The sequence below is a fragment of the Hypanus sabinus genome, chromosome 3 (genome assembly GCF_030144855.1).
Source record: "Hypanus sabinus isolate sHypSab1 chromosome 3, sHypSab1.hap1, whole genome shotgun sequence".
NCBI classification, from domain to species: Eukaryota; Metazoa; Chordata; class Chondrichthyes; order Myliobatiformes; family Dasyatidae; genus Hypanus; species Hypanus sabinus.
Window position 1 is genome coordinate 166,000,280 of NC_082708.1, and position 144,179 is coordinate 166,144,458.

Below are 144,179 nucleotides of genomic sequence, written 5' to 3' on the forward strand. Positions count from 1 at the left end.
TGACCAGGAACTCTTCGGACAGTCTCCCATCGTGGATGACCCTGCATGGGAAGCCATCATAAAGCTGCTTGATGATATTCACCATCTCTTCTGGTATATCATAGTGTCGTAAGATGCGCCACATTGACTTTCTGTCCAGGCTGTCAAATGCCTTCTCAAAATCAGTAAGACACACATATAGTGGAGTTTGCCATTCTATTGTCTGCTCCACAATGACTCTAAGTGTAGCTATCTGGTCAATGCATGATCCCCCTTTCCTGAACCCTGAACCTTTAAGTCTCTGGTCAATGGCGTCTTTCATCCACTCCAAGATTACCCTGGTGAGAACTTTGCTAGGAATGGACAACAAGGTGATCCCCCTCCACTTGCCACACAGTGAAAGATCTCCTGATTTTGGCAGCTTCACAAGGAGGCCCTTCTTCCAATCTGATGGGATCTCTCCTGTTCTCCATATCAAATTCAGCAGTATATGCAAATGGTCCACTATAACCTCTCCATCCTCTTTCAATGCTTCTTCCCTCTCAAAAGTTTAGTTGTCGTGTAGAGTGCCTTGAGGTCCCCTTTACTGGCCGCTGTTTCTGCTTGCTCTGGTATTTCATTGAAGTATAACCTCTTGTCCTTTCTGAGCTATTTCTTCACCTCCTTGGCCATCACGTTGTACCTGTTGGCAGCGATTTGTTTCTGTTGCCGGGTTCTGGCCTGATTCAACTCCTGTTTGAGCTTTTTCCTCTCCTCCACCTTCTGCCATGTCTCGTCCCTGATCCAAGGTTTACTGTTGACTGGTGGTCTTCCCAGGCTCCTGCAGTGGCCTGCTTGAAGGTAATCCAGGCGTGTTCCGCTGTTCTCTCACCGTGTTCCTCTATTTGAAGAGCCCCAAAGCAGTTTTGCAAGGCGATGTGGAATTCTTTCTTGTTCTCTTCCGTCTGTAGTTTTCTAACATCAAACTTTATTCGTGTGTTCTGTTGCTTCTTCTTGGCTGACAGCTTCATCTTCAGCTTTGCAACAACCAAATGGTGCTCAGATCCAATATCTGCTCCTCTTTTGGCTCTCACATCTTGCAATGAACTTCTCCAGCACTGGCGGACAATGACATGATCAATCTGGTTCTCTGTTTGATGGTCAGGCGAGACCCAGGTTATCTTGTGGCAGTGTTGGTGGGGAAAGAGGGTACCTCCAATGGTCAGTTCGTTGAAGGCACAGAAGTCAGTAAGAAGTTCTCCAATTTCATTCATATTCCCCAAACCATTCTGGCCCATCTCTCTCTCTCCCCTGCCAGTGTTATCGCTGCCTACTTTGGCATTCAGATCTCCCATGACAATCAACATATCTTGCTTAGGTACCTTTCCAACTATTGCTTGAAGCTGGGTGTAGAAGAGATATTTTTCTTCTTCCTCTGTGCTGTTAGTTGGGGCATAGCACAGGATAATGGATACCTTCTGGAATCTGGACTCAAACCCGGCTGTGATGATATGGTGAGACACTGGTTCCCAATCTATCAAACTTCTGGCTGCTTCTTTGGACAACATCAGGGCCACACCAGCCTCATGTGGGTCTTCCTCCTTTTTCTTTGTCAGAATAGAGCAGAGTTTCTCCCGTCTGCAGTTTGGTCTCACCAAAAGTATTCCACCTTGCTTCACACATACCCAGGAGTGTGAGGTGGTATCGGTTCATTTCCTTCACTGCCTGTGTGCACCTACCTGTCTCCCAAAGCGATCTCACATTCCATGTTCTGATTAGGATAGACTTCTTCTGTGAGAGCAGCTTTGGAACCTCCATTATGGTTTTCCTCGGATGAAGGAGGGTTGTCAGCCCTGCAGCTTCCTGACGGGTTTGGTTGCAGTGCGTCATCAGCCTCCTGAATGGGGCCCTGCTTTTCCTGAGATCTGGGTTAGTGGTTGACAATCTGTTGACAGTTTCTGTAACAATTGTTTGTTTTATGTGAACGGGTTGTTAGCCCATTGCACAACCCCCAACCTGGAGGACCAGGGGTTTTCTGTTGGGGTCACCTTCCCCTAGGCCAGGAGTCGGCAACCTTTACCACTGAAAGAGCCATTTGGACCCGTTTCCCACAGAAAAGAAAACACTGGGAGCCACAAAACCTGTTTGACATTTAAAATGAAATAACACTGCATACAACGGGTTTTTTTTTTGCCTTTATGCTATGTATAAACAAATTATAATGTGTTGCATTTATAAAATCGATGAACTCCTGCAGAGAAAACGAAATTACATTTCTGCATGCAACAAAAACATTTTGATCTCCGAAAAAAAGACGTTAGGTTGAAGGTTACTTTTAAGTAAAATAATCAATGTCTATTTGAGTCCGTCTTGTATTTATGAAAAACGCCGAACTTAAATTGTCCGCCAGCAGCAAACCAAAAATAACGTCAGCCAGCTGTCAACCTGAAAAATAAAAGGACTATTTCACTGAACCATGAAAAAATTTGAATATACGTAAAATAATAGGCAATTAAAATATTTATCATACTTGGTTAATGGGATTTCTGCTCCTGGACCTCAGCGCACAGCGTCTGCACATCAGGGCTGTATGACGTCACCTTCATCTTTACACAGGATCGCAAGCTGTCATCTGTGAGGCGTGCGCGATGTTTGTTTTTAATAAAGTTCATGTTGGAGAACACCTGCTCACATACATATGTGGATCCAAAGATCGACAGGACTCCAAGTGCATACTTTTTAATGTTTATATAAATGTCGGGGATAGCATTCTATGTTTCGAACACAAGTTTGTCCGGTTTGAGGAGGTTTTCAATATCACTCCATTTGTGATTCTGAGCAAGAACGGCCTTCTGACGGGCAACATCTTCAAGGTCTGTTGTCAAGCGTCTAAACTTGGACACCCATATGTCTTTGTCGGCTATGTCAGCCAGTTTCATCTCAAGATCAGGTTGACTCACACCTGCCAATGCAGTCGTATTCAGTAGGGATGGATCGATGCTTAGGGGAGTGACCAGGAAGGATAATGTGTTTTTTTCCTCTCTGAACTCACAGAAGTGTTTCCCAAACAATGTTTGCATTGTGATGATTGCAGAATGTAAATACTCCGAATTTATCATGTCGTGAGCTTGTTTGAACTCTCTCAAATTGGGGAAGTGAGACAATGTGCCTTTCTGTAAATCTCTGGCAAGCACTGTCAACTTGCGCTGGAATGCCAAAACATCCTCCAACGTGTGCAGGGCTGTGCGTCCTTTCCCCTGAAGAGCTGTGTTCAGCGTGTTCAGGTGTGCTGTCATGTCTACCATGAAGTGTAGCTTTTCCAGCCACTCTGGCTGTTCCAGCTCAGAAAAGGTGAGCCCTTTGCTGCCCAGGAAAGTTTTCACTTCTTCCAGAGAGCACCTCCCCTCTTGACAGCCACCAGACTTTGTTGTGCAGCAGGAGATCTGAATATGCGCTTTCCAGCTCGGGTCCAGTAACAAACGGAATTGACGGTGATTTAAACTTTCTGCCATTATTTTATTGACAATCTGAATGACAACATCCATTACTTCTGTGCATTCTGGAGGAAATGTTTGAGCGCACAGTGCCTCTTGGTGCAAGATGCAGTAAAAAGTCAACAGCTTTCTGTCCAGTGACTTCTGCAGTAAAGCCACAAATCCATTGTGCGCTCCTGTCATACTTGGTGCCCCATCAGTAGCTACTGACACCAGCTGGGTGGTCTTTATTACTTTGGCCCTTAAACAATTCAAGACAGCCTCACAGATGTCCTCCCCCCGGGTTTGGCCTTTTAGAGGTATCAACTCAATCATTTCTTCCTGTGGCCTGGCAGAATTTACATACCGGCAGAACAGCGCTATTTGTTCAATATCACCTTTGTCTTTAGACTCGTCACAGGCAATCGAGTAGGCCACAGCTGAATTGATGTCTTTAATTTGCTGTCTTGTGATGTCTTCTGCCATTTTTATGGTTCTGTCTTTGACAGTCTTTGCAGAGAGGGGTATATCCCTGATTTTCTGCACAATTTCACTCTTGTTTTTAAAGTCCGTGAATAGATGTTCTGAAATCTTAATGAAAGATTCTTTTATATATTCACCATCTGTAAACTGCTTCCCGTGCCTGACTATTTCCTGAGCGGCAACAAAACTAGCATATGTAGTTGATTTTCCAGACTTCATCCACTTCTTGAAATGATTTTTGCTCAGATCAACCTTCCGCATCAGTTCCGAAACGGCTTTTTTTCTCTCATCTCCATCTGGATATTTTTGAGCAAAGGCTGCGTGTTTATTCTGGAAATGTCTTGCGACTTTTGATTTTTTGTTGTTTGCCAGTTTCTCATTGCATATTAAGCATACCCGTAAACCAGTCTCGTCAGCAGTGAAAGCAAATGAATCTGCCCACGTATCATTAAATGTTCTGTTTTCTTCAGTCACTTTTCTTTTTTTTTTAGAATTCTCTATAGTTAGCCTACCTTGGATTGAAAAATTAAAGAAATCGCGCACTGGCGGGTGTCAGGCATTGGCAGTGGTGACGTATATCAATAGCGACAAAAAACACATTTTATTTAGATTGTACAAGATCACCATAATCTTCAAATTTAGAATTACATTTCAAAAACTAACAAACTAACATAAAATACATTTTAATTAAATACTCATCATTTATTTTCCAAAGCCACAGGGAGCCGCAGCACAGAGATGAACGAGTCGCATGCGGCTCCGGAGCTGCGGGTTGCCGATCCCTGCCCTAGGCGATGGCATTTCCATGCTAATGAGCTCCACCTGCCCGGGTTTGAAATCAGAGGTTACCCTCTCCTAGATAGGCTGCCATCCAAGGCTAACGAGTCCTATCTACCCGGGTTTGGAATCGGAGTTCCTTCTCCTAGGCTATGTTAGTTCACGGCACCTTCTTCCATATTATCCGGTGCACCCCTCACATGAGGGATCCCCCATCCACCACCCAGGGGACACGCCTCAACACCGTATAGCCCCAGCATGAGTTCACTTTATCTAGGCATTCCAATACTCAGTAGATGCGGGAAGTTCAAGGCCACAATCTAAATAAGTGTTGATAAAATGTCCAGTCTCCCGTCAGAATGGTTTATGATGCCTTCTGAGAACTTCAACTGGGTTGCATACCTTTGTTCATTTTTGCTGTGTGCAAGCAAGAACCAGAAAGTGATGAGCACAGAAAACAGTTGGCATAAGTAGCATAAATGCATTTATAAAAATGTAAATAAATTATGAAATGGAAAAAATAGAAGGTTGTGCTTTGAAGTGTGCCAGGAGGCTTGTGAGGGCCATGACGTTTTGGACTGAATGGCAGCTTCCTTGTTGTAACTCAATGTAATTCTACACGGTAAGACATTTACTTGCCTGTTATTTTACACTAGATTTCATGTGGTGTGTTATTCCAGAGAAACAGGATTCATGTCAAATCAGTTTTATAAAAGCCTTAACCTTATTTTAATTCTATTCAGTAAATAATGAATGTTAGGTGCAAGTTGAATCCAAACTAATAGTAATAGATTCCAATGTGCAGGTTGACTCACTCACTGAACTAGAACATAAGAGATAAAACTAGAACTGGGTCTTTCAACTCCTCATACCTACTTTGCCAGTCAATGGCTGATTTTTTTCCTGCCCTAATCCCTCATTGTCCAAAAATCAAATCTTGGATTTAAATATATCCATAAAATGAGTACCCACAGACCCCTTAAGTAAGAATTCACTACCTTCTATGTTATATAGCTTCTTCTCATATGAGTCTTCAATGGCCTATCCTATATTTTAAGACAGTGACCTCTGGTTGTAGACCCTCCCATGGAAAATGCCACGTTTGCATCTTCTCTGTCAAGCCATGTGCAAATTCTAAATGTTCCAAAGCAGTCACTTCTTATTCTTCTATAAAGAGTATAAATATCTTCTGCTCATAAAACAAATCCTCCATGGCAGGAAATCATTAAAGCAAACTTTCATGGCACTCTCTCTGTTACTAATATATACTGTATTTCTCTGTATATGGCGACCAAAGTTGCACACAGTATTCCAGATTTTATTCCAATTTGTGCTTTATAATTGTAACAAGATGCCTTACAGTCTGATGCTCAAGTCTTCTTGCAATAAGCAGCAACATCCTAATTGCTTATTGTATACACACATTATCTTTCCCTGATGCACATACAAGAAAACCAGGACTTCAGAACATCAATACAGTTCGTCACCATTTTAGAAAAATATTTTGCCTTTCTAGAGATGCAAGAAATTCTGCAGATGCTACAAAAGTCACACAAAATGCTGGAAGAACTCAAGTCAGGCAGCATCTATGGAGGGAAATAAACAGTGGAATTCTTGTGCTGAGATCCTTCATCAGGACTATTTTGTCAACCAAGGTAAACGACCATGCATTTTTACATATTATATTCCATCTTCTATTTCTTTGACTTTTCACTTCTGTCCATCTCCCAGTGAAGCCTCTCTTCATCCTTCTTACAGCCCGCATTCTAATTTAACTTTGTATCTTCAAGCAAGCTTGGTTATATTACATTTGGTCCCTTCATCCAAATTGTCAACATAAATTGCATCTGATGAGCTACCAGCAGTAATACCTGCATAACCCCACCAGTCACAACTTCCCAACCAAAACTGTACCATTTATCTGTAACTATCCATTATCTAATCTTCAATTCACACCATTACATTATCTCAATACCATATGATTGAATTTTGTTTAATGGTGTATTATGTGGGATCTTTTCAAGGCCTTCTGAAATCCTCCATGCACTTTACCCATTATAAGAAAGAGAAGCAGGAGTAAGCCATCTGACCTGTCGAGCCTGTTAATAAGCTCATGGCTGACCTGGCCATGGAGACAACTCCACCTACCTTTCTTTTCCCCATAATGCTTAATTCCCCTGATAGCAAAAATCTAACTGCAACTTATATATATAAAGAATGAGGTCGCCTTTTCTGCTTCCCTGATAGGGAATTCCACAGATTCATTAGTCTTTGGAAAAAGCACTTTCTCCTCAATTTCATTCTAAATCTATTCCCCTGAATCTTGAGGCTAAGTCACCTAGTTCTAATCTCACTTTTCAGTGGAAACAACTTTCCTGTCTCTATATTATCTATCCCTTTTACAACTTTTGTACGTTTCTATAAGATCCCATCTCATTCTTTTGAGTTCTAATGAGTACAGTCCCAGGTTATCTCTCTGCATATGCTAACCCTCTCATTTCCAGAATCAAGTTGGTGAACCTCTTCTGCACCCTCTCCAAAGCCGGTATCTCTTTCCTCTGTAGGTGCCATGGTAGTGCAGCAGTTAGCGTGACACTATTACAGCTCGGAGTGTTGGAGTTTGGAGTTCAGTTCCAGCACTATCTGAAAGGAGTATCTGTATCCCCATGGAATGTGTGGGTCTCCCCAGGTGCTCATGTTTCCTCTCACAGTCCAAAGACATATCGGGTAAGTTAGCTGGTCATTGTAAATTGTCCCGTGGTTAGGTTAGGGTTAAATCAGGTTCTCAGTGGGCACCAGGGCAGCACAGCTTGAAGAACCAGACACAGTATCACTAAATAAATAAATATGGAGACCAGAACTGTATGCAGAACCCCAGGTGCAGCCTCACCAGTGCCCTATGCAGTTTCAACATAACGTCCCTGCCCTTAAACTAAATCTTTCTAGCAAAGGCCAACGTTCCATTTGCCTTCTTGTTAACCTATTGCATTTGCTACAAACCATTAGTGGCCTATGCACTAGCATTCCCAAAACCCTCTGCACAACAGCATGCTGCAATTTTTTACCAATTAAATAATGATCTAATCTTCTGTTTTCTCTTCCAAAGTGGATGATCTCTCACTTACTAACATTGTATGATATCTACCAGACCCTTGTCCATTCACCTAACCTATCCATACATCTGTCATCCTCATCCTCTGCACAATTTGCTTTTCTACTCAATTGACTATCATCAGTGAGCTTAGATGCGATTCACCCTTTTAGCTCTTCTGTTATTTACAGCCTTAACCTCCAATAAGTTTCTCATTTTATAAATCTACATTCATTCTGTGAATATTTTCTAAATGCCCTTTATCACTTACTTAATTATATATTCTAGTAACTTTCTGTTCTCTCATCTGTCTTAATATTTAAGTCTTAAACTTCCAAATTATCAGAACTGTTTCTAGAAAAGCAGAATTTTGGGAAATGGTCATTCCTACCTCCAAAGCTTATAATTTCTCCAATACCTTTTTACTTACGTTAACTTCTTTTATCTCCATGTTCACTCTGACTATCACTCTCCACTATTTTTGTTGCCGGTTTCTATGTCTTCTTTCACAAAGGTAGATAATAATTGTGATTAATTTTCACCAATATAATTCTGCTGCCTCAGACTGTAAGAGATGCTCAGTCACCCTAGCTAACTTGCTCCTTTATAGTTATCTATATAGCTTTTGAGGGAGAAAGGGTGGCTATATGTCACTCCTTCCCTCCACTAGCCTGCAGGTCACCCCTGAGCAAGGCATGGCACCTGATGGATTGCCATGGGAGCTAATGGATTGTTGTATGAGCAACTGGTGCATATCACTATTACTGGTTATGCGACCACTGATGCCAGGCAGACAATCTATAAAGAGTATTGATAGTGGCTGGGGTCACCCGTCTTGTAAAGGCACTACCCAGAAGAAGGCAACGGCAACCCACTTCTATAGAAAAATTTGCCAAGAACAATCATGGTCATGGAAAGAACATGATTACCCATGTCGTATGACACAGCACATAACGAGTGAACACTATAGCTTTTTAGCCTGTATTTGAGTGATTTCTATTGGAATACTCTTGTATTCTACTTCCTTATCCTTATGTTTTGTAATCATATCCAACTGCACAGATGTTTTCCATTCTTATGCTACCAATTATATAGTATCAAAAGTCTCTTCCTTTGAAGTTATATTAATTTCCCATCATTAACTACCCTTGTCACACAAAGCTGGGACACCTATTTTGTTGGAATTTATGCCTTAAAGAAATATACAATTGTTGTGACTAAATGTTAGTCATTTGATTGTTTCCTGATATGTATTTTAATGCAGTTTCCCAATTATCATCACTACCACTAACTTCATAACATCACACTTTACTTTGTTTAAACCTAAATTCTAATTTCAGATTAAACTGCAGGTAAATCACTTTCGGTTTTAATATAAAATGCTACCGTATTTTATAACTCTTCCATAAAAGCCCTTTAATCACAACATAATCAATGAACTCTCTCTCACTGTACAATGCTAGATCTAAAATAGACAACTCACCTTTTGTCAGTTCTTTAATAATATATTCCACCATTTTTGTTGTACTGGTGCCAGTTTAACTGGATTAAAGCTCACTGGTTTCTCTCTCCCTCTCTTTTTAAATATTGGATTTACATTCGCTATCCTCCGACATGTGGGAGGATGCTGATCTGAAAATAAAATAATTTTATTTTTACATTTTACTGCTATTTTCATTTGTCAGTCTATACATAAATTAGAATCCTGCATAATTATTGTGTTATACTTGTTACATGTGCATCTAATTTCCTGATTTATACAATGCTCTTGGAGTACAGTGCTCAAGTCTTGTCACCTCACTACAGGAAGGATGTGGAAACCATAGAAAGGGTGCAGAGGAGATTTACAAGGATGTTGCCTGGATTGAGGAGCATGCCTTATGAGAATAGGTTGAGTGAACTTGGCCTCTTCTCCTCAGAGCAACGGAGCATGAGAGGTGACTGATAGAGGTGTATAAGATGATGAGGGCATTGATCATGTGGATAGCCTGCGGCTTTTTCCCAGGGCGGAAATGGCTAACACGAGAGGACATAGTTTTATGGTGCTTGGAAGTAGGTACAGAGGAGATGTCAGGGGTAAGTTTTTTATGCAGAGAGTGGTGATTGTATGGAATGGGCTGCAGGCGGTAGGTGTTAAAGGTGGAAACGATAGGGTCTTTTAAGAGACTCCTGATGGCTACATGGAGATTAGAAAAATAGAGGGCTCTGGGTAAAACCTTGGTAGTTCTCAGGTAGGGACGTGTTCGGCACAGCTTTGTGGGCTAAAGGGCCTGTATTGTGCTGTAAGTTTTCTATGTTTTATGTTCTATGTTCTAAGGATTTCCCACTTTACATTCTCCTTGAAAGAATTAAGCACCTTCCAAGTCTTAATCTCTTAGTAACTAAATCTTAGGAAGGACTATTAGGTTGCACCTTGTGCCAGTAATTGATCCAGCTTATTATGAGCATTACAAAGCTGTGCAGTGCAGTGATGTGGATCAACACACACAAAATCCTGGAGGAATTCAGCAGGTCAGGCAGCATCTACAGAAATGAATAAACATTCGACGTTTCAGGTTGAGACTGGAAAGGAAGGGAGAAGACTCTAGAATAAAAACGTGGGAGGAGGGGAAGGACAATATCTAGAAGGTGAAGCCAAGTGGCTGGGAAAGGTAAAGGGCAGGAGAGGAAGGAATGTGGTAGGAGAGGAGAGTAGACCATAGGAGAAAGGGAAGATGGAGGGGACGCAGGGGCCAGTGGGAGGCAGGTGAGAAGAGGTAAGAGGCCAGAGTAGGTAAAGGCAAAAGAGGGGAAAGGGAGGGAAATTATTTTTACTAGAAGGAGAAATCAATATTCACGCCATCAGGTTGGTGGCTACCCAGACAGAATATAAGGTGGTGCTTCTCCACCCTGAGGGTGGCCCCATTGTGCCACAAGAGGATGGATGGACCATGGATCAACATGTCAGATCAGGACTGGGAATCGGAATTAAAATGTTTGGCCTCCGGGAAGCTCTGCTTTTGGCTGATGGAGCAGATATGCTCAACAAAACAGTTCCCCAAATTACAAAGGATCTCACCAATGTAGAGCAGACCACATTGGGAGCACCAGGCACAAAAGACAACCCCAGCAGGGGTGAAGTATTGCCTCACCTGGAAGGACTGTTTTGGACTCTGAATGTAGGTGAGGTGTAGGTGGGCAGGTGTAGGACTTTGTCTGCTTACAGGGATAAGTGCTGGAAGGGAGATTACTGGGGAGGGATGAATGCACAAGGGAATCACAGAGGGAACATTCCCTGTGGAAAGCGGAGAGTGGGGAGGAGTTAAGGATATGTTTGGTGATAGGATCCCTTTGGAAATGGCAGAAGTTGTGGAGAATGATGTGTTGGATGTGGAGGCTCATGGTAAGTAATGAAAAGAGGAACGCTATCACTGTTAAAGTAATTCGAAGATGGGGTGAAAACTGATGTTTGCAAAATGGAGGAGATGCAGATGAGGGCGGCATCAATGGTGGAGGAAGGGAGATGAAGGAAGGGAGAAAAGGGATTAGCATTTTTACAGCAGACAGGGTGGAAACACTCAGTATAGCTGTGGAAATTAGTAGGTTTGTAAAAGATGTCAGTCAACAGTTTTTTCTCCAGAGATGGAGACAGAAGGATCGAGAAAGGGGGAGGCAGGTGTCATAAATGGGCCTAATGAATTTAAGTGCAGGGTGGAAGTTGCAAGCAAAGTTGATGAAATTGATGAGCTCAGCGTGGGTGTACGAAACAGCATAAATACGGTAGCTAATGTAGCAGAGGAAGACTTGGGGAGTATATACCGGGGACGGCTTGTTCTACATTGCCAATGAAAAGGCAGGCATTGCTGAGGCCCATGTGAGTGCCTACGGCTACCCCTTGAGTATGAAGAAAGTGGGAGGAGCCGTAAGAAAAATTGTTGAGGGTAAGAACCATTTCTGCCAGACAGAGGAGGGTGGTGGTGGAGGGGAACTGCTTGGCTCCTTTATTGAGAAAGAAGCGGAAAACTTTAAGATGTTCTTGATGGGGGTAGAAGTGTATAGGAACACAACATCCATGGTGAAAATGAGGCGGTCAAGGCCAGGAAATTGATGGCTAGTAAGGAGATTAAGAGCTTGAGAAGTGTTGTGGATGTAGGTAGGAAGGGACTGTCCAAGGGGGATAGAGTGGAGTTGAGGTATGCAGACAGGAGTTCTGTGGGACAGGAGCATGCAGAGACAATGGGCCTACCCAGACAGTCAGGTTTATGGATTTTGGGTTGGAGGTGGAAGCAAACACTGCAGAGCAAGGGAACTATGGGCTTAGAGGCAGTAGATAGCAGTGACACAGATGGTAGGACTCTGCTACCTCATACTTTCAACAGCCTGGGTTCAATCCTGACCTTTCATGCTGTCTATGTGGAGTTTGCTCATTGTCCTTGTAGCCACATGTGTTTCCTTTGGGTGCACCAGTTTTTGCACACAAAGGTATGAAGGTCGGTAGGTTAATTGGCCAGTGTTAGTTGCCACTACAGTAGAATTTGCAGCTGATAGGAATGTGGGGAGGATAAAATAAGATGAAAGTTGGAGTAGTGTCTATGAGAGCCTGATGATCAGCTGAAGAGATCATTCCAGTGCTGTTTCTCACAATGACTCCATAAATGTTGTACAAAGAGCTTCAATTTTACCGTTGTTATCCATTTTCCAAACTTTGATTTGAGTTGGAGGTTTACTTTATAATTTTAAATGCTCTGATCTTTCCTAACAACCGCTGCTTCCTGGAAGGAGTTTTTACATTGTCCCCATGACCAGGTGTGTTTCCTCCTGCTGTCCAAAGATGTACAGCTTGGTAGGTTAATTGGGAACTGTAAAATGTCCTGTGATTGGTCTAGGATTAAATCAGGAGATTGCTGTGCGGCGCAGCTTGAAGGGCCAGAAGGTCCTATTCCGCACTGTATCCCATTAAATAAATAAATAAACACGTCTGGTCATCATTAACCATTTCACTACCCTGCATCACTTACCACCTTATACCTTCTGTTCAGTTTTTTAAATGTTTCCTCACCAGAAACCCACCAGCTGCCTCCCACTGTCCATAATTAGGTTAAAGCATTACATTGCCATGCAGTTGTGTAAAATAAAAGTCAGCTAACTAGTTCACAACTTGTCCAATTGAAGTCAGTGACAATAATATTTAGTAGTTATATTCAGAGTTTGTACGTTCTCTTCATGACCACGTGGATTTCCTCCAGGTGTACTGGTATCCTCCTGCATTCCAAACATATACAGTACAGCTTAGTAGGTTAATTGGTCACATGGTGTAATTGGACAGTGAAGGCTCATTGGACCAGAAGAGCCTGTTACCATGGTGTATCTCTAATAAAAAAACTGCTATCCCTTGCACAAAGTAAAGGTCTCTCCTACCATAGAAATCAGTGGTCCACAAGCCAGCTTTCAGAGGAGTTCACCCAATGAGAGACTTTCTCCTTCTCTAACTCAGTTTTCCAAAGCTTAGGATAGCTGTGTGTTCATGGATAATGGAGACCTTCACACCCACTCACCGCTCTGTTTACAGATTTATCATTGTTTTATGCCTTCATGGATGCTAATGCTGGTTATGTTAGTGTGAAATTCCAGTCATGCTAAATTTCCCTTTAATTGAAGATTAAAGTCAACCCCATCTAATTTGTAACTATCTTAAACATGCAGGTCATCAGATATATGGAGTCATTGATACTAGAAAAAATTGTAGTGAACAATCAGGAACAAAGTATTATATTATTTATAATTTATTTGTTATATTGTTAGTGATGGGGCAAAGTAGCATGATTGTTCTAAAAGCATACTGGACACTCATATTCATTAAACATAGAACTGAGTGGAATCTGAATCAGGTTTAATATCATAGAGTCATAGAGAAGTACAGCACAGAAACTGGCACTTCAGCCCATCTGGTCCATGCTGAACCATTTAGACTGTGTACTCCCATCAACATGCACTGGGACCATAGCCCTCCATATCACTACCATCCATGTACCTATCCAAACTTCCTTTAAACATTGAATTCGAGTTTGCATGGATCAATTGTGCTGGTGGTTCATTCCATACTCTCACAACCCTCTGAACAAAGAAGTCTCCCCTCATGTTCCCCTTAAATTTCTCACCTTTCATTCTTAACCCATAATGCCTGGTTGTAGTCCCACCCAACCTCAGTGAAAAAAACTGCTCACATTAATCCCATCTACACCCCTCAGAATTTTATATAGCTCCATCAAATCTCCTCTGAATCTTCTACGTTCTAAAGAATACAGTCCTAACCTATTCAATCTTTCCTTCAGACCCGGCAACATCCTTCAAAAATTTCTCTGTACTCTTTCAACTCTGTTTACATCTTTCCTGTAGGTAGGTGACCAAACCTGCACACAATACTCCAAATTAGACCTCACCAACATCTTATACAACTTGAACACATTCCATCTCCTGTACTCAATACATTGATTTATGAAGGCTAATGTGCAAAAAGCTTTCTTTATGACCCTATCTACCTATGATGCCACTTTCAATGAATTCTCAATCCTTTGTTCTACCACACTCTTCAGTGCCCTACATTCACTGTGTAAGACCTACCCTGGTTGGTCCTACCAAAGAGCAAAACCTTGCACTTCTCTGCATTAAATGCAATCTGCCATTTTTCAGCCCATTTTTCCAGCTGATACAGATCCCTCTGCAAGCCATGATAGCCATTCTCACTGTCCGCTACACCCCAATCTTGGGGGTCATCTACAAATTTGCTGATCCAGTCAACCACATTATCATCGAGGTCATTGATATAGATGACAAACAACAAAGAACCCAGAACCGATCCCTGCAGAACACTACTAGTCACAGGCCTCCAGTCAGAGAGGTGACCATCTACTACTACTCTCTGACTTCTCTCACAAAGCCAATGTCTCATCCAATTTACTACCTCATCCTGAATGCTGAGCGACCTTCTTGACCAACCTCCCGTGCAGGACCTTGTCAAATGCCTTACTAAAGTCCATGTGGACAACATCCACTGTCTTGTCTTCATTCGCTTTCCAGATAATCAGTCCATGTCTACCCAAAAACTTATACATCCAATCCCTTAGAATACCACCCAATAACTTTCCTGCAAATGACGTCACACTCACCCGCCTATAATTTCCTGCTTTCAGTTTGGAGTATTTTTTAAGCAACAGAATAACACTAGCTATTCTCCAATCGTCTGTGTTAAATAACTCTGCGAGGACCCAGGCAATTTTTCTATTTCCCTCCCATAGGACCATAGGATCCAAGGGAACACTTCATTAGGCCCTGGGATTTATCAGCTCTGATTTCCCTCAGGCTAGCAAACACCTCTTCCATTGTAATCTCTATAAGGTCCACAAAGTGGATGCTGCTTTGCCTCACTTCTATAGACTCTGTCCATCTCTCGAGTAAATACAGATGCAAAGAGTAAATTTAAGATCTCTCCCATCTCTTTTGGCTCCACACATGGATTACCATTCTAGTCTTCCAGAGGACCCAATATGTCCTTTGCAATCCTTCACGAGTATATGTTGAGAAATTTATTAACACTGTGGCAGCAGTACAATGCAATACATGACAATATAGAGAAAAAAATTTGTGAATTACAGCAAGTATATACAGTGCCTATAAAATATATTCACAACCCCCCCTTGGAAGTTTTCATGTTTTATTGTTTTACAACATTGAATCACTGTGGATTTAATTTGACTTTTTTTGACACTGATCAACAGAAATATACTCTTTAGTATCAATGTGAAAACAGATCTCCACAAAGTGATCTAAATCAATTAGAAATATAAAACACAAAATAATCAATTATGTAAGTACTCAGCCCCTCCTCTCCTTTAATATGGCACACTGAATCATCACTGGTGCAGCCAATTGGTTTTGGAAGTCATATAATTAGTTAAATGGAGATCCCCTGTGTGTATTCATGGTGTTTCAATTGATTGTAGTAAAAATAGCCTATATGCAGAAGATCCAAATGCTGGTGAGTCAGTATCCTGGCAACAACTACACCATGAAGACAAAAGAACACTCCAAGAAAAGGTGATTGAAAAGCACAAGTCAGGAAATGGATACAAGAAAATTTCCAAGTCACTGCATATTTCTTGGAATACAGTTAAGTCAATTAGCAAGAAATGGAAGGAACATGGCACAGCTGTAAATCTGCATAGAGCAGGCTATCCTCAAAAACTGTACAAGAAGGGGTCTAGTGAGGAGGCCACCAAGAGAGCTATGACAGCTCTGGAGGAGTTACAAGGTTCAGTGACTGAGATAAGAGAGACTGCATATACAACAGCTGTTGCCTGGGTGCTTCACAAGTCGTAGCTTTATGGGAGAGTGGCAAAGAGAAAGCCACTATTGAAAAATAACTCACATGAAATCTCGGCTAGAGTTTGTCAGAAGGCATGTGGGAGATTCTGAAGTCAGCTGGAATACGGTTCTATGGTCTGATGAAACCAAAACTGAGCTTTTTGGCCATCAGACTAAATGATATGTTTGCCGTAAGCCAAACACTGCTTGTTGTTCAGTCGCTAAGGTGAGTTTGACTCTTGGTGACAGTATGGACTCCTGCACACCAAGCCTTCTTGTTGCGAACTGCCCCAGTAAGATCCCCCAAGATCATACGCATTGTCTGAGTAATATTATCTATCCAATGTAGCCTCTGTCGTCCTCTCCTTTTACCTTCTGTTTTACTTAACATGAAATGCTTCTCCAGGGAATCCTGGCTTTTCATGATGTGGCCAAAATATTTGAGCTCTTGTCTCATAACCAAGCCTCCTAGTGAGCAGTCTGGCTGTACTTCTTCAAGTATCGACTTGTTGAATCATCTTCTTGTCCAAAGAACTCTTTCCTCCAGCATCCAAGTTCAAAGGCGTTGATTCTTTTGTATTCAGCCTTACTAATAGTCCAGCTCTCACAGCCATACATCACAACTGGAAATACCATCGACTTGACTGTACAGATCTTGGTAGACAACATTATGTCTTTGCTCTTCAGTGTTTTATCTAAATTTACCATTGCTGCCTTCCCCAGAAGTAAGCACTGTTTAATTTTGTGGCTGCAGTTACCATCAACAGAAATCTTTGAACCAAGGAAGACAAAATCCATCATTGCTTCCACTTCCTTTCCATTAATTACCATGGAGTTAATAGGGCTGGTCGACATAATCTTGGTTTTCTTAATATTGAGCAACAGCCAGCTTTTGCATTTTCTTCTTTCACTTTGATTAGAAGCTTCATCAGATCCTCCTCACTTTCAGCCATCACAGTAGTGTCATCTGCATATCTGAGGCTGTTAATATTTCATCCGGCAATTTTGATTCCAACCTTTGAGTCCTCCAGACCAGCATTCCTCATGATGTATTCAGCATATAGATTAAATAAGCAGTGTTACAGTATACAGCCTTGTTGTACTCCTTTCCCAATCTTGAAGCAGTTTGTTGTTCTTTTTTGATCTTCATACAAGTTTCTCATAAGGCAGATTAGATGTCCAGGTATCCCCATTTCTTTAGGGATTTCTCCATTATCCAGCATAGGTTAGCAATTTGGTCATGGGTGCCTCTGTCTTTTCTAAAACCAGCTTGTACATCTGGCAATTCTCGTTCCATGTATTGCCGAAGTCTTGCTTGCATGATTTTTAGCATTACCTTGCTAGCTTGTGAAATTAGTGAAATTGTTTAGTAACTTGAACATTCCTTTACATTTCCTTCTTGGGAAATTGATCTTTTCCAGTCTAAAGGCCATTGTTAGGTTTTCCAGATCTGCTGGCAAATTACATGCAACACTTTTACAGCATCACCTTTCAAGTTTTAAACGATTCAACTGGAATCCTATCACATCCTGCAGCCTTATTATTGAAAATGTTTTCTACTGCCCATTTAACTTCACTTTCCAGAATGTCCGGCTTTAGATCGATGAGGGAGTCATTGCAGGTGTCTTTGCTGTTGGGATCTTTTCTGTACAATTCTTCAGTGTATTCCTACTGTCTCTTTTTGATGTCTTCTGTTTCTGTAAGGTCCTTCCCTTCTTTGTCTTTTACTATACTCATTTTTGCATGAAATGTTCCTTTGATTTCTCTAATCTTCTTGAATAGATCTCTTGATTTTCCAATTCTGTTGGCTTCTTCAGCTTCTTTGCATTGCTCCTTTAAATCAGTTTCCTTATCTTTCCTTGCTATCTTCTTGATCTTTGCATTCAGTTGGAGGTATTTGTTCCAATCTCCATTGGCCTTCACTTCCCTTCCTGCTCAGTCACTTGCCAAGCCTCCGCAGAAAGCCATTTTGCTTTCCTGGTCTTCTTTTTGTTTGCAATATTTTTTGTTGCCACCTCTTGTACAATGCTCCTTACTTCTACCCATAGTTCTTCTGGCTTTCTCTCTGCCAGGTTTAAACTATTGAATCTGTTTTTCACCTCCATGGCATATTCTTGAGGGATGCTATCACCATGAAACTTTGCTGGTACGTTGGCTTTCCTGAGCTCTTCAGTTTCATTCCGAATATTGCAACAAGCAGCTCATGGTATGAGCTACAGTCTGCTCCTGGTCTTGTTTTAGTTGAATCTACAGAGCTCTTCCATCTCTGATTGCAAATGATATAGTCAAACTGATTTTGGTGTTGACCATCTGGTGATGTCCATGTATAGAGCCACCTCTTATGCTGTTGGAAGAGGGTATTTGCTATAACCAGAGAGTTAATTAGGCAAAATTCTACCAGTCAATGTCCTGCTTCATTCTGTACTCCAAGCCCAATGTTGCCCATTACTCCAGGTGTTCTGTGATTTCCAACTATGGCATTCCAGTCTCCAATGATACATGTCATATTCTTTTTTGGTATCATATCCAGGAGGTGCTGCAGTTCTTCATAAAACTGGAACTGATCTTCAAACACTGCACGTCACCAAAATCTAACCATCCGTCCCATGGAGCATGGTGGTGGCTGCATCACTGCAGCAGACTCTGGAAGGTAGAGGTAAAATGAATGCAGTAAAATATAGGGATATCCTGGAGGAAAACCTGATGCAGTCTGCAAGAGAACTATGACTTGGGAGAAGATTTGTTTTCCAGCAAGACAGTGACCCAAGCATAAAGCCAAAGCTATACAGGGATGGCTTAAAAACAAAGAAAGTTGGTGTCCTGGAGTGGCCAAGTCAGAGTCCAGACCTCAAATCCAATTGAGAATTTCTGGCTGGACTTGAAAAGGACTCTTCACTCATGAACCCCATGCAATCTGACAGAGCTTGAACAGTTTTGTGAAGAAGAATGGGGAAAAATTGCAGTATACAGATGTGCAAAGCTGACAGGGACCCAGCCACATGGACTGAAGGTTGTAATTGCTGCCAAAGGTGCATTAACTAACTTGAAGGGGTTCAGTAATTATGTAATCAATTATTTTGTGTTTTATATTTGTAATTAATTTAGATCACTTTGTAGAGACCTGTTTTCACTTTGACACGAAAGAGTCTTTTTCTGTTCATCAGTGTCAAAAAAGCCAAATTAAATTCATTCTGATTCAATGTTGTAAAGCAATAAAACTATAGGCACCTGAAAAAAATATTTTTAATAATTTATATTATGTTAGATAAGCAGTGCAAAATTTAGAATATAAAGTAATGAGTAATGTTCATGGTTGCAATGTCCATTCAGAAATCAGATAGCAGAGGGGACAAAGCTGTTTCTGAATCATTGTATGTGTGCCTTCAGGCTTCTGTACCTCTTTCCTGATGGTAGCAATGAGAAGAGGGCACGTCCTGGGTGGTATGAGTCCTTAATGATAGATGCTAGAATCATTCAAATAGAAGAGTTAGAATAATGGAGAGGCAATGCATAGAGTAGAATGCAGAGTTTTAGAGGTATATCGAAGGAATTGTTTTCAATTTAATGGTTCATGGGTCACTGATTAAGCTGACATTTATTGCCCTTCCTAATTTCCCTAAGCTAAACTGTTTTCTAAGCCTCTACAGAGAGAAGTTTAACAGTCATTGGTCGATCTGGAATCACATATAGGCAAGATCAGGTTGGAATGGCAGATTTCCCTGAAGAACATCAGTGCAATAAATAGGTCTATATAACAATGCAATACTTTGGTAGTAACCATTATTGAAAGTTTTTTTTTATATATTTCAATTTTTGATTGACTGAATTCAAGTTACCCAGCTGCTACGGTGAGATCCAAATTCTTGATTCTGATCAATAGTTTCAGCTTGCAAAGCAATTAATTTAAGTACCAGAGGAGAGCATCCCAATTTCTAACCTATCCACCCATGAAGTACTTAAGCATAGCAGACAATGAAAACAGTAAGTTGTTCAGTTCCTCCTGCCAACACTGATATACAATAAGATAATGCCTGATGCTTCCACCACCTCCACCCCACAGTGCCATCCCCTATCTCCCTTTCTAGTGCCTAGAAAAATATTTCTCCCTTTCCAGAAAAAAATCTTTACAGCTTTCTTGGCTAAAGAATTCCCTCAGGGTGAAGAATGTGTTCTCAGCCCAGTTCTGAATGGCATTTATGTTGAGACTGCAACTACAATTTCTAAACATCCCACTCAAGGGAAACAACAACTCAACATCTATACTGTAACACCCCTTAATTACTGGGCATGATAAATCATAAAACTGACATGTCAGAACAATCCTCAATTTGGAATAGCTAAGTCCACTGAAATCCTGCTTCGATCTGAACTCTGAAGAAAGCGCATTATTTTGCTTCCAGATGTGGATCATCATTGATACTGGAATAAATTTGTATGGCCGAGCAAGTTAAATGTATAATATTGCTAATGAAGGGGAAAGCTAGTAACAGCGAGATCCTTTGGAAACACGACTTAGAATGCCGACAAATACAAACTTTAATTTTGCTTGAAGTTTGAGACTTCATCAAACCTATGAGCCCTAATCAGTTCATAAACCAACATGTTGTCTCCCCATTGCCACATCAAGCTTAAAATGTCGCATTTTGGGCAGTGAAGTGTTCTCAGATCAGATGTTCAAGTTTATTGTCATTCAACTGTGTACATTTATACCGTCAAATGAAACCACCATTGATTATAAACAATTTGTAAATGTTATTGAGGAATAGATACAGGGTAATGGAAAGATTGCACTGAAGTGGAGTTAGCCGATTAAAAGTTATTTTCTTCCTGTGAGTGTACTTACTGATGTCATGAAAGTAAACTACTGAAAGCAAAACCAAATGTCAGTATGGGGTGACCTTTAGCTCCTGAATCTCGTGTATATGGAGATTTAAAATAAAGCAGAAATTCCAACAGCACGGTTGTGTATATCTTCCAGTCAATGGACCGAAGGACCTGTAAAGCAAAGAACAGTAAAGGAGTCTTCTGTAGAATAAATGTAGCATGCAGTCTAGAAGGGTCATCAATGATCATAACATCTTAGAAACCTTGTTTCCTGTTGCTTAGAAATGTTTTTTGGGGAGGAGATTTGATTTGGCAGATTAAGAGAAAAAAACGTCATCTCAGGCAATTTAGCTGCAACGTATGAGTTCAATCATTAAGAAAACAATTCACATATCTAGACAGAATAATTCTGACTAGGGTTATATTGGCAAGTGCGTAAATAGGATCGTTTCTGAAATTTGGCACTAATGAGGTACCATTGCTTTTCTTGATTTATTGACAAGCAAGTATTGCCTTCCTGGTTGAAATAATTGAGCACTGATATAATTAGATTGAGAAAACCCCTGATCTGAAGAGATCTTTGCAGCGAAAAAGATAATAATTAATTATGAGTGCCAACATTGCTGATACTTACAGTGCAGTGGGGACTGAAGTGGGCTGGGGGAAGGGGGTGTGTATGGAAAGTGACTTTAAAGTGTTCCATATATGGGTTCAGAGGCACTTTGAACAGCTGTTAGAAAACCATCCAACAGCCAGATTAAACATTAGCTGATTACCGACAAGTAATTAACAATGTCAACGAAACACAGAAACTGAATTAATAATAATTATATCATCAACATGAAGATTGCCTTGTAGAGAATCCTGGGGAAGAGGAGAGGTTAATTACTCGCTCACAGAACATCACTGAATTGACCATGGTTGTGCCTCAGGATGGTGTTAACTGCCAGCTGTATAATTAATTAACATCATAATTGCAATGCAGGCAGCATGAAAATATTGAAATATTACACCATCTCTATTCTATTACCTATCATAACCTTCTATAATTTAGAACACTGGTTTGCAGGCCACGTTCATCTTTTGTTGGGTAATATATATCAAATCTATATTGTAATTTGCCTATTTTTTTGCTCATTGTATAGTTCACCATGAAAATTGTAGAGTTGATTGAAGTAGGTTGCAGGAAAGATTCTGCTCTGATATGCACTGAGTGCATGGGAGTAATTATAGGATTGCTCACAGAACAGGTTAGTAATTGCTAAACAGTGGTGTTTAAAGGCACACTTTTCACAAAAATTGGGATTAAATTAGGATTATGTTTGTCCAAGTTCTTCCTCCACTTCATTGAGAAGACAAAATGTTTGACTTAACCAAGTGAAAAGAGTATCTGAATCAAATCACACAGTGACATGTGCAGCCTGTAACAACTACAGCACAATCTGTCCATTTAGCTAACCTAAGGATGAGTGGAATTGCATCATCAGTGAAGTGGAAATTTTAGTCTCAAGTTTACTTCAGGGTATAATGACTTGGTTTACAAATTGCCCATATGTCTTGACAGGAGATAGAAGGGATTTTATCTAGTTTTGATCATCACAAAGACAGAAGGAACTGTCTTGGTACCATATGTCCAAAGTAAAAATTAGAAGATAGTGGGCACACTTAGCAGGTCAGGCAGCATCTATGGAAAGAGAAGCTGAGTTAGTGCTCAAGATGAAGGCCTTAAGGCCCTAATCAGAACTGAGATTTAAAAATATGATATCAGAAGGATCACAGACCTGAGACATTAATTCTGTTACTGTTTTCCCTGTGTGTGGGGGTGGGGGAGTTGCAGGGTCTGAAGGGGTTAGTGTGTGGTCGGGATGATTTCATATGGATCTTTGAATTGACCATTGGACTGAGTTACCATAAGACTACAAGAGTACAAAACATGGAGGCAGGATTAGGCCGCTCGGCCAACTGAATCTTCTCCACCATTTTATCTTGGCTGATTTATTTTTCCCTCTCAACCACATTCTCCTTCCTTCTCTTCATAACCTTGACATTCTTACTAATCAAGAACCTATCAACATCTGCTTTAAGTATACCCAATGACTTGGGTATATTTCATAGATTCCATAGTCAAAGGATAGATTCTAATGAAACTCCTCCTCATCCCTATTCTAAATGGATGTCCTTTTATTCTTAGCCTTTATCATCTGGTCCTAGACACTCCAGCTACTGGAACCATGTTTCTATGTTTCTATCCATTCTATTCAGGTCTTTCAATGTTCATTAGGTTTCAAGGAGACATCCCTCCTTCATCCTTCTGAACTCCAGTCATATCGGTCCAAAGCCATCAAGTGCTCATCATATGTTAACCTTTTCATCTCCAGAATCATTCTCATAAAACTTCTCTGGACCCTTTCATAGTCAACACACCCTTAGATATGCTAACATTGCATTTGGCTTCTTTACTATTGACTCAATCTGAAAATTAACCTTTAGTGAATCGTGCATTAGAGCTCCCAAATCCCTTTGAACTTCCAATTTATGAATTCTCTCCTTATTTAGAAAATGGTATATGTTTTTATTTCAAAGTGCAGCAGCTTTGAGTGTCCTATCGACATGGGCCCCAAGATCTCTCAGATCCTCCACACTGCCAAGAGTCTTATCATTTATATAATATTTGGTCTTCAAATTGGGCCTACCAGAATGAACCACCTCACACTTACCTGGGTTGAAGTCTATCTGCCACTTCTCAGCCCAGTTCTGCATCCTATCAATATCCTACTGTAACCTCTGACAACCTTCCACACTATCCACAACACCCCCAACCTTTGTGTCACCAGCAAACTTACTAACCCACCTTTCTATTTATAAAAATCACAAAGAGGAGGTGTCCCAGAACAGACGCCTGCAGAAAACCACTGGTCACTGACCTCCATGCAGAATGCAAACCATCTACAACCACCATTTGCCTTTTGTGGGCAAGCCAATTCTGGAACCGCAAAGCAAGGTCTCCTTGGATCCCATGGCTCATTACGTTCTGAAGGAGCCTTGCATAGGAAACCTTAACAAATGCCTTGCTGAAATCCAAATACACTATATCCACTGCTCTATCTTCATCAATGTGTTCAGTTACATCCTTAAAGAATTCAATCAGGCTCATAAGACACGACCTGCCTTGCTAAAGCCATGCTGACTATCCCTAATCAGATTATGTCACAGCAAATGATTATAAACCCTGTCTCTCAGAATATTCTCCAACAACTTGCCCACCACTGAAGTCAGACTCACTGGTCTATAATTTCCTGGGTTATCTCTACTCCCTTTCTTGAACAAGGGAACAACATTTGCAACCCTCCAATCTTCCGGTACTTTTCCCATCCCTATTGATGACACAATGATCATCGCAAAGAAATCTTCTCCCTTGTTTCCCACATAGCCTGGGGTATATCTCATCCAGTCCTGGTGACTTATCTAACTTAATGCTTTTCAAAAGCTCCAGCACATCCTCTTTCTTAATGTCTATATGCTCAGGCATTTCAGTCCGCTGTAAGTCATCCGCACAATTGCCAAGGTCATTTCCCTGGTGAATATTAAAGCAAAGTATTCATTAAGTATCTCTGCTACCTCCTTCAACTCCATGCACATATCTCCACGATTGCACCTGATTGGTCCTATTCTCACACGGCTCATCCTCTTGCTCTTCACACACTTGTAGGATGCTTTGGGGTTTTCCTTATTCCTGCTTGCCAAGGACTTCTCATGGCCCCTTCTGGCTCTCCTAATTCCATTCTTAAGCTCTTCCTAGCAACCTGGTAGTTTTCTAGAGCTCCAACAGTACCTAGTTTCTTGAACCCTTCATAGCTTTACTTTTCTTCTTAACTAGGTTTTCTACATCCTTTGTAAACTATGGTTCTTTAACCCTACCATCCTTTCCCTGCCTCAATGGATCATACCTATGCAGAACTCGATGCAAATATTCCCTGAACATTTGCCACATCTCTGCTGTGCATTTCCCTGAGAACATTTGCTCCCAAGTTCCTGCCTAATAGCATCATATTTCCCCCTACTCCAATTAAATGTTTTCTCAGATTGTCTGTTCCTATCCCTCTCCAGTGCTATGGTGAAGGAGATGGAGTTGTGGTCATTTAACTATAACAATGAACTGAAGTCATACAAGGGGAAAACAATGTGGAATAAAATGTTACAATTATGGGGAAAGCGCATTTCAGGCAAATAATAAGGTGAAAGTCTATTAGGAGGTACATTGTGAGGTCAAATGTCCATCTTGTCATACTAAGAGACTATTCAATAGTCTTATAACAGAGAGATAGAAGATAACCTTCAGCTTGATGGTACATGTTTTCCAGAATTTTATATCTTTTTCAGTGAGATGGGCAGAAGAGAGAAGATCTCAGGTGTGTGGGGTCTTTGATTACATTGGATGATATATTGAGACAGCAGGAAGTGTAGATGGAGTCCGTGAAGAGAAAGTTGGTTTCTGTTGTAACGTGCTGTAATGTCTTCTCTGTAATGTTCACTGCTGAGGTAATGGTTTCCCTGTAGCAACAATGTTTGGGTTATAGCTGGAGATAACAGGACTGTGGGATGCAGGTTAGTCAGTCAGGATTTTGTTGCTCTGTCTTGTGAATCTGGAAGGTGGTGGCTTTTGCTGGGGAGAGATGAGGAAAGAAGATGCAAATGGAGAGAGTCGGTAGACCGCCGGACTGGGTGGACTCAGAGCGAGGATCCGAAGGGCAGCGACAATCGGAGGAGGTCGATGGTGAACGATCGACTTGTCAGTGAGCTCCAACTTTGAGCAACAGACTGTTTAATGGCTTTTCTTTTTTCTCGTTTCTTTACTAACCGTATAGTCAAAGTAAGACTTATAAAGCTGAACCATTTAATCACATATTGTGTACTGTTTGTTATTTTGGGGTACTGGTTTGTAACAGGGGACTCATCGCGCAACATCCACCCAAACGAGATTTCTTAAGTTGGCCGTGCCGGAGGTTATCACCCCCTATATTCAGCCGAAAGCTGAAGCGAGAGTTACACTGTGATGTGCTGAATTGTGTTCACAACTCTCTGCAGGTTCTTGTGGTCACATGCAGAACAGTTACCACACCAAGCCATGATGAATCAGGATAGGATGTTTTTTATGGAGCGTTGATTAAAAAGTGGTAAGGATCGACAGGGACATACAAAATTTCTTTGCCCTCCTGAGGAAGCAGAGGCACTGATGCACTTTCTTGGCCATGATGTCTACATGGTTGGACTAGAGCAGGCTACTGGTGACTTTCACTCTTGGGAACTTGAAACTGTCAACCCTTTCGACCTCAGTACTGTTGATGAAACAGGAACATGTCTACACCCCTCTTCCACAGCTCAATGACCACGTCTTTGTTCCATGCCTTCAAAGTTCAAAGTAAGGTTATTATCAAAGTACAAGTGTGTTACCATGAACAACCCTGAAATTCACTTTCTTGCAGACATACTCAATAAATCCATAATAGAATAATAACCATAACAGAATTAATGAAAGACTGCACCAACTTGGGTGTTCAACCAGTGTACAAATGACAGCAAACTGTGCAAACAGAAAAAGAAAGAAATAATAATCATAATGATGAAGAGCCTTCGATAGTGAGACTGTAGGTTGTGGGAACATTTCAATGATGAAGTGAAGTTGAGTAATGTTATCCTCCTTTGGTCCATAACCTAACGGTTGAGAGGTATTAACTATTCCTGACCTGTTGTGTGAGTCCTGAGGCTCCTGTACCTTCTTCCTGATGGCAGCAGCAAGAAGAGAGCGTGTGCTGGGTGGTGGGGATCCCTGATGATGGATGCTGCTTTCCTGTGACAACATTTCACGTAGATATGCTTAATGCCATTAAAGGAACATCTGCAGAAATATGATTTGTATCCAGATGAAATAAATGTTTTGAGCACATGGCATCTTATCACAGCTGTTCTTTGCAATATTCTTTCTGCTGTTGTCCTTTACTTGTTATTGAGATGAAATCCCAAGTTCAAGTTTAAATGTCATTCAACTATCACGAATACTCATGAATAGAGCCAAAAAAAAACAGCGTTACTCAGGGGCTAAGGTGGAAAACACAGTACTAGCAGTCATACACAACACAAGGCACAGAAAGCACATAGTCTAAGTACATTTATTATCAAAGAATGTATAAATTATATAACCTTGATATCTGTCTGCTTACAGGCAAGCACAAAGCAAGAAACCCAAAAGAACCCATTGTTAAAAAGTAAAAACCAACAGAGGAAAGCGCAGAGGAAAAGGAAAACAAAACACAAATGATGCAAACAATAGAAGTGAGCAACTGCATTCTGAACCAAATTGAGTCCTTGGATCCATACCCCCAGAGAAGGCCCAAAGCCTCAGTGTCAGTTCATCATATTAATGGGGTGAATCGCTGCGAAGCTTGCAGACACAATGCACGGTGGCTAGAGCAGTTCACAGCCTCAGCACAGCAGAGATAGGGCTGAACATCACAGGAGAGCAAGCAAAATTGGCCCGACTCTCAGCTCCAGTCCTGACACCCTCCCTTTCCATTCTATCCGGGCTAGCGCTTAAATTGTACAAATAGCAGATCGTGCCTCACATTAGGAAATGAGCCCCTCCATAATCGAAACGCTCTGGGCCTAGGTTTCGCCACCCAGCCTGAAGCCATTCTCAATCTCTCCAAATCAGCTTGGTGCTTAGAGCAATCCAACCTCACATCCAGCCTAGTTGGACAGGCATCAAAACTCCTCTGCCTCGACTCCCCCTCTCTGAAGTGCACACTCCAACTCCATCTACATTGACTTTGCAATCCCTCAAATTCGTTTTGCCTTCACTCGCTTCTTCATTGTTTGTGGTGATGGTTTACCATAATTTACATCAAAGGTGTTAGTAATGATGTTTTTAGTCAAATTTCTTGCCTTTTGAACTACCAGTAAGCTGTTGCTTGCCGTCAGCAGTGCCATCTTCAACCAGATGATAAGATAGTAAGTAGATGTACAGTCACACAAAGAAATATATATACCTGAGTGACATGTCCTGTAAATTGATGGTGCAGGGATATTATCGGCAAGAACAAACAGTTCTCTGCAGTCCAGAGATGAATGAATACATGCACACATGCAATCCAACTTGTCATTCCACCGACTGAATATTGAAGGGCGGCACTGATAGAAGGGGCCAGTGCTCAACACAGCACGGATGCTCCACTGCACTGCCTCTGGCGCCTCTGCTCCTGGATTGCTGTAACAAACAAGCTCATGGCTTGAGGTCGAGTCTTCACTACACAAGGCCACACAGTTCCCCCACTGTCCGTCTCGCCAATAACAAGGGAAACAGACTTGCAGCATTTTACACTTTCCACATCTCACAGGGTCTTGGGGTCGCAATAGAAACATCCAAGACAATCACTCGCCGCACACCGCCTTCAATGCCTTCCTGTAGTGGGCAGCAACACAGTCCAGACTGTCCAGCTGCTCCACCATCATTGAACTTGTTGATGGGTTAGACCTGCAGAAGTTAAGTTCTTAATGTCCAGCATTATCCTGCAATCATAAAAAAGACAAGAACTCCCAAGGGGCCACTGCATCCAAATGTGTCGCCGTCTTACCAGAAGACCTTTAAAGCAAATCTTTGTAAATTATGCTTTTGGAATTATCTAGCACATTAATTTGATGAAGGGGTTAAAATTTAAGTGACTACATTTTTGTAAAGGTCTGATTTCTGTTAGCTTAGTTTTGAACTGTACACAATTAAGTGATGCTTGGTAAAGATGAATAAACATTTCAGTGAGGCAAACTGTGGGCTGGATATGAAGGTGATGGAGATTTTGATACGGTTTTGCTACCAGCATTCATTTACCACACAGCCCAAACAAGGCACACTGAAGATTGTCTTCAATCTGAAGTACAATGAATATGAGCTGTCAGAAATCATAGAAACAGTTGAAGATTAAAAGGTCTCCCCTGTGGGCAATTGGAAACAATTGAACGTTATCAAGATCATTAGATGATAATGGATGAAGAGAGCCGTTTGGTCCATTTCATTCATCCATCTAGATTCTGCTGCCTTTCACTTCACTGTGCCATCAATCCTTTCACAAATGATTTCAGAGATTCTGCTTCCTCTCCTCTATCCAAAATCTATTCCACATCTTGATCTCAAATAACATAAAAAGGAGGTTTTTAATTGTGTGCCTTATTGGAACTTTTACCTCCATGCTAGGTTTAATAAATTTAAGTGATATTCTAAGTTGACATTTTCCATGCACTTTTATATCAGTGTTAGGTACCTACATATGACATGGTAGCGTAGTGGTTAGCGCGATGCTTTACAGTACAGGTGACCTTGGTTCAATTCCCGCCACTGCCTGTATGGAGTTTCCTCCGGTTGCTCCGCTTTCCTCCCACTGTCCAAAGATGTGCCGGTTGATAGGTTAATTGGTCATTGTAAATTGTCCTGTGATTGGTCTAGAATTAAATCAAGGGATTGATGGCTGGAAGGGCCTATTCCATGCTGTATTTCAATAAATAAATAAACCTTACACAGATATTTAAACTCTCAATTTCCCCCTTTACAGTCTTTCTTAATACATTGATTTACTTATTTATTGAGATACAGCACAGAATAGGCCCCTTCAGCCCTTTAAGCCGTGCCTCCCAACAATTCCCCGATTTAATCCTAACTTTATCATGGGACAATTTACAATGGCCAATTAACTGACCAACCAGTATGTTTTTGGACTGTGGGAGGAAATCCACACAATCACAGGTAGAACATACAGACTTCTTACAGGCAGCAGCAGGAATTGAACTCAGACTGCTGGTACTATAACCACTACACTGCTGTACCCACATAACTCGCAAAGTTTTGAACACAAGATACTGGGAAAAAAATCAAGAGAGAAGAAATAAAGATGTAGAATTAAAAATAAGGTTTACACTTATTTAGAATCTTCCTGAAACATGAATTTGGAGAGTTTGTTAGCAGATAAAATTTCAGAACCTCTAAGACTGTAATCTTTGGATTACTTCTTGTGCCACACACTCCTTAGAAGAGTAGCAAAATAGATTAAATTAATGCACAGCTAAAGGAGTAGGACCATCAGACCATAAGACATGGGAGTATAAGTAGGCCATTCAGCCCATTGAGTCTGCTCTGCCATTCCATCATATATAACCATATAACTATATAACAATTACAACACGGAAACAGGCCATCTCAGCCCTTCTAGTCCATGCCGAATGCTTACTCTCACTGATGGCTGATCCCAAATACCACTCAACCCCATACACCTGCCTTCTTGCCATATTCTTTGATGCCCTGACCAATCAGGAAACAATCAGCTTCCTCCTTAAATATACGCACGGACTTGGCCCCCTCCGCAGTCTGTGGCAGAGCATTCCACAGATTTACTACTCTCTGGCTAAAAAAAAAATTCCTCCTTATCTCTGTTCTAAAGGGTAGCCCCTCAATTTTGAGGCTGTGCTCTCTAATTCTGGATACCCCCACGACAGGAAATATCCTCTCCACATCCACCCTATCTAATCCTTTCAACATTTGGTAGGTTTCAATGAGATCCCCCATATTCTTCTAAATTCCAGTGAGTACAGGCCCAAAGCTGCCAAACGCTCCTCATATGTTAACCCCTTCATTCCTGGAACATAACCTTTCTGAGATATGATTCCCAAAACCGTTGACAATACTCCATGCAGCCTGAGTAGTATCTTATAAAGCCGCCACATTATCTCCCTGCTTTTATATTCTATTCCACTTGAAATAAATGCTAACTTTGCATTTGCCTTCTTTACCACAGACTCAACCTGTAAATTAATCTTCTGGGAGTCTTGCACGAGGACTCCTAAATCACTCTGCACCTCTGATGTTTGAACCTTCTTCCCATTTAGATAATAGTCTGTAAAATTGTTCCTTTTATCAAAATACATTATCATACATTTCCCAACACTGAATTCCATCTGCCACTTTGTTGCCTCGGCACTACCTACCTCGCCATCTATCCTAGTATCATCCACAAACTTTGTATCATCTACAAAGAAAGCCATCAATTCCATTATCCAAATCATCAACAAACACCGTGAAAAGTAACAGTCCCAATACAGACCCTTGAAGAGCACCACTACTCGCTGGCAGCCAACTAGAAAAGACCCCCTTTATTCCCACTCACTGCCTCCTGCCTATCAGCCATTCTGCTATCCATGCCAGTATCTTTCATGTAACACCACAGGATAATACCTACTGAAAATCCAAGTAAACTGCATCCATTGCTTCTCCTTTGTCCACCCTGCTTGTTACTTCCTTAATGAGAGAGTCCAGAGGAGAATCTCCATGCTGGTTCAAGCTGAGAGGAAGGTGACAGTAACTCAAATAACCTTGAGTTACAATGGTGGTGTGCAGAAGAACATCTCTGTATAAACGTCACGTCAAAGTGGATTTGCTAAAACATAGAAACATAGAAAATAGGTGCAGGAGTAGGCCATTCGGCCCTTCGAGCCTGCACCGCCATTCAGTATGATCATGGCTGATCATCCAACTCAGAACCCTGTACCTGCTTTCTCTCCATACCCACTGATCCCTCTAGCCACAAGGGCCATATCTAACTCCCTCTTAAATATAGCCAATAAACTGGCTTCAACTGTTTCCTGTGGCAGAGAATTCCACAGATTCACCACTCTCTGTGTGAAGAAGTTTTTCCTCATCTCGGTACTAAAAGGCTTCCCCTTTATCCTTAAACTGTGACCCCTCATTCTGGACTCCCCCAACATTGGAAACAATCTTCCTGCATCTAGCCTGTCCAATCCCTTTAGAATTTTATACGTTTCAATAAGATCCCCCCTCAATCTTCTAAATTCCAGAGAGTATAAGCCTAGTCGATCCAGTCTTTCTTCATATGAAAGTCCTGCCATCCCAGGAATCAATCTGGTGAACCTTCTCTGTACTCCCTCTATGGCAAGAATGTCTTTCCTCAGATTAGGGGACCAAAACTGCACACAATATTCTAGGTACGGTCTCACCAAGGCCTTGTACAACTGCAGTAGAACCTCCCTGCTCCTGTACTCAAATCCTTTTACTATGAATGCCAACATACCATTTGCCTTTTTCACCACCTGCTGTACCTGCATGCCCACCTTCAATGACTGGTGTACAATGACACCCAGGTCTCGTTGCATCTCCCCTTTTCCTAATCGACCACCGTTCAGATAATAATCTGTTTTCCTGTTCTTGCAACCAAAGTGGATAACCTCACACTTATCCATATTAAAATGCATCTGCCATAAATTTGCCCATTCACCCAACCTATCCAAGTCACCCTGCATCCTCCTCACAGCTAACACCGCTGCCCAGCTTCGTGTCATCTGGAAATTTGGAGATGCTGCATTTAATTCCCTCATCTAAGTCATTAATATATATTGTAAACAACTGAGGTCCCAGCACTGAGCCTTGCGGTACCCCACTAGTCACCGCCTTCCAATCTGAAAAGATCCCGTTTATACCCACTCTTTGCTTCCTGTTTGCCAACCAACAGAACACCAGACTGAGTGCAACTCCTGTACCTAATAAAGTTGCCACTGAGTGTAAGTGGAATCTATTGAAATGCAAAGACTCTGACTGGTAATGCATATGAACTTGGAGTACTGATTTGAGGAATACAACATTCTTGCAATCACTGAGACATGACTGAAAGAAGAGCAGGACTGGCAACTCAACATTTCAGGCATGATAGGCAGGAGAATAAAGGAGAAGAAAAGTCATTATTGACCAAGGAGTCCATCACAGCAGTAACAAGGGAAAATATCTTTGAAGGCTCTTTGAAGGAACCGATATGGCAAGATCATAGGAACAAAAGAGGGATGATTCGCCACTTCACTTTGATTGTACTACAGGTCTTCCAACGATCAGCAGAAGATAAAGAAGCAGTTACAGTATGTAAGCAAGTCACAGCAGATTAGGGTTATAGAAGAAAGAGATCTCAAATTTCCCAATAAGCGACAGTGGGGATAAGAATAGAATGAGGCGGTAGATAACTATATGGCTGAAGAATTGGAGCGGTGGCAGGGATTTAGCTTCCTAGAAAATTGAGACCTCTTCTGGGGCAAGTGGGGCCTGTACGGAAGGAACAGGCTGCACTTGAATCCAAGGGGGACCAATATTCTTGTGGGCAGATTTACTACAGTTGTTGGGAGTGATTTAAACCAAAATGGCAGGGGGTGTGAACCAGTATGATAGAGCTGAAGATGAGCCATCACGTTTTCAAGTAGATGATGGCTGTAACTTGAATATAAGAAAGGACAAGCCAATGAATGGGTACAAATGCAGACAGAGCAAAGAATTTAATTGTATCACAGGGGTAAAAATCAAAAGGGCAAAGAATGCAGAACTGAAGGTGATGTATTTAAGTGTGAAAAACATTTGGAATAAGGTGGACGAACTCGTAGCACAATTAGTGATTGGTCAGTATGACGTTGTGGGCATCACTGAGTCATAGCTGAAAGAAGGCCATAGCTGGGAACTTAACATCCAAGAAAAAATGTTCTATTGAAAGAACAGGCATGAAGGCAGAGATGGTGGTGTGGTTCTCTTGGTAAGAGATGGAATTACGTCTTTAGAATCTTTGTGTGTGGAGTTAAGAAACTGTGAGGGTAAAGAAAACCATTATGGGAATCATATATAAGCCTCCAAATAGTGGACAAGGTGTGGGTTTGAGATTGCAAAGGGAGCTGGAAAAGCCATATAATAAGGGAAATGACACAATTGTAATGGGGGAATTTAATATGCAAGGCAACTGGGAAAACCAGGTTGGTGTCAGATCGCAAGGCAGGGAATTTGCAGACTGCCTACAAGATGGCTTTTTAGTGAGTTTGTGCTTGAGCCTACTCAAGTAAAGGCTATCTTAGATTGGGGGTCGTGCAGTAACCCAGGTCTTATTAGGGAGCTTAATGTAAAAAAACCCTGAGCAGACAGTAATCATGATATGATTGAATTCATACTGCATTTTGAGAGGGAGAAGCACAAGTAACATGTATATGTATTCCAGTGGAATAAAGGGGATTACTGAGGCATGAGGAAGGAGCTTGCCCAGGTGGATTGGAGAAGGATATTGGCAGGGATGATGGCAGAGCAGAGATGGCTGAAGTTTCTGGGAATAGTTCACAAGACACAGGATAGCTATGTCCCACAGAGGAAGAAGTTCTCAAATGGCAGAGCTAGGCAACCGTGGCTGACAAAAGAAGTTAAGGACTTCATAAAATCTAAGGAAAGAGCACATAAGATAGCAAAAGTGAGTGAGAAGTTGGATGATTGGGAAACTTTTAAAATCCAACAAACTAATGAAGCTATAAGAAGGGAAAAGATGAAATATGAAGGCAAACTAGCCAATAATATAAAACCGAATACCAAAAGTTCTTTCGGTTAAATAAAGGGTAAAGGAGAGGTGAGTTGATATTGGACCACTGGAAAATGATGCTGGTGAGGTAGATGTTGGGGAACAAAGAAATGGGAGATGAAGTTAATGAGTTATTCCACATCAGTCTTCACTGTGGAAAACACTAGCACTGTGCCAGAGGTCTACGAGTGTCGGGGAGCAGAAGTGAGAGCCATTGCTATTACAAAGGAAAATGTGCTAGGCAAACTCAAAGGTCTTAAAGTGGATAAGTTACCTGGCCCAGAAGGACTGAATCCCAGAGTCCTGAGAGGGTTTGCTGAAGAGATAACAGATGCATTGGTCATGATCTTTCAAGAATCACTTGATTCTGGCATGGTCCCAGAGGACTGGAAGATTGCAAATGTCACTCCATTCTTTAAGAAGAGAGGAAGGCAAAATAAATGAAATTATAGGCCAGTTAGCCTAACCTCAATGGTTGGGAAGGTGTTGGAGACTGTTATTAAGGATGAGGTTTTGGCATACTTGGAGACTAATAATAAAATAAGTCAAAAATCAGCATAGATGTGGCGAGAAGGCAGGTGCATGGGATTCAGTGGGATCCAAGTCAGCCATGATGGAAAGGCGGACCAGACTCGATGGGCTGAATGGCCTAATTCTGCTCCTACGTCTTATGGTCTAATGGACTGGTGTTCCAGAACACATAGCCAGTGACAATGGACCACAGTCTGTGGTGGAACAGTTTCAGTTATTTCTAAAAATGGATTGAATAAGGCATGTTACATCTGCACCATACAACCCAGCTACAAATGGCTTGGTGGAAGGGTTTGCCCAGAGTCTACAGGATGCACTGCGAGCAATGTCAGCAGAACACAGCACGCTGATACTGAATCATTAACTCGCCAATTTCCTCTTTGCTTATCGCAGTGAAGCACACTCCACAACCAGCAACTGTTCCTGGGTCATCCCTTGCACTCATGCTTGGATCCCTGCAAACCCAGTCTCAGGACAAACCAATTGAGGGCTGCTCGGACAAGGGGGTTCAATGTTTCATTCCTGGACAAGCAGTCCTGGTGAGTGATCACAGAGGTAAGGACTTGGAAAGGTTAAGGACAGAAATAGACCACTCTTCTACACAGTGGAGATTGCATCTGATGTCACCTGGAGACAATGCATCGATCATTTGAGGTGACCAGAGTCAATTGCTGGAGAAGGAAGGTATCCAGAGCTGTCAGAATCACTTACTGCAGACCCAGAGTCAACTCCTACGACCGCCACAGGTGAGCCCCAGAACCTGAGATTGTTTCACAGCCACAAGTATTACCTGTGAAGCAGAGTGACCTGCAGCTTGTCAGGAAAGACTTTATCCCACACAAGTACGAATCCTCCATTGTGATTAAATGTTTAGGCCTTAATGGGAAAATTTTAAATTAGCTATGCTGTGGATGTCCACAAGGGGTGATTGATAAGTTTGTGGCCTAGGGTAGAAGGAGTCAATTTTAGAAAGCCTAGCACATTTATTTTTCACCCTCCCCTAGTGTTGCCATCATGTCCTTGTGGACCTCCTTGGGTGATAAGTCCTTGAGACCAAGGTAGCAGATCACTGCACAAAGGCTGATGTTCTCCATTTTCTCAGACAGTGCTTACTTACAATTTTCAATTATCTGAAACAGAAATACCACAGAAGTTATTAACTTCAAACTTTCTGCATAATCACTCAAAGAGTTGAACTGCACGTGCATGTAACAAGAACTGTATAACTCATCTCCTTCTACCTTAGGCCACGACTTATCAATCACCCCTCGTATATAGTATTTGCATTACACAGTATACTGTAGATATATAAAGTTGAGGTGCATTCTGTGTTGAATTGGAGTTTATAGAAAATCAGAGAGAAGTGTAGTGTATTTAATATTTAGTAATATTTGAGTAATATTGTAAATATATAAAGAAGGATCCTGAAGAAGATTCCAAAACATTGACTGTTTATTCACTTCCATAGACCTGCCTGACCTGTTAAGTTCCTCCAGGATTTTACCTTGTAAATATATTGTTTGATTAAGCATACTTTGTTGTTTACATTATCCATTATGGGTTAGATGTAAAAGTGTGTGAATGGCATACGTCATCATGTCACTGCGTCAGTTGTATGCACCACACTAAAAATAAAGAAAATCGAAACTAAGGCAGGTTCTCCTGGGCTCCATGTTTCTCCTTCAATTAGTTTTATACTTTGGAGTTACAAAACATAATACCTGGCCTTACAAACATTCCTACTTCACTGTTGAGAAGATGACTACCCATTCCTTGAGCCAAGTATCATTAGCCTATCAGATACAGAAACTAGTTACATTCATTCGATAGATATTTAAGATTATGCACAATGTATTTCAGCTCTTCTATTCATGGCCTATTAGTTCTGCTATGGGACATTCAAATAGAAAAAAGATGACTGGGATAAAAGAAAGGGAAAGAGAAAAACAAAGCAAAAGGTCAGAATAAAAAAAAATAAATGGAGTTATAATAAACTTAAAAACTACGTCTTTGGAAAATCTTCCAATGACTTAGTGAATTGAGTCATATACTATACATCAGAAGAGAGTCATAGAAACATAGAGTAATATTGCAAGGAAACAGGCCCTTCGGCCCAAATCATCCATGCTGACCAAGATGCCCATTTAAGCTAATTCCATTTGCTCATGTTTGGCCCATATTCCCCTAAACCTTTTCTTTCCAAGTATCTGTTCGAATGTCCTTTCAATATAATTATTGTACTTCAACCACTTTTACTGGCAGCTGATTCCATATATGTACCACCCTCTGGATGAAGAAATTGCCCCTCAGGCTCCTTTTAAATAATTTCCCCACCCCTTAAGTCTCTGCCCTCCAGTTCTGATTCCCCAATCGCAGGGAAAAAGACAATGTGCACTCAAGCTATTTATGCCCTCTTGTTTTTAGATAGGTACCTCCATAAAGTTAGCCCTCAGCATTCTCCACTCCAAGAAATAGTATCTTAACCTGCCAACTTTTCCTAATAATTCAAGCGTCCAATCTGTGCCAAGTTAAATTAAATACAACCAATTCAATGCAATTACCCTGGCTTTTCAGAAACCTTTGCTTGATGCACAAACGCATATGATCCGATGTTGAAATTGCTTTTTGGTACTGATACATATCTCATCCATGAGTAATGGCCACTTGGGGTCAGTACGGTGAATGGCTGGCACTTCCCTCAGCAGAAGCAACCTGGAACAAGGCATGGGAGAGAATTAGAAAGAAGTTTTAAAGTTGTTGAGGAATTGAACACAAATGCTAGTCTTATTTTCTAAACTATTGATGACATAATTTCTGTTGGAACTAATTTTCATAAATAAAATTCATGGTTTGTTAAAAATAATGAAGACAAAGTTCTAGGTTGGGCTGATTGCATCAGGCAATTTAGAAATACAGATTAAAAAGAGCATTTTTTGTTATATGACTGAATAAAGCTCTCCACTCTCTGGGAAATAAAACTCAAGACCACAGAGTAAGACTGCAGTACCAGGGGGACAGGAACTTCTGTACACTTTGTTTCATGGAAGTATGGCTCACCATCACCACTTTGGATGCAGTGCTGTGATAGCTTCATCATTCTCTGTAAAGACAGATCAACTGAGTCTTTTAAAGGTAGAACAGGTGGAGTAATGCTTTGTAATTAACTCATCGTGGTGCACAGGCGTGACAGTTCTGTCTCAATCCTGCTCACCCAACCTGAAACATCAAGCAGACAAGTGTCATCGATTTTATCTGCTGAGGGAGCTTTAGCGTCATTCTGGTAGCAGTGTACCTTCCACTTCAGTCCAACATCAGTCAGGCACTGGAGGACCTGAGCACCACGATCAGTAGTCTTGCAACAGCAGACCAGGATGCTTTCCCTGTCAACCTGGCCAGCTTGAAGAAGTCTCTGAATAACTATGACCAACATATCACCTGTGGAACCAGAGGAGCCAACACACTTGCCCACTGAGTATGCTTACCTGCCATCCCACACCCACACATTGGAAAGTTCAATCACCTGGCTGTATTTCTACTCCCAGTTTATAGGCAGAGACCAAAGACCGTAACTCCAGTGGTGAGAGCCAAGGGAGGAAGAGGAGCATTTGCAAGACTGCTTTGAGTTAGTAGGCTGGACAATATTTTAGGAATATTGTCCAGTCCACTGGAATATCCTCGAATCTGATTAAAAACGCCACAGTTTTCATTGACTTCATCAAGAGCTGTGTGGATGTGTGGCTTTGAGAGCGTACTGGACACACCCAAACCAACAACCATGGATTAATTAGTAGATTCATAGTATAGAGTTAGATCAGTAATCCAGAACTATACAAGAAGTCCAGGTACAACCTATGGAAGGCTACTTTAAGAATGAAAAAAACAATTTTAAGTGAAGTTAGAGATGACCCTCACAGGGTTTGTGGACCATTATTTCCTACAAAGCAACATCTAACATCATGAATGGCTGTGATGCTTCACTCCTTGATGAGCTCAGCATTTGAAAGGGAGAATAAAACTGTGTCAATGTGAATCCCTACAGCATCTGGTGACCCTGTGATCTCTGTTTCAGAGGCCAAAGTGTCAGGACATATTTGAAGAAGGTAAACGCTCATAAGGCGTCAGGCTCTCTTAGTGTACTTGGTAGGGCTCTGAAAACCTGAACCAAACAACTAGCTAGAGAGTTCAAAGACATTTTCACTTTCTAACTACTGCAGTTAAAGGACAACAAACATGCCAGTGCCTAGGAACTATATGGTGCCAAGCTCGAGGTGAGGACTGACAACAATCGATTGACTTACATCCTGACCTCAGTGAAACTGGATGCCACAGGCCTTCGGTGGTTGGCAGTGTTGTCTGCTTATGATTTCAGCCTGAAGTATCGTCCAGGGAGCTGAACATTGATGCTGATGCATTGTCCCGATGTGCTCATGAAGGGCTGGACAGGGACGGAGAGTGAGAGAGTGTTCCTGCATCTGGAGTTAAAGCAACGTGCCAGTTTTATGCCACGGGGAAACCAGAGCCAAGGCCAAGACAGGATAGCGTTGTGAATCATTTGGCGGCTTCTGTTTGTGCCATTGTTGAAACTTGGCTGCCCTGAATATGAAACAGTTGGCTGCTTTGAGTCCTGGGAAAGAGGACACCTCTCAGCAAGATGACCCTTGTCTAGGTACTGTTTGGTCAGCTGTCACGAAGGGGGATCTGGCCCAAGCTGAAAAGATGAAACACCCTGCCATATCTCTACTGCCGAGAGAATGGAACAAACGAATTGAGGAACCAGATTCTAGACCGGGTCACTCACATCTCCTTCAGACAGGCCTCAGCTTTCCCAGTTGGTTTTGCCTGAGAAGCATCGGAGGATTGTGTTGCAGTCACTTCATGCTGATTCAGGTCATTTGGGGTTGGACAAGACCTATGGATTGGTCTGAGATTGGTTCTACTGGCCCCGAATGAAGTCTGAGGTTGAAGAATACTGTAAATCATACATTCAGTGTATTCGGAGGAAGACACTGCCTCCAAGAGCAGCTCCTTTATCCCATTTGCAGATTGCAGGGCCACTTGATCTAGTAAGTATGGATTTGCTCTCCATAGACCCTGATTTTAACAACACTATAAATGTCTTAGTTATTACTGATCACTACACCAGATATGATCAAGCCTTCCCTATTTAAGTCTCATTTCGGCTAGTGGCTAAATATAGGGGGTGGATGCTGCATGATGTGTCCCCTGTTACAAATCAGTACCCTGAAATAACAAACAATACACAATATGTGATTAAACCATTAATCTTTATAGTTCTTACTTTGACTATATGGTCAGTAAAGAAAACAAAAAAAAAGAAAAAGGGCCCAATCTTATGAAACAGTCTATTGCGTTATGTTGGAGCTCACAGATAAACTGATTGTCCACCATCGATCTCCTCCGATCATCGCTGCCCTTCGGACCCTCGCTCCAAGTCCACACCATCCGGCGGTCTACCAACTCTCCCCATTCGCGTCTTCTCTCCTCATCTCTCCCCGGCAAAAGACAGCGAAAGTCTTTCTTCCAGACTCATAAATAAGAACAACAGCATTCCAAACTCTGTTATCTCCAGTCATAACCCAAACATTGCTGCTACAGAGAAACCATTACATTATCAGTGAAACCTTACAGCATGTTACACCTACAAAGGATCAGAGAGCGTCCACTGTGGCCAAGGTGTTATGGGAAAAGTACTTCATTGATTGCGGCCTTCCCAGATGGATACACAGTGATCAGGGAAGGGATTGCGAGAGTAGGCTCATATGTGAGTTACTGAGCATGCTTGGAGACAGGAAGCTGAGTACCACGCCTTATCACCTTATGCCTTGGGCAGGGTAATCCACAGCCCAAGAGGTTCAACTGGACATTGTTAGGCATGCTCAGGCCCCTGGATATCAGCAAGAAGAGCAAATGGAGACGGCATATTGAGCATCTGGTCCACTGCTACAACTGTACACAGAATGTAGCTACTGGATATTCGCCATACTATCTGAAGTTTGGGCACGAAGTGGGATTGCCTGCTGACCTTTGTTTTGGGACTGGTGGATAAGACTTGCTATAGAGGACCTATCTTAAGTACGTGTCTGACATGAGGAAGGAATTGCAAGAAGGCTTAAGAACTAGCAGAGATCTCTGCTACCAAGCAGAACCAAGGAAACAAGAGGAAATAAGATCAAAAGATTAGGTTCTCCCAACTGATGCCTGGAGACGGCTCTAATAAGGAATATGGGGCTACCAGGGAAGTTGGCTGACTGTTGGGTGACTAGGCCTAACGTAATAGAGAGTCATATGCTAAATGTGCCAGTTTTTTGTGTGAAGTCAGAAGATGGGAGTGGGCCTGTCAAAATTCTCCATGGACCACCTTTTACCTCTAGGACACGTAGCATGTGTTGACCCAGAGCCTGACATAGACCCTACACCTAGTAGGAGGACTCTGCCCTGAAGTGGGAGAACAGAAAGATAATCAGTGGAGAGACCTTAAGGGGGGCAAACTACTGAATGTTGTACATACTCAGAGGGTGAGGAAATGGGGATGTGGTCTATGTTACCTTATGCAAACTCCCCAATAATTGATGAAGAGACTACCAACCCTTCCCATGCTGATGTGGATATGGGGGAGGGAGGGGTGCTAGCAGTGGACAGGCAGGCTTGCGGCTAGACAATGAAGGGAAACTGGGCTCCAAAGTAACTGGGGATGAAGCTGAGCTTAGTGAAGTGACAGGGGGCCTGAGTTGCCAGAGGGTATGAGTCATGGACAGGGAGAGGCCTCTCCAAGTAGAAAGGAAAGATCCCAAGGATTGTCTAAAACTGAAGAAGTGAATGATGGGATGAGGAGGTCTCAACGAGTCAGGAACCTCCCAGGTAGGCTGGAGGAACAGAGTGTTGCACCTATCCCATGGAGAGATATGTCACTACCATTTACAAATGGATTGGAGGCCCTGACATCATGAAATTCCTTTGAAAACTGTTATTAATGATGGTTGATAAATTTCAAAGTCATGAGGACATGACTGATTTTGGTGGAGGGAGAGTGTAATGCCCTGATATAGATTTTGCTGCTAATGTTGTACAGTAGTTCTTGTAATGTTTTCTGTAGAAGTAGTGGATTCTGCTCGTAGTGTTTGAGTAACTGTTAAAGATAAGGGATGCTGAGGAATGTTTTGTCATCCAATCAGGATGGTGGAACTAGGAGAGAATTTTAGAGAATGCTGGGGGAGAGGTTTTGAGACAGACACTGAGGACTTTGGAAGATTCGGGCTCCAACCTATGCACATTTGACTGCTTAATTAAGGTGAGCCTTTTGTTTTTTTTTTCTTTAATAACTGCTTGGTTAACTAAAATCCATAAAAATATTGATTTATAATTGTATACAGTATGCAGTCTGTTATTTTTTACCACTGTGCGATTGCATGGGAGCAGTAAGTTATACAGTATTCACAGAAATCGGGGTTCGGGTGATCGAGACAGCTGAACCTCAAGGGTTTGTCGGGACCAAATTCATATCTACCCTAGATGAATGGGGTCTGAGAAAGGTGGTTTTCCCACCACTAATTCCAGTAGCTGTTAGCGAGAGGCTAACGAGCTGTATCTCTAGAGGCATCCGGTAAAAATGGGTGTCACTGGACAGTAGCAATAACTATGTCAGGCTGCTTATTGATTACAACTCAGAGTTCTACAGTTCCAAAAGCTGGGCCACTGTACCGCCCTCAGCAACTCAACTTCCTCACTGGGAGACCACAGTCAGGTTTGATTGGAAATAACATCACCTCCTAGCTGACAATCAGCCCTAATGCACCTCAAGGAACCGTGTTTTGCCCACTGCTTAATTCTCTCTACAACCATGATTATGTGACAAGGCATAGCTCAATCACCGTCTATGAATTCCCACCACTGGCTTGTAAGGAGTTTGTACATTCTTCCTGTGTCTGTGTGAGTTTTCTCAGGTGCCTCAGTCCAAAGATGTATCTGTAGATAGGTTATTGTAAATTGACTCTTGATTAGGCTAGGGTATTGCTGGACATTGTGGGTTGAAGGACTAGAAGGGCCTATTCCTCACTGAATCTCAATTTAAAAGAACTTGCCAATGACACAACTACTGTTGTCAGATTTTTAGATGGTGACAAAGAGGCATACAGGAGCGAGGAAGATCAACTGGTTTAGTGGTGTCCCAACAACAACCTTGCACTCAGCATCAGTAAGACCAAGGAATTGGTTGTGGACTTCAGGAAGGCAAAGTTGAGGGAATGCATGCCAGTCCTCATCGAGGGATCAGCAGTGGAAAGAGTGAGCAGTTTCAAGTTCCCGGGTGTCAAATCGCTCAAGATCTATCATGGACCCAACATATTGATGCAATTACAGAGAAGGCATAACAGAAGCTATATTTCATTAAGAGTTTGAGGAGGTATGTCATCAAAGACTCCCGCAAATTTCTACAGATGTACTGTGGAGATAGTTCTAACCAGTTGTATCATCATCTGGCACGGAGGGATTAGAAAAAGCTGCAGAAATTTGTAAACTTAGCCAGCTCCATCATGGGCACTAACCTTCCCATAGTCAAGGGCATCTTTAAAAGGTGATGCCTAGAAAAGGCAGCATTCCATTAAGAACTCCCATCTCCTTGGACGTGCCCTCTTCTTATTGCTACCATCAAGGAGGAGCTGAGGAGCTTGAAGCCACACACTCAGTGTTTCAGAAACAGCTTCTTCTTCTCCACCATCAGACTTCTGAATAGACAATAAACCCATGAACACCACCTCACTATTTTTTTCTTTTTTTGCCCTCTTTTTGCGCTACTTATATATACTTATTTTTTTATATATACTTATTGTAATTTATGGATTTTTTATTATGTATTGCAATGTACTGCTGCCAGTAATCAACAAATTTCACAATATATGCCAGTGACATTAAACCTGATTCTGACTCTGATTCGAAAGCATAAGGCTATCAAAATACCTATTGATGCAACCATTTTGGCTCATAGAATCAATGAAATCAACAAAGTTCAAAAAATAAGCTTTGAAGATATGTCTGAACACCAAGGTTTGCACAGTGTTAATGGTTCATCCCTGATCCATTAACAATTACAGTGATTAATAATCACACTCACGTCTCATTTTTCTTTAAAGCCTATGGCACTGACATGTTAAGCTATATAGACTGGCTCATGTAGCCTGGGCCCATTCATCACAACAACCAACCATGAAACAACAAAACATTATCCTGCAAACTCAAAAGGCTGCCTGAGCTTTTGACCATGTGATGGAACAGGATCTACAAAAAGCATATGAAGTACAGACAAAGAATTTTTTATTATTTATTCAGTGACAAGTTGTGGGCATCACTGGTAACACTTGCATTCAAATTCCTGCTGTAGACAGGGCAGACAGTAACAAACTCGTCCCCATGGCAGACATCTCTAAGATCAGAGGGCATAGGTATAAAGTAAGACTTCTGAGGGGATTTGAGGAAGATCTTTTTCACCCAGAGAGTGATTGCAATCTGGAATACAATACTTGTGAAGGTAATGGAGGCAGGTACTTTCATAAAACTTAAGAAAACATCTGGACAAATATTTGAATCACCAAGACATAGTGGACTACACTCAGGTTCTAATAAAGGGATTAGTACAGAAAGAAACTTGATGCTTAGCTTGGAAATGGTGCTTCTATGTTTCACAGCTCTGTGACTATTTATTGTCCAATCCAAAATTGCTCCTGAATTGAGGAGGTTGCCTATTTAAGACAATAGTTTGCAGATTATTCTCTCCCTGAAACAACCATAAGATGTCGGAGTTCCCTTCCTCAGAGCACAGTGTCACAGAAACAGGGTCCTTGAATAGTTTTAAAGCAACAGCAGATAGATTCTTGATAAGCAAGTGGGCAAAACATTACCAGGGTTATACAAGAATGTGAATCTGAATTACAGTCACATTGGTCATGATCTTATTAAACAATGAAACAGACATAAGGCCCAAGTGACCTTCTCCTTTGCATAGTGGTATTGCATTTTTGATACTTTGTATCTTTGATACAAAGATAGGTGGAGGAGCGGATAGTGTTGAGGAAACAGAGGACCTGCAGAGAGACTTAGATAGTTTAGTGGCAGATGAAATACAATATTGGAAAGTGTATGGTCATGCACTTTGATTGAAAAAATAAACGGGCAGACTATTATTTAGATGGGGAGAGAATTCAAACTGCAGAGATGCAAAGGGACTGGGAAGTCCTTGTGCAAGGTACCCTAAAGGTTAACCTCCAGGCTGAATCAGTTGTGAAGAAGGCAAATGCAATGTTGGCATTCATTTCTAGAGGTATAGAATATAAGAGCAGGGATGTGATGTTGAGGCTCTATAAGGCACTCGTGAGACCACACTTGGAGTATCGTGTGCAGTTTTGGGAGTTATTTTAGAAAGGACATAATGACATTGGAGAGGGTTCAGAGAAGAATCAAGAGAATGATTCCAGGAATGAAAGTGTTACTGCTTGAGGAACATTTGGCAGCTCTTGGGCTCTATTCCCGGGAGCTCAGGAGAATATAACCATAAAACCATATAACAATTACAGCACGGAAACAGGCCATCTCGATCCTTCTAGTCCGTGCTGAATGCTTACTCTCACCTAGTCCCACCTACCTGCATTCAGCCCATAACCTTCCATTCCTTTCCTGTCCATATACCAATCCAATTTTACTTTAAATGACAAAATTGAACCTGCCTCTACCACTTCTACTGGAAGCTCGTTCCGCACAGCTACCGCTCTCTGAGTAAAGAAGTTTCCCCTCATGTTACCCATAAACTTTTGGCCCTTAACTCTCAACTCATGTCCTCTTGTTTGAATCTCCCCTACTCTCAATGGAAAAAGCCTATCCACGTCAACTCTATCTATGCCCCTCATAATTTTAAATACCTCTATCAAGTTCCCCCCTCAACCTTCTACACTCCAAAGAATAAAGACCTAACTTTTTCAACCTTTCTCTGTAACTTAGGTGCTGAAACCCAGGTAACATTCTAGTAAATCTTCTCGGTACTCTCTCTATTTTGTTGATATTTTTCCTATAATTTGGTGACCAGAACTGTACACAATACTCCAAATTTGGCCTCACCAATGCCTTGTACAATTTTAACATTCCATCCCAACTCCTATACTCAATGCTTTGATTTATAAAGGCCAGCATACCAAAAGAGAATGAGGGGGGATCTCATAGAAACATTCCGAATGTTAAAAGGCCTGAACGGATTAGATATGGCAAAGTTATTTCCCATGGTAGGGGATTCTAGGATAAGAGGGCACGACTTCAGGATGAAAGGATGTCCTTTTAAAACTGAGATGCAGAGAAATTACTTTAGTCAGAGGGTGGTAAATCTGTGGAATCTGTTGCCACGAGTGGCTGTGGAGGCCAAGTCATTGGATGTATTAAGGCAGAGATAGGTAGGCTCTTGATTAGCCAGGGCATCAAAGGGTATGGGGAGAAGGCAGGGGAGTGAAGATGACCGGAAGAATTGGATCAGCCCATGATTGAATGGCAGAGCAGACGATGGACCAAATGGCCTACTTCTGTTCCTATATCTTATGGTCTTATGGTATCATTTCCACTTCCAGTTTGAAGCATAATGTAAACCTTTCACTCAACATCAACAAGACCTAGAAATTGATTACAGACTTCAGGAGAAGGAAACCAGAGGTCCATGAGCCAGTCCTCATTGGAGAATTAGAGATGGAGACAGTCAGTAACTTTAAATTCCTGGGTGTTACTATCTCAGAGGACCTGTCCTTGACCCATCATCTAAATGCAATTGCAAAGAAAGCACGACAGTGCCTCTACTTCCTTGGGAGTATGGGGAGATTTGGTATGTTATCAAAAATTTGAGAAACTTCTACAGATGTGTAGGGGAGAGTGTATTGACTGGCTGCATCATGGCCTGGTGTGGGAACACCGATGCCCTTGAATGGAAAATTCTGCAAAAGGTAATAGACTCAGCCTCATACATCATGGATAAAGCCCTTCCAACCATTGAACACATCTGCATGAAACATTGCCATAGGAAAACAGCATCCATCATCAAAGATCCTCACCACCCAGGCCATGCTCTTTTCTCACTGCTGCCATCAGGTAGAAGGTACAAAAGCCTCAGGACTCGTACCACCAGGTTCAAGAACAGTTACTACCCTTCAACCATCAAGCTCTTGGACAAAAGGAGATAACTACACATATCTATTGAGATGTTCCCCCAACCAATGATCTCATTTTAAGCACTCTTTTTCTTGTTATTTCATGCTCTTGTTATTTATTGCTATTTATTTTTATTTGCATTTGCAGTTTGCTTTCTTCTGTTCTCTACTTGATTATGAAAGGCCTTGGTAGAGTGGATATGGAGAGGATGTTTCCTATGGAGGGAGAGTCTAAGACCAGGGGACACAGCCTCAGAATAGAGAGATGTCTTTTTAGAATGGGAATGAGGTGTAATTTCTTTAACCAGAGTGTATCTGTGGAATTCTTTGCCACAGGTAGCTGTGGAGTCCAATATAGGCTCTTGATTGATCAGGGCATGAAAGGGTACGGGGAGAAGGCAGGAGATTGGAGCCAAGAGGAAAATTGGATTAGCCATAATAAAATGGCAGAACAGGCCCGATGGGCTAAATGGTCTAATACTGCTGCTATATCTTGTTGTCTTATGGTCTTTTCTTCTAATGATCCTGTTATAGATACTAACCTATAGATTTGCAGAGTATGCCTGTATGTGGTGACTTATCGGTACTCTGACAATAAAACTTACTTTGACTGAACTTTGAAACTAAAGGAACAGCACCTTATATTTTTCCTGGGTAACCTAGAGCCCAATGATATGAACACTGAATTTCCTAATTTCTGGTAATCCTTCACTCCTTCATTCTGCTCTCTCTTTCTCTTTCTGATTTACCTCTTGCTAGCCCTACTGCCATTTTTGTTTCCTTTCCCATAACCACCAATCTCCCCCCCCCCCAACATCACCCATTTTCATCAGCCTCCTCCTCCTTGTTTCCTTCATATTCTACCTACACGCTTCATCCACTGGATCCTCTTTTCCCATCTACCCTTCACCGCTCCTCTGATGGTTCTCATTATCACTTCCTTTACTCATCAGATTCCATCATCTTTGAGTCCCCATTTATCACCCTCCAGCCTCTGTCTCCACCTTAACCCCCCCCTCCACCCTCCTCTATCTGGCCCCCTCTTCCTTCATTTCTTGGTTGATCAGTCATCTCCCAACTCCCCTATTCCTCTTTGTGCTGTCTATCTTCCTTCTCTATTCTCAGTACTGAGGCTTTGACCTGAAGCATCAACAATTGTTTTACACCCCCACCCCCACCACACATAGATGTTGCTTGACCCAGTGATTTCCTCCAGCAGTTTATTGTTTGCAGTTCATTTAATCTTCCCTGCTGCTCAATAAATCCTCAGTTGTTCCATTGCTAGGAATTCAGGGACTCCGGAAATACCACAAGTTCCAGGCCAGAGATTATGGCTTTGAACTAGTGGACTGGTGAGGGTGCCTTTGATGTAGATATTAATCATTTCAGTGTGGCATCTTTTTTTTTTAAACACGAGAGTCTGCATGTGCTGGATATCCAGAATGACACATATACACATTGCTGGAGGAACTCAGCAGGTCAGGCTGCATCTACAAAAATGAATAAACAGTTGCATTTTGAGTGGAGACCTGTCAACACTGGAAAGGAATGGAAAAGTTGCCAGAATAAAAGGGTGGTGGGGTGGGGCTGATAGGTGAAGGCAGGTGGGGAAGGTAAAGGACTGAAGAAGAAATCTGATAGGAGAGGAGTGTGGACCATGGGAGAAAAGGACAAAGGAGCGGCACCTGGGGAGGTAACAGGCAGGTGAGGAGAAGTGTAAAGAGTGAGGAATGCAGAATTCTAGAAGAGGGAAGGGGAGTGGGAAAGGAAAAAAGAGAAATTAAGTGGAAAGAGAAATCGATGTTCATGCCATCAGGTTGAAAGCTACCTAGTTGGAATATGAGGTTTTGCTCATCCACCTGAGTAGCTCATTGTGGCAAAGAGGAGGCCATGGACTCGGAATGGGGATTGGAATTAAAATGGTTGGCCACTGGGAAATTTCACATTTGTCAGGTGGAGTGAAGGTGTTCTTATTACCCTACATGCACCACATAGCAGAACAAGCCCCTCCTTCTTATGTTCTAGTTCCATCAGCCATCTTAAATATTCATTTTATGTTTCTTTCTGTTAAGTATGTTCTGAAAAATTTAATTTCTCATATTACAGATGGTAACCATTACAACTGGGATTCCCAACCTGAGGTCTACATACCCTTGGCATAATGGTATTGGCCCATGCATAAAAATGGTTGGGAACCACTGACATAGCAGGATGAAACCTTTTTAGTCTTTTTAAACAGCTAAGTGACTGGTAACTCTCTCAAGAGTTAATACTCCAGACCCTGTGGGAAAATACATAAACACAATATCCACGTTCCTCTCCTGTCTACCAGAGGAAAAGCAATTACAACTCTCCTAAATCAGTATTTAATATTTTTATTGATTTCTTTAAAAAAAAATCAGAAACCCAGGCTCATTTCTTCCTCATTTACCTTAAATCATCAGCTTCAAACTGGAATCTCCAAATTTCACATACATATGCTTGTCTCTGGCAAGAATAACATTTGAGAAGAATTGAGATTGGTAATTCATGGAACCAGACACCCCATCATGTTGGTACACATCATCTTTGCCTACCATTCTCTTCCCCCACAAAATTGTGAGCAAATGATTTGCCTTCAAGCAGCTTGTCATTGCTAGTTAACCCTAATGCCTACTTCTACTCCACAACTCTCCTCCTCCACGCCTGAGCATCTTCCCTCCACAAACTTGCCTTGATTTCTTTTGCATACCCTACATCAGAGCAGCATGCAAAGAAAGGTCCCTCACTTTTGTAAGGACCATACAATGTTTCCTAATGTCCTGGAATGAGGCAAGTATTGATTTTCCAAGTGGTAGGCCCACAAACAAATCAGTGCCCAGCATTGTGATTGTTTAACACACTTATGTGAGGGATCTGGAAGTTCTTGGCCAGTGTTTTAATCATTCTCAAGGATATTTTTAAGTAGGTATCAAACACAGAATAGAACACCACAGTACAGACCCTTCAGCCCATGACCTTACTGCAAGATCATTCTAATCCTTCCCTTCTACATAGTCCTCCATTTTTCTTTCATCTATGTGCCGACCTAAGAATCTTGTAAAGGTCCCTAATGTATCTGCCTCTACCACCACCACTGGCTGTGTGTTCTACTCCTTCCTTGGACATGTCCTCTATACTTTCCACTCCCTACTTGGACATCTTCTTGATACTTTCTTCCCAACACCTTGAAGTTATTCCTCTTTGTAATGGCCGTTACTGCCCTGGGTAAAAATCTCTGGCTGTCCATTCTACCTATGCCTCTTATTGTCTTGTACACATCTCATCCTCCTTCTCTCAAAAGAGAAAAGCCCTATCTTACACAAACAATCTACGTAAGACACGCTCTCTAATTCAAGGAGCATCCTGGTAAATCCTGGTAACATTAAATTCGTTTTGGAGTATTATTGTGTCACTCCCTTCTCATTCATTCTCCGTTCTGATCTTTCTTATTGTAAGCACTTTAAATAATACTAAAAGATGACTGCTTGATAAAAAAAATAGCATTTCCAACAGGTCAATAACCTTTTGGGACTGCAATGGAGTATCAAACTAGATTTTTGTGTATGATTTACCAAAGTGGGATTTAAACTCACTGCTCTCTGAATCAGAGACTAGAGAGCCACTACAAAACCTCACCTGATACCTCTGAGAGTACACGCTGCCTTAAGAAGATATAACGCCTATCTTATATATGTAATAGCTGGGGGTGGTAATGTGGACAAGCTCCCACTACCTATTAAATGCTCCCAATAGCAAGTGCCTCAGAAAGCCTCTGACAACCATCACGTGTGGCTTAGCTCCTCATCCCATTTCTACTGATAAGAGAAGGGGCAAAGGTGGGCTACTGGTGCCTTAAAACTAGTCGCTTTGAGCAGATAGGGCTCATCAGCTGTGGTTGGCAACTCATCTGGGAGAAGGAAAACTCTGATCTCGAACCTCCAGCTATAACCGATCATGGGGGGAAGCTTCGGGAGTAAACCCCGAGGGAAGAAATCCAGAGCCGGAGTCCCTAAGGCAATCCTACGCTGAGTTCAGCGCAGACTGGCAACTCCTCCGATGCTGCTGGTGCCAAACTGTATCAGTCTCTGCAGTTCTTTTGGATTCATCAAATGTATAGAGAAGGGGAGCTCGCTACATGGGAAACAGCTTGCTCTCCATATCGTACTGCTCTGGGTTGCATATCTAGACAGCTAGGATACCACCTCCATGGTTGACCTCGATCGATGGAGGCCTCATTCTCTCATATATATATATATCTTCACATATCATATGTCCACATATTCATTGTATCATAATGGAATGCACTTTTGAACAAATAGAACCCAATTTATTCATGTAGGGAATGAAATGCCTCTTAACTAAAACCAACTCATGCACACTTTTCATTTATTATCCAGTAGATACTTTATTTTAGTGAAATATAAGTCGTACAAGCCATTTGCTTCATGCATTGCCTTAATGAAATCAGATTTAATAATAACTCTAAAAAGGGAATTGGATAATTACTTGAAATGAAGAAAAGAAATATGGAGAAGATATTAAAGACTGGGATAATTAGTCGCTGTTTCAGAGAACAGATTAATGTATGATGGGCCAAATGGCCTCCTTGTTTTTTTATACCATGTCCGATTTGCCCTAATTTAACTGTTTATTTTCATGCATTTTTTAAAAGAATCTTACACTGGCTGAATATTAAAAAAACACCTCGCATGAATACATTATTCTGCTTTTAAAAAACACTGCAGTTTTTGTGACATGGCTCGTTTATGTTAATGAGGTATCAGAGTCCATTTGATTTGTCCAGTCAGTTTGAAATACATTTGCTCTAATAACATAATGATGGTACACTTTAATTGATTTCCTCAACATTGTCATCCGAGTAAGTAATTGATGTATTAACTCTGTGCGATATTAGATTTCTCATCTTAAATCCTCTTTTTCTTGCCAATTACAAATGATTTTTGACATAATATTTTAAAGAAAAGGAATACCCCTTGGGTTCATTATCTTATAATTACAATTAAATAACATCTCAACTAAGAGACAAAGCCCTTGCGAAGCAGCCACTTCTGTTTAAGATTGCATTAGAAAATGTTTTAGCTGATATGTAATGGACCATAAAATTTAATTTTAAAATGATATTACCCAAAGAATGATAGAATGAAACCAGTCACAAAACATCACATCAGTTCCCATCATCATTTCCTTTTGCTCGATGCCTCTCTATTCACTCTGCAGAATTAAAAAAAAAGAAATTACTTAATATTGCAGAGAATACCGCGAGCACCAGCTTTTCTTTTCTCTGGTGCTCGCGCACTTAAAAGTCAGAATTGACCAGCGAAGCTTCATGTAATTACACAGATTCCCTTATCTTAACCTATTTGCTGAAGTCATCCCAAAGAAAAGGTTCTCTAATCCATTGGCTGTCTCATATCTCATTTACATTGGTGGTAATCCCTGACCTATCTCAGTATTTAGGTAATGACTTTGGGATTAAATTGCATTTCTTGCAATTCTGCTTTAAATCTTCACAACACATCACTGAGGACCATCTGAATAGCCTGTCAGTGCTCTGTTAATGCCACACAGTAGCTACGTCTTGTAGGCTTCTGCAATGAAAAGGGATGAAAAAGAACTTCAGGTACAGAAAAGGAAATCAAAAGAAAACTAGTCTGTGATATGGTCTCCCCAATGCTAGTAGTATAATAGAAGATCCCTGCTAGCTCAGCACTATGCCTAGGGTCTTATTCTTCAGCACATTGTCTCATTTGACTCTATCAATTTACATACACTATGGGGGTCTGCTATCACACTGCTGCCAGCAAACAGCATCCCTTATCTGGAATGGAGTCTCATTTGTTATTCCTTGCCAGATACACCCGCACCCATTATTCCAGTAATTCTTTCAAATTCACAGGCCTTGCCCTAATGAAACCTATATTACATATACAGCCTTGGTGTTAGATTTGTGACCCAAAGCAGATAAGCAGCAGCCCATAAATTAACTTACAGCATAAAAAGGATTTTTCTTCATCTTCATAAGACATTAATTGTTTAATGCTGAGAGAAATTCAAAATTTTTTAAACGGAGCTGTTTTATTTGTGTTCAAACATTGGCAATGATACATCTATGGCTCCAGTAAAACCAATTTTAAGTAAATTTAAATTTTGATTAAGGTCGGAATTCACACAGAGGGTTACTGATTAGGGATCTTCACTAGTAGTGTGCAGACACACTGATTGAAAGTCCAACATTCTATTGCTGACCCTACAGGGTATTATTGCACAGGCCTTCTGGCAGAGAGCAGAGAGGGTGTAAGCTCACCTACAGAAATCAAAATCTCCTTTGAAAATCCACTCTGACTCTGCTTCCAGCTCACTTGTAAGCACTCCACCATCCTGAGCCATGCCATCTTTTTGCAGCTACCATCAGGTGGGAGGTACAGAAGTCTGAAGTCCCACAGTGCTAGGTTCAAGAACAATCACTTCCCTTTAACCATTTGGTTCTTGAACCAACCAGTACAACCCTAATCATAACATCACTATAACCACTCCCAATCACTTTGCGCTAAAATAGACGTTGTGGGTTTTTTTTGCTTTAATTCTGTTCTTTCCTGTAAAAATTGGGTATCATTTATATTTTTTTATCTTCTGAATGCTGTTTGTATGATGCTATCCGACTGTAATGCTGTGCAAGAAGGGTTTTCATTGCACCTGTTCATACATGCACTTGTGCACGTGACAATAAATTCCATTTTGACTGCGAGGTAATGAGTTCCACAGCCACTCTCCAAGTAAAGAAGCGATTCTTCATGCTACTCTGTTCCTTTTGACCACTCATTTAAGTCTGACACCTGGTGCTCTTCCATGGGAATATCTTCTTCGCTGCGTTTACCTGACATGGAAATATCTTCTCTCTGTGTACTCTATCTAATCCAGACATAACCAAATCTCCTTTCAATCTTTTCACTCAAGGTGAGATTGAAACCTGAAAGCCTCTCGCTGAAGCCGAGAATGCTGGGTAAATTGAAATTCTCAAGAGAAATGTCCATAGGTTTTGGCTTGGGAAGGGGTTTTATCAGATAAAGATAAACGAATGGAATATCAAGTTCTTTCTTCAGCTCTTAACCTCTTCCACCTGTCACGTCCCAGTTTTTCACTTCATCCTGCCGCCCCTTCCCACCTACCTTCCCCCTCACCTGGCTTCACCTGTCACCTGCGAGAATTTACTCCTTCCCTTCCTCATTTTATTTTGACTTCTTCCTCTTTACATTCCCTGATGAAGGGTCTTGGCCTGCAGTGTCAGCTATATATTCTCCATAGATGCTGCCTGATCTGCCCAGTTCCTCCAGTGTTCATTCTACATTTCCAGCATCCGCAGAATCTCTTGTGTTTATGATCCAACAGGATGGTGAAGTGTGACGAGCCTACTTGTGTCCCTAAAATAGTGGATGGATTATCCGCTCTGGGTACTGAATCCTCCCCAGATTTATTGGCCTCAGAATGCAAAACAAGTTACCAATTTAGTATTGCCTGCATTGAACCTCTGCTCAAAGTCATCACCCACGCCCTGCATGCCAATTTATTGGGGCTGGTGAATTGAAGGGTTGTGCTGACGTAATGGCACCAAACATAGTTAACAGGTGGACTGTGTCATTCTACTGCAGGCATCATAAGTACAAGTGTTGGAACATTGTTTTCCAACTGTAAAAGTCATTGCTAAGAACACGTTTGGAGTGTAGTGTGCAGTTCTGCTTGCTCAACGATAAGAAAGATGTTATTAAGTTGGAAAGTGTGCAGAAAAGATTCACAAGGATGTTTCCAGGACTGGTAAGATTGGATTGGCTGAGACTGTTGTCCCTGAAATGTAGAAGGATGGCATTTATAAACTTATGTCAACTCAAGTCAAGTCACTTTTTAATTGTCATTTCGACCATAACTGTTGGTACAGTACACAGTAAAAACAAGACAACATTTTTCAGCACCATGGTGCTACATGAAACAATGCAAAAGCTACACTGAACTACGTAAAAACAACACAGACAAAAAGAAAAAACTATACTAGACTACAGACCTACCCAGGACTGCATAAAACAGTGCAGGTATTACAATAAATAATAAGAAAGACAATAGGCACAGTAGAGGGCAGTGTTAATGTCAGTCCAGGCTCTGGGTATTGAGGAGTCTGATGGCTTGGGGGAAGAAACTGTTACATGAGGGGTGTAGATAAGATGAATGGTCACAGTCTTTATCCAGGGGCTGTTGTGTTGTTGTGACCTCCGTCGGTCGTAGTCAACGGACTGTCTGTGTCTCTGGTAGTCTGGTAGCAAAAAAGAATCCAAACAACACACACACAAAATGCTGGAGAAACCCAGCAGGCCAGGCAGCATCAATGGAAAAGAGTACAGACAACATTTCAGCTGAGACACTTTAGAACACTTCTATAATCCAAATCAGCAGCAGCTGGTGAATATGTATCTAGTTTAATTCACAGTTTTCTTACAAGTGTCATTCTCTACCATTGCAGAAAAAATTATTACTTTTGATTTAATTACGTTTGGACAAATTGCACTTAAGGAAAAACTAGACAGAGTAAAACACTGAAAATGCTGGAAGAACTCAGCAGGTCAGGCAGCATCTTTGGAAAGAAATGAAGAGTTGAGAACCTTTGCTCGATTTGCAACCTGCAGGATTTCCTGAAGGGCAACCATCTGAATTTTACTGCCCATTCCCATTCCAACATGTTGGTCCATGGCCTCCTGTACTGACATGATGACTGTGACTCAGTTTGGAGTAGCAACACCTCATATTCTATCTAGCTAACCTCCAACCTGATGACATGAACATCGATTTCTCCTTCCATTTTTTTTCCTCTTTTTTATTTCCCACTCCTTTTCCCTTTTCAAAAAAAGGCTACATCTTTTGTTTGGAGGAAGTGGGAGGAGCAAAAGGAAAAATTATTGAGAGTGGTGAGGCCAAAGGAGAAATTATTAAGAGTGAACCATTGTGTATGCCATGGGTACTCACAGGTTCCCAGCCATGCCTGCCTTTTTGTCAACTACATGTCGCAGTCTATGTTCCAAGCCTACACTGGTGTCACTCTCCTACTTTTTCTACACCTTATTGATGACTGTGTTGGTGCTGTTTCCTGCACCCAGGCAGCTTAGCTACTGATGTCTATTATAAACCCACGGACTCTCACAGTATCCTGGACTATACCTCTTCCCACTCGGTTACTTGCAAAAATGTCATCCCCTTCTCTGAATTTCTCTATCCCCACCGCATCTGCTCTCAGGATGAGGCTTTTCATCCCAGAGCAATGTCCTTCTTCTTTAAAGAAATGGGCTTCCTTTCCTCCACCATCAACGCTGCCCTCAGCCGCATCTCTTCCATTTCACGCACGTCTGCCCTCACCCATCCTCCCGCCACCCCACCAGGGATAGGGTTCCTCTTGTACTCACCTACCACCCCATCAGCCTCCACATCCAGCACATGAGCAAATAATTCTTTGTAACTTTTGCAGTCTCCAACGAGATCCCACCACCAAGCACATCCTTCCCTCCCCCCCCCTTTCTGTTTTCCACAGGGATCACTCCCTTGTCCATTCGTTCCTCCCCACTGATCTCCCTCCTGGCACTTATCCTTGAAAGCGGAACAAATGCTACACCTGCCCCTACACCTTCTTCCTCACTACCACTCAGGGCCCAAACTGTGCTTCCAGGTGAGTTGACATTTCTCCTGTGAGTTTGCTAGGGTCACCTATTGTATTCAGTGCTCCCAATGTGGCCTCCTGTATATCGATGAGACCTGACATAGTTTGGTAGACCATTTTTCCAAGCATCTATGCTCCATCTGCCACCCATTGGCCACCCATTTTAATTCCACTTCCCATTCCCATTCTGACGTGTCCATCCATGGCCTCCTCTACTGTTGCGATGAGGCCACACTTTTGAGAAACAACACCTTATATTCTGTCTGGGTCAGCCTCCAACCTGATGGCATGAACACCGTTTTCTCAACCTTATGGTAATGAACCCCCTCTTCACCGTTCCCCATTCCCATTTCCCTCTCTCACCTTATCTCACCATTGTAAGAAAGGTGGATGAGCTTAAAGCGTGGATTGATACCTGGAATTATGATGTTGTAGCTATTAGTGAAACATGGTTGCAGGAAGGGTGTGATTGGCAACTAAATATTCCTGGATTTAGTTGCTTCAGGTGTGATAGGGGCCAGAGGAGGAGGTGTTGCATTGTTTGTCCGAGAAAATCTTATGGCGGTGCTTTGGAAGGATAGATTAGAGAGCTCCTCTAGGGAGGCCATTTGGGTGGAATTGAAGAATGGGAAAGGTGCAGTAACACTGATAGGAGTGTATTATAGGCCACCTAATGGGGCGCGTGAGTTGGAAGAGCAAATGTGTAAGGATATAGCAGATACTTGTAGTAAACACAAGGTGGTGATTCTGGGAGATTTTAATTTTCCACACGTAGACTGGGAAGCTCATTCTGTAAAAGGGCTGGATGGTTTAGAGTTTGTGAAATGTGTGCAGGATAGTTTTTTGCAACAATACATAGAAGTACCGACTAGAGATGGGGCAGTGTTGGATCTCCTGTTAGGGAATGCGATAGGTCAGCTGACAGATGTATGTGTTGGGGAGCACTTCGGGTCCAGTGATCACAATAGCATTAGCTTCAATATAATTATGGAGAAGGACAGGACTGGATCTAGAGTTGAGATTTTTGATTGGAGAAAGGCTAACTTTGAGGGGATGCGAAGGGATTTAGAGAGAGTGGATTGGGTCAAGTTGTTTTATGGGAAGGATGTAATAGAGAAATGGAGGTCATTTAAGGGTGAAATTATGAGGGTACAGAATCTTTATGTTCCTGTTAGGGTGAAAGGAAAGGTTAAAGGTTTGAGAGCACCATGGTTTTCAAGGGATATTAGAAATTTGGTTCAAAAAAAGAGGGATGTCTACAATAGATATAGGCAGCATGGAGTAAAGGAATCGCTTGAGGAATATAAAGAATGTAAAAGGAATCTTAAGAAAGAGATTAGAAAAGCTAAAAGAAGATACGAGGTTGGTTTGGCAAATAAGGTGAAAGTAAATCCAAAAGGTTTCTACAGTTATATTAAAAGCAAGAGGATAGTGAGGGATAAAATTGGCCCCTTAGAGAATCAGAGTGGTCAGCTATGTGTGGAACCGAAGGAGATGGGAGAGATCTTGAATGATTTCTTCTCTTCGGTATTCACTAAGGAGAAGGATATTGAATTGTCTAAGGTGTGGGAAACAAGTAAGGAAGTTATGGAACCTATGAAAATTAAAGAGGTGGAGGTACTGGCGCTTTTAAGAAATTTAAAAGTGGATAAATCTCCGGGTCCTGACAGGACATTCCCCAAGACCTTGAGGGAAGTTTGTGTAGAAATAGCAGGAGCTCTGACGGAGATCTTTAATATGTCATTAGAAACAGGGATTGTGCCGGAGGATTGGCGTATTGCTCATGTGGTTCCATTGTTTAAAAAGGGTTCTAGAAGGAAGCCTAGCAATTATAGACCTGTCAGTTTGACATCAGTGGTGGGTAAATTAATGGAAAGTATTCTTAGAGATAGTATTTATAATTATCTGGATAGACGGGATCTGATTAGAAGTAGCCAGCATGGATTTGTGCGTGGAAGGTCATGTTTGACAAACCTTATTGAATTTTTTGAAGAAGTTACGAGGAATGTTGACGAGGGTAAGGCAGTGGATGTAGTCTATATGGACTTCAGCAAAGCCTTTGACAAAGTTCCACATGGAAGGTTAGTTAAGAAGGTTCAGTCGTTAGGTAGTAATAAAATGGATTCAACAGTGGCTAGATGGGAGATGCCAGAGAGTAGTGGTGGATAATTGTTTATCGGGATGGAGGCTGGTGACTAGCGGGGTGCCTCAGGGATCTGTTTTGGGCCCAATGTTGTTTGTAATATACATAAATGATCTGGATGATGGGGTGGTAAATTGGATTAGTAAGTATGCCGATGATACTAAGGTAGGAGGTGTTGTGGATAATGAGGTGGATTTTCAAAGTTTGCAGGGAGATTTATGCCGGTTAGAAGAATGGGCTGAACGTTGGCAGATGGAATTTAATGCTGAGAAGTGTGAGGTTCTACATTTTGGCAGGAATAATCCAAATAGAACATACAGAGTAAATGGTAGGGCATTGAGGAATGCAGAGGAACAGAGAGATCTAGGAATAACTGTGCATAGTTCCCTGAAAGTGGAGTCTCATGTAGATAGGGTGGTGAAGAGGGCTTTTGGAACGCTGGCCTTTATAAATCAAAGCATTGAGTACAGAAGTTGGGATGTAATGCTAAAGTTGTACAAGGCATTGGTAAGGCCAAATTTGGAATATTGTGTGCAGTTCTGGTCACCGAATTATAGGAAAGATATCAATAAATTAGAGAGAGTGCAGAGACGATTTACTAGGATGTTACCTGGGTTTCAGCAATTAAGTTACAGAGAAAGGTTGAACAAGTTAGGTCTCTATTCATTGGAGCATAGAAGGTTGAGGGGGGATTTGATCGAGGTATTTAAAATTTTGAGAGGGATAGATAGAGTTGACGTGAACAGGCTGTTTCCATTGAGAGTAAGGGAGATTCAAACTAGAGGACATGATTTGAGAGTTAGGGGGCAGAAGTTTAAGGGAAACACGAGGGGGTATTTCTTTACTCAAAGAGTGATAGCTGTGTGGAATAAGCTTCCTGTAGAAGTAGTAGAGGCCAGTTCAGTTGTGTCATTTAAGGTAAAATTGGATAGGTATATGGACTGGAAAGGAGTGGAGGGTTATGGGCTGAGTGCGGGTAGGTGGGACTAGGTGAGATTAAGGGTTCGGCACGGACTAGGAGGGCCAAGATGGCCTGTTTCCGTGCTGTGATTGTTATATGGTTATATGGTTATCTCTTTAACTGCCTATCACCTCCCTCTGGTCCTCCTCCCCCATTTTTTCTTCCATGGCCTTCTGTCCTCTCCTATCAAATTTCCCCTTCTCCAGTCCTGTACCTCTTCAGCAAACAACTTCCCAGCTCTTCACACCTCCCTCCACGTCCTGGTTTCACCTATCACCATGTGTTTCTTCCTCCCCTCCCTCCACCTTGTAACACTGACTCCTCATCTTTTTTTTTAAACAGTCCTGATGAAGGGTGTCAGCCCAAAACATCAACTGTACTCTTTTCCACTGATGCTGCCTGGCCTGCTCAGTTCCTCCAGCATTTTGTGTATGCTGCTTGGATTTTCAGCATCTACATATTTTCTCTTGTTTGTGTCAGGTCAGCAAGAGCTACAATTTCCCATACCATCAGGAAGGCAAAACGAAATTATTCACAGAGAATATACAGCCATTTCTGTGACACCAAAGTCATGAGGGGCATGTGGCAGGGCATTCAGACCATAATGGATTATAGGTCCATCCTGTGAGTCAACGACAGTAACATTTCACTTCTTGGCTATCTAAATATCTTTTATGCTCTGTTTGGTACACAGAATGATGTGTTGATGAGAAAGGCTGCCCCCCCCCTCCCCCCCATCGCTCACCCACAAGGAGAAGGCACTCAGTCTGTCTGCAGCTGCTGTGATGAAGACCCTAACTAGAGCAACCCACTTAAAGCTGCCGGGCCTGTTGACGTACCTGGTCAGGTGCTGAGGGACTGTGTAGTCCAACAAACAGAGGTTCTAAAAGGTATCTTCAACATCTCTCTGGAACAGTCCACTGTCCCCTCAAGCTTCAAGGTGGCCACCACTATCTCAGTGCCCAAGAGGGTGATAGTACCATGCTTCAATTACTACTGACCAGTGGTACTGACCTCAACAATAATGAAGTGCTTTGAGCGGCTGGTTATGGATCATATTAAATCCCATCTCTCTACCACACTGGACCTTTTCCAGATTGCTCAAATCGATTCACTGATTATACTATATCCTTTGCTCTCCACTCCATACTGTCCTACCTGGAAAATTTGTTAGAGCTGTTTGGGAGGGTTTAAACTAATTTACCAGGAGTGATTGGGCTGAGGAAGGGGCAGTTGGTATACAAGTCAGCAGTGAGACTACAAAGGACAGGCAGGTGATAGGGCAAAATTGCAATCAATGGATGAGTTGAAGTGTAACATGGGGGCAAAATTAAAATGTTGGACAAATACAGGACTGAAGGTGTTATATTTGAATGCACAGAGTAATCAGAATAAGGTAGATGATCTTGTATGCAGTTAGAGATTGACAGGTATGACATTTTAGAGATTGACAGGTATGACATTGTGAGTATCACTGACTCATGACTGAAAGATCATAGTTGGCAGCTTAACATCGAAGGATACACATTGCATTGAAAGGATAGACAGGTAGGCAGAGGGGGTGGCGTGACTCAGTTGGTAAAAAAAAATAAATCAAATCCTTAGAAAAAAGCGACATGGGATTGGAAGATGTAGACTACTTGTGGGTAGAGTTAAGAATATGGAAGGGATCTTATTGAAACCTATTGATTATTGAAAGCCCGAGATAGAGCAGATGTGGAGAGGATATTTCCTACAGGTGGGTGAATCTAGAATTAAAGGGCACAGCCTCAGAATAGAGGGGCATCTATTTAGAACAGAGATGAGGAGGAATTTCTTTAACTAGAGGGTGGTGAATCTGGAATTCATTGCCACAGAAACTTGTGCAGGCCAAGTCAATGAGAATATTTAAAGCAGAGGCTGATAGGTTCTGATAGGTTCAGGGCTTCAAAAGTTATAGGGAAATGCAGGAGACTGGGGTTGCGAGGGATCATAAATCAGCCATGATGTAATGGCTGAGCAGACTCAATGGGCAAAATGGCCTAATTCTGCCTCTGTGTCTTTTTGCCTCATGTCATACACCAGGGTGTATTTTATTGACTTCAGCTCAGCATTCATTTCAGTTCAGTTCATTTTGGTTCCATTAATATCAGAGAATTTATAGAGTATACAACCTGAACTTCATATAATTCACAGATATCCATGAAACAAGAGATGCCATAGAATGAATGATAGAACATCGAAGACCTGAAGCAACCCCACCCCCACAAAAAGCAGCAAAATTATCAACCAGCCCCACCCTCTCCCCCCACTCATGCCAGCACAAGCACTGACCCACCTACCTACCCCCCCACCCCACCATGCAAGCAACTGCAAAAGCACCCAAAGTGACCTTCATCCAGAATCCATCAAAACTACAGTCCAATACGATCATCCCTCAGAAGATCATCAGTAAGCTGTCCTCTTTGGGCCTCAACACCTCTCTCTGTAACTGGGTCCTGGACTTCTTGACAGAAGTAGCACAGTCAGTCCATGTTGGCAAAAACATCTCTAGCTCCATCACACTAAACACCTGCACTCCCCAGAGCCGCTCTTCACCCTGCCGACACAGTTCAAACCGAATCATCAAGTTTGGCACAACAGTGTTCAGCCTTCTCATCAATGATGACAAAATGGCATACAAAGAGGAAGTAGAGCATCTGATAGAATGGTGCAAGCACAACAACTTGAATCTAAATATGGACAAGACCAAAGAGATGTTTGTGGATATTGGGAAGGTGCAGACTGACCACTCCTCACTGCATATGCACGGCTCCTCCATGGAGAGCGTTAAGAGCACCAGGTTTCTGGGAGTGTACATACAGATGATCTTACCTGATACTTCAACACTGCTTCTTTGGTCAAGAAAGCCCAGCAGTGTCTCCAATTCCTGAGGAGATTAAGATGATTGAGGCTCCTCCCTCCATCCCATATTCTAACCAATTCATAAGGAGTACAACTAAGTGTCTTGACCAGCTGAATCTGCACCTGATGTGGGTCTTGCAAGGCATTTGACCACAAGTCCTTACAAAGGATTGCAAGGACTGCTGAGAGGATCATTGGAGTCTCTCATCCAACCATCAGAGATATTTATCAGGGTCTTTAGCACTGTGAATGCTCCCTCCCATCTGCCCAACAATCTCTTTGACCCCATAACATTAGGACAAGAACTGTTAGGATTAGAAACAGCTTCTTCCCCCAGGCCATAAGTCTACTGAACTCCCAACCACCACCCAGGTCTCATCACACTGGAAGTGCTAGCAGCATCATACGGTTTACTTCTTGACTTATGTCATTAATGCACCTTATTATTTGTTAATTTACTAGCAGTAATATTCTTTACGTGTTTTGTGTATGAGTTATGGTGTACAGAACTGTGTTGTGCATCTTGGTCCAAAGGAATGTTGTTTCATTTGGTAGTACACATGTGTTAGGTTGAATGATAATAAACCAAACTTCACTCGCAGTTTTGCTCCATCTTCACTGCCATTCTGATGTGTCATCATCGTCTACCATCTCCACCATTGGATTGTTCTTTGTCTGGAATCCCCTCCATGACCCTACCACCAAGAGCTAACTGTTAGAATCTGAGGAACTGACAGCCTCTCCACCAGAACAAGGTGACAATCCTCAGAGAAGAAATGTATTGTAGTGTCATATTCCCTCATCTACCTGCTTCTTTCATGGGAGCAGTGTCTCTTTTAAAATCACTTCTGCAATTCAAAACCTGCACAAATATCATAGAATTTTATCAAATTATTAATATGTGCTGGTGAAATGCCAATTTATAGCATAAGTAAAATGGCAAATGTTTACTTAACCTCTGCAGTCTTCTCCAAATATTTGTGAAGACTGATTACATGATGCAAAGGTGACCTTGTATACTAATAGCATGTGCAAAGACATATTACTCACCACTGTGCCTAATGGTAGGCAAATATTTTCAGTCTAATTTTTGAACGTTCTGCACCAACACATTCCTCTGCTTCGTCCTTCTCATATAATTAACCTTCTGACTAATGACACGATGTTTGACTGAAGGAGCCATCCAAAGCTAAGCGACTGCAGAAAGAACCAATCCTATTTGATGAAACTACAGTGGTTGCATGCAGAATTACTCATCAGCAACCTTTAGTTTGGATGATCATTTTGTTGCCAGGCTGAATAAACAGCCAGGCAATATACCTTGGCAGGATTTGCACTGCCACGATGTGGAGCCTCACACACAGAAAAGCACAGTCCTTTCTAAATAAATGCTGCAATGAAATACGTGGCCGTCATTTCTCTGGCGTGGAATGCATACATTTACCCTTATTTGTATTTTTGCTTCAAACACTCGCACACTTCTGAAATGGGATGCTACGATTGTGCACTGGCACTAGTTACAATGGTGTGGGAGTGGCTTGGATTAGAAATATGTAACCTCTTTGCATTAATGCATTTACATGCTTGTCCAATGCATTGCAACCTAATTCATTTCTATTTGGCTCCTTTCTTTAGATATTAGGACTCTGGCATAACCAGAACACAATAATAATTTTTTTAAAAACACAGTAAATAAAGGACAGCACACACTAAATGCAAGAGGAACTCAGAAGGCCAGGCAGCATCTTTGGAAAATAATAATCAGTCAAAACTTTGACCAAGACCCTTAATCAGGGCTGGAAAGGAAGGAGGAAGGACCGAAACATAGACTGTTTAATCTTTTCCATAAGTGCTGCACGACCTGCTGAGTTCCTTTAGCATTTCGAGTGTGTTGCTTTGGATTTCCAGCATCTGCAGATTTTTGCATGTTAGAGATAAATAATGGCCACTACCGTGGGGTAGCAGTTCACAAGATGCTATTTTTGCTCAGGGGGTCAGAGTTTGGAGTTCAATCTCAGCATCCTCTGAAAGGAGTTTGTTCATTCTCTCCCATTGAACGTGTGCATTTTCTTCAGGTGCTCCAGTTTCCTCCCACAGCCCAAAAACATACCGAACAGTAAGATAATTGATCATCATAGGTTGTCCCATGGCTGGGTTAGGATTAGATTGGGAATTGCTGGTACGCGTGGCTCAAAAGACTGGAAAGGCCAATTCCACGCAGTTATTCTAAATAAATGAATATACGTAAGCTCTTCTCAGGCTTCCAGCCAGATCCAGGTGTTGACTTTAACTGACATTTCGATGACAAATTCCGCTATCTTCATCAGGGTTGACGCCTAGGTAGGTCTCATTCAGTGAGACTCCCATTGTCCGTCCCTCCTGATTGGTTAGTCCTCAACCAATCAGGTTTGCCTTATTTAAACTCATTTTCCAGTTCTTACTTAGAGTGAAACCTTCATCTTTGTTGAAATTCTTATTCTCTAGTCTAACTTGAATGGCTTCCTTCACCAGGCAGTCCCAAAACCCAATGGTGTGGCACAGTAGTTCTGCGCCAGCAAAATCAATCATGTGGTCATTACATAAGCAATGTTCTGCCACCGCAGGGTATCCCAAATGGTGACACCTCCTATGCTCCTTGATGCATCCACAAACCTGTAAGGAAGCTCAAATCCCAGCTTATGCAGGTGAAAGATGATATGGGACTCCAATGGCTGGTGTTTACTAGGTTCCCTGTGAATGCAGAGCAGAGTATCTCAGCCAGACCAGGTGCACAGTGGAAACCCACATCATGGAGCACAGGAGGTATATCTGCTTGAGTAACCGAGAGAAATCGGCGGTGGCAGAACATTGCATACACAATGATCACAGGATTGATTTTGATGGCACAGAACTACTGTGCCATGCCAATGGATTTTGGAACTGCTTGGTGAAGGAAGGCATTGAAAAAAGACTGGAAGATAAGAATTTCAACAAAGACAAAGGTCTTGCTCTAATTAAGAATGAGAATGCAATTTTAAACAAGGTGGGACAGCAGAAGCCTGATTGGTTGAAGACTAACCATTCAGGAAGGACGGATGATGGGAGTTGCGTATATATGCCACTAAACTAGATGTGCCTAGGCTTCATCTCTGATGAAGATGGTGGAGTCTGTCATCGAAATGTTGGTTAAAATTGAAACCTGGACCCAGCTGGAAGCCCGAGAAGAGTTTGTACATCATATGTTGTATGCCAGGAAAGCGCTAGATCCTTTTTCATACATAAGTAAGCTTATATACATAGATTGATATGTCCATAAAGGGGGTGTCTGTACATAAGATGACTGACAGGGAATGTTAAAGTAGCGATGGTTAGGGGTGTGGAGGGGTGGGTTAGCAGGTGAAGTTGCTGATCAATCAGCCTTACTGCTTTGGGAAAGTAACTGTGTTTGAGTCTGGTGGTCCTGGCATGGATACTGCGTAGCTTCCTCCTTGACGGGAGTGGGACAAACAGTCCATGAGCAGTTTAAGTGGGATGTTAGTGACCCTTTTCTGCAGCTTTCTGTATGTCTGTCCTTGATGTGGGTAGGCTGGCTCCCATGATTCTTTGGACAGTTTTGGTTACCTTGTAGAGCCTTGCTGTCTTCTGCCCTGAGTAACACAGATTGTTAGGATGTTCTCTACTGTGCATCTTTAGATTGATGTGAGTACAGGTGTGCGTAGCCCAGCTCTCTTCAGCCTCCACAGAAAGTGTAGGTATTGTTGAGCTTTCCTGATTAGGTAGAGTGCATTCTGGGACCATAGGATGTTGTGAGGTTGTGAGAGATATGCATAACAGGACTTTGAAACTGCCTGCACTAAGGAAGGCTTGAAATTCTCTGAAGGTCCCACCAATTTTTTCCTTTGATGGATGTAGTATAAATGGCAAGCAAAACAGAGTTTTACACACAAGAGATTCTGCACATGCTGGAAATCCAGAGCAACACAGAAAATCAGAAAATGCTGTGAGATCTCGGCAGGTCAGGCAGCATCTACAGAGGGACATAAAGAGTAAACATTTCGGGCCAAGAGCCTTCATCAGGACTCAAAAGTTATACACTGCATCTCGATACATATAACCATAATTTATTTATCTATTTGTTTATTTAGAGATGCAGTGTGGAACAGACCCTGCCAGCCCAACGAGTCACCTATTTAACCCTAGCCTAATTCAAAGGACAATTTACAATAACCAATTAAACTACTAACAAGAATGTCTTTGAACTGTGAGCAGAAACCAGAGCAGCCGGAGGAAATCCATGAGGTCACGGGAAGAATAAACTCCTTACAGGTGGAACTAGAACTGAACTCCAAACTTGATGCCCAAAACTGTAATAGCGTTCCGCTAACCACTAAGCTAATAAACCAATTACCTTGCTTCCCACAATATTCTGCAATATACTTCATCAGGCCACATACATATTTATGCACCTCAAAACCTGCAGCACCCCCAATCTCCCACCCCTTTCATAATGTGGTATGTTTCAAGATATCACTGTACTCTTTCCTGAACTCCCTAGATTCCATGATCTATTTGCCTTTAAATAACCCTTGATTGAACAAAATGACAAAAGTAGATACAAATATCAAGCATGTGTTCTGATTGATAATGTAGAAAAATAACAATGAAAGCACATTTCCTCTGACCCAGTTCTATTGCCATCTCTATTGTCTCTGATGGGAAATACCCATTAACTGCTATAAAATAATGTTTCCAGTGCATACTCCCATATTACTGGCTTGCTATTGTGTCCTTCATGGAGCAACAGATCTGGCACCACCACTAATGGTTTGTGATTAAAATATTAGGATCTTGAAATGACGTTCTGTGAAGTTGCTTAATAGTTTCATGTGAAGTTCATTATTTTTATGTGAGCCACTTCATTCAGTCTCCTGCTTTAAGGTCGTGAACACTTCATAAATATAATGATGTAGGACATTTGGTACAGCCATATTAAGCATTCCTTTGCTAATATTTGTCAATTTCAAGACCGGGATTTTGTTGACAGATTATTAAAAGCATTGACATGGTATTTCATTAGACTGGATGCCTGACTGTTGTTTTGCAGGGGTTGCTGGGGCAAAACTCTGCTGAGATACACTCATTCATATTGAACCAAAAGGAAGCACCCTATTTGTTTGCCAATTAACTTCTCAATGCGTACATTCCAGTTTTCCAACATTGGTGGAATTTACAATGAAGTATATCTGTACATGAATGGATTTTATCCCATTAAGCACACAGCTGTAGTCTGTAGCACACTAATTGCAAAAGATTGCTGCATAATTAATCGAGTCATTATTGCACATCGGCATGGTGCCAACCGGATAAGCAGGAGGAAAGCATTCAAAGGTTTTAAATCATAATTAAAATTGTTTACTTAAATTAAACAGTTTAGTTGCACTTCTGGGTGTCATAAATACATAATCACTGTCTGAGAGAGCTTGGAGATTCTTGAAAATATTGTTGCTCCAAACTGTAACTGTCTTGTTTAAAAGCTCACTTCTGGGAAGCACTATAGGGCTATTGAAACAAAAACTTCACACCATCTTAAAAGTTATTTCTCCCAAGCAGTTAATCTGATCAGCCATTCTATTTACCTCAGTCACTGCACTGCATTGTAAACCTTTTAAACTTTTTATAATGTTTACATTGTAAATACCTGTGGCTACATATGAATTCATTGATCATTTTATTCCACATCAGTACTTTAACCCCCAACTTTATTTTTATATAATTCTTTACTCTTTGTTGGATGTAAAGAATAAAGAATTATTGTTTATGTTGCACCTCCACACCACAACAATTTCCTAATACATGTAAATAAATATCACAAATACAGTTGATCCTTTAGCATTTTGGCTAAATTTGTGCAGAAGCCTCCGAGATATACAGAATACTTGGTTTATCCACAGCAGAGTGAAAGGAGATTTCAAATGGAAATTCAACCCAAAAATTTAAATCATCCCATCTTCTTAAGAAGTTCATGGGGTTTGAGGAAGACTCGCTTCCCATTCCTCTCCTTCTCCTGCTTGTTCAGGAATAGCTGATGAGGACAGTATGGGATGTGCAGGCTGTGTCACAGATGAGCAGATAGCTTGAGAGGTTGTGTGCTCCTTCTACTGGGCCACTGGGTCCTCCTGACAAAAAACTGGGAGAAGTTTATAAAATTATAAGAGGCGTAGATGAGGTAGACAGCCAAAATCTCTTTTTCCCCATGGTAAAAATACTGAATACTGGAGCAGTGAGTTCAAAGGGGATGCAGAGCAGTGGATGCCCGAAACATGTTGCTGGGTATGGTAGTGGAAGAGTATTTGATATTAGCATTCAATAGGCTTTTAGAAAGGCACATGAATATGTAGGGTTTGGACAGATATGGAACCTATGCAGGTAGAAGGGATTAACTTAATTTTACATCGGGCTCTGCACAGATACTGTGGGGTGAAGGCCCTGTTCCTGGGCTGTATGTAATGGGGGGTACATGATAGTGTAGCAATTTGTGCACCAAAAGTAAGTTGGGAGATCAATTCCCACCAATGAATGTAAGGAGTTTGAATTTTCTCCCCATGACCATCTGAGTGCCCCAGTTTCCTGCCCCATTCCAATGACGTACAAGTTAGGGTCAGTAAGCTGTGGGCATGCCATGGTGTTGGAAGCATGGCAACACTTGAGGGTTGCTTCCAGCTCATCCTCGACACAGACAACACATTACACTGTATGTTTTGATGTCCATGTGACAAATAAAGCTAACATTTAACGCCATCATGGGTGTTCCTTCTCCACCTTTAGTGGACATGGAGCATGGATTCTCACAAACCAATGAAGATGTCCACTTTTTTAAGGAGCCTTTGAAAACATCCTTGAATCATCTTTCTGTATTCCTTGTGGCATCTTGTTTGACAGAGCTCAGAAATGAATTCATCAGTATAATATCTTTCACCAGAATGTTCAAAACCAAATTTCTTTGGACCTGTTTCTGGGCTCAAGAAAGACTTGCAGAGGGCACTTGGGTATTTGAGGAGAATGGGCCATACATTTAAATCACAGGAAAGACTCAGACATCAAATGACAATTGAGCCTCACGGTTTAACTCCTGGCGGCTGCAAATCCTTTATGTTTAGCCATCAAGGATTCTGCTGAAGGGAAAATTCTTCAGTCTGAGGGCAGAGAGAGTGTGAAACATGCTGCCAGTGGAAGTGGTTGATGCAGGATGAATTGTAACATTTAAGGGACATTTGGATAGGTACATGGATGGGAGAGGTTGAGGGGGATGTGGTCTAGGTGCGGGTAGATGAGATGGCGGAAGATCAGGTCAGCATGAACTGGAGGGTCCAATGGCTTGTTTCTGCACTCTACTGTTCAATGTGCTGTCAAATATTGACATCTAGGATCTAACTTGCATAGAACAGCCCCCCTGGCCCACCACATGTGCGCTGTCTATGAAGCCAATCTAACCACGATGTCCCTAATCCCATCTGTCTGTACGTGGTCAGTATCTCTCTCCTGAGGCCCTCTGTTGGTCAGAGTAAACCATGGATGTTGCGTCCCAGCGGTCTGCATGATATACAAGCCAGTGCACCGGCCAGGGCAGTACGATATGGAAAGCAAGCTGTTGTCTGTGTAGCAGGCTCCCCTTCTCCATGCAGCTGATGAATCCAAAGGAACGGCAGAGACTGATACAGTTTGGCACCAGCAGTGTCACACAAGTTGCCAGTCAGCGTTGAGTTCAACATAAGACTGCCTTAGGCACTCCGACTCTGGATTTTTCCTCGGGGTTTACTCCAGAAGCCTTCCGCATGAGTGAATATAGCCACAGGAGATCAGAGTTTTTCATCTCCCAGAGGAGCTGCTAACCACAGCTGATGAGCCCCATCTGCCCAAAGCTACTGGTTTTAAGGTGCTAGTAACCCACATTTGCCCCTTCTCCTGTCAATAGAAACTGTTCCACCGGGCTTAGTAGCTAAGCCATATGTGAAGGCCAGGAGCTGGAAGTGAATGTCAGATGCTATTTGACACACACACCATTGGGATTATTTAACAGGTAGTAAGAGATTATTCATTATACCAACCCACTAAAACAACTTTAAGGAACCCTGTATCCCTCTATCTTTGCCCTCATGTGTCTGCCTAAGTCACCCTTAAACATTGCTATGGTATCCACTTCTACCACCATACTTGGCAATATGTCTTAGGTACCTACCACTCTCAGCATAAAACCAATTTACCTCACTAATCTCCTTTAAACTTTCCCTCACCCACCTTAAAACTGTGCCCTGTAATATTGACATACCCACCATAGGAAAAAGACTCTGATCATCTAGTCTTTCTGTGCTGTGTTACATGCAGGATTCAAAATTCAATGAGAAGTGTGTGGCTTTGAATTATGATCAAAGAGGAAGTTTTATTTTTGATTACCTCACTTTATTTTAATATATTTTAATTTATTGTCTTCTCAGTGTTATAGTTAATCAAAGAAAAACTTAATTGTAATTTTAAAAATTACTATAATTTAGCAGATTTTAGATGTCTGAGCATCAAGAAAATTCGGGGTTTGTCGGCTGCCAAATATTATCAGAGGGCATCATTTTCGTAATGATGCGATTTTCCCTAAAAAAAAATGCAGAAAAGATTCAGCTGGACTGGAGGACTCCAGCAAGATGGCAGCACGCGCGGTCACAGCAGCTTCTCCGGGTCCAAACAAAGATGTAATTGTTCATCCTTTGTGTCTTTTGCACATGATTGTCTTGGACATTTTTTCTGTGAGAGTAAGACGCTGGTACTATAGGATACTGCAAGCCCAGTTCACTAATTCGTTAGTGAGACCGACTGGAGGGGAACGGGGTTCCTGGGGTGCAACCACCCAGGAGAGGAGGCGTTGGGGCATGACAAGCATCTGGGCTGGATCGAGGGGCTCGACCCTGCTCTCAGTGCCGCCCTCCATTGTTCGCTCAGTGCCTTCACCTGTGGCTGCACTAGCACAAGATGTGGAATTGCTGCGTGCTTGTTCTTGCAGAAACGTGGCTCCAGGACAACATCCCATACACCATCAATCTACAAGCCATGACTCTCAGGGACTTGGGTTATATTTTTTTGTGTAGCTGTATGTTCTACTTCTATCATAATTGTCCCATGATTAGGTTAGGGTTAAATCAGGCATTGCTGGGCGGTGCAGCTCAAAAAGCCAGAAGGGCCTTTTTTACACTATATCTCAATAAATAAAATGTTATAATTTTGATCATTGAAGGGTGTTTATTTCCTTGTAATTGTAGGATTATTTATCACAGGAACAAGCACTTAGCCCATGATGTTGTGTCAAACTAATTAAGCTAATGACACCAAATTAAACTAATCCCTTCTATTTGCGCATGGTCAATATCCTCCCTTTCTTTGCATATGCATATGACTTTCTAAGAGACTTTTAATGCCTTTGTTGTATCAGGCTTCAGTGTCACCCCTGGTAGCACATCCCATGCACCCACCATGCTCTGTTTTTTGAAAAGTTGCTCTATATAGCTCCTTTGGCAAGGCAGAACCTGCACCTAGCCACGCTTAATGCTGACCACAATCGCATTTACGATTTGATTTACCATTTTTATATCCCCGACATTGACTTGTTGGTTACTACTGAAGAAGGTCATGCATGGTTACAGTGGAACTTGTCAAGCACACCCAGAAAATGACTGAAAAACTTTATCAATTATGAAAGCCAATCCGCCTACCAAGCAACTTGAATACTTACAATTGCTCTGCCATTAAGAAACATTCAGAAATTATTGAAAATTAACTAGACAATACATTTTAAAATACTTCAGATAAATTTCGATGTTAATGCAATTCAATTAATACAATAGAAGAATGTAAATTACCTTAAACTTCTTGTTCTTTACAGCCATTTCTTTCCATTTAAATGAATGCGGTCACTGTTTCTTTGCTTGGTCCAGCTGATACGTATCTTGTCATTTGGCCCCAATGTCAATACGTACTGGGAAATTGCCAGCAGACCTCAACAAATGAGTTTCAGACTCTTATGTCCCAAACTTCCTGGCGGAGATGAGCACTGGCAGTTCACCATGAAACTCAGACATGTCTCAATAACTTCACAGCCAATGTTGAGTTAAGAAGGCCGTAACATTTCTGGACAGAAAATGAGGCTTGAGTTGAACTGCTTTGACACAAGGTTTGAGGCTGAAGACGAAGAGCAGGACATACTCACTGGTGTTGAAGATGCAGCTACAGAAAATATGCTTTCTCTTGATAGTAAAAAGTCACACATTTGTTAAAGACTAAATAAATGAATGGTCACATGAAATACTTTCTTTCTTTACTTGTCACAAATATAGATAAAAATATTTTGTGCTCCATCTGAAATTACAGAGAAATCCTCTAATCATTCATTTTCCTCATATCTTTTAATAAGGTGTCCTTTGAAGTAGTGGAAATAATTCTTGACAAATCCTGAAGCATTCCTCCATTGTTTCATTGAACAGTGCAGGGCATAATATAAAACTCATTATAAGAATTAAAAACTATGCTCTGAATCTAAAAACATTCCGTAGACAAATGAATAATTCCAATATTAATTTCTTAATGCCATCAATAAAATGCTTTATTTGCTATTATACATTTTATAAGCCCATAATTATTTGAATGTTTAATGTATTTTGTGGCTGAGTTTCAATATTTATAAAAGAAATTCCAAAGTAAATTGTGAGCTATAATTTTTTTTCACAGGCAAATTTTTTCAGCCACTTTCAGATTATAGGCAAATTCACCTCAGAGAAGCTGTTCACTTTTACTGGACCATTTATTGATGGTGGTTAATTAATCTGTATTGTGTGAGATAAAATAGAGATAGTATGCTACAATCAGCAACCTGTATCGACCCCAAGTATTCCAATTACAGGGCTAACATGAATGTGACCATAAAAGCCCTTAGGTATATTGTAGTTAACCTCTTAGCGACCTCACTCAGATGCAGGTCAGCTCCCAGTGATTTGACCTGAAACAGACCTTGACATGGCAAAAGGCCTCTGGATACACTGTCAAATGCTTCAACTTGTACTCACTAAAGTAAACAAGTCTTTTGGACTGTAATTACATATGTTGTCACATGTATTGAAGATATATTCTGATCCCCTGATTCTGCTGTCATCAAAGTGAAACTTCCCATTTATGTAAACCTGCTCTGTGTCTGTAGAACAAGTGAAAATGAGGACTAAAGGACAGGGAAACTTAAATTTGACTTGAGTTGTCCTCAACCAACCCTGCAGCTTCAACCCTAGGTCTCAGCTTTGGCAAAAGTACCAAAGTCAAGTGCGATGATGATCAGCATCAGGAAATATTCCCAGTGCCCCAAATTGGCACATGTTATGTCTAGTATAGTGATAACTATCTATGTCAACATTGAAATCACTATCCATTTTCCAGATACCTTAAACAGTATTCATCACATGTCCCAGGTGACACTAGGAAACTGATTCCACCACAGTTCTGCAGTGTCTTTCAGAGGATGGAAAATCATTTGCCCAAGTAATTGCTTCCAATTGCAGAAGGATTGAGAATAAGAGAGCACAATAATAAGGTAACTGGCAAAGGTATCAAACAGAGCTCGAGTAAAACTTTTTCACAGTTCAGGCACTTCAGATATGGAATCTATTGCCTGTAAAGAAGATGAAAGCAAAATCAGTTGTAGTTTCTAAATGGCATTGGATAAATGAAAAAAATGTAACAAGGTTATTAGAAAAGAAATGGAAATATGACTCATTTAATTGTTCTTGGAAACAGCCCAACTAAATGTCTTCTTTCTTTACTGTAACAATGCTGTCATTCAATGATTCTATGATGCATAAGAGTGTATTTTAATTCATTTTTGGGGTCCAAACATTGCTTGCAAGGCCTTTATTACTCATCACTAATTCCTGTTGAAAAAATGTTGCAGTTCTCCTGATGAAGATATTGGGCAGGGTATTCCCAGTTTTAGATCCAATGATAATGAAGCATACGTGATATATTTCCATGCCAGTAGATGACCTGAAGGAGAACCTGCAGAATATGATAGAATGGAGAACATTGCAGCATAGTACAGGCCCTTTGACTTTTTAAATACAGTGCGAAATGGGTCCTTCACGCAACGAGCTGCACCACCAGGAACCCACCCTTTTAACCCTTGCCTATTCACAGAAGAATTTACAATGACCAGTTAACCTACTAACCGGTGCATCTTCAGACCATGGGAAGAAACAGGAGCACCTGGAGAAAACCCACATGGTCACAGGGAAAATGTGCAAACTCCTTCCAGAGCATGCTGGAATTGAACGCTGAGCTCCAAAGCACCAAGCTGCAATAGAGCTGCACTGATTGCTATGCCACCCTAGTGCCTGTAAGTTGATTTGTGCCAACATTTCAGCTTTCCCTAATGTAAATCTAACCCTTCCTTCAAACATTTATATTATCCATGTGCCTATCTGAGAGTTTCTTAAACACACTTAATTTATCTGCCTCTACCACCACCCCTGGCAGGGTAACCCATGCACTCATCACTCGCTGTTTAAAAAAGTTATCTCTGACATGCTTCCTATACATTCCTTCAATCACCTTAAAATTATCCCCCCTTGTATTAGCCATTTCCACCCTGGGAAAATGTCTCAGGCTATCCATTTGACCTCTGCTTTTTATCATCTTATACGCCTCTCAGCCTCTTTCACTCCAGAGAAAAAAGACCTCGCTCACTCATCCTGTCTTCATAAGACTTTCTCTCTAATCCAGATAGCATCCTGGTAAATCTCCTCGGCACCTTCTCCAAAGCTTCCTATCCTTCCTATAACGAGGCGACCAGAACGGAAAACTATTTTCCAGTTGATCTCTAATCAGAATTTTCTACAAGTACAGCAGAAAGATGAGATGCCCCATTTCTCTAGTCCTTGTTCTGGCTGTGTAGGGCCCACACATGTTAGCACCTCCCAGTCCCCACCCAGCTAATAGGAGTCACTTGCCACTCATTTCAATCTCACCATCTGCAGCCTATTTAACCCCAGTTCTCATGCACGATTCTTCTTCACTCATCGAACCAGCTGCTCCTAGCTTCACTTCCCCTCTACCGTCATAGTTCATAGTTATGTACTTCCTGTTAAATTGTCATTCAACCATACATGTTACGCCATGAATACAGCCAAATGAAACAACGTTACTCTGGGCCCAAGGTGCAATACACAGTACCAATAGTCATACACAGCACAAAACACACAAAACACATACAAGATATCAAATGCATATAAGATGTCAGTAAAATATAAAATCCCGAGTCCATAAATGTTGCAGAAATCTGCAGTCAAGTACAATGTGGCTTGTCTTCAGCTAAGCGGACATGGGGTGGGGGGGCTTGCACCTACTCCAGCTTGAACATCACCTCCGTGGGAATGCACGGACTCTAACACCTCTCTCCCGGTGGCTGTAAACAGGCAACACTGCAGCTTGAGGCCTAGTCCTCAGTACAACTAAGGATACTCAGCTTCCCCGCCATCCACCCCTGCCGTCTGCCAATAAATTAGCGAATCAGACTTGCAGCATTCCACATTAATGATGTGCAACAGGACCTTGCGATGACAAGAAAAGCGACTAAGGTGATCGCTTGCTGTTGGACCGCGCAGAGTGTTTCATACACCGATACCTTTCTGATGTCCATGTATCTCCACCAATGAGCAATTCGCTGATGGGGTAGACCTGCAGCACTTTAAATTCTTAATATCCAGCAGATTCTTATGATCATAAAAATATATTTTAAAAGGACAATAACATCTTTGCTTAACCCTATGGAAACCACTGTGATCAAACGTGCCACCATTTTACAGGATATCTTCTATGTTCTAGGGAATAAAGTCCTAACCTATTCAACCTTTTCCCATACTCTGATAGTCAAGCCCTGGCAATTTTTTCTGCACTCTTTCAATCTTATTTAGTTATTTCCTGTAGGTAGGTGACCAAAACTGAACACAATACTCCAAACTAGGCCTCCCCAGTATCTTGTACAATTTCAACATAACATCCCAACTCAAGTACCTAGTACTTTGATTTTTGAAGGCCAATGTGCCAAAAGCTTTCTTTATGGCCCTAACTACTTGTGTCAGCACTTTCAAGGAATTATGGATCTGTATTCGCAGATCCCTCTGTTTTACCACACTCCTCAGTGCCCTTTCACTCACCAGGTTAGACCTACCCTTGAGGGCCAGACCGATCCTTTTCCTTAATTACCTTCAAACACCTCACACTTGTCTGCATTAAATTCTACCTGCTATTTTTCAGCCCATTTTTCAAGTTGGTCCAGATCCAGCTGCAAGCTCTGATAGTCTTCCGCTGCTCACCCAATCTTGGTGTCATCCACAAATTTGCTGGTCCAGTTTACCACATTATCATCCAGATCGTTGATATAGATGACAAACAACAATGGCCCAGCACTGACCCCTGTGGTACACCACTAATCACAGGCCTCCAGTCAGAGGAGCAACCATATAAAACCACTCTCTAGCTTCTTCCATGAAGAAAATCTCTAATCCAGTTTACTACCTCGTCTTGAATGTTAAGCAGCTGAACTTCCTTGACCACCTCCCATACAGGACCTCATCAAAGGCCTTGCTAAAGTCCATGTGGACAACATCCACTGCCTCGCCTTCATCACTTTCCCTGGTAACTTCCTTGAAAGTCTCTATAAGTTTGGTTAGAGACAACTTACCATGCACAAAGCCATGCTAACTATCCTTAATCAGTTTCTATTGATGCAAATACTTACAGTTGAATTCAGAAGTTTACATATACCTTAGCCAAATACATTTAAACTCAGTTTTTTACAATTCCTGACACTTAATCCTAGAAAACATTCCCTGTCTTAATCAGTTAGGATCACTACTTTATTTTAAGAATGTGAAATGTTAGAATAATAGTCGAGAGAATGATTTATTTCAGCTTTTATTTCTTTCATCACTTTCCCAGTGGGTTAGAAGTTTACGTACACTTTGTTAGTATTTGGTAGCATTGCCTTTAAATCGGTTAACTTGGGTCAAACATTTTGGGTAGCCTTCCACAAGCTTCTCACAATAAATTGCTAGAATTTTGTTCCATTCCTTCAGACAGAACTGGTGTAACTGAGTCAGGTTTGTAGGCCTCCTTGCTTGCACACACTTTTTCAGTTCTGCCCACAAATTTTCCATCGGATTGAGGTCAGGGCTTTGTGATGTCCGCTCCAATACCTTGACTTTGTTGTCCTTAAGCAATTTTGCCACAACTTTGAAGGTATGCTTGGGGTCATTGTCCATCTGGAAGACGCATTTATGACTGAGCTTTAACTTACTGGCTGATGTCTTGAGATGTTGCTTCAGTATATCAACATAATTTTCCTTCCTCATGATGCCATCTATTTTGTGAAGTGCACCAGTCCCTACTGCAGCAAAGCAGCCCCACAACATGATGCTGCCACCCCCATGCTCCACGGTTGGGATGGTGTTCTTCGGCTTGCAAGCCTCACCCTTTTTCCTCCAAACATAACAATGGTCATTATGGCCAAACAGTTCAATTTTTTGTTTCATCAGACCAGAGGACATTTCTCCAAAAAGTAAGATCTTTGTCCCCATGTGCACTTGCAAACTGTAGTCTGGCTTTTTTATGGTGGGTTTGGAATGGTGGTTTCTTCCTTGTTGAGCAGCCTTTCAGGTTATGTCGTTCTAGGACTCGTGTTACTGTGGATATATAAATACTTGTTTACCTGTTTCCTCCAGCATCTTCACAAGGTCCTTTGCTGTTGTTCTGGGATGATATGCACTTTTTGCACCAAAGTACGTTCATCTCTAGGAGACAGAGTGTTTATACTTGCGTACTATTGTTTGTACGGATGAACATGGTTCTTTCAGGCATTTGGAAATTGCTCCAAAGGTTGAACCAGACTTATGGAGGTCCACAAATTTTTTCTCGGAGGTCTTGGCTGATTTCTTTTGATTTTGTTTGTAAACTTCTGACCCACTGGAATTGTAATATAGTCAATTAAAAGTGAAATAATCTGTCTGTAAACATTAGTCGGAAAAATTACTCCTGTCATGCACAAAGTAGATGCCCTCAACGTCTTGCTAAAATTGTAGTTGCTAATATGAAATCTGTGGAGTGGTTAAACAATGAGTTTTAATGACTTCACCCTAAGTGTATGTAAACTTCTGACTTCAACTGTATATATCTGGTCACTTAGAATACCTTAGAATAACTTTCCCACCACTGTTATCAGGCTCACCAGCCTATAATTTCCTGGTTAATTCTTAGACCAGGAACCTTTCTTGAACAGCGGAACAACATTAGCTATCCTCCAATCCTCCGCCACCTCACCTCACGTCAGTAGTCACTGATGTTTTAAGTATCTCTTCTAGGGCCCCTGCAATTTGTGGTCTAGCCTCCCATAGGGTCCAAGGGAATTTCTTGTCAGGCCCCAGGGATTCATCCATTCTAATTTGCCTTTGGACAGCAAGCATCCTTTCTGCTGTATTTCTATAGGGTCCATGATCTCACTGCTGCATTGCTTCACATCTATAGACTCTTGTAGACATCTCCCACGTAAACACAGGTGCAAAAACTGCATTTAAGATCTGCCCCTATCTCTTCTGGCTCCACACATGGATTACCATTCTGATCTTCCAGAGAAATAACTTTGTTCCTTGCAATGCATTTGCTCTTAATATACTTGTTGAAACCCTTGGGATTCTCCTTTACCTTATCTGCTAAGGCAACCTCATACCTTCTTTTAGCCCCGCTGATTTCCTTTCCATTTACCAAATATGTCCTTGCTAGAAAGGACAATCCACACTTGTCAGATCCTTCCTGCTGCCATCAAAACTAGCCTTTCTACAATTTAGAATTTCAACTTGAGGGCAAGACCTATTCTTTTCCTTAATTACCTTGAAACTAATGGCATTGCGGTTACTACACGAAAGGTTTTCCCCTACGCAAACTTCTATCCCCTGCCCTGTCTCATTCCTAATAGGAGATCTGGTAATGCACTCTCCAATGAGGCTCCAATGACTACAGACCAGCGGCATTGACCTCCCACATCATGAAGACCCTGGAGAGACTTGTTCTAGAGCAGCTCGGGCCTATGGTTAGGCCACACTTAGACCCCCTCCAGTTCGCCTATCAGCCCCGACTAGCAGTTGAGGATGCCATCGTCTACCTGCTGAACCGTGTCTACGCCCACCTGGACAAGCCAGCGAGCACTGTGAGGGTCATGTTTTGTGACTTCTCCAGTGCGTTCAACACCATCCGTCCTGCTCTGCTGGGTGAGAAGCTGACAGTGATGCAGGTGGATGTTTCCCTGGTGTCATGGATTATTGATTATCTGACTGGCAGACCACAGTACGTGTACTTGCAACACTGTGTGTCAGTCAGAGCGGTCAGCAGCACTGGGGCTCCACAGGGGACTGTTCTGTCTCCTTTTCTCTTCACCATCTACACCTCAGACTTCAACTACTGCACAGAGTCTTGCCATCTTCAGAAGTTTTCTGATGAGTCTGCCATAGTTGGATGCATCAGCAAGGGAGATGAGGCTGCGTACAGGGATACAGTGGGAAACTTTGTCACATGATGTGAGCAGAATAATCTGCAGCTTAATGTGAAAAAGACTAAGGAGCTGGTGGTGGACCTGAGGAGGGCTAAGGCACCGGTGCCCCTGTTTCCATCCAAGGGGTCAGTGTGGACATGGTGGAGGATTACAAATACCTGGGGATACGAATTGACAATAAACTGGACTGGTCAAAGAACACTGATGCTGTCTACAAGAAGGGGCAGAGCCGTCTCTATTTCCTGAGGAGACTGAGGTTCTTTAACATCTGCCGGACGATGCTGAGGATGTTCTACGAGGCTGTGGTGGCCAGTGCTATCATGTTTGCTGTTGTGTGCTGGGGCAGCAGGCTGAGGGTAGAAGACACCAACAGAATCAACAAACTCATTCGTAATGCCAGTGATTTTGTGGGGGTGGAGCTGGACTCTGACAGTGGTGTCTAAAAAGAGGATGCTGTCCAAGTTGCATGCCATCTTGGACAATGACTCCCATCCACTCCATAATGTACTGATTAGGCAAGGGAGTACATTCAGCCAGAGACTCATTCCACTGAGATGTAACTCTGAGCGTCATAGGAATTCATTCCTACCTGTGGCCATCAAACTTTACAACTCCTCCCTCGGAGCGTCAGACACCCTGAGCCAATAGGCTGGTCCTGGACTTATTTTATCCACTTGGCATAATTAACTTATTATTATTTAATTATTTATGGTTTTATATTGCTATATTTCTTCACTATTCTCAGTGGTGCGGCTGTAACGAAACCCAATTTCCCTTGGGATCAATAAAGTATGTCTGTCTGTCTGTCTGTCTCTAGCTGGGACTTCTGTGTACTGATTTAGAATGTTTTCCTGAACACGTTGGACAAATCCTTTCCCATTCAGAACTTTTACAGTAAGGGAGTCCCGGTCAATATGTATAAAATTAAAATTACCTACTATTACAACCTTATGCTTCTTGCAACAGTCCGAGATAGCTCTACAACTTTTCTCCTCTAAATCCAGAAGATTGATGGGTGGCTTATAATATAATCCCATTAACATGGTTTTACCTGTCTTATACCCCTGTTCTGTTCTGGTGCTCTGGTTCCCATCCCCCTGCAACCCTTATTAAACCCCACCATGCAGCACTTGCACACCTTCACACCACAATATTATTCCCCCTCCAGGTCAGGTGTACACCGTCCCTTCTGTACAGGTGCCACCTTCTCTGAAAGACAACCCAATGATCCAAAAATCTGAAGCCCTCCCCTCCTGCGCCCATTCCTTAGCCATGTCTATTGCTATTTCTGGCTTCACTAGCATCTGGCACAAGTTACAATCCTGAGATCACAACCTTGTAGGTCCCATCCTTTAAGTTAGCAACTAACTTGCCGAACTCACTTTGCAAGACCTCATCACCCATCCTACCCATGTCGTCAGTACTGACGTGGACTACAACATTTGGCCACTCACCCTCCCATTTATGAATGCTGTGGAATCTATCTGAGATGTCCCTGACTCTGGCATTTGGAAGGAAGCAAACGTTTGCAGAATCTCATTCTCATCCACAGAACCTCCTTTCTATTCCCCTAACCAACAAGTTCCCTATCCCTACAAATTGCCCCTTCTCTCCCCTTACCTTTTAAGCCACAGTCCCAGACTCAGTGCCAGAGACCTGCTCATTGTGGCTTCTCCCTGGTAGGTCATCCCACCAACAGTATACAAAATGGTGTACTTATTACTGAGGGGAATGGCTGCAAGGGTACACTGTTTGTGCTGCCTATTCCCTTCCCCTTTCCTGACAGTCACCCAGGTACCTGCCTCCTGCAACTTTAGGATGACTACCTCCCTAACGGCTCTTATCTATCAGCTCCTCATTCTCCTGTATGAACCAAAGGTCATCGAGCTGCATCTCCAGTTCCTTGACACAGTCTCTAAGAGACTTCAGCTTGGTGCTCTTTGTACAGATATAGTTGTCAGGGAGACTGGAGGTTTCCCAAAGATCCCACATCTCACACAAGGAAAATACTACTAACTCTGGACCCATTGTCAGCACACTATCTGTGTAGTAACAGAGAAAAACAAATTACAAGAAACTTACTTAGAGCCTGCATCTGTGCTTGCCCAAGCCTGTTCTTGCCAAAGCCTGTTGAGCCAAAGTAGGACCACACTAACACTGCCCCATTCATGCAATGGCCATTCCATAGAGATTAGTAATTTTAGACATAGAAATTAGTAGTTTTGTTCGTGCCCATCAAAGCAACAGTGCATGTCAAAACTCCTTCATTTCCATCTATATGCCCATTAAAATCAAATTTCTATTGGTACCACAGTGTGCAGTACATCATAAGTCGCTGAGCAAACAATATCCTACTGTATCACCTACTCAGTGCAACCCAGCATTTCCCAACAAAAGGTCCAGTAGACTATCCAATCCAAAAAACATGGGATGCAAACATAACTCAGCTCCACTCAATCTAAAGCAGATCACAAATGTGTAGCAAGGTGTTTAAAAATCCTTATGACGTCTGAATTCCATGTGTTGATCAATCATTGAAAAGATGAATAAAGCAAGGTTAAATATAAGAGGTAGCCCAAGAATCAGTGTGATGTCATTTCAATTGGATTTGGAAAGATAAGGATTTTAGCAATGAATTGGAAATTGAAAGGTACAAAAATTAAATAAAAACAACCAGTTCTCAGAAGTGTCTTAAGACAATTCATATACAATGAATGACATTAAAGCTATTACTTAGATGGATTTTGTCTGCTTTTGGGTCAAGCCTCCTTTACATTTCCTGATAGGTTTGTGGAATTTGTGTACTTGAGAACTATTTTTGGAGTTATCTGGACATGTGAAGTTTAAGAGACTACTAGACAGGCATATGGATGAATTTAAGGTGGGGTGTTATATGGAAGGCAGGGCTTGAGGGTCGGCACAACATTGTGGGCCGAAGGGCCTGTAATGTGCTGTACTGTTCTATGTTAAGTAAGGGCAGTACACTTTGCAAACAGTACATACTGACTCCACAGTATTCCTACTGGAGGAAGAAATGGATATATAGGGTGGCTAGTGGTGTACAGTCAAGTGGGCTACCTTGTGCTGGATTGTGGTAATCTTCTTCAGAGATGCGGGCAAAGTAGTCATGCAGGTAAGTGGAGAGTATTTCACCTTTCTCTTGATTTGCTGGAAAGGCCATGGAATGTCAGAAGGTGAGTCACCCATAACAGGTGATTCTACAAATCTATGGAGAAACCTACCCTCAGATTTTCTCTTGTAGCCCCTAATAATATGTGGCAGGCCCAGCTGAGTTTTGAATCAATTGTAAACCCCAAAGATGTTGATGATGGGAGACACAGGGATGGTAATGCATTGAATTTCAAGTTTAAGTACTTAGACTCTCTATTGTTGGAGGTGGTTACAGCATAGAAGTAAAGCAAGTAATTAGGAAGGCCAAGGAAGGCCCGGTATTTCAAAGGTTATAGTGTATGAAATTAGGGAGTTGGGTTCTTGAGCAGAAAGGGTTAACATACAGGAAAAGAATAAGCAGAATGAGTCAATACTTATGGAGAGCAAGGAGAGGTGACTTTATTGAAGTACATAAGATTCTGAAGGGTATATTTCCCTTTGTGGGAACATGTAGAATGGGGAGGGGAATAATGGCAGCATCATGTGATCATAATTCTATTAGTTTCACAATAATTAAGGAGATAACTAGGACTGGTCGTCGGGTTGAGATTCTAAATTGGAGAAAGGCCAAGTTTGATGGCATCAGAAGAGATCCGACGGGAGTGGATTGGAATAAGTTGTCTTGTGGATGCTTGGTAAGTAGGAAGCCTTAGAACTGAAATATTGAGAGTATATAATTTGTACACACCTGCAAGATGGCGCCAATGACGAATGATGATGTCCTGCTGATGGTTCACAAAACTACTTCTTCTTTGTCTTTTTCTCCCTCTTTTAAACATACATCTACTACTAATCTATGTGCCTGTACTTTACATTTGACTGGAGCCTGTACTTTACATTTGATAATGTCTTTTTGGGCTGACTGAGCGATCTGGCATTTTGCTGTCTCTGGCGGGAATTCAGCGAGGTTGGGAGCAAGGTTGGGAACAGAGTATGCAGCCTAATGCCGGTGCACAAACCCATGGCCATTATTCACCAGTCTCACCAATTAAAACGTTGAGCAAGGTTGAAATCAATGAGAATGAGCAGAAGGCAAGTGGGTGTTCAGTGCCGTCTGCCTGTATTTGACCATTCTCCCTCTCCCTCTTACTCATTGCTGCTGGAGGAACGTGCAGGGAACTAGAGTCTTGGGCAAGGTTTGATCATCATGCTTTGTGGTTGGTCTTGTTTCTGGAGGACGCTAGAATAACATATTCACGTTACATGTGTTGCTGGTTTCTGGTTACACCTTTTTTATTGCTATTTTATGCAATTTTGATTGGGGCACTTCAATGTAGACTGGCTGTATGGCCTGCAGTCAACAAACTGAACTGCACCCAACATTCCTACAACGTTTCAAGGACTCTGTGGTTTGATGTTTAATATTCTCTGTTATTTGCTCATTTGTTGTCATTTGCGCAATTTGTTCTTTTTTGTGCATTGGGTGCTTGATGTTTTCCTTGAACGGGTTACACAGTGTTTTTTTTTGTTTCGTGGCTGCCTACAGGAAAATGAAACTCAGGGTTGCATACTGCATACATACTTTGATAATAAGTGTACTTTGAATCTTTGAAGGGACAAGGCCAACAGGTTGAGAAAGCCTTGGTTGTCAAGGGATATTGAGGCCCTGATTGAGAAGAAAAAGGCCATATCAGATATAGGCAGTTAGAATCAAATGAGGCACTCGATGAGCATTAAAAATGCAAGAGGACACTTAAGAGAAAATCAGGAGAAATAAAAGATGACATATGGTTGCTCTAGCAGACAGGGTGCAAGAGAAACCCAAGAGTTTCTACAGATATATTAAGAGGAAAAGGATCGCAAGGGACAGCATTGGTGCTCCTGAAGATCAGCATGGCCATCTATATATGAAGCCTAAAGATATCTTAAATGAATTTTTGTACCTTTATTTACTCAGGAGACAGGCACAGGGACTATAGAACTGCTGAGGCAATAGAGTAGTGAGGTCATGGACCATATCTGCATTTCAGAGGAGGAGGTGTTTGCTGTTATGAGGCATACTAGGGTGGATAAATCCACAAGCCTTGCCCAGGTGTCCTTTTGAGGCTAGTGCAGAAACTGGCAGACTCTGGCAGAGGTACTCACAATGTCCTTAGCCACATGTGAGGAGCCAAAGGACTGGAGGATAGCAAATATCACTCCATCATTCAAGAAAGGTTCTAAGAATAAGCCAGGAAAGTATAGGCCCATGAGCCTGATATCAATCGTGGGTAAATAATTGGGAAGTATTCTAAGGAACAGGATATATAAGTATTTGGATAGACAGGGCCTGATTAGGGAAAATAAACATAGGTTTATTGCTTAGGAGTTTGTGTCTAGCCAATCTTTTAGAGTTTATTTAGGACTGTGAGGAGTCTTGTGTCTGTGATGGAGCCTGCTGAGCCTATAATCCTGTGCAGCTTGTTTTGATCTTGTGCATTGGAGCCACTATAGTGTGCAGTGATGCAACTAGTTAGAATGCTCACAACAGTACATTCCAAATCTCAGACAGTAGCGTGAGTCTGGAACTGGTGAACGTGGGCTCGATTATAACATTTAATAGATGCTTGGATAGGCACATGGTTGAGAAGGATATGGAAGGCTATGGTACGGGTGCAAATGAATGGGACTAGGCAGAAGACCAGGTTGGCAGGGACTAGATAGGCCAAAAGCTCTGCTCCTGAGCTTTAGTGCTCTACGATTCTATAAAAACGCTCTCAGGTGCTGTCTATGTGGTGCTTGCACGGTCCACCTGTAACTGCATAGGTTTCTTCAGCAAGATGCAGTTTCATCCAAAAACCAAAAAATGGGCTGGTAATTCAGTTTGAGAGTGTAAATTATTCTTAGTGCTGGTTAATGTCAAAAGAATCATAGGGAAGTGGATGCACATGTGATACAAAATAGGTTGTAGGGTTAGAAGGAAATGAAGGGGGGGGGGGTGTCTGTCTGGTGGTAGCTTGTGTGAGCTCAGTGGTCCAAATAGTTTCTTTCCATGTTATAACAAGTTCTGGAGGCAGGGTCACTGAGCTTGACATATATTTAACCTACAAGGGAGTCAAACAATGTTGGGAAAGAGTGAGGGAAAATATAATAGAACCCAAGATAGGAATCAGCCATGATCTTGTTTCATGGCAAGAGTGGATTCAAAGGGCTGATGGGCCCCTCCATTTTATTCTGTTCTTCTAACAAATGTTCAGGAGCAAACAATGAATGCAAGAGAGATTGAAGGGAAAACCGGTGGGGTGGGGGGGGGGGGGGGTGTAGTTGCATCTCTCTGTATTGGGACAAATTGTGAAATGAATTCTTGCTTTCGTTTTAATTAGGCTTCAGATTTTAAAAATAGTTATTCACAAGCTCCTGGACTCTGATAACTAAATCTGTTGTATGAGTTACTAAATATCTGAGCCTCTCACCGTCAGCACTCAACTGCCAATAGGAGGATAAAAGTGTCTCTCTCTGGCCATGTAAGGTAGCCCCAGATCACTCTGAAGTCCATGAAATACTTACAGAGTGTATCCAGTGTTGTAATGTGAGTAATGCAGCAGCCAAATTATGCACAACAAAATCACCAAAAGCAATATTGTCACATGATCTCTTCTTTGGCTATTAACTGAGGAATAAAATAATGACTAGAACATGCCTTCGTTTGGGCAACAGTAGGGAAAGATTACCTATTAGATAGTTGACACGAATATTCTAGAATCACCCATAAGGTAATTAAAATCAATAATGAAGGCTCATTGGCTTCCATCAGATAATGACCTAAGCAGGTAGCATTCTTGTGATTTGAGCTGGTCAAGTAGCATTTCTGGAGGAAAATAGGCAGTCGACATTTCAGATTGAGGTTGCTCATCTGCACTGAAAGATGGAGGGAAGATAGACATTATGAAGACATGAAGGGAACAGGTGAAACAAGATCTGACTGGTAATGGTGGATCTAAGTGAAGAGGGGCATAGGCAGTTGGAGGAAAGCAGAGTGAGAATGGCAGAAGACAAAGGTCTGCACAGGATAGAGTCCGATAGGAAAGGAAGGTGGAAATCAAGAGAAGGTAGATGGAAGCTGTGGTAGGGAACAGAACCAGATGGGAAAGAGTATGGGGTGATGTACAGAAAGAATAAGTGGATGAGGGGAGAGAAATAGAATAATAGGGGCTGGGGTCAACTAAGTTGATCAGGAGAAGACAGAAAAGGGACAGTTTACCTGAAACTGGAAATACATTATTCATAAATGTTCACAGATGCTGCTTGATCCACAGAGTTCCTTTAGCACCTTGTTTGTGGCTACAGTTTCTAACATCTGCACTCTCGTCTCTTCAATATCTAGGTTAACTTCAGTTCTTGTGATCTCTGGCTTGGCACTTGAAGAAAACGTAATCCAGTTAACAATTGACTATGTGGCAATGAAAGTAATTGGAAGTCATTGGATGGATAGCAATGGTCAAAGGGATATGGGCAAAATCTGAGCATGTGGGACTAGTTTAGGTGAGCATTTGGTTCAGCGTGGACAAACTGAGCCTAAAAGCCTGTTGCTATGCTGTATCACTCTATGATTCTATGACTTACACCCAGATTTCAGCACTGTGTAATTATTGTCACCAAAGCTTACTTTGCCCCCATGTAATTTTCCTCTGGCCAACATATGCTCCTACATCGCACATCAGACAGCTCATGGAGATTAGACTGACCTCACACACAACTGCTTTAACAAGACATTATAAATAAGGACAAATAAAAGCATCAATAGTTATCCGCGACCGTTCCTCTCACTAAGTCCATCATTAAAACTAAATGATTTCATGAATTTTTGTTTGCATTTGCTCATCTTGAAATCTCTTCCCTGTGCTGTTCATAACGGCATGCAGAAATTCTTCCTAACAGACATAAATACACATTCAGTAGCCACGTTACATCCTGGACCTAAAAAACTGGCCACTGAGTGTATGTGTCTGCTGCTGCAGCCCATCCACTTCCAGGTTCAGGGTTGTGCATTCAGAGATGCATTTTTGCACACCACTGGTGTAACATGTGGTTATTTGAGTTACTGTCACCTTCCTGTCAGCTTGAACCAGTCTGGCCATTCTCCCCTGATCTCTCCAACTAACAAGGTTTTTTTGCCCACAGAACTGCTGCTCGCTGGATGTGGTTTTTTTTTCGTTTTTGCACCATTCTCTGGAAATTCTGGAGACTGCTATGTGTGAAAATCCCAGGAGATCAGCAGTTGCTGAGATACTCAAACCACCCAATCTGTCACCATCAGTCATTCCACGATCAATGTCACTTTGATCATATTTCTTCCCAATGTGTCCTTTGGCCTGAACAGCAACTGAATCTCTTGACCACATCTGCATTGCACTGAGCTGTTGCCACATAATTGGCAGATTAGATACAAAAATTAATGAGAGGTGTACATGTGTACCTAATAAGGCGGCTACCTAATGTTTATTATATAAGCTTGCACCTATATCTCCATTCCCTACACTCCCAATTCACTTTGATGTAATATTTTGTTTTTTTTAAAATTCATTCATTTACTTTACTTTGTTTATTTATTTATTTCCATGGCTGTCACAGCAGCATAGCAGTTCACGCAAAGCTGTTACACCTTGGGACGTTCCAGAGTTCAGAGTTGAATTCTGACGCCATTCTGCAGGGGGTCTCTGTACTTCCTCCCCGTGGAATGCATGGGTTTTCCTAGGTGCTCTGGTTTCCTCCTCCAGTCCAGAGATGCATTGGGTAGGTTAACTCGTTACTATAAATTGTACTGCGTTTAGGTGAGGGTTAATCTGGATTGTGGGTTAACAGGGGTGGCACGGCTCAAAGGACTAGAAGGCCTACTCCAAGATGTATCGCTAAATAAATAAATAGATTGACGGGATGTGGGAAATGTGTATTATGAGCATTTATTGCCATCACTTCACTAACGACCACAGACCATTTTAGAGATTAGTTAACCACATTGCTGTAAGCCCGGTATCACAGATAAACAGACTTCTTTCCCTAAAGAATCATCAAGGACCATGCCATTTCATAATAAACTAGCAGATTTCATGTTTACCTTTACCTTACCAGTACAGCAGTTGGGCAAAATGTATTGGGAGGATTTTGGTTTCATGCATCCCAACGTATGGAGATCGACATGCTATGTCAAAGAAATGTTTCTTTAAACAAAAGAGTCATTGGTGTTAAAAATTAACATTCATAAGTCTACCATCTTTGTAAATTCCTTGCATATTTAATAACTAGAATTAGTTTACGCTGCTACCATGGTAGGATTTGAGCCCTGCATCATTAGTCAGTTTTTCCTCCAGTAATCATGTGGTGACACCCTTCAATACTTGAGTTTACAGTTTTCTTCCTTCAACTATCTTAAGTTTTCAGTTAGAATGCCTCCCTTTTCCAGCCGGAGAAGGGCAGGTAGAGTAATTGCATAAATCATGGGAGTAAAGGACTTTAAGCACGGTGCAAATGTTGTCATAGGTGCAGACTTTGTGGGCCAAAGGGCTGTTCTTGTGCTGTACTGTTCCATTGTATTTCCTTTCATCAATCTGCAATGTACAAATTATTTATTACTCTCTCCCTGTTAATATTTTTTCTCATCTGAAGTTTCTACATCATGTATTTGGCATAACTACAAGAGGCTCAATTTTGGAAAAAAAAGATAATCCAAGCCCTTGCCAGAAAAGTGCACTGAACTAGCATGAAAGAAAGGCTACATTGGAAATGCACAGCAGGTGCAGCACCCTCTGTGGAGAAAGAAATAACACCACAGGTCACAGAATATCCAAGGAGTAAACATGAGACTGTTTAAAGTTTTGGTTTGTTCTTTGCAAAATTTCACAATCAAAATCAGAATCAGGTTTATTATCATTGGTATATGTCATGAAATTTGTTGTTTTGTGGCAGCAGTAAAATGCAAGATATTAAAAAATGACTATAAATTACAGTAAAAAATTAAATAGTGCAAAAGAGGCATAGTGAGGTAGTATTGAAGGGTTCATGGACCATTCAGAAATCGGATGGCACATAGCAGGACCACCTAACCTGGACCCACAACACTACCTCATTAGTCAAGAAGGCACAGCAGCATTTACATTTCCTGAGAAGACTGAGGCATGCAAGGCCTCCCACCCCCATTCTAAATACTTCCTACTAGAGCACTATCGTGAGTGTCCTGCCTGGCTGCATCGTTGTGTGCTATGGAAACTACAAGGCACTGAACCAAAACATCCTACAAAGGATTGTGAAAATGCCTGAGAGGATCACCAGTGCCTTCCTTCCCCCTCTATTTGTGACATTTACTGGGAACACTGTACAAAGGGCCCAAAGCATTGTCAAGGATCTCTGCATCCATCCTACAATCCCTTGGACCTACTACTGTCAGGAAGGAGGTACAGGAGCACAGGATTAGGACTGGCAAACTGAGCGAAGGCTTCTTCCCTCAGACTGAACACCCTGCAACTGCCAAAGTCTTGCCACTAGGGCTGTGAGCAATTTACCGTATATTGTACAGTATTGTTAACCTGTGCTGTGCACTACATGCACTTTGAATTATGGCTTTGAATTTGAATTTGTTTTATGGCTGTGTGTGATATACAGTGTCTTGAAAAAGTAATCAGCTGCCGACCCTTTGTTCACATAAATGAATATTACAAGCAGGGATTTTGATCAATTTAACTGAGATTTTTTATTTGTGAATCACGTGCTCCTTTTTTCGCAGGAGAGCCCAAAACAAAACAGGGAAAATTGTGAAGTATGATAAACCAAAGCAGTTCAAGAGTGTTTATCCCCCTTTGCTCAGTACATAGTTGAACTACCTCTCACAGCTATTACAGCCAGTAGTCTTTTTGGATAAGTCTCTATTAGCGTACTGCTTCGCGTTGAGGCCAATAAGTTCCGCTTTAGTCTCATCCAATCAAAAGACTTCCTTCGACATCTTTACAGTATCTTCTAAGTGATGCTTTGCAAAGTCTTTAAGGGCAAGAATATGCATTTTTAGCGGTATTTGTGGCATAAATCTACTATTGCACATCAGCCAGGTAACACCATCCCTACTGTAAAGTATGGTGGAGGAAGCATCATGCTGTGGAGACACTTTTCAACAGCAGAGACTGGAAAAGTGGTCAGAACTGATGGGAAGATGAATGCTGCTAAATACAGAGATCTAGGATAAAGCCCTGTTAGCCTCTGCCAGAAAGCTTAAACTGGGGAGGAAGTTTGTCTTTCAGTAAGACAATGACCCAAAGCACACTGCCAGAGCAACCGTGGAGTGGCTTCAGATGAACAAATTGATGTCCTTGAGTGGATCGGTCAGAGCCTGGACCTTAGCCAGATCAAACACCTCTGTCGAGGCTCCCCAACTAACCTGGCATAGCTTGATCAATTTTGCAAGGAGGAAAGGTGAACCTTGCTCCATCATGTCGTGCAAAGCTAATAAGGACTTATCCAAAAAGACTACTGGCTGTATTAGCCTCGAGAGGTGGTTCCACTAAGTACTGAGCAAAGGGGGATGAATACTTTTGAACTGCTGACATTTCAGTTTTTGAATTTTTCGTTTTTCATGCTTTATAATTTTCCCTGTTTCTTTCATGCTCTAATGTGAGGAAGGGAGCAAGTGATTCACAAATAAAAAATTCTCAGTTAAATTGATCAAAATCCCTGGTTGCAATATTCTTTTATGTGAACAAGGGAGTGGGAGCTGAATACTTTTTTCAAGGCACTGCATGGTTTCATTTTTTACCTTCTATCCTTTGTTAAATAAGAGAATTATATTTGGTACCTTCCAAACTCTGAAAAACATTCAAGAGATTTTAGAATTTGGGAAAGTACTAAATGTTCCCTCTTTGACCTCTAAAGGAATCCTTTAGATTAAGAGGGGTATAGATAGAGTAAATGCAATCATGTTTGCCCACTCAGGTTGGGTGAGTCTAAAACTAGAGGTCAAGGGTTAAGGGTGAGAGGTGGAATGCTTACAGAGTACATGAGGGAGAACTCAGAGAGTGGTGAGAGTGTTGCAGCCAGCACAAGTGATGGATGCAACTTCAATTTCAACACTTAAGGGAAGTTTGAATAAGTACATGGATGGGAGAGGTATGGAGGGCCAGGTGCAAGCTTATGGGACTAGGCAGAACAATAGTTCAGCATAGACTAGATGGGCTGAAGGGCCTCTTCATATGCTGAAGTTTTCTATGTCTCTATGTTTTTCAAAACTCTGGGATGCACATCATCTGTTCCTGAGGATCATTTGGCATTCAGTCTCATTCATATCTCCAAGATTTCTTGAACTGATGTTCTTCATTCATTCCATTGTTTCCAGAAGTTTTCTTTCCTTTTTTTCTGTGATCCCAGACATAAAATTGTTATTTAATTTTGCTGGAATTTTCTAATTGCCCAATATAGTTTATTTTGTCTCTGTCTGTTGAAGATACACATTACCTGTAGATAATCTGTCCCTTTACCCATCCATTAAAAGTTTGAGACGCAGGTTATATGTTTCTCTTACTCACTGCCCATTGCGCCACTGGTGTTTACGGCAGCAATGAAGGTCTTTTTTGGCAGTGTTCAGGGCTCCTTTCATCATGTCAATAGATTCCTCTCAATTTTTACTTCTGTCTGTCATGCAAGTCCTGCGTGGAGACTCAGGAATACCATCACACTCAGATGTAGAAGGATTCTTCATTGCTGTGTCTGTAACAATTTTGTTTAAACAATCAGGGTTGTTAGCCCTGAGCTGAATCCCCAAACCTGGAGGACCAGTGGACCACTCTTAATCTGGCCTCGACCCTTTGACCTGTTTAGCATGGGTGACCCTACCAAGAGCCAAAGCATAAAGTCCTGACTCCAGCCAACATAGCTGTCTGGGTCATTGAGGCATGCAAGCCTCCAAAACATGACAAGGCTGTGGTCCTCTTGGCGAAAGACGTTTCTCATTTTTCTGAAATTCTACTTTCTCTTTCCTTTGCAATGTCCAGGTTGTTCACTGAATTTTGAAATGTTCCCAGTACTCAGGTATACTGCTTTTTACAGCGATTTTATAATAAGCCATTCCCTTAAATTAAGTTAATTTCTTTAATTTCGTTAGTTGGTCATAGTTGGACAACATTCCCTCCTGAGTTTTTTTTTGTTATATCTTCTGCATCATTAAGATACCAGCTTTCAGTGTGGATCCTAATTTATGAAAATCTCCGTTATCCATGTAACTCTTTGCCAATTGCTTTTGCATTAGCAAATTACGAGGGGTGATCGTTAAGTTCATGGCCAAAGGTAGAAAGAGTCAATTTTAGAAAACTTAGCACACTTATTTTTCCTACATTTACACACTTAGTCCAGCAGTCATGGAGCATACGGATCCCTTCATTGTAGAAGTAGGCGTCTTGAACCTCCAGAAGTGGTCCACAGCATGGGATGATTGATAGGTTTGTGGCCTAACGTAGAAGGAGATGAAATATTAACTTCAAACTTTCTGCATTATCACTCAAAAAGTTGAACTGCACATGCACGTAACAAGAACTGTATAACTCATCTCCTTCTACCTTAGGCCACGAACTTATCAATCACCCCTGCTGTGGACCACCTGGAGGTCCAAGACGCTCTTGTTACGTGCACGTGCAGTTCAACTCTTTGAGTGATAATGCAGAAGTTTGAAGTTAATAACTCATCTCCTGCCACCTTTGGCCACGAACTTATCAATTACCCCTGCTGTGAACCACTTCTACAAAGAAGGGATCTGTATGCTCCATGACCGTGTGTACATGTAGGGAGACACTATGTTGAAAAATAAATGTGCTGGGTTTTCTAAAATTGACTCCTTCTACCTTAGGCCACAAACTTATCAATCACCCCTCGTAAGTTATGGTTTTGCTGCTAAAATCCTTAGACCTTGTTCCACTTATTTGGATCACCCATGACCTAACGGGAGCAGAAGATTGTGGGCTTATGCTTTACTTCAGAGATTAAATGATAAACAAGGCTGATGCTCAACTGCATAATGGAGGAAGTGTAACCTCTCAGCCATGCCTTCATTCACAGGAGGAATCAAATCCACCTCTATATCTCCTCTCTTCTTTGACATTAGATTAAAGGTATACGAAACTATGAGGGATATAATAGGAGTATTGTATAGACTTTTTCTACTGAGGCTGGGTGACACTGGAACTAGAGGTCATCGGTTAAAGGTGAAATGTTTAATTGGAACCTGAGGGGAAACTTCTTCACTCAGAGCGTAGTGAGAGTGTGGAATGAGCTCCCAGCACAAGTGGTGCAGGCAGGTTCAGTTTCAAAACTTAACAGAAATTTGGATAGATGCATGGAAAGGAGAGCTATAGAGAGGTATGGGCTATGGTCCGTGTTCATTTCAACGGGACTAGACAACATAATAGTTCAGCACGAACTAGATGGGTCAAAGGTTCTGTTTCTGGGCTGTACATGCTCTGTGACTCTTGACACCATTTGAAAAGGGCAGAACAGTTCTCCTTGGTGTCCTGGGTTAGAGAATACCTCGACTGAAATTATTAAAACTGATCTGTTTTTACAACAAATTATTTCAACCATTGATAACATTGACAAATAATTTTGAACATAATTTTGGAGGGAGAGTCAGCCTTGGATAACTAAGGAAATAAAAGATAGTATCAAATTAAAAGCTCATGTGTACAAAGTCGCAAAGAGTAGTGGGAGACTGGAGGATTTGGAGAACTTTAAAAAGCAACAGAGAACAACTAAACAAGAAATAAGGAAAGGGAAGATAGAGTTTGAAAGTAAATTAGCACAAAATACAAAATCAGATAGCAGAAGTTTTTATAAATATCTAAAGCAGAAGAAGGTGGCTAAAGTCAATGTAGGTCCCCTGGACAATGAGAAGGGAAAATTGATATTGGGTGATAAGGAAATGGCTGAGGCATTGAACGACTATTTTGTGTCGGTCTTCAAGGTGGAGGACACGTCTAATATGTCGAAGAATGATGTTATGGACGAAATGGGAGGTGAGGACCTTGATAAAATCATTGTCACTAAAGAGATAATGATGAGCAATCTAGAGGGCCTAAAGGTAGATAAGTCCCCTGGTCCTGATGGGATGGATCCCAGGGTGCTGAGGGAATTGGCAGAGGTTATAGTACGACGCATTGGTAATCATTTACCAAAACTCTCTAGACTCTGGGCAGTTCCCGGAAGATTGGAAGACAGCAAATGTCACACCACTTTTTAAAAAGGGATGTAGGCAAAAGACAGGCAATTATAGGCCAGTTAGCTTAACATCTGTAGTTGGAAAAATGCTTGATGCTGTCATTAAGGAAGAAATAGCGAAACATTTAGAAAGGAGTGGTTCCATTAGACAGACGCAACATGGATTCAGAAAGGGCAGGTCCTGTTTGACAAACTTACTGGAGTTCTTTGAGGATATAACGAGTCCAGTGGATAGAGGGAAATAGGTGGATGTCATATACTTGGATTTCCATATGGCGTTCGACAAGGTGCCGCACAAGAGACTTATAAATAACATACAGATGCATGGAGTCGGAGGACGTGCATTGGCGTGGATAGTGGATTGGTTAACCAATAGAAGGCAGAGAGTTGGTATAAATGGGTGTTTCTCCAGTTGGCGGTCAGTGGTGAGTAGGGTGCCGCAGGGGTCAGTGTGGGGGCTTGCAGCAGTTCACCATTTACATCGATGATTTGGAAGAGGGGACTGAGTGTAGCGTAGCAAAATTTGCTGATGACACTAAACTGAGTGGAAAATTGTGCAGAGGATGTGGAGAGTCTGCAGAGGGATACAGATAGGGTAAGTGAGTGGGCCAAGGTCTGGCAGATGGAATACAGCGTTGGTAAATGTGAGATTATCCACTTCAGAAGGAATAATAGAAGAGCAGATTATTATTTAAATGGTGAAAGATTGCAGCATGTTGTTGTGCAGAGGGACTTGGGAGCGCTTGTGCATGAATTGCAAAAGCTAGCTTGCAGGTGCAACAGGTTATTAAGAAGGCAAATGGAATGTTGGCCTTTATTGCTAAAGGGATTGAATTCAAGAGCAGGAAGGTGATGCTGTAATTATACAGGGTACTGGTGAGATCGTACCTGGAGTATTGTGTGTAGTTTTGGTCTCCATACTTGAGGAAGGACATATTGGCTTTGGAGGCAGTGCAGAGGAGGTTCACCAGGTTGATTCCAGTGATGAAGGGGTTAACTTATTAGGAGAGATTGAGTTGCCTGGGACTATACTCTCTGGAGTTCAGAAGAATGAGAGGGGATCTTATAGAAACATACAAAATTTTGAAAGGGATAGATAAGATAGAAGTAGGAAAGCTGTTTCCATTGATAGGTGAGACTAGAACTAGGGGACATTGCCTCAAGATTCAGGGGAGAAGATTTAGGATGCAGATCAGGAGAAACTGTTTTTCCCAGAGACTGGTGAACCTGTGGAATACTCTGACTAGGGAAGCAGCTGAGAATTTTTCACTAAATATATTTAAGATACAGTTAAATAGATTTTTACATATTAGGAGAATTAAGGGTTATGGGGAAAAGACAGGCGGGTGGAGCTAAGTTTAAGGAACAGATCAGCCATGATCTTGTTGAATGGTGGGGCAGGCTCAATGGGCCGGATAGCCTACTCCTGCTCCTGTTTCTTATGTTCTTATATTCTTATGTTCATTGCTGGGCATTGAAAAAAATTCTGTTATTGGGAATAAGTGTTCATTTACTTTCATTGCTAATTTGCAAAAATCATTGTTGTTATCTTATTCCTGGGAGCCCGGAATTCCTTTCCCATGGTTTGCATTGATTGTGTGTACACAGGAGCTCAAAGTTCCACATAACACTCAAACCCATAAATAAAGACACCATAGCCCAGGTAATTGAGAAAGCCATTAAAATCCATGAGCAATTTCCACAGTAAATGAGATCATATAGTCATAGAAGCACAAAAGCATGGAAATAGGCCCTTTGGCCCAACTTGTCCCTACTGACTGTGTTGGCCAATGAGCTAATCCCAACTGCCTGTGTTTATTCCATGGACCTCTTCTACCCATCTGCTTGGCTTTTAAGTGTTGATAATGTGCCTGTTTCAATCATTACTTCCGGCAGGTCATTCCAAATGTACAGATCTTTTGTAATAAGAAGCTGCCCTTTTAAACCTTTTCCCTCCTACCCTCAAGTGAAGTTAGAAAAACAGACTACCTGATAAGTTTCACGTTGTTTTTGGTGAGAGCTTCCTACGCACGTTGGGTCCATCAACAGTGACTCACTTCAGAAATCCCATAAATGTAAATCAATTCGTGTCTTTCGGAAACAATGAAGTCACCATTTAAATGCAAGCCCTACTTTTCTACACTGCTTAAGTAATATTTGTACCATTAGTTTCTATTAGCTAATATTTTAGTGTAATAATTTCTGGCCTGGGGTCAAGGGTAATAAGTCCAAGCACCAAAATCTATTGCTATTAATAACTTGCATCATTTGCAATGGGAAGCTACATTCAGGAACATCAAAACTACCATCAATCAGTTTGCTTTCATCTTTCCTCTTTGTGATGGTCCCATCATATATGAATAATCTGAACAATCAATTTGTCTATGAAGGTTCTCAATCATCCAAGTCATTGTATATCATGCAGTAGTAATTCAAAGCAAACGGACTTGCTGAGGTGTCTAGAAGAGATTTCACCACTCAGCTGAGATGCTTCTTCAGTTCTGGTCCATGGTTCAGTTCAGAGTTCAATTCTGGAAAACTACCCACCGTGGATGGAAACTGTGGAAGCCTCTTGGATGAGCGGCGAAACGTCTTCTAGACAGCACGGCAAGTCCAGTTGCCTTTATTTTACTACTGCTTGATGAGCAATCAATTTCTATCAGTTAGTCTACATTAAATCTAAGCATGGAGAGCATTATGAACTGCAAGTCCAAACTCTCTCATCTGCACCCCCCCCCCCCCCCACACACACACACATTGCACTTACTGTCAGCTATTTAAACTGTATGTGTGCCAGCTGAGGTTCTACACATCGATGTGGCTGCATAACGGGGGGGGGGGGGGGGGGGGGGGGTGGCGCCACTGTAGCATGGTGGCTAGCGTGATGCTATTGCAGTTTGGGCATTGGAGTTCAGAGTTCAGGTTTAGTTTCTTCTATAAGCAAGGTTGTACATTCCTTTTCGTGCATATGTGTGTGTTCTGTCCAGGTGCTCTGGTTTGCTCCTGCAGTCCAAAGAGATACCAGTTAGTAGGTTAGCTGGTCAATGTGAACTGTCCTGTGACTAGGCTAGGGTTAAATTGGTGGGCTGCTAGGCAGCGCGGCTCCAAGAACCAGTAAGACCAATTCCACGCCGTAGCTCTAAATAAAATAAAATAAAATAAATAAGAAAAACAAGCCTTTATGAGCACTTTAGATTAGTGTCAATCATATCAGGAAAGAGGGTTCCTTGCACGAATACAACATTCCTAAAGCTACTTTTAACAGGGTATGATCACATGCATATCATTGGATTGTCAATAATTCTATTATGTCTGCTCCCATGTCGTACGGTTTTATAGCTGAGGTAGTTACAAATACTTACACCTTTTGCTTTTAAAAATTCATTCACCCTCAATTGCTCTCTGTATTTCAGATATTTTCTCTGCCTTGGCCATGTTCTTCCTGCCAAACGTTGCACCTCACTACGATTTATGCACAAGCAAATAGGCTGCCTCATCCACCTCAGACCTCTGAGGGATAGCGGCCTGGGTGTGGCAATCCATTCCTCTACTACTTAAGCTGCATCGACACCTCAGCACATCCCAAGTTATTATTTTACTTCTGTTGTTTATTTGCTCGTGAAATAAAAATTTAAAAAAGAGGGTAAGATGTTATGACCCCAGGCTAACCCTTCACCCCTTCTCTGATCCAGTTATACACTTGCAGAATATTCTTCTGCAATTCCTGTCAGTTAAAACTCAGAGGGAGATGCCGAGCCCAGCATGAGCAGCTCTGACTGTCAGGCTTCAGAGCGGACACTGCCTTGGGACCTAGGGGGCCAGTAAATCACTGCATGCTTGTCAACAGCTCCAACCCGCAAGAATTACTCAAGTGAAAATAACGAATGGCTGTCATTGTGAAGCCAAAAACCTGTGATTATAATTATCACATCCCCAGTGACCTTGCATAAACTTTAATCCCTCTCCAATGGAGCATTTAAATAGCCTGTATCTACCGTCGAGGGACCGTGTCCCGTAGTAAGGAAGAGAGCAAGAGAGGCCATGGAGCCAGTGATTCACGGAGGCACATTTCTGTGCCTGTGTCTCACAGCTTGCATCAAAGGCTTCTGTCCATGATACAAAATAAAACCCAAACACAAGGGGGTTTTGTAAACATAATTAAATTAGAATGCATAGTCGCCTGCTCATTAAATACTTCAACATTCATATTCAGGCCATGTAGTTTAGATGTTTTAATACAAACCATGAAAAGGTCAAACTGATTGAGGTACTATGTAAGCAAAATATTATGTTTGTGGAAGAGTTGGATAAAGCTTTGTTTTAATTTTATCACCATTTTTATATATGCAAAGTGGGACAGGCTGCATTAGAAAAAGGAGGCCAAATAGATTGTACAGTTCAGCAGATACACATTCAGATTGTTAGAGAATCAGCAAATTTCTGCATTCGTTTTCAACTTTTACGATCCTTTGGTTTTGGACAAGGGGATGCAATTGTTTGATTAATTGACTCATTAGGAATTAATTATACATATAGTCGATAACAAATTTTGTAGCAATTTAACTATTTGAATAGGCACAGAAAGAAGTGGAGAAACCCTGATTGCTTGATTAATGCCGCACAGTTGACAGAAATTACATCATTTTGCATAGTCAAAGTGACTGTTATTAGAGGAATGGTGCACATTAAATGCAGAATAAAAGCAAGTATTCAGTGACTAGTTTGATAAATGATAAATGACTGACCAGTTTGTACAATAGTCCACCGAAGTGTTTTGGTAAATGCCCTGAGAGAGTTCCACATGTGAAATAATGTACAAAAGTGCCAAAATACATCGCTATGCTTGAAACATCAAATTAAGAAGGCCACACATCTGCAAAGTTTGTAAAAAAATAAACAGCTGCCTGAAACAATAATAAAAAGAAATTTTTTATCATATTTGATAAACAATTAGTGTTTTCTTTGAAAGTCATGATCTGTATAAATGGAGGCTGGGATTTTAAATTGCAGTTAGTATTATAAACAGATAGAAACTCATCTGAGAGGTCTGAGAGATGATTTCTTAGATTTAAGAATTAAATTAAATTTATAAATCTTTATCTGTGCCAAAATTGCATTGCTACTACAAGCTCATTCACGCCACTCCTTTCCAAAGGGAGTTTCCTGCCAATTTTCTGAGAATTCAAACTGAACAACTCAATAATTCTTCTGACAGACCAATTAAAATGTTTGCACAACCCAAAAAATATCAGGTCAGCTCTCTGGGTGGCTGAGTAGAAGCTTAGGAAATTGACTAGCATGGAATGTGCAGTGCGATTTCTGTCGATAAACCTTCAAAATCAAGACTTTGTACATTTCCTCGGGTAAAAGACTCGTGCAAATTACATTTTAAAAAATAAACTGGAAATGGGGAAATATAGAAAACCACTTAAATGGAATGATTGTGAAGGCCCTACAAGGTAAAGTGTGCATGCTACTGGAAACCACCCTGCAGATTTGGCTAACCCACTGGAGGTGACTGACCCTTTGAACTGGCAACCCAGCTGGTCTGACTATGCTGCATCTAATTGACCTGCTGCATCTAAATGGACTTATTAAATACCACTGACCCCACTGGATCAAGCTGGCACACAGCAAAAAGACTTGTATTTATATGGTACCTCTTACATCCCCTTTCTTGATGTAACAGATCTTTGAAACATATTCATTTAAAGACATATGAGCAGGATTAGGCCATTTGGCCCATCAAGTCTTCTCCACTATTCCATCCTGGCTGATTTATTTTCTCTTTCAACCCCATTCTTCTGCATTCTCCCCGTAACCTCCCCAGAGTGAGAGCAGCTTCAAGTTCCTTGGCATCAAGATCTCTGAGGATCTAACCTGGTCCCAACATATAGATGTAGTCATAAAGAAGGCAAGACAGCAGCTATACTTTATTAGGAGTTTGAAGAGATTTGGCATGTCAACAAATACACTCAACAACTTCTATAGTTGTACCGTGGAGAGCATTCTGACAGGCTGCATCACTCTCTGGTATGGAGGGGCTACTGCACAGGACCTAAAGAAGCTGCAGAAGGTTGTAAATCTTGTCAGCTCCATCTTGGGCACTAGCCTACAAAGTACCCAGGTCATCTTTAGGGAGCGGTGTCTCAGAAAGGCAGCGTCCATTATTAAGGACCTCCAGCACCCAGGGCATGCCCTTTTCTCACTGTTACCATCAGGTAAGAGATACAGAAGCCTGAAGGCACACACTCAGCGATTCAGGAACAGCTTCTCCCCCTCTGCTATCCAATCCCTAATGGACATTGAAGCTTTGGACACTAACTCACTTTTTTTTTAAATATACAGTATTTCTGTTTTTGCACATTTTAAAAAATCTATTCAATATACATAATTGATTTACATGTTTATTTATTATTGTTTTATTTTTTCTCTCTCTCTCTGCTAGATTATGTATTGCATTGAACTGCTGCTAAGTTAACAAATTTCACATCACATGCCGGTGATAATAAAACTGATTCTGATTCTGACCTTTCATGCCCTTACTAATCAAGAACCTATCAACCTCGCTTTAAATATACCCTATGACTTGGCCACTACAGCCATCTGCGACAATGAATTCCACAGATTCACCAGCCTCTGGTTAATGAAATTCCTCCTCATCTCTGTTTTAATGGGGCATCCTTCTGTTCTGAGTCTATGTCCTCTTATCCTAGACTCCCTCACTATAGGAAGCATCCTGTCTACATCTATTCTATCGCAACCTTTCAATTTTGATAGGTTTCAATGAGATTCCCTTCCATTCTTCTGAATTCCAGCAAGTACAGGCCCTCAGCCATCAAACATGTATGGGAAACAGTTGTGCACAGCAGGTTCCCACACATACCAACGTGATAATGAACAGACAGTCTACTTCAGAGATATCGACTGACGAATAAATATTGGTTGAGCCACCAGCAATAACAGCCTTCCTCTTCTATAGAATAATGGCATGGGATGTGTCACATTGATCAACAAGAGCAGATGGGCCCTCATTTTAACCTATTATTTTAAAGGCAACACCTCCAATAATGACCTACTTGCTCAAAACTGAACTTAGGCATCAGCCTGGATCTTTGTGCACCAGTCTCTGCAGTATGACTTGAACCCACAATTGTTCCACGTGTGTGAGAGTTCTACCCATTGTGCCACAGATGGTGCTTCCATTTAAATTGACTGACCCACTGGAACTGAATAACTCTGCTGAATGGTGCTGGCAGCACACGATAGAAGTCAGCCCACTAAAGTAGGTTGACTGACCGTCTGATTTAGGAGGGATGATATCACTGGATGGGACTGGCGCCAGTGGATGAGGGTGCGTCCACTGGATTTACTAATCCTTTGCCTAATGGATAGAATTATTTTCTTAAAATTCCAAAGCTACAAAAGTTTATTCACACAAAACTACATGAAATACAGACATCAAATATTTACAACTCAGTGAAAAAAATCAAGTTAAAATGTGATTATTACCGACTGTAAAACACTCACTTCTATGGGGAGCCCACCATTCCCGGATCGCCCCTCCGATGTACCAATGGTGACGCTGTGCTCCTAATCCATGGACACACAGCACAAACATATCCCAGGAAGAGGGGTAGGCAGTTGGTCCGGGCAGAGCCCTCGACTGCCTGCCGCCTGGATCCATGAATGGCCATTTTGGCCCAACCCAGGAGCAAGCCCACCAGTAGATCCTCCTAACTACCCACCCCTCCATACAGGCTGCCCAGGTATCAGGGGCACGGGGCTGAAGAGCAACCAACACCTGAGAAGCAATTCCTTCAGATATTTCAAAAAGGATTGTATCAGCACGTTCCAGACAGAAATAGTACACTGATTCCTCCTGGCCACAGGATGGGCCAGTGAACTGACATAAAGACCTGTTGTACAGTACTGCCTGAAGCAACACCCTCCACCCCAGGTCCCCACTGTACAGGGAAAGGACTCCTGCATAAAGAGATTTCCACTAGGGACTCCCCTGCCACCAAATGGACAAAACAAACTGCTACAGCCAGTCTGGATAGCAGATGAAGGGAAGGAAGTGAAAGGTGTGCAGGAGCAGCTAGCACAAGAACCGCCTCAGCATGTCACAGGAAGAGGGCTCATGCTACATGGGCCCATGTCCCAAAAGGAATCTCGGGACGGAGGTCTGATAAGCAATTCTGGCTGGTACAGAATGGCCCACTGGAACAGACAGTCCCACTGGTACAGAATGGCCCACTGGAATGGACAGTCCCACTGGTACAGAATGGCCCACTGGAACAGACAGTCCCACTGGAACAGACAGTCCCACTGGTACAGAATAACTGACTAGAATGGACAGTCCCACCGGTACAGAATAACCGACTGGAATGGACAGTCCCACTGGTACAGAATAACCGACTGGAATGGACAGTCCCACTGGTACAGAATAAGCAACTGGAATGGACAGTCCCACCGGTACAGAATAACCGACTGGAATGGACAGTCCCACTGGTACAGAATAACCGACTGGAATGGACAGTCCCACTGGTACAGAATTGCCCACTGGAATGGACAGTCCCACTGGTACAGAATTACCCACTGGAACGGACAGTCCCACTGGTACAGAATTACCCACTGGTACAGTTTGACCCACTGGAGTAGGCTGATCACCAAAATGACTAGACACACCAGAATGGGTGGAGCTACTGGAAGGAAATAATCCTCTGGAATGTCACTGGGACAGATAGGGTCAAAGAGAAAGAATCCCCATCTGGAACGTACTAACTCTACTGGAATGAACTGACCTCACTAGAATTGACTACAGAGTGCGCTGACTCAGCATGGTGGACTGATCCACTGGGATGGACTGACCCACCAGGGCAGCCTAACAGTTTAGGGAATGCTGACACACAGTGATCGACTGATCCATTGATACAAGCTCACTAGGACAAACCAGCTCACCTGAATGGACTGTCACACTGGGGAAGGCTGATGCTCTGGGAGCAACTGACCTGTAGAATGAACTGATCCCCTTGAACAGACTGCTCCTGTAGAAAAGAGTGATATAACATATAACCATATAACAATTACAGCACGGAAACAGGCCATCTTGGCCCTTCTAGTCCGTGCCAAATGCTTACTCTCACCTAGTCCCACTGACCCACACTCAGACCATAACCCTCCATTCCTTTCCTGTCCATATACCTCTCCAATTTTGCTTTAAATGACAATACCAAACCTGCCTCTACCACTGGAAGCTCGTTCCACACAGCTACCACTCTGAATAAAGAAATACCCCCTAGTGTTACCCTTAAACTTTTGCCCCCTAACTTTCAACTCATGTCCTCTTGTTTGAATCTCCCCTACTCTCAATGGAAAAAGCCTATCCACGTCAACTCGATCTATCCCCCTCATTATTATAAATACCTCTATCCCAACCTTCTACTCTCCAAAGAATAAAGACCTAACTTGTTCAACCTTTCCCTGTAACTTAGGTGCTGAAACCCAGGTAACATTCTAGTAAATCTTCTCTGTACTCTCTCTATTTTGTTGACATCTTTCCTATAATTCGGTGACCAGAACTGTACACAATACTCCAAATTCGGCCTTAACAATGCCTTGTACAATTTTAACATTACATCCCAACTCCTATACTCAATGATCTGATTTAGGAAGGCCAGCATACCGAAAGCTTTCTTCATCACCCTATCCACATGAGATTCCACCTTCAGGGAACTATGCACCATTATTCCTAGATCACTCTGTTCTACTGCATTCTTCCATGTATGTATGTTTACCATGTATGTTCTATTTGGATTATTCCTACCAAAATGTAGCACCTCACACTTATCAGCACACTGGATTAAATAATGATCACGCTGGACAGTATCCAAAATATTAGGAGACTGAACCCAACAGAAAAAACCAACCCCATTGGTAAGGACTGTACCCCACGGTATTTTGCTGCATTTTATGCAGTCTTGAAGAGTGTGATAATGTTGTCAACAGTGGAATCAGGATGAGGGGTTACTTCAGTTTCTGATCTGAATGTTTGCAGAAGCTAAACAGATGCAGTTTAATGGCTCTTAAGCTGAAGATATTTGCTATAGCATTTACAGTGCCTCAGTATTTAAATGGTCTGGTGCGGATGAAGTTCTTGAGAATACTAATGACCGTGCTGAAGTAAGAATCACTGAGAGGAAAGTTGCTGGTTCTGTATGATGGATCTCTGATGCCAAAAGCTCTTAAAGTGAGAATGTCAACCAAATATCCCCAGCTGCTGACACGATGCATGCATAATTATACCTCATGTTTATTCATACCAACTGCACTTATCCTAAACAGCATCCTTCACGCAGATCTAACTGCCTGCATTCCACTATCAACAATTTATTACCTGGAGTGTGTTGGAAGATGTCTTTGAGTTTGTGATTGCATTCCCATTCAGAATCACAATATTTTGGGAAAATTAAACATTGTCCTGTTTTTATTATAAATCATAAGCTATGAAATAGTTACCTTTAGAATTGTGCCTATGTTGTGAATTTGAGTATTCAGTTCTGGCCATTTCTTCTTTGAATCACTGCTTCCTTCATTCTGACCAGCAGAAGGCCCTCTTCAAAATGAACAATTCCTTACAATGTTACTGACAACATTCAACACCCTTGCTTTAGTCTCTCTCAGCAAGGTCGAGGAAATCATGGTTTTAGTTCATACTGAATCTACATAAGTATATATTAAGTAATCACAAAGCAAAAACTTGCTATGGTAACGTATGCTTGTTTTAATGTGCTAAGATATATGCTATCCAATCCACCACAAATCATCCAGTTTAAGATCTGCATCCAGAGTGCCCTTTCTAAATTGATGGGAGTTATAGCATTGGACACTTTTAAAAACCAACAGAGGAGCTCAAGACACTTCACCATCATTCTCTTCTAGCCAAACCCCATCCAACCTTTTGGAGTAGAGGGAGACACATCTGACGCGGGTGCCAGGGCCATCCCCTCCTAACAAAGACTGGACAGGAAGACACACGCTTGTGCCTACTTCTTGGGCAAATTCAACTCCACACTGTGCCATTATGGAACAGGAGAAAATGAGCTACTCACCACTAAATGGGCCTTAGAGGAACGGAGACATTGGCTGATGGGAAACACCAAGACCTTCCTGATTTGCGGTGACCACCAGAACCTCATATCAAAACAACAGACCCACCATCTCGACCCATGTGAAGCTCACCGGGTCCCTCATCTTTGAGCAATTCAACTTCACCATCTCCTACCACCCTGGTTCCAAGAATACTAAAACAGATGCCTTGTCATGACAGTTCGAGCTAGTTGAAATGGAAATCAACCCTCAGCCCATCATTCTATCCACTCAGATCCTCACCCCAACCTTTTTGGATATTGAGAAGCAGGTCCACCAGGCCCTACAGCACAGACCTACTCCAGCCAACACACCTGACAACCATATGTTCGTGCCAATGGCCATGTGCTCTGAGGCACTCCAGTGGGCCCACTCCTCAGCCCTCTCCAACAATGACGGACTCTGGATTTTGTGCAATGTGGTTCTGGTGGCCCTCCATGATGTCAGTTCATTGCTGCCTGCCCTTAATGTGCCCATTCAATTCCTTCAACCAAAGGTCATCTGGGCTTCTGCAGCTTCCACTGATCCTTCGAAGCCTATTGTCCCAAATCAGCGAGGATTTAATCATGGGTTTGACATCTTCTGCTGGGGCCATTGTGATCATGACAGAGGTAGACCCATTCTCCAAGACAGCCCACTTCATTACCCTCCCCAAGTTTCCATCAGCCGCTGAGACTGCTGACCTGGTTCTCCGACGTGTAGCCCACTCCCATGGCTTCCCTCAGGACATTGTGTCGGACCGGGGCCCACAATTCATCTCCCACTTCCGCCTCCTCCTTAGCACCTCAGTGAGTTTGTCCAGAAAGAGCCAATCAGCAATTAGAGATCTTTGATACTTCACTGCCTCCAGCCATTCCACATGGAAGAAATATCTCTTCTGTGCCAAGTTGTCCCACACTCTCAACACCTCCTCTGCCACAAGTAATACTATCCTCCTCTCAAAACTAATCAATAAGCCTCATGACCTGGGTCTCAAACCCTCCTTGTGCAACTAAATCTTTGATTTCCTCACCTACAGGTCCTTACAAGCTCAGATTGACTACATCTCCTCCACAATCTTCATCAGCATGGGCACACCACAAGGCTGTGTACCTAGCCCCCTGTTCTGCTTGCTTTACGTTCATAACTGCGTGGCTAAGCACAGCTCCAATGCCATATTTAAGTTTGCTGACGACACCACTGTCATCAGCCAAATCAAGGGTGGTGACAAATCAGCATATAGGAGGGAGATTGAAGATCTGACTCAGTGTTGCTACAACTTCTTACTCAATTTCAACAAGGCCAAGGAGTTGATTATTGACTTCAGGAGGAAGAATCCAGAGGTCCAGGAGTCAGTCCTCATTAGAGGAATGAAGGTCAAGAGGTTCTGCAACACCAATTCCTTGATGTTATCTTTTCATAGGTTCTGTCCTGTGCCCAGCATGTAAGTGCAATTATGAAGAAAGCACAGCAGCGCTTCAACCTAGAAGTTTTCAAAGATTTGGCATGATCTTCTATAGATGTGTGGTGGAGTGTACATTGACTGGATGCATCACAGCCAGGTATGGAAACACCAAAGCCCTTGAATGGAACATCCCAAAAAAATGTAGTGGATACAGAGCAGTTCATCATGGTAAAGCCCTCCTCACCATTGAGCACACCTACACAGAGCATTGTCACAGGAAAGCAGCATCCATTATCAGGGAGCCTCAGGACTCATTTCACCACATCCAGCAATAGTTATCTCCCATCAACCACCAGACTCTTGAACCAGAGGAGATAACCACTCAACCTCAACTTCACTCACCTCATTGTTGAAATGTTCCAACAACCTATGGACTCACTTTCAAGGATTCTTAATCTCACATTCTTGATATGTATTGCTTATTTATTTATTTGTTTGTTTGTTTGTTTATTTATTTATTTATCTACCGTATTTCTCTTATTGTTCTTTGAATTTGTACACTTTGTTGTCTTTTGCACACTGGTTGTCTACCCTTTTGGGTAAGGTCCTTGACTGACTCTATTATAGTTAACTGCATTTATTGAGTATGCCCACAAGAAAATGTGGAAGAGCCAGATTACCCATCCAGTCTCTGGTTGCCACAAAATTCAAAGATCAAAATTTAAAGTAAATTTATTATCAAGTACAACTCTGAGATTAATTTTCTTGTGAGCATACTCAACAAATACAGAAAATAGCAAGGTAGGTGTGACCTTGAGGAACGTCAGCAGCTAGAGACTGGATTGATGTGATGTGTAATCTTGAAGGGACCAAGGAACCAGGGTGAGAGCTTGCAGGAGTCAGTGCGCTGGGGTAGATCTCAGATTGACAGATAGACATGGTCCTCAGGCCTGAGGAGTCTGGCTGGACACTGATTGTAGTTAGCTTGGCAACAGTTAGGATGACTCTCCATGTTCTCTTTCATGCATTCCAGCATCAGCAAACCAGGGCTCTAGTGGACAGGACCTCCAGCATTGGCTCCTCCAAGTTTTCTTGCAGGCATTCTCAATAAATCCTGCCTCAAGCCCATTGTCTACACCCCACTCAACCCACCTGGCCCTGCATGTCTGGAACACAGGATGGCAGAAGGTGGTCCAATGTACACAGTTCTCCAATTAATGGATTCTCATCATGGATGGGTGTGCAGTGCCTGGAAGGGTATGGCCTGCAGGAGAGATCTTGGATGCCATCCAATTACATCTTGATTCATCGTTCATTGGAGATTTCCACTGGAGCCATCTGGATATCCTGGACCATCAGGGGCTTGCCTTGCAGGATGGAGGTTCTGTCAGGCCTGCACATGAAGACTCTTCCAAGTCTCTGCCAAGCTAATAGGAATCATCTGCCACTCATCACCTGCAGCCTATTTAAACCCAGCCCTCATCCACAGTCATTGTTCACTTATTGAACCAGCCAGCCCCAGCAAGATGCTTCTAACCTTCAGTTACTTTGTTGCCTGTGTGTTTATTATCTGTTCCCTTTTGTTTTATGGCTCCTCGTGGCTTTAGCTGGTTATTATTAAAATTATTGCTCACCACTTGATCATCTCTGCTGCTTTGCTTTTCCTCTGAGGTACCTAATAAAGTGGCCATTGAGTGTGTAGTACATCTTCTTCAACAAGAGCATCATTCCTCAACATTTCCGACTGCTTCAGTAAAACATGCAATAGTTCAGACCCTTAATGAATGATATAAATGTCTTATCTCTCATGCAAGGCAAAGTGGTGTCTTCATTGTAAAATCCTTCTATTGCACCTCCCTCACTCTCTCGAATATTGGAAATTAATTACACTAATTAAATAACTACTTCCATTCTGATTTACATACAGCAGGCCAAATCTGAAAATAAGAACAGATAGTAAATAAGCACGAATCAGCACACCAGGAGGGGGAAGATTAAAGTGATCAGAATAGATCCAAACAATTGATCCATTAAACTAATAAACATTCTTAATTTTCTGAAAACATTTAAGATGGTTGTAGCACCATCAAAGTGGACAAGCTGTTAACAAAACCAGGGAGCGTGTGGCTTTCTGACAGGTGGTTCTAATGAACTAGATTATGTCAGCAGTGACACAATTCCCTACCAACAATACACAATCATAACACTCTCATACAAACCATGTCACAACTATGTAAGAAATGTCCTAAACTTGGTGGCTTCCTCTGGTTCCATAATAATGTTTCAAATTTAACTTTGACCATATTCTACTGAGATCTTCACTAGTTTCTGGAAAGTATCTGGCTTGCTGTGTAATGGCACAGGAAAAACAAGTTTGCTGATGACGCTAATTTGTGGGGTTGTGGATAGCAAGGAAGGTTCTCTAAGGCTACATCAGGACACAGATTAGATGAAATGTTTGGAAGAGCATTAGCAAATGGAATTTAATCCCAACTAGTGCAAGGTGATGTATTTTGGGAAGTCAAGTAGGGAAGTATGCAGTAAATAATAGGGTGATGAACGGAGAGACATAGAAGTCCAAGTTCATGCTTGAAAGTGGCAACACTGGCTTGAAAGTGGTGAGAAGGCACTGGACATGCATGCCTTCATAGGTCAGGGTATTGGACATGAGAAGGTACAGAGATATAGGGTTGTTCAAGGTTGTTCCCTCTGAATGAGCAGCACACTTAGGTATTGCATTGCCTGAACTATCAGTGTCGGTGGAAAGGGATGTGACACAAGAGATTGTACAGATGCTGGAGGAGCTTGTCTTGCTCTTGATATACTCCTGAGCCTCTAATCCAGGACTGCTCTGCAATGAGGCAGCAGGAAGAAAGAATATCCCAATGTTCCCTGACTACTGGAATTCAAGTGACTGCTTGCTGATAAGAAGACAACATTTAATAAATAACAAAGTGAGCCCTTCACCTCATCTAGTGCAGCACAAGGTAGACATTCCTAATTTGCAGACGTAATATACTGTAAATTGAGGTTCAATCTCATTATTGGATATAGAGTCACTTATAGATTATCCCATGTAAGAACAGAAGATAGCTTCCCATTCCTGCTACCTTATTCAGGTCAATGCTCCACCTTCATTTTCGTTCACCACATTTATTGATTTTACCTGTCACCTCTCAACCTCCATTTCCACTCTTCTATCCCCAGCTGACTCCGTCTGCCAATCAGCTCCCCTTCACCCAGATCTACCCGTTGTTTATTAGCAGCTGCACACCCCTCACTCTCATCTCTCTAAACTGGCTATCTCATTCTCTACATTCAGTTGCAATGAAGGCTTTTGACCCAAAATATTGAATTCCATTTCCCTCCACATTTCCTGCAGAAGTTTGTTTTTGCTCCACAGTCTACTTTCTTTGGTCTCTTGTGTCTCCAGATTTCTTTTCCTGACAGGTATTAATGTACTCATTTTTTTTTAGTTAACATTCCGCTATTGTTACTGCTAACATTTTTATTCCAGGTTTATTTAATTACTTAAATATAAATTCATCTGCTGCCCTAGTGTATGTTGAACGTCTCTGGATCCACAGTCAAGGTGACTTTTAATGGTGTGGTAATTTAATCATTGCATTTCTATAAGATAATGTTGGCACTGAGAGGTTTTGCAATGATTACATATCGACAGGAGTGCAATCAATGGTGCACTGTGCCACAGGGAATCCTATCCCACCCCCCCCCCCCCTCCGCTGAAGATGAGGAGTACTTTGGTATTTATGGCTTTCAATTGATCTCACTAATCTTCCTGATACAAATGGGTACCAAGAAAAGGGAGACATGAAACAAAAAGAAGGGGTAACACCATTGGTGCATAAGATCATCAGACACGTCAGAGCATCATAACCAAGAACAAGAAGTAGCCCTGGCTTGGAACCATATCAGCTTTTCTTCACTACTGCTGGGTTTAAAATCACAGAGTTCCCCGCTCTGGGTACATCCTCACCACACAGATACAGAGCTCTTTAGCTGGCTCATCACCAAGGTGCCGCACATGACCCTGCTAAGAATCTATGGTATTACAGGAAAGATACTAGCATGGACAGACGATGAGAACTGGAGTGATAGTGCTGAGGCTGAGGTAGTTGGTTTACAAAGAGAGGGAGTGTGTAGTGAGACTGCTAGCAATGAGAGGCAGATGATAGGGCAAAATAGCAGCCAACAGGATGAGTTACAATGTAAAAGGCAGACAAAACCTGAAAGGATGAATACAGGACTGAAGGTGTTATATTTGAATCATGCAGTACATGGAATGAGATAGATGAACTTGTAGCTCAGTTATAGATTGGCATGTATAATGCTGTGGGTATCATTGAACTGTGGCTGAAAGAAGATTTTTGCTGGGAGTATAACACCCAAGGATACACATTGTATTGAAAGGACAGGCTGGTAGACAGAGGGGGTGGGGTGACTCTACTGGTTAAAAAAATGAAATCAAATCATAAGAAGTGGCATAGAATCAGAAGGTATTGAAGAATTGTGGTTAGAGCTAAGGAACTGCAAGGGTAAAAACACTGATGGGTGTTATATACAGACCCCCAAACAGTAGTAAAAATGTAGTCTACAAATTACAATGGAAGATAGAAAATGCATGTCAAATGGGCGATGTTACTATAGTCAAGGGGGATTTCAATATATTGTTAGTTTGAGAAAATCAGATTGATGCTGAATCCCAAGAGGGAGAATTTCTAGAATGCCAATGAGATGGCTTTTCAGAGCAGCCCGTAGCTGAGCCCACCGGGGGATCAGCTACTCTGGATCGGGTGTTGTGCAATGAACCAGAATTGATTAGGAACCCTAGGGCCCAGTGATCATAATATGATAGAATTCACCCTGCAATCTGAGAAGGAGAAGCTAAAGTCAGATGCATCAGTATTACAGTGGAGTAAAGGGAATTACAAATCTGATGTTTAAGAGGGACATGAAGGGAATTACAAACCTGATGTTTAAGAGGGACATGAAGGGAATTACAAAGGCTCGAGAGAGGAGCTGTCCAAAATTGATTGTAAGAGAACACTAGCAGTACAGCAATGGCTGGAATTTCTGGAGCAATTCAGAAAGCGCAGGATATATACATCCCAAATAGGAAGAAGTATTCTAAAGGAAAGATGACACAACAATGGCTAACAAAAGAAATCAAAGCCAACAAAAAAGACAAAGTGAGTGGGTATAATAGAGCAAAAATTAGTGGGAAGTTAGAGGATTGGGAAGCCTTTAAAAACCAACAGAAGGCAACTAAAAAGTCAGTAAGTAGGAAAAGACATAATACAAATGTAAGCTAACCAATAATATTAAAGAGGATACCAAAAACTTCTTCAGGTATATAAGGTATAAAAGAGAGAGGAGAGTAGATATCAAACCATTGGAAAATGACGCTGGAGAGGTAGCAATGGAGGATAAAGAAATGGTGGACAAACTGAATGAGTATCTTGCATCAGTCTTCACTGGGGAAGCCAGTGTGCAAATGTTCAAAATTGTCAAGGGGCAGAAGTGTGTGAAGTTGCCATTACTAGGGAGAAGATTCTTGGGAAACTAAAAAGTGTGAAGGTAGATAAGTCACCTGGACCAGACTGTGTACACCCCAGGGTTCTGAAGGAGGTGGCTGAAGAGATTGTGGAAGCATTAGTAATGATGTCTCAAGAATCAATTGATTTTGGCATTCTGGACTGAAAAATTATTAATGTCAATCCACTCTGTTATGTAACCCTAGGGTTAATTTTTTCTGTGGACTGTCACTTTAAAATGCCAAAAGAATGAGACTGACTTTTAGATTTCTACTGACTACAAAATTGCTTGGTTACTATGGTGAGAGAGGTGGAGTTATTTCATGGACATTGAAAGTTTACATTTTCTCTGTGGCTTGTTTTGAATATACAAGGACACAGAGACACATGCAGTCAGAGCTGAGATGGTTTTAGTCAATGAAAGACCAGTAAGTGGGGTCGCTGGTTTAAACTTTCAGTAGCCCAAAGGGGTGAGTTGAGATCGATCCAGAATATTGATAAATGACTCTCACAGGTGCTGCAACTAGAAGAAGTTTGCAGAGAGGAGAGGAGAGGAAGGTTTGAAACAGAAGAAACCTAGTGATAAAGAGTTCACTGTTTGGACTCTCTCCAAATAGACCGTAAGGGTGAGTTTGATTCCATTCAAATACGAAAGTATCACATAGTTAATCCACAGGAATGGATTCTCTGTGGGGGGGGGGAGACTTTGTGAATACCACTTGTGTGTTTACCCTTGTCTGAGTGTGGTAGTTCACTGAAGAAGGCACCTCTGTAGTAAATCACTGTTGGAGTACTTCGTATGTCATGGAACTGGATAAGTGGTTACAAAGTTGTGTTTTTGGGTTAACCTTGTGGAATCTACCGGTGTGTCTACCCTTGCCTGGGTGGTAGTTTTCCCTTGAAGATGGTCCCCTTTGTGATAAGGTATTTTTGGTGATAATCCATACGTGGATTCGGTTTGATTTTCCTGTGGCCACCACTTTGGGATGATCTATAGCTGAATTCAAGTGTGGTATTGTGGTAACCACTTGTGAAGATCACTGTCGGTGATACTTCATATTGTGGATTCGGAGCTGATGACAGTAGACCAACGGCACCTGTTTACTTGTTTTTCTATCATGGATCATGCCTTTGGATTACAGAATATCTCTCGTACCAATAACAACTCCATGCGTTGAACTGGACTTTCTTAAATACCATCATAAGACTGTAACTCTTGCCACCTGGGCTTCAATGGTTTGGGAACTTCATTTATACCTCGATATATGCATAACTCTACTAACTCTTGGTCTACCTGGTTTAAGTTACTATATTGCATAGTTACTAATAAAATAGTTTTTTGTTAGCAGGAAAGCCAGACTCCGGGTGTGTTCTGTTGCTGCTGATACTTTTACGGGTTGCATGTACGTAATGACTCTTCAAGAAGGAAGAGGAGCAGAAGATAGGCCAGTTGTTGGTTGGGAAATGTTGGAGTCCATGATTAAGGATGAGCTTTCAGGATACTTATGGGCAGCTGGAATGGTCAGTAAATGGTGGTCTCGCCAATGATGAGTACACCCTGTGACTGAATTGAACAAAATTATGAACAGCCAGATCCCTGAAGACCGTCACAGAGAGGTTTGGAAAATTACATGGATGGGAGCGGTATGGAAGGCTGTGGTCCAGTTGTCGGTCAGTGGGATTAGGCAAGAATAATATTTTGGCATGGACTGGATGGGCTGAAGGGCCTGTTTCTGTCATGTACTGTTTCATGACCCTATCTCTAAAATGCACTGCAGTTAAGCTATCTTACCACTTCCTGAATCTCCAAAGTGTACCCCACCATAAAGGACAAGGGCAACAGGTGCATGGAAGCATCATGCTTAGGGGTTCCCTTCTCCCCACGTCAAACACCATCCTGACATGGAAATTTTGTCATTGGTTCTCAATCCTAAGTTCACTATAAAGCCAGCATCTGAAAGGCTCAGTGGTTCAAGAAAGCAGTTCACCGCCACTTCCACAAAGGAAAGCAGGAACGTACAATAAGTGCTGGTCTTTCCAGTGCACCGACGTTGCAGATATTTGTCTAATCTCACAACTAAAGTCAGAGAGGCTAAGTTCAAAGGAGATGATGGGGCAAGGTTTTTTTTTACTCAGAGAGTGGAGGGTGCCTGGAATGCATTGTCTGGGGTGGTGGCAGAGGCAGGTAGAAAAATTAGAAACATTTAAGCGGTGCTTAGGTAGGTACATGAATAAAAGAGAAATGGTAGGATATGGAAACTATGTAGGCAGAAGGGATTAGTTTAGTTGGCCAGTTGATTACTAATTTAGTTGTGGGCCTGTTCCTGTGTGGTATTGTATGTTCTATGTTCTAAAACTTGTCACCTTAGTCATTATCTCAGCAAGTTTCTTCTATAGTTTCTATGTAATCCTATCTTTTCCAATATAAGATGTAATATTGCAAATCTAGCCTTACCAATGATGTAACATATCTACTAACTTGTTTAAGTACATTAGAACTTAAAGTAAAAACAAAAATGTTAAGTACTCAGAGCATTGTACTCATGATAATCAGAGCTGTGCACAGCATCTCTACTGAGGGAGGCAAAATGAATCTCTCAGATGACAATATTCTATCAACAACAGGAATAGTGAGAAACATGCTTTAAGACAGGGGAAAGAGAGGAAATGAAAGAGGGAAATCTGCCCGGGACAGCTGAAATCACCTGTAAGGATCTTCAAATCTCTTACTATCTCTTCTTTCAGTTAGTCCTGACGAAGGGTCTTGGCCCGAAACGTCAACTGTACTTCTTCATATAGATGCTGCCTGGCCTGCTGCGTTCCACCAGCATTTTGTGTGCACATTTCAATTTTGCTCAAAAGTACTACATGCTAACATGATGGAAACCTTTTAATTTTACTTACCATATGATTTAGAGTTGTCTGCAACTAATTTTATGAGTGTGCTACTAAGGTTAGAGAAGTTACTTTAATATATATCAACATTTGCACACAAAAAATGTGCACACAAAAAAGCCTCTTTTTTTATTCACAAACTCATTTTTTTGTTTTGCTTGAGCATCTTGATAAGAACGTTCTACATACAAGTACAAATTATTCAGAAAAATGCAGGGTTGAAAATGGAGTGATCCCTAAAATAAAACCCTGTGCAAAGCCCAGTTTCCGGCAGTCCAGTCCAAAAAGCACCCTTTAGCTATTATTACCCTTTAGGTAAGTGTTTTCATCTGCTCATTCCCTTGCTGCAATGCATCTCATTTTTATCAACATCCATTGTGTTTTACACAACACAAGAAAGCAGGAGCAGCAGCAGTCCGCAAGGACTGCTCCCCACTCAAAATGATCTATGCCAGCCTCACCTACTCTTCTGGGCCAGTTTCACATAATCCTCCAGGCTTTCCAATGCTTGTGCCTTTCCATCCTAGATATTTCTAGTGATTTGCCTCCACCACCCTTAGGTCTGAAAATTCCACTGAAGCACAACTCTGAGGGAAGAACTTTCTGCATGTATGTCCCGTCCTGTCTCCCTTTCTCTTCACCATCTACACCTCGGACTTCAACTGCAACACAGAGTCTTGCCACCAGACGTTCTCTGATGAGTCTGCCATAGTTGGATGCATCAGCAGGGGAGATGAGGCTGAGTACAGGGCTATGGTCGGAAACTCTGTCACATGGTGTGAGCAGAATCATCTGCAGCTTAATGTGAAAAAGACTAAGGAGCTGGTGGTGGACCTGAGGGGGGCTAAGGCACCGGTGACCCCCATTTCCATCCAAGGGGTCAGTGTAGACATGCTGGAGGATTACAAATACCCGGGCATACGAATGGACAATAAACTGGACTGGTCAAAGAACACTGAGACTGTCTACAAGAAGGGTCAGAGCCGTCTCTATTTCCTGAGGAGACTGAGGTCCTTTAACATCTGCTGGACGATGCTGAGAATGTTCTTCGAGGCTGTGGTGGCCAGTGCTATCATGTTTGCTGTTGTGTGCTGGGGCAGAAGGCTGAGGCTAGCAGACACCAACAGAATCAACAAACTCATACGTAAGCCCGGTGATGATGTGGGGTTGGAACTGGACTCTCTGACAGTGGTGAAAGAAGATGCTGTCCAAGTTGCATGCCATCTTGGACAATGTCTCCCATCCACTCCATAATGTACTGGTTAGGCACAGGAGTACATTCAGCCAGACACTCATTCCACCGAGATGTAACACTGAGCGTCGTAGGAAGTCATTCCTGCCTGTGGCCATCAAACTTTACAACTCCTCCCTCAGAGTGTCAGACATCCTGAGCCAATAGGCTGGTCATGGACTTATTTCCACTGGACATAATTAACTTATTATTATTTAATTATTTTGGGGTTTATATTGCTATATTTCTTCACTATTCTTGGTTGGTGTGGCTGTAACAAAACCCAATTTTCCTCGGGATCAGTGAAGTATGTCTGTCTGTCTGTCTGGGTGACTCTTCCATTAATGCAAACATCTCAACAATAGTGCATAGTTCCCTGAAGGTGGAATTTCATGTGGATAGGGTGGTGAAGAAAGGTTTTGGTATGCTGGCCTTTATCAATCAGAGCATTGAGTATAGGAGTTGGGATGTAATGTTAAAATTGTACAAGGCATTGGTAAGGCTGAATTTGGAGTATTGTGTACAGTTCTGGTCACCGAATTATAGGAAAGATGTCAACAAAATAGAGAGAGTACAGAGAAGATTTACTAGAATGTTACCTGGGTTTCTGCACCTAAGTTACAGAGAAAGGTTGAACAAGTTAGGTCTTTATTCTTTGGAACGTAGAAGGTTGAGGGGGAACTTGATAGAGGTATTTAAAATTATGAGGGGGATAGATAGAGTTGACGTGGATAGGCTTTTTCCATTGAGAGTAGGAGAGATTCAAACAAGAGGACATGAGTTGAGACTTAGGGGGCAAAAGTTTAAGGGTAACATGAGGGGGAATTTCTTTACTCAGAGAGTGGTAGCTGTGTGGAATGAGCTTCCAGTAGAAGTGGTAGAGGCAGGTTCGGTATTGTCATTTAAAGCAAAATTGGATTGGTATATGGACAGGAAAGGAATGGAGGATTATGGGCTGAGTGCGGGTCAGTGGGACTAGGTGAGAGTAAGCATTCAGCATGGACTAGAAGGGCCAAGGTGGCCTGTTTCCGTGCTGTAGTTGTTATATGGTTATATCTACTCTGCAGAGAATCTTATATTTTTGAATAAGGCCATGCCTAATTCTTCTGAACACCAGGAAATACATATTTAGCCTCTCTTGATGTAATGTCACTGTCATTGCAAGAAGTCATCTGGTAACTCTCCTTTAGACCACCTTCTGTTCCTCAATCATTACAATATTTATTCAAATATGATTTTAAATTTATCAGTCATGACTTGCCTTTCACAAATCCTTAATACCTACTGCTTAATGTAAGAATATTCAGTGAGCACTGTATTAGAGTCGTTGAAACTTAACCCATTTCCTGGCTTAGGGACAGCCTGTAGAGTAGTGGTTAGCGCACTAAGTGTAACCTACTAAGTAGTGGTTACAGTGCCAGCGATCACCGATCAGGATTCAATTCCACTGCTGTCTAGAAGGAGATTGTACATCCTCCACATGATTGTGTGGGTTGTTATGTCTTGTAACTCCAGAAATTAATTGAAAGAAAAGCACAGGAGCCAGGATAAATTGTTCAGATAGTTTTTCATTAGTGAGGTGTTCACGTATGATGTGGTGACATAATGACGTATGCCATTCTCATACTCTTCAATACAACCCATCATGAATTATGTAAACAAAGAATATATACTCAAATATTACTGAAATATTAAATACACTATGTGAGCTTCCTCACATATTACAAAGATGGACAGTTAGGGTTTGTGCACTGTGGGCATGCTATGTTGACACAGAAGCATGCTGACATTTGGGGGCTGCCCAGTACAATCCTTGCAGATTTTATTTGACACAAACAATGCATTTCCCTGCACACATGTCAAATAAAGCTAATATTTAATCTTTCAGAAGGCTGGCTAACGTAACATTATCCTATTTAGAATTTAATCCTTATTTTATTTCTTGAGTGGCCCATGGCCAAGTGGTTAAGGCATTGGACTAGTGAACTGAAGGTGGTGAGTTCGAGCCCCAGCTGAGGCAATGTGTTGTGTCCTTGAGCAAGGCACTTAACCACACATTTCTCCAGTCCACCCAGCTGAAAATGGGTACCGGCAAAATGCTGGGGGTTAACCTATCGCTGGAGGGAGGGGAATCTCATACTCTCAGTTGCTTCACTACATGCCTAAGCACCATCCTGATGAGCCTTGGAACAGACTTTTATTATTTGAGCTCTTAAGAAGTTACTAAGTTGGTAAATTTCAACTAGGTGTTGCTTGAGTGAAGCATTTAATTTAAATAAATACTTAAATATACAACATTAATACGCTTAGATGCTGCCTTCATTGTCAAATTATGGAAAATGGAAATAATGGATTATGAAACAGAAAAATAGAACAAATTCCTACTCCTTGGTCTAAATACTCCTCTGTGCAACTGGGTGTTGGACTTCCTAACCAACAGACAAACAGATAGTCAGGATGCACAACCGCTCCTCCCTCCCGATCATCCTGAAAACAGGAGCCTCCCCAGGGCTGTTTGATGAGCTCGCTGCTTACACATGACTGCATGGCCAGACACCTGAGTAATCGCATTGTCATGTTCACCAAAGAGACGATAGTGGTGGGGTTCATCACCAACAATGATGAGACAGTCTACAGAAGAGCTCGAGGCCTGATGCCTGGCAAATAACATCTCCCTCAATGTCAAAAAGAAAAAGGAGATGGTTATCAACTTAAGGAGAACCTACACCCCTCACCCCCGTTGTTACATCGCTAGAACAGCTTTGGAAACTGTGAGCAATTTCTAACCCCTGGGAGCGCACATCTCACACAACATTATGGTTCCAGAACATATCCTGCATAGTCAAGAAAGCTGACTCATGTTTCCACTTTCTGAGGAGGCTGGAGAAATGGACTATGGACTTCAATACTCACGACCTTCGACAGATACACAGTGGAGAGCACCCTAACGTTCAACATCAGAGCAATGCACAGAAACTGCAGTGCAGTGAGCAGGAAGACTCTACAATGGGTAGTCCAAACTGCCCAACACATCACTGGCACCAGCCCACACACACAAAATGTTGGAGGAACTCAGCAGGCCAGACAGCATTTCTGAAAAAGCGTACATAGTCGACATTTTGGGCTGAGACCCTTCACCAAGAATATGAATATAAATTACAAGAAGCAACTCACACAAAATTGCTGGAGGGACTCATCAAGTCAGGCAGCATCTATGGAGAGGAACAAACAACTGATGTTTTGTGTTGAGATCCTTCATCAAGACAGGAAAGGAGGGGGCAGAAGGTGATGGGTAGAGGGTAAAAAAATCACTAAACTGGGTATAAAACCAATAAATGTTTTGTTGCTTTTGATTTCCAGGTAGATTAAAGTTAGTTCTAAAACTAAAATTCACATCTTGTTCGTTTGGAAGGGGGATATTTCAGTTACAGAGTAAGAAGGTGCAATTAGGGGAAAGAGTACAAGCTGGCAGGTGAAAAAGGGGATAGGTACTGTTGTTGGATGAATTACAAGAAGTTTAGCTTCTTTGTTACGAGTGTTGCCTTTCCTAAAGACAATCATTCTGATAAAATGCTCAATGACTCCGTTAGGTGAGGGTGCCTAAATTTAGGCCTTTAAACTGTGCCTGATAATAAGCTTCAGTCTTGGCTCCCATTCATTTACTAAAATACTGGAATAACCCATTGACTGACTTTTCCCTTTTGTAAAATAATTCCTGTGACACTTTGTCATAGAATAAAGAAAAGGAAAATCTGTTTAAGTAGCTGGTAGTTCATTTATTTTGTCAGATCAGTGCTGCTTTGAATCCTTCAAGGAACAAATCCGAGTGAAAAGTGGCCTCCTTTCCACTAATGCCCCTTAAAAAGGTAAGTCATAACTAAATAATTCACTCCTTCCTATTATTAGGCCCAAGAGTTGGTCACTAAACAAGATTTAGAGCTGGATTTATTGACTACCTTAAAATGCCATTTGTCTTAATGGGAGTATTTTAAATTACTATCCAATTATTTCTGAAGCAACAAAGAAGAAAGTTTAATTTCACTGATTTCCTTTCTGATTAAAGATTCAACATCAAGGTGCCAGTACTTCTGAACCATAACTTTCACTTAGTAGAATGCATAGTATGCAAAGTATATGTAAATCTAAAGATAAAAAGTCTTTGAACCAACATGTGAAGGAATGGGTGCAATTTAAGGGCAAATTATTTTGCATTAATCTCAGGGACCTTTTAACATGAAAACAAAACAAGAAAAATGCAGGTTTCACTTTGCTCATTACGGACCATCGACTTCAACCTAATCTTAAGCAATTAAAATTTCTTCCTGAGACATTCTCATTGAAACGAAGAAAGTGGCAGAAAGCTGAATGTCATGATGGATTCAGCTTAAACTTTTCCCCTGGACAAACTGATTTATCATGTCTCATTTGAACAGTCCCATGTTGCTGGCTCATTTTTCATCTTATTACTGCGGTCTTTTAATTAAAGAGGAACATCCTACAGAAAGAGGGCTAACCTTCAAGCTAGGCACCATTTAGCTGTAGCTCCCTTGGTTGTGTTAGATTTGTTTCCCTCTTACGTGTGTAAAAATATTCACGTTGTCACAGTGGCAAAGAAACAACAGAATTTACTTCCCTAAACGCTTACTCCCTACATCACTGGAATTCCATTCTATAACATTTATATTTTGACATTACATTTACTGCCTCAGTATCTCCCAAAGTCACCATCTCTGCACCATGAATAGGGTCACAGGGCTCATGGGAAGTTCCTTTCCACGGTGCCTGGAAGCAGAATTTTCTTCTTCATTGTTGAGAGTCTAAAATCTGGAATCCCAAACCCTACAGCACAACAGGAGTACCGTCACAAGCAGAACAAATGTTTAGAACAAGGGAAAGCTGGCTTTAACCTGCCAGTGACTAGTGATGTTCCACAGGGGCCTGTGTTGGCACCGATTCTTTTTATGTCATGTGTCGGTAATTTGGATGATGGCATTGTTGCAAAGTTTGAGGACTAAAGAAAGAAAGGTTGAGGGGCAGGGAGTTCCAAGGAAGTAGAGAGGCCACAGACAGATTAGGAGAATGAGCAAAGAAATGGCAGATGGAATAGAGTCAGGACCAATATGATATGACTGGTATGATTATGCACTTTGGTAGATGCAATGAAAGGGTTAACTATTTCCTAAATGGAGAGAAAATACTAAAAAATCTGAGGTACAAAGGGACTTGGGAGTCCTTGTGCAGGATTCACTAAAGGATAATTTGCAGGTTGAGTCTGTAGTGAGGAAGGCAAATGCAATGTTAGCATTCATTTCAAGAGGACTAGAATATAAAAGCAAGGATGAAATGTTGCGACTTTAGAACCACTGGTGAGGCCTCACTTGGAGTACTGTGAGTAGGTTTGGGCCCCTTATCTTAGAAAGGATGTGCTGAAACTGATGGGGGTTCAAAGGAGATTTATGAAAATGATTCCAGGATTCATGTGATTTGATGGCTCTAGGCTTGTATTCACTAGAATTCAGAAGAACGAGTGTTGACCTCATTGAAACCTATCGAATGTTGAAAAGCCTTGATAGAGTGGATGTGGAGAGCATGTTTCCTATGGTAGGAGAGTCTAAGACTCAGAACAGAGGGGTGTGGCGACCCACTTTCTGCGCAGGCGAACCGGCTCACAAGTAGCCCGTGCGCGGGGAGAGACTTTGGTAATGCACCTCTGACATCATTTCTGCCCGGAGAGGGCGGGAAATAGGGATTAAAAGCCAGCGCCACTAAGGTTGAATAAGCTAGTCTTGAAACAATTTACCGACTGCGTGTCGTTGTCTCCAGCTCTGTATATGGTACATCACTACATTGGTGACCCTGACGGTCCAAATGGGATTTGGACCAAAGATGACCAACTCTTCATCTGTTCACGCAGTTTCGCTAAAACTGCCGACTTTCTGGACGCTGCAACCACGCGTGTGGTTTAGCCAAGCAGAAGCCCAGTTCCAGATTCGGCAGATCTCTTCTGATTCCACATGTTACTATTACATTGGTGAACTCCCTTGACCAGGAGACAGCCACCCAGGTTGCGGATTTCATACAGTCACCCCCGGAAGAAGGCAAATATGAAGCATTCAAAGCGCTGCTCATTGGGACCTTTGGCCTCTCTCGGCATGAGCGGGGTGCCCGCCTGCTGCACCTGGACGGTTTGGGAGACAGGCTGCCATCAGCATTAATGAACGAGATGCTGGCCCTGGCTGATGGACACAAGCCTTGCCTCATGTTTGAGCAAGCATTCCTGGAGCAACTGTCTGAGGACATACATCTACTGTTGGCCGACACAGATTTCAGTGACCCCCAGAAGGTGGCGGCCCGAGCAAACGTGCTGTGGAAAGCCAAGAGGGAAAGCGTGGCTTCCGTCGGTCAGATTACCAGGCCACGCGCCCAACAGCAGACCAGACCAGGCCCGGCAGGGGGGCGCACACAACACAGAGGCAGGAGCGAGGAGGCCAGTGAACAGTGGTGTTTCTACCACCAGCGGTGGGGCACAGAAGCCCACTGTTGTCGCCTGCAAGGGCCAGGGCCAGCTGCCGCTAATGGCTATGGCAGCTGGCCACCAGGACAGCTTCTTGTATGTCTGGGACAAACGGCCGGGACGCCGTTTCTTGGTCGACACCAGAGCGGAAATCAGCGTCTTACCCCCGACGGGGTACGACACCTGTAACAGGAAGCTAGGACCCACCCTGAGGGCCACAAATGGCAGCACAATATGGACCTACGGCACCCGCACAGTGCAGCTGCAGTTCGGCACCAGCCGGTTCACGTGGGACTTCACACTGGACGTGGTGGCCCAACCATTCCTGGGGGTGGACTTCTTGCGAGCTCACAGCCTGCTGTTCGACTTGCAAGGGAAAAGACTGGTCCATGCCAAGGCTTTCCAGACATTTTTCCTGGGTGAAGCCAAGTTGCCGGCCCCACACCTGGACTCCATCACACCGTCGGACAATGAATTCACCAGAATCCTGGCGGACTTTCCAACGATTCTGGCACCGCAGTTCACGGCAGCCATGCCCAGACATGGGGTACAGCACTACTTCTCAACCCAGGGACCACCCCTCCACACCCGCGCACGAAGTCTCTCCCTGGAAAAGCTCCGCCTGGCGAAGGAGGAGTTCAAGAGGATGGGGGAAATGGGGATTGTACGGAGGTCTGACAGCCCGCGAGCCTACCCCCTGCACATGGTGCCCAAAACAGCTGGGGGCTGGAGACCATGCAGCAACTACCACAGACTGAACTAGGCTACAATTCCAGACCGCTACCCTGTGCCGCACATACATGACTTAGCAGCAAACCTGCATGGGGCAAAAATCTTTTCTCCATCCAGGGATACTGTCAAATCCCAGTACACCCTGAAGACATCCCCAAAAAAAGCACTCATCACCCTGTTTGGCCTGTTCGAATTCCTCCGAGTGCCGTTCGGCCTGAAGAATGCTGCACAGACATTCCAGCACGCCAGGCAGCATCTGTAGGGAGAAGCACTGTCGACGTTTCGGGCCAAGACCCTTTGTCAGGACTAAATGAAAGGGAAGATGGTAAGAGATTTGAAAGTAGGACGGGGAGGGGAAAATGCGAAATGATAGGAGATGACCGGAGGGGTTGGGGTGAAGTTGAGAGCCGGAAAGGTGATTGACAAGAGGGATACAGAGCTGGAGAAGGGAGAGGATCATGGGACAGAAGGCCTAGGGAGAAAGAAAGGGGGAGGGGAGCACCAGAGGGAGATGGAGAACAGGCAGAGTGATGGGCAGCAAGAGAGAAAAAAGAGGAGGGGGAAAAAGACTAAATATATCAGAGATGGGGTAAGAAGGGGAGGAGGGGCATTAACGGAAGTTAGAGAAGTCAATGTTCATGCCATCAGGTTGGAGGCTACCCAGCCGGTATATAAGGTGTTGTTCCTCCAACCTGAGTGTGGCTTCATCTTGATGGTAGAGGAGGCCATGGATAGACATATCAGAATGGGAATGGGACTAATTCAGTGGAATTAGTGGCCGCTGGGAGATAGACAGAGTCTGGGGAATTTGTAAGGGGGAAACAAGGAAGAGCTGGCCAATTAAATACAAAATGTATTCTGGTTCTTCCTTTCCAAAGGAAGATACAAATGAAATATTGGGATCACACAGTCCAGCATGAAAGAGAACTACTGAATGACAACATAAATATTAGCAGAAAACAATTAAAGAAGTGGACTGAATTGAAGGCCAATAAATTTCTGGAGCCTCATTACTTACAAAAGTACACAAGGAAGAGGGTTACAAGAAATAATTGTTGCATTTGGTGGTTATTTTAAAGATTTGTTTAATTTATCACAGATACATCAAAACACGCAGTGAAATGCGATATTTGCGTCAAGGACCATCACAGTCCGAGGATGTGCTGGGGACAGCCCACAAGTGTTGCCATGCTTCTGAAGCCAATGTAGCTTGCCCGCAGCTTAATAACCCCAACCTGCATGTCTTTTGGAATGTGGGAGAAACTGCAACACCTGGGGGAAACCGACACATACGTGGGGAGAACAGGTTAGCTCCTTACAGACAGCAGCAGGAATCAAACACCAATCTTACAGCTGGCACTGTAAAGCGATACGCTGCCTTTAACACTTCCATGCTCATGGTCTGTAGACTCTGGAACACTTCTATTAGACTGGGAGATAGTTAATATAACCCTACTATTTAAGAAAGGAGGTAGAAAGAAAGAAACAAATTAAAGGTTGGTTGGCCTGACATTGGTAATAGGGAAAATGCTAATGTCCATTGAAAAAGATGCAGTGACAGAGCACTTGGAAAACAGTGGCAGGATCAGACAACTTAGACATACAAAAGGAACATCATGCTTGACAACTCTGGTGGAATTTTTTTGACTCAACAAGTAGACTTAATGGGGAAGAAACATAGGATGTGGTGTATTTAGACTTACAGAATGTTTTCACTGAAGTACCGCATGAGAGATTGCAGGAATAAAATACATGGGCTTGGGGATAAGATGTGAACATTAGTAGAGAACTGATTGCCAGACAGGAAACAAACCCAAATCAGGACTTTATCTGAATAGCAGGCTGTGACTAGCAAGGTACAACAGGATCAGTGCTAGAGCCCCAGCTATGTACAGTATATGCACTCAGTGGGCAATTTATTAGGTACACCTGTTCCCTAATGCAAATATCTAATCAGCCAATCATGGGGCAGCAACTCAAGCAATAAGAGCATGCAGGCATGGTCAAGAGGTTTGGTTATTGCTCAGACCAAACAGCAGAATAAGGAACAAATATGATCCAAGTGACTTTGACCATGGAATGATTGTTCTGCCTCCAGAAAGGATGGTTTAAGTATCTCAGAAACTCCTGGGATTTTCACACACACAAGTTTCCAGAGTTTACAAAGAATGGTGCAAAAACAAAAAGATATCTAGTAAGTGGCAGTTCTGTGAGCAAAAACGTCTTGTTACTGAGAGAATGGCCAGGTTGATTCAAGGTGAGAGGAAGTTGATAGTAACTCGAATAACTACACGTTACAACAGTGCTATGCAGAACAGCATCTTGCAGTGCACAGCATATTGAACCTCGAAGTGAATGGGCTACAGCAGCAGAAGACCATGAACATTAGCTAACTCTTGTACCTGATCAAGGGGCTGCTGAGCGTAATAATGTGTTCGATGACAGAATTTAATGTAATACATCCAGGCTTGCAGATGGCACAAAGATGGGTTGAAATGAAGAAGAGGGAAAGCGGGAAGGCAAGATGTTATTGTCACTTTATGCTGCAGTCAAAATCATTCCTTCTCTCATGGAAGGCATGTTGGAATGGCGCAACACACACAAAACTCAGCAGGGCAGGCAGCAACTGTGGAAAAGTGTACAATTTCTGATTGGAATGGTGCAGCCACATTTCCCATTACATCCCAACTTAGCCATGGTGTTTCATCAAGAAATTTTACGTCACAACTAGCCTTTAAGAAATTATTAGATAACATTGTTCAAAGTTTAAATTAAAAAGTGGATTTATTATCAAAGTACATACATATACGTCACCTTATACAACCCTGAGATTCACTTTCTTGTGGGCATTTGCAGTAAGTCCAAGAAACATAATAGAATCAATAAAAGACCACATCCAACAGGATGGACAACAACCAATGCTCAAAAAAACAACAAACTGTGAAAATACAGAAAGAAGAAAAAATAATAAATTACTAATAAATGAATATCGGAAACATGAGTTGAAGAGTCCTTGAGGGTGAGTCCAGATCAGTGGGAAAAGTTCAGTGATGGGGTGAATGAAGTTCAGTAATGTTATCCCCCTCTGGTTCAAGGGCCTGATGGCTGAAGGGTTGTGGTGATGTGGATCCTAAAGCTCCTGTACCTTCTTTCTGATGGCAGCCTGGATGGTGTCAAACTGAGATGATGGATGTTGCTTTCCTGCAACAGCACTCCATGTAGATGTGCTCAGTGGTGGGGAGAGCTTCACTTGTGATGGATTGGGCCAGATCCAACACATTTTCCATTCAAGGACATTGGTGTTTCCACATCAGGCCGTGATGCAACCAGTCAGCATTTTCTCCACCACACTTCTACAGAAGATTGTCTAAGTTTTAGATGACATGACAAATCTACACAAACTTCTAAGATTGTAGAGGCACTGCCGTGCTTTCTTCATGATGGTGCTTACGTACTGGACCCAGGAGAGCTCCTCTGAATTGATAACAGGAAGGAATTTAATGTTGCTGACCCTCTCCACCTTCAATCCGTCGATGAGGACTGGCTCATGGACTTCCAGTTTCCTCCTCCTGAAATCAATAATCATCTCCTGGACTTGCTAACACTGAGTGAGGGGTTATTGCTCTGACATCACTCGGCTAGATTTTCAATCTCCCTCCTATATGCTGATTCTTCACAACCTTTGATTCGGCCAATGACAGAGGTGTCAACAGCAAACTTAAATATGGCATTGGAGCAGCAGTTAGACTGACTGTCATAAGAATAAAGTGAGTAGAGCAGGGGGCTAAGGACACAGCCTTGTGGTTCACCTGGCCTAAGGGAGACCCTTCAGCCCATCTTCTCCATGTCGTACCATATAAAATGCCTAGCCCTAGCAACCTGTGCTCGGACCATAGCCTTTCATATCCCTGCCATCCATGTACCTATCCAAACTTCTCTAACCAAACATTGAAATCGACCTCACATGCACCATTTGCTCTGGTGAAGCAGTTTCCTCTCATTATTCCCCTTAAACTTTTCACCTTTCACTCTTAACCTATGACCTTTAGTTGTAGGCCCATCAACCTCAGTGGATAAAGCCTGCTTGCATTTACCCTGCACATAGCCCTCATAATTTTCTATACCTTTATTAAATCTTTTCAATTCTTCCTTATAATTCAGGTCCTCCAGTCCCAGCAGCATCTGTATAAAGAAAATGAAGTTCAAAGTTCAAAAAGTTCAAAGTAAATTTATTATCAAAGTACATATATGTGCTATATTCAACCCTAAGATCCATTCTTTTGCAGGCAAATTCAATAAATCCATAGAATATTAACCATAACAGAATCAATGAAAGACTGCAGCAACTTGGGCGTTCAATCACTGTGCAAAGACATCAAACTGTGCAAATACTAAAAGAAAGAAATAATAATAATAAATAACCAATAAATATTGAGAACATGAGATGAAGAGTCATCAAAAGTGAGTCTATTAGTTGTGGGAACATTTTAATGATGGGACAATTGAAGCTGAGTGTAGTTAACCCTTTTGGTTCAAGACTCTGATGGTTGAGAAGTAGTAAACTGTTCCTGAACCTAGTGGTGTGAGTCCTGAAGCTTGTGTACCTTCTCCCTGATGGCAGCAGCAAAAACAGAGCATGGGCTGGGGTGGTGGAGGAGATGTTGTTGCCAATCAAAACAGACAAGGGTCTGCAAATTAGAAAATTGAGGATGCTTTTGCATAAGGAGATATTGAGACTGTCTTGAAGCTTATTGATTAGCTTTGAGGGATGATAGCACTGAATGGTGAGAAGTAATTAATGAAGAGTGTCCTGATGTACGCACCTTCGCTGTCCTGACATTCCAGGGACGAGTGAAGACCCAATGAAACGGCATCCGCTGTTGACCTGTTGTGAAGTTAGGCAAATTTAAGTGGATCCAGGTCGCTTGTCAGGCAGAAGTTGATAGGTTTCATGACCAACCTCTCAAAGTGCACCATTACTGTGGATGTAAGTGCTACTGGACAATAGTCATTGAAGTAAGCACCACATTCTTCTTAGCTACTTGAATAATTGAAACCTGCTTCAAGCAGCTGAGTACCTCAGACTGCTGAAGCGAGACCTTACAGATATCGGTGAACACGCCAGCCAGCTGATCAACACAGGTCTTCAGTACTCAGCCAGATACCATCTGGTCTGAATATTTTCCATGGATTCACCCTCCTGATGGATGGTCACATGTCAGCCTCAGAGACTGAAATTACAGGAACATCAGGAAGTGCATGAAGGTGACTCTATATTTTGATGGTCAAAGCAAGCATAAAAGGCATTGAGCTCATCTGGGAACAAAGCCTTGTTGTCAGCTATGTCACTTGGTGTCACTTTGTAGGAGGTGATAGCATTCAAGCCCTGCCACATCTGTCAAGCATCCTTCAGTGATTCAAGCTTAGTCTAGAATTACCATTTTGTATTGCTTTTGAATCAGCGAGTATCAAGTTAACACTACAAGAAACTTACAGTAGACCATAAGGCCATGTGAGATATAAGCAGAATTAGGCCATTCTGCCCATCGAGTCTGCTCCACCATTCCATCATGGCTGATTTATTATCCCTCTCAATCTCATTCTCCTTGCTTCTTCCCGTAATCTTTGATGCCCTGACTAATCAAGAACCTAGAAACTCCACTTCTAATATACCCAATGACTTGACCTCCACCGCTCCCTGTGGCAATGAATTCCACAGATTCACCAACCACATTCTTCAAAACTCCAGCACCATCAAATGTTCCTCGTACATTAATCATTTCTTTCCTGGAATCATTTTTGTAAAACTCCTCTGGACCATCTCCAATCCTTTCTTAGATAAAGGGCCTAAAACTGCTCACAATGCTCCAAGTGTAGTCTGACCAATGCCTTATAAATCCTCAGCATTACATCCTTGCTTTTATGTTCTAGTCCTGTCGAAATGAATGCTAACAATACATTTGTCTTCCTTACTTCCAACTCAACTTGCACAAGGATGCCCAAGTCCCTTTGCACCTCTGATTTTTTGAATTATCTCTCCATTTAGTAAATAGTCTATGCCTTTATTCCTTCTACCAAAGTACATGATCAAACACTGCCCTACGCTATATTCCACCTGTCATTTCTTTCCTCATTCTCCTAATTTATCCTAGTCTTTCTGCAGACTCTCTACTTCCTCAACACTACCTGCCCCTCCAAAATGTTCATATTGTCCTCAAAGTTGGTCACAAAGCCATCATTTCCATAACCCTTGAAAAATAATGGGAGAACTTCAAATTTTTAACTTATTTGGAGAGCACAAGAGAACAGATGGGAAACTAGTCTGGGCTCTACAGCATTAGAATGCCACTAAAGAAAATTCTTCCCACATAAGGTTTGGAGCAGATAAGTTTTGAAAGAGTATCTTCCAATTTAAAATGATTCATTTAGATTGCTGCACCATTTGCATCTGGTGAAAAGAAACCCATCAGCATTGGAAAAATGCAACTGTTAAAGGTGGTTTGTCACCAAATGCATTAGGAAATTAACTGAACCTTCACTGTTTTAATATGACATTCTGCTTTATGACATTAAACTGAATAATATTTCATCATAACCTCAAAAAAATTGTTAATGAAAATGTAAAAGGATTACAATAATTTTGCTGATGAAATATTTCTTCTGACTCCCAACTTTATTCTGATTTGCATAAGAAAGGGAAGAATTTTGTTACAACTGAAGTGAAGGCCGACCAATTACTGAGGCGCTCACAGAAGCTCATAATCATAATGTGTAGCCTTGCAATTTCTCCCTGGGAGTTCACATTTGGTGTACTCTCCAAAGTTCACAAGCTCCACTGAGCTCACAGAACTTTTGTAACTCCATAAAGGTTTCTGATTGAGACTTGAAATCACTACAGCTATCTTATTACATTCGTCCCAAATTCTGCGATTTTAAAATAATTGACTCATTTAAAAGAAAGTAGGACTGTACATCCAGTTAAAGAGGTCCAGAAGTATTAGAATTTAAGAACTTAGAGTTTTGCAGGATTACAGGTAGCTTGTAACAAACTTGGCTCATTAGCTAATGCTGGCTAACAGTCACGTGACTCAGCAATGCATGGCTACCGAGGAGTAGGCCACCTTCAACAAGCAACACACATCTGGGGTTGGTATGATTCGGGTTCAACCCGAAAAGTTGGAATGTTTCGACAAGGGAACAGAAATTGTGGTGAGTGCTGTTTAAGTGCTGCCCCATACAAAGTTAACATTTGCCAGCATAAGATGAAATACCTTTACCAGTATTTCAACTTCAACAAAGAGTTAACAGGGCCCAGTATAGTTAAACCAATCTAAATGCGCACACAAACACTGGAGCTCATTTCTAGAGTAGTCGGGCGCTTCGCTTTGATTACTCACACGCTGAGCCCATGTTCTGTGTGGAAGACACCAGCCACAGTTCAGACTTCCCTCAAAGACCATCTGGAATGAACTGGTTGACTCCGGAGTATTGGCACTTGGAACCATTCACCTGTACAAAGCATTTCTTACAACGGGCTCTCTCCTTTGGGTGGAATTCTGCAAGCATCTTCCTTTGTCTTCCAATGGCTACTAACCACCAAGAGACCCAAACCCGGACTACTGTCCTTCAGAAACCTGATCCTGCCCAGCTCCCTCAAATGTTCCATGGCATCCCACCTGACAGAGTATTACAGCACGTTACCAAGACAATTCCGATTGGTTGACATAACGTTCCCAGGTTGAGCAAATGGCTCCTTATCTCAGCTGCAGCCACAATCTATGAAGCTTAACTGCCCAAACACACTGCACTAGCAGACAACTACTAAAATAAAATATCTCACAGCATAGCAGTAGAAATATAATAAAAGAGGTACTTAACCAAGTCATTACAAACATCTATATTTACAGTTACATTTTGAAGTTAGCGATCTCTGCTGATCAGAAATAGTATCTCCACCTTGCTGACAACCAACACTGGCACACCTCAGGGATGTGTGCTTTGCCCCCTGCTCTACTCTCCCTACACACATGACTATGTGGCTAGGCACAACCCCAACGATACAACTATTGTCAGCAGAATTTCAGATAGTGTTGAGAGGGTGAACAGGAGCGAGATGTATCAGCTAATTCAATGATGTGCAACAACAAATTTGCACTCAACATCAGTAAGTCCAAAGAACTGATATTGGATTTCAGAAAGAATAAGATGAAGCAACATACACCAGTCTTCACAGAGGGATCAGAAGTGGAGAGAGTGAGTACTTACAAGTTCCTGTGTGTCAATATCTCTGATGACCAATCCTAAGCCCAACATATATTTGCAGCTACAAAGAAGGCATGACAGCAGCTATATTTCATTAGGAGTTTGAGGAGATTTGATATGTCACCAAGGACACTCACAAATTTCTACAGATGTACCATGGAGAGCATCCTATCTGGTTGCATCACGGTCTAGTATGGGGGGGGGGGGGCGGGGGGAGGGTCTACTGCACAGGATCAAAAGAAGCTGCAGTAAGTTGTGAATTTAGTCAGCTCCATCATGATGGGAACTAGCCTCCATAATTTCCGGGACATCTTCAAGGAGGGATGCTTCATAAAGGCAACATCTATCATCCAGGACATGTCCTCATTGCTGCCATCAGGCAGGAGGTGCAGAAGCCTGAAGACACACACTCAATGATTCAGGAACACTCTCTTCCCCTCTGCCACTCAATTTCTGAATGGACTTTGAAGCCATGAACATTATCTCACTACCTTTTTGTTTGTATTTTTGCACTACATAAAAGTATTTAATTTAACTATTTAATATATTGTATATACTTTCTATAATTCACAGTTTTTTTATGTATTGTATTCTACTGCAACAACAAAAACATAAAAATTCACAACATCGGCTGGTGATATTAAACCTGGTTTTTGACTGTGTGATAATCACTTTCGGTGAACAATATACCTGCATTCCTGGGTTCCTCTGTTCCACAATGCTCCTCAGGCCCTGACCATTAACCCTGGTTTTGACATTAATTATTTTCTATTTATTTATCAGGCATAGGATAACACAAAACGAATTGTTTGGTTTATTTAAAGAAATATATAAATCAATTGCCAAATTTTGGAAGAATAGAAGATTTAAATTGGCTTTGGTGCAGAGATATTACCTGGCTCTGGAGACGTTGCTGATAACTTGCAAATAAGTACCATAATCACATTATATGTCTCACTGCATCACAGCTAACCTCTGAAGGCATCACCACTAATCAACCTTTGTGACTCTAGACTTTCTCTCAAGCTGCATATTACACCTTAAAGTATTTCATTGGAAAGAACAAACATGCCACTTCCAATGTAGGATAATTAGAATAATCTTAAAAGCTCTGAAAATGCCCTGTATGTGGCCACAGAAATTTCTAATTGGGAGTTGGTGCCATTTTAGAAACAATGCAGAGCCACGATACAATTGGTTGCAAGAGCGCTACCTCTAACATCCCAAATAGGCCATTTCCTCTTGTAACAATACTGTATCTTTAAGTTTCCCCCTCACATGATGGCCTAATTTACACATTAAGATAAACAAATTACCATAACAACAGCTACACCATCCTCTGACCCATCAAAGTAATGGTGCTGTGATACAGCTGCTACTTTCGCCCTGCCTCCGTTCTTCCTCTCCTCCACTGAAACAGCAGGTAGATCTGGTCAACAAAGCTGAGCTCAGCTGGACATTATTCCCAGTGAAAACCAGAGAGATTTTCCCAAAAGCTGAAAACTGGTGAACAGGAAAACCAACTGTGCGTTCTACAAACATCCTAGAAAATTAGCTTTCAACATTGATGCATTATCGGGGAACAAAAGATCTGAATGAGAAGTCACACTGACCAAAGCATTTGTTCAATGAAGAGAAGTCAAACAGTCTTTTGTTAGTGAAAGGTCGCCTACACTTGGGGGAGAATTAGTTTTATGATCTTTTCTTTGATCTACATCAAAGTCTCTTTAAATATGCTTTAGTTCATATCATTATAAATCCAGCTATGATTCATATTTATGGTAAGCAAATGGAAGAAGTCTAATTGATTGAACCAAAATTTATTTTATTTTATTTAGAGGTGCAGTGCAGAACAGGATATCTTGGCCCAACAAGCCACAATGCCCAGCAACCCATCTATCTAACCCTAGCCTAATCACAGGACAATTTATAATGACAATTAACCTACTAAGCAGTACGTCTTTGGACTGTGGGAGGAAACTGGTGCACCCAGAGGAAACCTACAGGGCTGACGAGGATAATATAGACAGCACTAGAATTGAACTCCAAATTCTGGAACGCCGTGAGCTATAATGGCATCATGCTAACTACTACACTACTGTGGTGCTGTTTTAGAAACAGTGAAGAGCTATGATTCAAATGGCTGCAAGAGTGCTTTCTCTCACATTCCTCTTATAACCAATTGAAACCAATAAATTTTAAAGCCAATTTTAGTCTTCTGTTATTATTTTGAAATGGTTGCTGCGGTGTGTCCAGTGTGGTAGTGTAGTGGTAGTGCTTGTCGCTCTCACAGTCAGTTTCCAACGCTGCCTAGCAATCCTGTGAAAAGGAGAGCCGAATATGTAAGTCTCTCCTTGCCAGTACGTAACCACTCCAGCAGCAGGGCTCATGTAGTGCCTCTTCACTGGTGATACACGGAAAGTGAATTCCTTTCGGACTGAGGCTGAACTACAGAGGACGGTAGGGGGAGAGGTCTGGCCCTGCAGGCCAACGGGTGCTCATGAACCAGATCCTCAGCTATGGGTAAATAGCCCAAATGCCCTGTTGTCAGCCTTGAGAGAGACAACGGTTATGGGAGTAAACCCAGACAGCAAATCCAGAGTGGAGCCCCTAAGCTGGCTGGACATCATTGAACATCCTCCGGCAGCTCCTGCAGCCAAGCTGGTGTCAAACGATTATAGGATAGGTACCATTGTTCATTTAAGAAAGAAATAGCGATCAACCAAATAACTGCAAGCTTGTGAGCTTTATATCATTGGTTGGGAAGTCATTGAGAAGATCTTAAGAGATACAATTTACAATTGATTTCCACTGAGGTTCAGTGGGACTACAACTAGAAAGATGAAAATTTTAAGGGGAACATGAGGGCAAACTTCTTCACTCTGAGGGTGGTGAGAGTATGCAATGAGATGCCAATATAAGTGATGCATACAAGCTCAATGTCAACATTTAAGAAAAGTTTGGATAGATGGTCTATGGAGGGCCATAGTCTAGGAGCAGGTTGAAAGGAATAGGCAAATTAAATGGTACAGCACAGACTAGATGGGCCAAAGAGCCTGTTCCTGTATTGTATTTTCTATAACTATGACATTTGGAAAGCCAGGGCTAATCAGAAATAGGCAACAGAGCTTTTTGTAGGAGAAACACAAATTGCCTTACTGATTCGATTCAGCTTTTTTGAGGTTGTAACTAAGAAGACTGATGAATACAGAGCAAAAGACATTGTATAAGTGGACTTCAGAAAGGAATTTGACAAGATCTCATATGGAAGACTAGTCCTGAAGGTTAATGCACATAGGATTGAAGATGAGTTGGGTCAATGGAACCAAAAATTTGGCTGGTGATAGGAGGCAATGGGCAGTAATGGAAGTCTGTAACAAGTCTGAATGGAAAGACCTACAAAAATAGTGGATACTGCCCAGTTCATTGCAGGTAAAGCCCTCCTCACCAATGAACACATATGCACTGAGTGTTGTCACAGGAAAGCAGCATGCATTATCAGGGACTCCGAACAACCAGGACATGCTCTTTTCTCACTGCTGCCATCAGGAAGAAGGTTCAGGAGCCTCTGGCACCACCAAGTTCAGGAACATTTATTATCCCCTTCAACTATCAGGCTCTTGAACCAAAAGAGATAACTTCACTCAAATTCACTTGTCCGGTCACTGAAATGTTCCCAAAACTTATGGACTCATTTTCCAGGACTCTTCATCTCATGTTCTTGATATTTATTGCTTATTTATTTATCATTATTATTTATTTCTGTTTATATTTGCATAGTTTGTTGTCTTTTGCATATTGGCCATTTGTTCATCCTGTCGGGTGAGGTCTTTCATTGATTCTGTTATGGTCAATATCCTATTATGGATTTATTAAGTATGCCCACAAGAAAATGAATTTCAGGGTCGTGTATGGTGACAAATATGTACTTTGATAATAAGTTTACTTTGAACTTTGACCTTTAAAGTGGTGCACTGGTGTTGGAACTCTTGCTGTCTGTGAAATATATTAACAAACTGGATATGAATGTAGAGAGGAATGTTTGGTGAGTCTGCAGATGACACGAATGTTGGTGGTGCTGTGGATAATGAGGGAGGCTGCCTGAGGCTACATCAAGTTACAGATCCGATGGAAATCTGTGCAGCGCACTGGCAGATGGAAGGTATTTATTTATTTAGGGATACAGCAGGGTAATAGGCCCCTCAGGCTCAGTGAGCCTGTGCCACCCAAATGCCCCCATGTGACCAATTAACCCATAAGTCTTCAGAATATGGGAGGAAATTGGAGCAACAGAAAGAAACCCATGTGGTCATGAGGAGTATGTACAACTCGTTACAGACAGCGGTCAAACTGAACCGAGGTCTTTGCCTGACTGCTATGCTACTGTGCCACACGGTACCAATAGATTAACCTACAACAAGTGAAACAATATCATCCTGGGAGGTGCAACAGGGATAGAACATATATTGCAAATGACACGTGCTAACAGATGTTAATAAACAGAGATACCTTGCGTTTCTAGCATAGAGAGGGTAGCTAGTCAGAATCTTTTTCCAGTGGTAGAGGTATCAAAAATAAGGATGCATTGGTTTAAGATGTGAGGAAGGAGTTATAAAGGGGACTTGAGGGAAAATAAATCACAGAGTGTTTGACATCTGGAACTTGCTGCCAGAGGAAGTGCTGGAATCAGATATAATCACTATATATAAAAGAAACGTAAACAGGCACTTAAGTAGGCATATCTAGTGCAGGCAAATGGGAGTAATGTAGATATGCAAAAAGGGCAGCAGGGACGTGAAGGGCCAAAGGGCCCACTTCTGTTCTGTACGATCCTATGACTGTGTCTGTGGTTGAACTATCATTTAACGCCATCACTTCCCCTTATCTATAGGTTAATCAGAGAGTTAGTTCAGGTGTATGAAAAATAAAAGAAATATTTAACAAATAAATTAGCAATTTGAGGCTTTAACCAGCACTGTTAATAATAGCTTACCAGCGAATTATTTACTGTAAAGATAGGAATTTAGCTCCATCAAGATATTTTGAATCTGTAACCTTAATGCCCTCAAATCATAACTTGTCAGGCCCTTTCTAGTCTTTCAATAAGTGCCTTCCCATGTCTTTCCTGTCTATTCCATTCATGTTTCCAAAATGGGCATTAAGATGTCTCGTCTATTAAACTGAACCTCAGCACATCATTGAGACTAATTCTTGCCTATTAATTGATATATGAACTAATAGAATTCTTTTCAAACTACCATTATGAGCGCTGTAGAAGGGCTTCCGCTGTCTACAAAGGAGCCCTCTGCATTTTCATCTTTGTTTTGAAACAAATTATTAAAAAGCTCCCATTAATTTTTTTGCCATTATTTACCCTTTAACAAGAGGTGGGAGCAGCGATGAAGAACTTTTTTTTTTTAGGGAATCTTTTTACATTTCAAAATTAATAAGCTAGACCTCAAAAGGCAGTGAAGGATTCTGACATCTCCCACGAACTCCTGATACTCAAAGCAGCTTCCTTTAAACAGTGACACCCGCAAGAACTAACAGAAAGAAAACGGATTGAGCTGTTCAGCAAAAGCAAAGCCAATACAATAAAAAAATTATCAACACTTCAACAGTCAAAATGGGATAAATATCAGCCAAAAAAAAATTAGAGTGTAATAAATGAACGTTCGAAGGCTGATGGACCCTTCATCTCCCTCCATGGTGAATGATCTTTCAGCAGACAGAATAAGCTGCAATTTGCACAGAGCTGGAAGAGGTACTATTAAGAGGGAGGAAATCTTTCCAGAAAGCAATTTACAATTTGTAGCCGAGAGTTTACTGTCACAAAGTGTAATTGATCATTATTTACTGGCTTGCCTTTGAAAAGAGAAAGACACATGTCAGGTGGTATTAACAGGCAGCTCTTGCCAGGCGGGGATCTGTCGCAATTGGTTTCTGTGCTGTATGGTCTCACTTGGCTATGAAACTAAGCTGCTTCCGTGTAGGGGGGTGCTCTAGAATTTGCAATTTCAGACATTTCCACAGTGTACTGATAAGTCGATTTACCAGGCACCTCTGGAACAGAAGCAGCCCATACAGTCCTTCTGCCTTTTAATTAGATCACAGCTTTACAGAATGGTCCTGTATAATTCTATTGGCACGTCATGCTTCTGAAGCATAAAAATGCACCTATATTACTAGAATGATGGGATTTATAGAATTTGAAATTCTTCCAAACAACTTGTGGCCCTGAAAATGCAAACTGATTGGTTATTAACCTATGATTCACACTGATTTTTATTTTCATATAAAATTAAACTAGATCTTTAAATTAATTCTTTATTCTTTGTAATTGTTGAATGTTGCTTTTTGGTTGCATGTTGTGCCCTGACCAACACACCAAAGCGAATTCCTAATCCATGTAGATGTATATGGCAAATAAAGTTGATCCTTGATCCTTAATTGAATATGCTAATATCATTTATACATTGAGTTAAATTGTATGCGTAAATTATGTTGAATTTTGGGCCACAACTTTGGGCTGATTGGCATCCACTTAGTGTTATTCCTGACATCCCAAATCAGTGATGATATCATCACATTGGCTGAGCTGCAATGAAGAATTCTCACAGAAAGCAAACTAGAAAGGTCACTTTACATCTGTTACTTATGGGGAATTTAAAAGTTCATAGTTCAACGTTTGAAATACATATATCTTTGAACTTTCGATTGCATATGATTAACGATATAGCTGAGACAAAGTAAATAAAATAAAGTTATTATTTTAAAGAGTGGTGGAATTTTGAAATATTGTTCAGAGAAAGTGAGAATCAACATCACAATGGTAATGCATTAGCGCCAAAATTCATAGGTTAATACGCCACTAAAGGCTTAGTTCTTTAGTATGCAACAAAGCAAAATATTTTGCAGCACCTATCAACCTGCAAGCATTCGCTGATCAGAAACCTATGATTCTTACTTCAGCTGATATGACTCTGATGCAGACTGGATCAGTGAACAGTCTTCCATTTAACCGTTACCTGTGAAACAACTGCACTCCATATGAAGACCAACAAAGGAGTACAGATATGCTCGGACTCCCCAGCTGTTTGGCTGTGAAATCTGCTCCATTGTTGCTATGCCAGGCTGTGGTGCCCCAGTGAACAAGAATGCCTGCTGGAGGATTGTGAGTAGGTTTATTTATTTCATTTTATTCGGTTCATTATATGTATTTAATAATCTTCAAGCGGTCACGTGTCTTTAAGTGTCTTAGCTTTCAATGTTTTTAAATGATTGTAGTTCCAACAATAGCATTTTATACAAAAAAATTCTTTATAAATACAATTGTGTCCAAGTTGTTCACTAGCAGTCAATTTGAGTGACAGCTTTAAAAACTGATGAACTAAGAGCCACTGAATATTAAAACCTTTCAATGGACAGGGCTGGCCTATTGAGAGACCCTCAGTTCTACTTAGTCTCTCCAAATGGCAGTATATTCTGCCCCTCACAATTCCCTCCAGTAACCTCCCCACTACTGCTGACAGGCTTACCAACTAGCAGATCCCTGGATTGTCCTTGCTACCCTTTTTAAACTGAAGTGCAATATTAGCCACTTTCCTTTCTTTGGCATTTTCACCAATAAATAATAAAGAAACCAATATCTCTGCAAATATCTCTCTAGCCTCCCAGGTGCTCCGTCAGGCCTTGGGGATCTAATCAGCTTAATGCCTCGTAAGGAAGCAAATACCTCCTCCCCCGTAATATGAATGTCCTCCATGCCTTTCCTTGACTTTTTTTTTGCAGAGAATGGTTCCAGGAGCACACTCTATGCAGAAGAGCAGAGTCCCTGGCATCAGCTTTGGGAATATTTGGTATTTAACTGCAAACATGTTGTCACCATCATGGAGTAACAATGACAAATGTTCGTAGTTTCTCCATCATCACAGCTACAAGCGCAGGCCCTTTATGCTGAAGGAGGGTGTGAAACAATGTTCCCTGTAGAAGAGCAAGAGCATTTGTATAAACAAATTTACGGAAATTCAACATTTCGGAGACTGATTAGAAGGATGAGGGGTTTATTATTTTACTGAAACATAAAATTCTGAGGGTCTTGACAGGGTAGGCGTCAAAATGTTTCCATTATTGATACAATGTGAATAAGGGGTCGTGGTTGCAAACTTTTGGGGCAATTATTTTAAACAGTCATTGTCAACCCATCCTTAATCTTCTTTATTTTCATATTATTAATTAACTTATGTATAAACTAACTCTAAACTTCACCATAGATCTTGTAACATTGTCTCAACATGATGAGTTAAAAAGTTAGACCAGTTTTCTTTGGGGTTGAGAGGAATGAGAGGTGATCTTATTGAAATAAACGAGATGACAGAGTAGATTTGAGATATTTCTACTCAAAGAAGAACTTTGAATGAGTAGACATAGGTACAAGGTAAGGAAGCATTTATTTGAAACTATAGCACTCTGAACAACTTCGCAGAGAATGGTGAATCATCTACTTGTGGAAATCAATTTAAAGAGGAAGTAGATGCAATTTTGGAAGATCAGGGGACTGAGAGCTACAAGGAATTAACATGGGAGAAGAGATTAGGCCAAGGGCAGGTCAATCATGATCATATTGGATAGCAGAGCAGGGCTGGCATGGTCTGGTAGCAGTTAGCAAAACACTGTTACAGTGCCATTGACCCAGGTTGAATTCTGCCACTGTCTGTAAGGAGTTTGTACACTCTCCCCATGATCTCTGGGTGCTCCAGTTTCCTCCCTCAATCCTGACATACATGTCAGTAGGTTAGTTGGTCACATGGGTGTAATTGGGCAGTGTGAGTTCATTGGGCTGGAAGGGCCTGTTACCATGGTGTATCTCAAACTAAATAAAATAAACAGGCTGGACAGGTTGAGTGATCTATTCCTATTTCGATTACTTTATGTACTTGTAAACTTTAACATTGAATGTTTCATGTTCACTGAAGACACACCCCCATCATGAAGGACGTAGAGAGGATCCTTTTTTCCAGGCCTTGGGAATCAAGAACTAGGGGGATTGTTTAAAGTGACAAGCAAGAGATATAACAGGAACCTGAGGAGATACCGTTTCACCCAGATGGTTGTCAGTATGTGGAATAAGTTGCCAGAGGAAGTGGTCGTGATAAGTACATTAACAGTATGTAAGAGGTACATGTATCAAGACAGCTTAGAGGGATATGGGCTAAAACATTGGTAAATGGGTCTGGTTTAAAAGAGGGTCTTAGTCAGTGTATGATGTCAGTTATCAGATACTTTACCATCATCTCACTCTCACTCCCATACGTTACATGTACCATATAACAGCCAACATGGAGACATGAGCTTTGCCATGGAGTACCAAGGAATCACTGTCCTGAGAATATGGGAAGAATTCCAAACCATCTTCTGAGTTTTCAAATTTAACTGACCATGCACACACTCCAAAACTTTCTTCATTACACTCTTTACAAATTTGCTCTTACATGGTGCTGAAAATTCCAAAACATAGCTTCTTCATTCCTTAAGACTGATACTAATCTAAAATTGTGACTTAATTTCAAAAATATGAACAATATCCCATATGTGTTTACATTTTAAGTCAGCATGGTTTACCTGCTTCAAATGAAATAAGTGAACTTACATAGCAAATTATTGTCTGCATTAAATTATAAGCTCAGATAATGTGACACTGAGCTACACACATGCACAGAAGGAAAACTACAGGTTGCTTCCTTGTACTGAATTAATTGGTATTAGTCAGACAGCAGGAGAGATACTATTGCTCCTACAGAGGAAAAGGTCAGATTCACTGATGATTCTGTCCATTTCTCTGACAAAGTAGTGCCCTCCCATGTTGACCATAAAGTGCATGGGTACATGTTGACTGTAATAGGGCAGACTATTATCTAAATGGGAGAAGATTCAAACATCAGTGAGCAGAGTAACTTAGGAGTTCTCATGCAAGACTCCCAGAAGTTTAATTTACAGGTTGAGTCTGTGGTAAAGAAAGTAAATGCAATGTTGGGATTTATTTCAAGGGGATAGACTAGGAAAGCAAGGAGATGATGCTGAGCCTCCATAAGACACTAGTCAGGCCGCACTTGGAGTATTGTCAACAGTTTTGGGCCACATATCTCAGAAGAGATTTGTTGTCATTGGAGAGAGTCCAGAGGAGGTTCACAAGGATGATTCCAGGAATAAAGGGGTTAACATATGAGGAACGTTTGGCAGTTTTGAGCCTATACTCATTGGAATTTAGAAGAATGCGTGGGAACTCAATGAAATCCACTGACTAGACAGGGTGGATGTGGAGAGGATATTTCCTTTGGTGGGGGTATCCAGAACTAGAGGGCATAGTCTCAAAATTGAGGGGTGACTCTTTAGAACAGAGGTAAGGAGGAACATTTTTAGTCAGAGAAGTGTAAATCTGTGGAATGCCCTGCCACAGACCGTGATGGAGGCCAAATCAGTGAGTATATTGAAGGCGGAAGTTGATCGTATCCTGATTGGTCAGGGCATCAAAGGATATGGCAAGAAAGCAGGTGAATGGGGTTGAGTGGGATCCAGGATCAGCCATGATGGAATGGTGGACCAGACTGGATGGGTTGAATGGCCTAATTCTGCTCCTGTGTCTCATGGTCTTATGGTAAGATGTTAATGGGAAAGAGTGGTGCTCATTAGATGCAGCTAGTTGTCTTCAGCAAAAAGGTAGAGC

At 41.8% G+C, this 144,179-nt stretch overlaps 1 pseudogene; it reads right to left on the reverse strand.

Moving 5' to 3' along the window:
* Positions 1-1,776, reverse strand: part of LOC132390950 (uncharacterized) — a 2,120-nt pseudogene extending 344 nt beyond the window's left edge.
* Between the last annotated feature and the right edge of the window lie 142,403 nt (positions 1,777-144,179).